Source organism: Neopelma chrysocephalum, unplaced genomic scaffold (genome assembly GCF_003984885.1).
Source record: "Neopelma chrysocephalum unplaced genomic scaffold, ASM398488v2 Primary Assembly neopelma1_71, whole genome shotgun sequence".
Lineage (NCBI taxonomy): Eukaryota > Metazoa > Chordata > Aves > Passeriformes > Pipridae > Neopelma > Neopelma chrysocephalum.
In genome coordinates, this window is record NW_020897731.1 from 6442458 (window position 1) to 6573790 (window position 131333).

The following is a 131333-nucleotide window of genomic DNA, read 5'->3' on the forward strand; positions in this document are numbered from 1 at the left end:
TATAAATGATTGCAGAAAGTATTAACAAGTTTGCTGGGGCAAAGTTGAGAGGTGGATTCTCTACTACTTAAAACCAACTCAGTTGTTACTCTAACCAGCATAAGTGGGTGGATATTGTGGTCAAAATACTCAGCTGCAGGGGAGTTTCAAGGAACTTCTCTTTCAAGTTTCACTTTCATTTAATCTATTTCACACATTACTTTTCATAACACGACATCATGGCATCAATTAACACACTACAGTGGGCAAGATTTTTTTTCAAACTTACACGAGAATACTTTCTTATTATTTAGCCATGATTAATTGATTACAAAATAACCTTTTCCTTTAATTATTAGCCAAAATATTCTGGTTTAGCAGAACTGTAACAAGTTGATCTTTTTTTTTCTCATCCAGACCTTTTGTCACTCCAACCATCTTGGGAAAAAGAATTTCTACACAGTAATATACCTATGAGTACAAATTATGTGTATTAAGCTTTACTTATTATCTTTCCTGAAAGCCAAAAATCTCTCACCAGCATCAACATATCTCTATCTCAGTTTACCAAGAGAAAAACAACAATCCCTGCAAATTAAAGACCTCTTTACCAATGTCTAAGTTATTTCCTAATCCGAATACTAAATTTAGGCACAGAAATCATGGAAACATAACTGTAGATTTGATAAAGCTTTAGAGGCCACTTTAACTCCCCAACCTTGCTCAAGTGCCACATGTATTCCATCTGGCCATAATTCCACTAATTTTTCCTATTTATACCTAGTTTCTAATCATCAGAATCAGAAATGCCCATAAATAAACTAAATGAAAGGCACAAGTGTATGGGCTGTGGGATATAACTGAACACTGAAGCCACAAAGAAATGTTCAAAATTCAAAGAAAAGGAGCAAAATCACAAAATATTCCATGTTCTTTTGTCTTGAACTGCTTGTGCTCACAGTCTCACAATATTATCTTAAATTGGCAGAGATAATTTATTGGGAAATTACTGATTTTGATCTGGGGATGTACAGCATGACAAATTGTGTCAGTGCAAATATAATTGCTTTTTAATTACAATGTCAAAAATTATGCAGTCCCACAGCAGAAACACACCAGTCTGCCCTTCTAAAAATGCCACTCTTTTCACTGACATAACCTTCAATTAGCTCAGGAAAGATTACTGCAGTCATGACTTGACACGACAAAGCTTGATGTAGTAAATTAAAAATGGATAGGAAATTATTCGTATATCTCCCCCTGTACTACTTTCAGCAGTGGGTGAGTTGTACTAAACATTAATGGCAGCAAAAGTAGAAAATGCCTGGGCTGTCCTGTGAGCTGATAGGCACGTCCTGGTCAGTGAACCCACGGAAGAATCTGTTGAAAAACATTCCTAGCCAGAGATAAGAATGTTGTTCTTGAATAACCTGAATTCAGTTAAAACTCTGGTTAGTATTGACAGGGATATTCTAGTTAATCATTACTGAGACAGAACCCAGCCTTTGTTCTGCTTTGTCCCCAGTTCTGAGTCCAACCAGGAAACAGCCCAGCCTCCACACTCGTGGATGGAGCAGCACCCTCAACGTGCTGACTGTGCTGCAGCAGCCTGGTCCGTGGAATACCAGAATTCCTGATGGACACCATTGCAAAAAGCAGTGCTGGCAGTGGAAGGTTACCCAGAGAAGAAGAGTGTCAGTCATTGGGCCTGCTCAAGCATTTCAAACCTGAGGAAAGGGAAACAGGAACCACACCAGGAAAAAAAATCCCCCAAGTGGCTGGATAAGGAGCCCTGTCAGCAGAAACTCAGCACTTCCCAGAAATAAAAGCTGTAGGAGGAGGGAAGAAATATGATGCATCATTGGCAGTAGTGATTTTTTTTTTCCTGGTGTAATTGCCAGGATTTTTGCTTGCCTTAGAAAAGGTCAGTGCCTGGTAAAAGATATGTAATCTCTAAAATCTCTGAAAGGTTTCCCCATGCACGCTGCAGCCGAAACTGCAGTCAGAGAGTGGGGTTAGCCAGCTTTTCCGACTGCTTTCCCATTTAGCAGCCAGTAAAGCCCTCCAAACACCCAAAACTTTTTCATCCTCAGCAGGTGAAGTGAATTCAAATAAAAATTCAATGCTTGAATAAAATAATATATATTTATTTGTAATACACATGTAATAATAATTATGATGATGAACTAACATAATAAAGAACTTTTAATTTTATAATTCTAAATTTCCCTGTCATGGATATAGTATTTTAACACAAGTCTCAACAAAACTACAGCTCTTGTTACCAACTGAAACAGAACAAACTATTCCCTATAGAAGCATTGTTTTATGGGATGTTCCTGCTTGTAAAATTGACAAGTTAGCCTCAGGTAAAATCTCTTTTCCTGGCAATAGTACTAAGCAAGCAGGGGCTGATTAATGTTGGATTTTGACCTGTCAGCTTCAGTTTTAATTTTTTAATTTTCTACAGTCAGCATGTTCTGTGGACAATATGTTGCTTGTAATCCATGGGGTTATTTTCGGTTAAGTATTTCAATGAAATAGCACAGCAATAACAGAAACTCGATCTGTGACCTATAGGACCTTGGACAATAGCACACATCAAAGGCACGTGTCTAAGTTGCAAGTAGCACAGATAAGGTTAGCATTGGTGTGACACCTTCCTAAAGCTGCTGCAAGCTTGTTGCTGCTCTCTCTGTTTCCTCTAAGAAAAATACCATCCTTTGCTGTGGTCGAGATGGTCGGTGAAATGTCACCAGCACATCCAAAATCTATTAACATGCTATGCATGTGCTGTTTTCCCTCAGCTATGTTTAAAGTACTAGGTGTCCAGAATCCTAGGTGAATGCCTGTAGTCCTCAGAGAGATCCAGGACTACAGTTCTTGATGGAAAAAGAGACGAAGTTCAGGCAAGGCCATGCACATTGGTCTTACAGTTTATTTCCCCAAAGCAAAATCAAGCTGCAACACACTCCTCTTTCCCATTATCTCCATAGTTTTTATTGTAACAGGTTTGTGTTCTGTTACTAGCAAACAAGGTATTCATCATCCTCATATAGCCCTTATGGTTGAGAATGTCTGTGCAGAGTTGCTGGTGAGTTAAGCCCATGCAACATGCCCCATTGCTTTCTGCAATGCTGCTCAACATGACCAGTGCTCTGATGCTGCTCATTATTCCTGTCCAAAGTCTTGCCGCTGCTGATCCAAAACACCAACAGCTTTCCCCATCAGGGTATTCTGTACTGCTGCTTGTAACCAAGCACTGCAAATGTTTGTTACATGCAGTTAAACGTCCCTTATATATCCTAAGGCACTTTATCTTTCTGTATTGTCAGGTGATATATAATGAATGAGTAGTGAATAATTGTAGGCTTTTGATTAAACTAGAATCATAGGCATGACTGTTTGAATATTTCGTTCCACATTTTATCCACCTCTTCATATGAATGGCCATTAAACAGATGTCTAGCAGCAGGTACCATTACTTGATTCTATTGTTATATTATTCTGCTCTTAAGATTTTTCCAAAAATTTGTCCAAAGGCTGATTTTTTTTTTTTATATGTACAGCTTGGTGATAACTGTGGGGTATTCCAACAACATTTGACCTGAATTCATGTCTTCCCTGCAGTGGAAGCACAACTAAAGTTCAGCTATAAGGCATGTGAAAAGGACTTACCTGCATCTGTGGGATCTTCATTGGAGCGTTGCGTTTTGCCTCCAAGGCAGGATGAATACTGCAGACCTGAGCAGCTCTCAGCATAGTCTAGAAATCTAAAGAAACAGAGAGGCCAAGGAGGTTATTTCTTGCAACATACAGAGTTCAGTGATTTAAATGTGGATGTGGAAGATATGAAACTTTTTGAATTGTGTAGAAAATTTAAATCATTGCATGAGCATTTTAAAAGGCTGCACACAGCAGTGGTTGGGATTGCTGGCTTGTTTCATTTGCTGCATCCATTGCTCGTGGATTTTGAGATGCTGATCACAGAAGAGTCACATGAATTTCCCTGTGGGTGACAAAGGATATTTTCAAACTCTTTTTTCAAGCTGAATCTTACCTGGCAGCTCATCAGTAATGATATCTTCATCAGACAGACTTCACTGCCTGTTAGCATCTCAGTGAGAAGTCTCCTCAAATCTCAGTGAAGCAAGCTGGATTCTGGAAAGAGCAAAGAAAACATTGCTTATATGTCCTGCTTGTTGCCAGACAGATGCATATCCAATGTGCAATAAATCAACTTGGCACAAAAGGAGCACTGGTAATTGTTTTTCTATAATGATTTTCATAGGAGATTTCTTTTATACCTCCAGTCTGGAGCCCCTGAGGCTTCTGAATGGTCTGCAATCCAATGCACTGCTCAGATTGTGCCTGTTATTTGTTGTTTTCTGTGCACCAACAGTACGTCAGTTTGGTGATTTAGTACCATGTGACTAAATGGAACACAGTAGGAAAAGAACTACACATCCTCCATCAGAGCTCAGAAGAATAATTCAGTTTCCTCTAACTCATCAGCTGACAGCTCAAATCCAAATACTGCCAGATTCCATGAAAATATGTTTTCTTATGACATTTGGGGTTCACAGGTCAAGTTTAAGAGCATGTTGATTGACTTCTGAGGACCAGAGGCATTTGGAAACAACATCATCCCAAATATAGGAGAGAAAATAGGACCATAAAACTTTCTAGTCTCAAAGATGTTTCTAACAAACATCAGATATGTGGTAGTCTCTTGCACACCTGCTATTGGTAGATAAAATCTGAGCGTGATGAGCAGAAACTCATCATAGTTGGTTGCAGTAATGAGAACATTTAAACTAGTGAGAACATGCCTAAAGAAAACAAACATTTCAAGTGTTGCTACAAACAGTGAAGTCTGTTTCTTTCTGCACTTAAATTAGGAAGGATATTGTGGCATAATAGCAGCCACTGGATGAGACTATTACTCACTACCAACAATCAGTGTGAACTCTGGGCTCAAAGGGAACGGCACCCTTAAGTACATTCCATCTTCAGCAAAAACCGGGAGCAACCAGCCCAAGAGTGCGAATAACACTCCGTGATAACTGGATGTCCCAGTCACAGTACCAATCAGAATGAACATGCTTGTATCTTTTTAGGCACACAATTTCATATCCATCAGGTCAGACACAATACCTCTAGGTATCAGTGGAGTCATATTGACTGCAGTGTTCACTGAACTCGTGCAGCAGTTGTGTCTTGTATTTATGAAGAAGCCTAAAAGACATAGCCTGAATGACATGACATAAAAGAGTGTGGAAAGAGAGAGCTGTTGAGGGATAGACATTGTTTTTGTCTTTGCTGCTTTCTCCTTTTATCCTATTTTCAGGTGTTCAATTAATGCTAAATTTGCAAGCATTTAATTATTTGACCACCTCTGACTTACTAGTCAACAGTAAATTATAGTAGCCATTTCAAAGGATAAAATTAATCCTAGTGATAGGCTATTAGCCAAATTTACTTCTGAGTAGTACTTATGCAAGTTCAGAGGAGCTTCATTAGTATTGAATAGGCATATGCCTTCGAAAACAGTGTTCTTATAAAAATGGGTTGAGTTCATGAGGAGAACACAAGGCCACTCAAGGAATACAAATGCAAAAGAGAAGCCGAATTCAACATTCAAGAGACAGGAAGGGTGATACAAAGACTGGTGCTCTACAGAAAAGTAAGTTAGTTTTAATCTCTAAATATCTTTCCCTGCTTCCAAAGACTGAAGCCAATATACTAATTGAAATGATATCTGTACTCTTGCCAGACCTGTCTACAGGAAGAGTATGGAGCAAATTCAGATGAGCCATGCAGGCATGATCTGGTATCATCAGCTCCTGATAAAAACCTAAATTCCAGCCTTAAGGTGAACTTAGTGCTGCAACACTGGGTACCAAAAAAGAAAAAAAGAAGAAAAAGGAATACCTGCAGTTTTAAGGAGAAGGGTACAAAAAGCCAGGAGTTTTTAATGGCTTACCAAACCTGCTCTGTAACAATTCGGGGGGGGGGGGACAGGAGGGGTTTGTTGTGGTTTTTTGGCAGTTTTTTGTTTGTCTGTTTTTTCATATATCCCCAACTCATACTTCATCTGTATGGAGAGAAAGGAGAAATAAATTTGCGTGATGTGCTTCTGAAGGGACCCTGATTTATGTACTTCTTCTCTTCTCTCATTTCCACAAAGGCCTGTGAAGCATGTTGGTACCTGAATATCTGCCTAAAGATAAGGGATGGGCTCACAATGTCAAGAAAGGAGTATGTGAGATAGCAGAGGCATCCAGCTAAATATTGCCAGCTTTTGAAAAGGGAAGCTCCACTGGAACTTTGCTGTACATTAAAACAAGTCTTTCCTCTTTTTTCTTCTGCATAATATAGCAACACACACTATTCTTCAGAGCCTTTTAATTATGATGAGTCTCCCCTATACTCTGAATAAAATACACTGAAATCAAAGTGGACATACATTACCAGTCTCTGAATTATATTTTTATCCATCACTAAGCATCTCTCCTGCAGAATCTCATGTGATCAATTTTTAACATTTCTTTTGCAGGTACATTTTTGCTCCTTTTTGTTTGAAAAAGTCAACTTTACAAACGTAATTTCTATTAATACTGCCTGCGTTTGATTGCCTGGAATCTCTCTTATCTCAGTTTAAAGCACTCAAAAGTCGTGGACCACACTTATGAGATTAAGTTAGAATGCAATTTTTAAAGTAGTAATAAGTAGGGGACTCTTTGTATTTGGCATTTGGCTTTTGAACAGCTAGTGTGGACTTGTCTATGTTTTTAAGCCTTACTCATACTGGAAGGGTAAATATACATTTTCTTAGGATTGTGTGGATTGTAGTATAAAAGAAACATCAAGCACAAGGACATTCAAGACAAAACCACTGGATACAAAGACTATGTTTCTAATTGTTAATATTAACTCTGCCTCTGTGAAAACAATGATTTTCTGGGTTCTGTTTTTACACCATCTAAAAAACAGTCAGAAATTACCTTAACAAGTGGCCCTCCTTCAGGCTGGGGGACTCCAGTAAATACTCTCCCAGGCCCCTGCCTACACAAAATCAGCCACACCAGAGTATTAGCAGAGCACAAAGCAGTTCAAGATGGTGAAAAAAAAGCTACATCTGATTGAAAATCTGAGAAGTGCTTGGGCTGCAGAGTGTAATTACCTCGCTGGACATTGGCCAGGACATCATCAGCTAATGTCCTCACTCCTGCAATGATGGTGACCTGGGAGTTCTAATGATCCTGCACAACCAGCAACCTGATCACTAACCCAAATGGAGTGTTGTGCACCCGAGCACCCCATCTGCAGCAACATCTGCAACCCCTAATATTTTGTGCTAGGGATTTTTTGGAGAAAATATTTCCTCAGGAGTCACACAAAACCCAGCATCCCTAGTGTTCTGACTTTTCTCTGTCTCCGAACTTACCTCTTTAGCTCATTCCTGTGCCTTGCACATATAAGTGAGGAATACAGAGTCTCTGAGTTGAAAATCCCTATAAGTCACTAAGAACTGTAGGCTGCCACACATGCAGAGAAAAGACCATGTTCATAGCTGCAGGTACAAGGGACAATACAGAAAATTACCTAGAACCTTGCATTGCAGGGAAGAACTGCAGCCATCCTTTGGAGGCCCCTTTGGAATTAGGAATAGGAACTGAGCTGCCATGGCAAGTACATTCTGTAGAAACTCAGCTGCTATGGAGTAGCCCAAAAGCAGTGCAAGATTTTTCAGGGGAACACACCACCTCTAGGGTGACTCTAGAAACCACATCACCTTCAGGCAACAGATGTGAAGGGAATTCATATTATTTAAATTATATTCTATTATCTAAGCACATTCATTACATATAATTAGTTCACATACTATTGATGTATAGAATACATTCCTGTTACAGATAATATTGCAGTTCCTGCATTTTAAGATTCATTTTAACGTCAAATGTTCTGGCTGACTGGAACAACTCTCCTCTTCCTTGGCATACACAAAGCACCACAGAGTACTTACACATGCACACTTGCAGACAGTTTTGAACATGCTGCAGGCTCTCATTATATAACAAAGTCCCTTTGATGTATCTGTTTATTGCCTGGAAAACAGTGTGAGACTTACAAGGTCCACAGGGAGCTTTGGGTTAATTAAGTCTATCACTTTCCCATGGGTCCTGGTATGATCAGTGACCGAGGCAGCCAGGTTAACATTGACTGGATGGGAACTCTTCACTGATCTTCCAGCTACTCATTATTACTTCTTTATAAAACAGTTGTTTCTAGCGGGATCAATAAGCAAGTTTGGAAGAATTTCTAGCAGCTAAATAAAACACATACTTTACATGGATGGCAGCATGTTTCCAGATAAATCTGTTACGTTTCTTTATTGTTAAAGAAATAAGCTGGGCCTCAATGCATCCTTTCCTGCTACAAAACTCTACAAACAGGTAAAAAGCTTTGTGACATGACCAGTCCCGTCTCTTTATCTGTGGCCCTGGATTGTCTCACTGCAGTAATGGTAATTGAAGGAGCAAGCGAGACACACGAATATCCTTTAGAGCCCTCCAGGTGTTCAGCGCCTGATAACACTAACTTTACTAGGGTTCTTGCACCCCGCCTTCTCCTCTCTGTCTCTTTGAAGAGAGGTGATGACTGCGCCCAGGGTTCAAAGTTCCCCTGCTTATTCAAGGAGAGAACTGAAAGAGGTTCAAGAATCTTAGAACGCAGAAATGCCCTAGGGTTTGCACCATTGATGGTGGTAACAGGTAGAAGTCATGAATGCTCCCATCAGGAGCACCATTCAAGTGACAAGATAGCAAGGAACCTCTGCAGGCTGGAACTTGCTGAATTTCCCGCCCTTTAAGCTGGATTTTCCCATTTGATCAATTCCCAGTGTGGTATCACTCTTGGAATGGCCTGGAGGAACAAAAAATATAATATATTGGACTGGAATGCAAACCCAGCAAAGGCATGGGTGAGGTGCAGCAACAACCAACAAGTATTGAGCTGCATTGCTTAGGGCAGCATCAGAAAAAAATAAGGTAGAAGCGGAAAAGGGAGTGGAATTTATTGTCTGTGTTCAGCTATGTCTACACAGAGTGAGCACGGCAGTGTAAAATGTGTCTTGTCTGAACACAGCCTCCGCTATGGTTGGTCAAATTCAGGTGAGGTGATATCAGGTGGTAGGTACCCATTGGCCCCCTCGGGGGAAGAGGAGGGTGGGGAACTCCTGGAAGCAGGAAGGCTGAGTCACTCAGCTCTATTCTCCTTCAAGCAGTCAAGCAACATATGAGATTAGATATGTAATCTGTACTTTTGCCAAAGTGGTAAATGAATAAAGGAGTTTGCAAAAGGAACGGAAACCCATTCAAATGAAATTGTGTGAAAGTGAGCAGAAAATACACCGCAGAAAATATACCACAGAAAATAGTAAAAAATAAAAACTTTAAAACTAAAGGAGCTAAAATTTTACAGATTCTTAAGTGCTGCACTGCCAGAGCTATCATGTGGGAATTAAAACTGTTTTACCTTTTCTTAGTGAATACAAAGAAACATCTAACATATTTTAGATAACATCATCATATGTTGAGATAACTTTTGGAGCACTCTTAAATTCCAAATTTATCTCTTCCCTTTTTGAAACAAACTTTTGACTCTCCTAAGTTTGATGAGGGTTTAAGAATTTGTGGGAGTATGTGAGGGTTGGGTCCATCTAAAAAAGATCATCCATCATCTAAAACATTTTTCAAATGTACAAGTATTCCATATTGCAAGAGAAGGAAAATTCCCTAAAGCTTCACCTCTGAAGATAGAATGAGTTTCCTATCTTCAAAAGCCCTGTCCTTCTTTCCAAGCAAGTATTCATTTTATAATACCCAGAGTTGTCTGGAGAAATAAACTATATTGCCAAGAAAGTAAGCTAATTTTTCCCAAAGATACTCCAAGTAATTTTAAAATACCTAGAAATTAGCAGGGTGTTTTCAAGAACAAATGCATGCAGTTCTTATTCAAAATGGTCTAATCATGAAGCACAGGAGAAGGGAACCACTGGAACTCTGAAGACCTCTTTTTGGTTGCTAATTCAGCCACTGATTTTCTTCCCATGACTGTCAAGGTCATCCAGTCTTTCTATACCTTGTTTCCCAGGTGCAAAATGAAGCCAATTTTTCCATAACTCAGGTTAAAACTAAGAAAGCTGAGATTTTTATGTTTTCAATATGGTAGGACAGAGGACTTGGGCTACACAGACAGAATTTAAACCCATTTGTTTTCCTTCACAGTCCTGCTATAGAAGGTGTTAGAAAAGTCACTGCCATCAAGTTCTTCAAACATGAAGCTCTGACGCAATAAAAACTGGTGCACCTGGAACAAAGAGTCAAAGAATAGAGCTCAGCTGTGAACGTTTTCATAACAAGCACAGGTCCTAAGAAGAACAATGCCAGGAAATATTTTATTAGTGCTAAGCAGCTTGACTCCAGAAGCACCAATATTATACTGGCTTCAGTGACACTGTAAATGCCCCAAATAAAGTCACTTATATGTGATTGGTATCAAGGGGCTGCTTTGTGGGTGTTGGCTGTAATACAAGTCTTGGTAAGCACAATGAGACCTTAGATGCACTTAGCCATAGACTTGTGGTCAGTGCAATTATGGAATAGGCTGTTGATGAAGTTAGACTCCAGACATATTTGCCTCAGACCCTGCTATTCTGAAATGCACTCTTCTGAAGAACAGTCAAAACTACATACCCCTGGAAACTAAAAATCCCATGCTTTGGCTGAGACAGTTTTGAGATCTTCACTCTCACATTAGCCCACCTTCCAGGAAAAAAGGCTGCACAGAGATCTCCTTTTTCTCCTGATGCTCCACACTGTCCTTGCACAACTGCTTTCATCACAGGTGAAATGCACACGTGAACTGCTGAGAACGAGCATGTTTGCCTCCTGTGAAGAGCCACACGTGAAGATAAAAGTCTGCCCTGAAAGAAAACAAGAAGATGAGGCAGAAGAAATATAATGCATCCTTGGAGAGGAACGTGCAGCTCCAACACGTGGGTCCAGGTGCTGACAGTCCTGCATGCAGAGATGTAACTCTCAGCTCTGGAATACTGGGCTGGAATTTGCTCTGGGATGTGTGCCTGGCTGGCCGCCAGCCACAAGGGAGAGCAGTGCCTTCTGGCAACTCAGAGCAACACATATCCAGAGTCCTCACCATAGTACTCCTGAGGGTAACAGCAGCTGAAGGTAGATAGGATTGGACATTTTCCAGAACATCTAGAGCAAGTGAGCCTCTTAAGCCAGGCCTGCCCAGTGTTCTCGTTGTGATCTGGGACTATTAGAGAGGTGTCTGTATACTGGAACAGATATTAATAATTAATTACTGGAGTGTATGATTGCTTGGGCCAAACAAGGCTCCTAATCCTTTCTCTGCATTTTTTACTTTCTTATCTCAACCACCTCCTAATGTGAAGTGGTGTAGGCCAACACACAAGGTGTCCAGCAGCTGGAACTCACCCACCCTTCCAGTATTCATGTATCTACCTTAATAATAAGGAGCCAGTACCTGGTTTTCCACCTTGCTGGAATGACTGTCTTCCAGCCTCCACAGAAGTTAGTGTTGATGCCCTTTTTACTGGAATTTTGCTTTGCTGTGAGCACCAGCCCAACAGAATTTATCCTACACAGCCTGGTAATAACCAGCGTTTCCACAGGGCATGCAGAGGCTGGAACTTCAATAAGAGGAACCTGCTTCTTTTTTGCCGTTTGTACTTGGTAAAATACATCTGAATCCTTCTCAAACAGTTTGCCTGACTAATAGCAGCATCCCACATCCCATCTTAAAAATATTCTAGCAATGAGATAATTACAGAAGGAAACAGGCTTTATTTTCTCAAGAAATCGAAATGCTAGTTTAATTTGCTAGAAGTGCTCAGGGAAATTGTTTTTCATGAAAATTCAAGTTTCTCCACATGGACCACTGTAGCAGAAGACCATCCTTCTGTGCTCAGATCCACAGGAAAATTGTAAGTTGCATTTTACATTTCTTCCAGTTGGAGTTTCAAAAATTAGCAAAGATCAGTTGTCATCATTTAGCCTTACATTTTCTAAAATCTCTATTCTTGTGGAGTTTTGGGTGGCTTTTTTTGCTGTGTTTCTGTTTGCTTGTTTTAATACAGATAAAGTTTAATGAATAGGACATCATTTATTAGTGTTGTTTATACATAGAGATAACAGAATATGAAATTTCAAGACATCACAGGCAATATCGAGCACAAGAGTTTTAGCTGTTTGGATAAAGGGTTCAGTCCTGGGCCTAGGTACAAACTTGTGTAAGTCATTATATCCCTGTGTCTCTCTTTACCTGATAAAAATTTAGTACATTGTGTTTCAGACTATAGGACAAAACAGAGAACTGATGTTTTCAAAGTTTTCTGACATCCTTTGATGAGATTGGAAAACTGAAGCTTTGCACACTTACGGAAAAATCTGAAAACCTTGTTGCCCTTCACTATTTTAATGATGAAAATGTAACAATAATGTAGCTCTCAATCAAAAGCTGAAGTCTGCAAAGCTGCAAAAGTATTTTTAAAACTGCTTCATAAGCAACACTTCACTAGATAAGTACTATGAAAGATCATTCTTTAAGAAAAGTTTAGCATTTTCAACACTTTCAGCACTTAAACACAGAGAGATATCATATTTTTAATGTGTTTTGAAGTTTATTTTTCTTAATAATTTTTAGGTCAAAAACATTGTACGTAACCAAGAAGTGCATAGCAATGAATGCATCACTTTGACTAGCACAGCTCAAAGAGGGCCAAGGAGACAACTCACACACTTCTGCATAGAGTACGTAACATCCATTGGTGATACCTGTGTAGCAATCTATGGGCAAATGAAGTTTATAACATCTTCATTTATTTTAAGTGTAGTCTGTTGTGTATATACAAAATCAGAAAAATATATTCCTTTTTTCTTATATACACTATATAACATGAGAATAAAATCTGGAATAGTTTGCAGTAACTTAGATGAGACTGGACTTTCACGATACAGAGCTTTAGAAACACCTCCTCAGCATCGTTTGTCTTGCACCATTGTGATAAAAAAGTTGCAGAAAGAAAGCAAACTTTCTGGACAGTATTCCTCAGCCACCTTTCTCTGGTCAATGTAATCTACATCTTCAACACAGTCTTGAGGACTCTGTTCTAGTGTTTTTTCAGACACAGAGGCAGCTACTGGATTCTGAACAACTTCTTGCTCGTGATGCTTTGTGTTTCCTTTGTCAGCACCCACTGCTGTTAGTAGGCTTGAGCGGGTCAGCCTGAGGTGAGCACTTTGTGGGCCTTTCCTGCATACTTTAGATTTTAGTACACTTTTGGGGTCTTGACAGATCTGCTTCTGCTTCTTTAGGGATCGGGAGACTTGTTTCCAGTAGGTTTTCTGGTTTGCTGCATACTGTGCACAGCTGGAAGGGTCTCCAGAGAATTCACACCAGAACTTGCTGTCACCCTGCTTGCACTCCACATGCACAGTAGCAGCATTCATGTCTGCCACTGCCCAGGTGCACTCAGCATTCTCTTTGGTTTCAAACTTGCCTCTAGGAGATGATTTTCCTCCTTTTGACTTCTGCACTTTTTCATTTCCTTGGGTAGATTCAGTTGGGGTTTTTCCACCATCTTTTATGCCTTGTGTTCCCTTTTTTCTTTCCCTCTGTCTTTCACAATTGGCTAGCAGCATCTGGGAGACCAGCATCAACACACAAAGTAGTCCAAAGCTCTTGATCCTCATGGTCTCTGTTTTGATGTTATCTGCCTTCAAAACAAACAAATAAAAACATAAAACATTTTCAGTTAATGCTAGACTCCATTTGACAGTTGAAGTTTTTCAGACATGGCATTGCACTACTCTTTGATACCTATTAAAGTGATGTTATTGGCAAAATGATCTCTCCTTTGTGTAAATAATATCTGGTTTCTAGAAGCACTATGAATTATCTTTGTAAATGGCTGCGGAGTAACTTCCAGTTACTTAATTATTTATACAATGGGGAACAGAAGAGTCACTGTCAGGACATGCTGCTGCCCAGTAACTGAGGTACCTTAATTAAAATCTCTATTGTAGTCAGCAAAGGAATATGAACCTGGGATTTGTCAATCTCAGATATCTTAAGTTACAACAATTAAATTTGTTTCCACAATCTCCCATTTTGTAAAATGTCCCATAAGTGATTTTGACCTCTGGCTATGCTTCAAAAATGTGCCAGACAGAAAGGAAACCATTTGGTTCAAATTGAGGAAAACTATTTTGTAGGCATCCTGAAAATCATTGTAATTCACTGGTTATGATGATATTTCAGTTTTCTGTTGAAATAAATTATGGTAGTCTTTCCAGACATCAAAAAGTAACTATTGACGCATTCTTTGCCCCTTTGACTGCTAAACAAACAGAACTACCTTTTTGCTTTTGAAGATACATGTAGGGTACTGGACTGTGTCTAAAGCTACCAAATTCAAGTGATAAATATGCAGCTTCAGTTTTGAAATGTAGCTAGTGAGCAACTTATTATCAAGCTGATTTCTACATCTGCACAGGACACATTTATTTCCATTGGTGTTTCTTTTTATGAAGCAGCTTTCAGGATCAGAGCAGGGTTTAAATCAGATATTTAGATGATTAAATCACTAAATGTATTTTTCAGATGTTCCCATCATAGTAATTTCTTTAACCAAGTTTTCATGTTGGAAAGCAGAAATTCTTGTGCAGTCACATTAATAAGGAATCTGTTTCAACATTCAGTTATCTGCAAATATCTTTGGTAGCATAAATTTAGAATGTAGAACACACAGGTTTCAGAATATGTGAGCAGGTCCTACTTTCACATATTTTTGACTTGACTTGCTTCAAACCTTATACTATACACAAATTTTCACTCCATAAAACCCTCTTTAGAGAACCTCATGTAGTATTAACGGCTCTGTTGCCAATACAGCAACTAATAACATTAAAATGAATGAAGATTTGACAGTAATATTCTATTGCAAGCGGAACAGTGCAAAGAGTAAGATAACTGAAAGACATACCTTGCACGGGGCTTGAGGATTCCCAAGTGCAATCCTGATGCAACTCACCTCTTTCAAAAGAGCTGGAGCTCGTTGTAAAAGCGGCTCGGTTTTTATAAAGGCAGAGACACACCTTCAAGTCTCCAGTCAGACTATTACAACACAATAGGATACTTCAGTGCCATGTTCACTTACCTCTGACACACCTCCTTGGAAAAGGGCCAGTTCTCATTCTTAGCATAAGAAAAAAAAAAGCCTGGCTATGGTGGGTGACAAGGTGTGCTTGTGTAATTTAGGTGTTACTTTAGCCAAGTCCTTCTCGCCTCATGAACAACAATAAGAACTCTACCAGCTTCTCTGAAAGAGCTGTTACCTGCTATTGAGGGATGTTTCCTGCAACGCCCTCAACAAGTTGCACTACCATTTCGTTTAGCAGAATTTGATAATGATAGTGAGAACCACTCCACAAAGCATTTCAAAGTCACCTTCCAAAATGTAATGAAGTACTTAAAAAAACCAAAGTAACTATTCGAATAGTAAGTAATATGAGTCCAGAGCAGGCCACTAAGTCAAGGGCTGGAGTACCTCTCCAGGCTGGTGCAGACCATTCAGCCTGGAGAAGAGAAGGCTCCAGTGAGATTTTACAGCAACCTTTGAGTACCTAAATGGGGATTACAAGAGAGCCAGAGAGGGACTTTTTACAAGGGTGTGTAATGGTAGGACAGGGGGTGATGGCTTTAAACTGAAAGAGTGTAAGGCTGGATGAGATGTAAGGAAGAAATTTCTTTTTATGATGAGGCTGGTGAGACACTGGGAGAGGCTGCCCTGAGAGGTTGTAGACTTCTCATCCACAGAAGTGTTCAAGAGCAGGCTGGACAGGATTCTGAGCAACCTGGTCTAGTGGAAGGCCCTCTCTCCATGGTAGGGGGATTGCAGCTAGATGATATTTAAGGTCCTTTCCAACCCAAACCATTTTAGGATTCTATCATTCTGCATTTAGGATGGTGAGATGGTGAGATGGTCATTTATGGTGAAATGGTCAAAAGCATGAAACTCAGAACCAAATTCAAACTCCTGCAGAATTAGTGACTGAGAGGTCTAAGAGCTGAGTTCAGTTGCACAGCACTGATCTACACTCCTTCCTCTCTGCCAGCTTTTGTGTGTGTAAAGAAGTGTGTTACATCATGAGATTTCATTATGGGACCACATTTAATGCATATTAACCTGAAAAAGAAGATGAGAGTAAAACAACAAGCATTAGGCAAATATAGAAACACATTCAGAGCTGGGAATAGGCATTCCTCAAAGAATGGATAGAGCAGCTGGTGGCTTTGTAGCTTGGCTGCTTCAGATGGTTTTGCTGAAGAAACCTGAGGCATTTGTTACATAAACTTTGGAAATACAAGAATTAAAGAGGGATGCAAGACCAGAGAGAAGTAGAAATTAGTGTAAGATATAGGCAGGTATTCCTCTTTGGCTCTTTCCTATCTGATATAAATGGAATTAGACAAAGGGACAAAGCTATAGACACAGCATTGTCTGGACCGATTTGGTGACAAGGAGACTGTTAACTTTCTGTTAAAAAAAAAAAAAAAAAGAAGCAAAAAAAGGAAGAACAGTGCAATTCTTCAATGACTGTAGGACAGAAATGTGCATTTATTTGAAATATGAATGGTCTGATCTGTGTATCAGGACTATCTCCTAATTTATGTATGTGCAGCTATCTTTGATGCTTTTTTAATGGAGTTCAGGCACCAGATCTGCTGCCTTGTGTATCTTTGGTTGGCAGGAGTTACTATGAAACTGTTTGCAAAAGTCTGCTAAATGTGACAGATTTGTGGTTAACACTGGCAAGGGCTAATGAATGGGGGCGAGGACGACTTGATCAGAAAATGTTTAACAATGTGTCAGGTTGGAAGAGAATCAGAGAACGAGAGCAATGTGAGAGAGAAGTAAGCGAGTTACTTGCTCAGGAATACTAAACTAACATCACATATATACACAGTATCATCTGGAGTATTTAGTATTTAGCAGGGATCCTCAAAACTGTGCAGCTGTATTAGTCTGGCTCTGTGCTGTAGTTAATGAGCCTCTCAGCAGGGCTAATTACTCTGGGGACACCATAAAGCCAAAGGGTTATGCTAACCTCATGTTCTGGTACTAATTTAGGTATGGTTTTATCGTCCCTGATTGCCTGTGTAAATATACTTTAAATTGATTTTTGTGTGGCAGATTAGGGTATTGGTTCAGCTGTAGAAGCCTGAGCAACCTGGTCTCAGAGCCAAAGCCAAAAACCTAACCAAACCACAACACATCTTCCTACTACAGCTGAACAATGTCTCCAAATAGGTAAGAGAGGAAGGTTAAAAGTATGTAAGGAACCATGGGAAATGGGACCAAGCACAAAATTTACAGGAACGAATTATGTGTTCCTGTCCCAGCTCTGTCATAGACTTTGTCAGAGATATTTACTAGGAGATGACAGTGGTTCTTCACCTGGAAAGGGAATTCTCTTGTAGGTGATGCTGCAATGATTTTTTGTTGGTGTTCACAAAATGCCATTTATTGGTGAAACCAATCACAATGTATTGAAAATATTTAAGCCCTCCACCACTCATTGCTTCCAAAATTGCCTATTTTGACAGCTTTGATGAGCAAAACAAGTTTTAATGTTAATCTCAGTTCAGCTGCCCCGTTGTTGACAGTACATATCCTAGTCTTCTTACTTCATAAAAATGGGGGAGGACAGGGAGAGAAAAGGCTGCACAAGTGAAGATCTGCTTTCTGCTGCTTTGGTGCTTCCTCCCTGAGGTTATGGCGAACTGGGCACATGTGGCTCTTCCTGTCTTTAGCATGCAGAAACTCCTGTAGAGAATTCTGCAGTCAAGAGTTTGTTGATATGGGCGCTTACATCTTTGAGATGATCTATCTTGAGCCAGCTGGAACTCTTGCCTAACCTGCTTAGATGATTTCAAAACCTCAGCAAACTAAGATTTATGTATTTAGGTGCATAAAATACAGTCTCAGTCTATGGAGGTTGGTCTGAACATCAGGAAGTTTTACTGTTATGCTCCCAGAATATATTTTTGAGGGTTTTTTGTTTTCATTAGACATGAACTGATGTTTTGTGAATGCCTTTCACCTACCTGGGCATATAGCGCATTTTGTACCCCAAAAATCCCGCTGGGAGTTGTCCTATTAGTTGATCAGAACAGTCACCTTCTTTAAATGTCATCCTGGAAAGAAAGTACACAAAATTAAAGTAGGAGGTCCATTTCTTAGGTACTTAATTAGCACCTAATTGCCAACAAAAAATTGCTGCAAAAGCCTGTTTGTAATATGATTTCCAAGAACGTATTTTTTTTTTCTTTCTGTCATGCACATTTTAAAATTCTCCTTAGCTGTGCACTTTGCTGGGTTGAAATGCTGTTTGCTGTAAATTGCAGGCATAGTTTTGCCACAAAACAAACAGTGCAGATAATTCATTAAAAGACAATTTGATCCACACAATGAATGGCAAATGTGGATGGCTAATTTGCCAAAGTCAAATCTATGGAGAGCTGTTTCGTTATTAAAGTAGAAAGGCACTACATTTCCATTCTTAAGTAAACAAGCTTCAGTCAAGGAACTGATTTCCTTTTTGTAACTTGATTTCCTTTTTGATTCTGTAAGTCTAGGATTTACAAGACAGTCAGCCAACAGCCTTAAGTGCTGAAACCCTTTTACATAGCAACAAAATAGTTATCACACAGTTAGTTATCTCACTGCCTATGCTCAACACTTCAGAAGAATGTTCCATAACCTACTGGCATTTTTCTGAAAGAGTACAGTTAATTTAAAATGTGGTGATGGTTTCAGTGCACTGAGATCTGCTTATTAACTATTCTACATGGAGGCACAATTATTTGAAAGAAGCTGAAGAAAACTCATCAGTTAACAACTTTCAGTTACTTCGGGCCTGGGGTTAAATATATATTAGTTAAACAAATATGAAAGAAAAAAAAAAGGCACCAGATTCTCTCCATTGAGTCTTTAACAGTGTCCATTTATTTCATAAAGTGACCAAAACTGACAACTGAATTTGTTAGAACAGTGTCCAAGTGAAAGCTGATATCAATAAAAAAATTAACAAACACAAGATAATTCAAACAAATGTTAAGTGTAAGTCAATCACAGAACAACAGACACCATATGACTGCTGTATATTAATTTTAAACTAATAAAAAAGAGAATTTTACAAGACTAAATAGTAAGGAAATTATATTATAACAATTAAACTCTACTCCATGCAGAGGTTTGCATTTGCATTTAAGAACTAAATTCCTGAAACACTAATGAATTGAACACTGGTGCTTCATACAGTGGTTATCTATGAGTGAAACCGACAGCCTAATAGTTTTATCCATCACTTGCAACTCTAGTATTACTGATTCCCTTCCTCATCTATGAAGTCAGTAGTTTTTGCTTGCAGTGTTTCTTCATTTACTTGTTGCATTATGTTGGGAACATTTTGATTAAAATATCCTGAAATTCATTACTGCCAGGGTGTAGTTTCTGTTCAGCAGAGGTCTGACCCTCTTGACTCCCAGCTCATGTGTGGCAGTCAGCAGTTGTTAATCTATTCCCTTGCTGCCTACTGAACACACTGTCACGTGGAGTTGGAAAAAGGAGAGTTTGTTTTCAGACCTGCAGAGCTTTATCTCTGTAGACAAGGACAGAGGTGTTTTCAGAAAAATATAAGTGGTTTTAATTAACCCAAGGAGATCAAAGCCAATGATGGAATATGACCATTAGAAAAAGGAAATCCCTCTTGTTTAATGAGGTAATACAGAGGAAAAAAAACACATACATACAGGAGACAGAAAATTTTGATGCCAATACATAGAGTGTTTTGCCTTGGCAGGAGGAGGCCTTCTGAATTCAGTAAGGGTAGGAAATTTGCAATGTCTTCTCTCCCTTAATTGTATTTTGAAAGTATATTAGGCCACCCTTAAAGAAAATTTGCCTCAACTCTGAAGCAATTCAAAAAAGTATAAATAATTGCCATTACTAATTAAACATGATTACCCTCTTCTGTATAGGATGTTAAATGCTGATGTCATAATAAAAATGATTGTTACGATACAAGAGTTGGTGACAAACATATCCAAATCTAAGCAGATCCTAAGATTTTGGTCACTTTATATTTGCATCTGATAATGCTACAGGATTACAAAGTAAGAGATGAGATTTGATAGATTAAAAACCACCTGTTTTTTCTTCTTTTGTAGGATTTATCTTTCATAGAATAGAAAGGCTGTATTTTATATATATAAAGAAAAAATCTTACAAGAAAAATAACATGAAATGGAGGGTTACTAGACTGAAATGTGTTTTATACTGATTTTTCCAATATCAGGAAGAACTTATCCTCAAAATCTGATTTTATATTTTTCATTTACTTTTGGCTCTAATGGAAGTTAATCACTTCTCTGCCTCAAGCACAGCTAAAGATTCCCCAAGAACAGTCATTTCATTGTCCTGTGGTTTTATTTGAGCGGGTTGGCTGCTGGATTTATTACCATAGATTCAGTATATTCAGGGCATGCTCAAGTTGATTTGGTAGCCAAGACAAACAACTACTGACTAATTGCCATCTTCGTCTGCTAAGATTTTCATAGCTTAGAGCAATGCAAGAGCCTGTCTGTCTGACCAGAAAATCAGAAATACAATCAGACAAAGGATTGCCCTCTTCTAGAGAAATAAAGTGATTAAAATAACAAAAAGATGCCATTGTAAATTACTGGCTGCCATTAGTCTACTCAGGGTAATGGCAAGTCATGCATAACTATGAGAAGACAGAATTGGACACATTACACAAAATCATCAGATGGTATTGCTGGAACACCAGGGACTGTCTTACAGCTTGGTGCAGTCTACCATAAGCACTGCGCCCAATGCTCCAATCAAAAACTTCTTTCAGCTGCTGTGAATCCCTCATCTCTCATTAAAGTATTGCAGTGAAAAATTCCCATATGCTTTTTCAGATGAAGAGCAGAAAAATGTCTTTGTATTAAGGCATTACTTGTAGAGTCACTTCAGGAGGATGAAGGTAAGAAATGAGGTTCAGCCCTCTTCTAGTTCTAATCCACCTTCTCACAAAAGTAAGATATTTCTTTTTTTCTCAGTGGGAATTTGAAATTACTTAGGCACTTGTTTCAGGTTTTTTCTCATGTATACACTGCGAACTCTACTTAATTACTTCTTGTGAAGGCAGCAGAAATACTAATTGATCCTGCGTAAGTGAAGGGAACCAAGACTAAAGAATGGTTATGGTGTGGAACATTTCAAACATTCACTAGATCAGTGATAAAATTCTTCCACACCTTGGTGCGCAACCTGTGGTTGCAGAGTGATACAGAATCATAATGAATGGAGTTGAAGACAGAACATGCACAGGCCAAGATGTAGGAGATTAGGAAGACATTCTTTCTGAGCTGCCAACCACTTCTTTCGAGGTTGTATCTGTGCTTCTGTGAACCACATGTGATCTGAACCTTTTACTTTCAGAAATAAAGCAACCTAGATTTCCTTTCTAGATTTTCTCTAGTGCAGTCCTGGTCAGAATACATGGGCTTTCAAAAGTCTGTTTTACATATCAGTGATAGCTCTGATCTTTGCCTATTCTCAGGATCCTTTCCATAAAGCTTAGGGCTGTTTTGTAAATAAGTTAAGCTGTAGCAATAAATACACATGTGCATGCCCATACAGATTATAATATAATATAATATAATATAAGCATTGAATAGTTTTCTGCTTTCTATTATAGTCATTAATATTAGTGGGTTTATTCGTATATTTGTTGAAATGAGTGGTGCCTTTATGCATGTGGAGAGAGAATAGGTGGACCCATCCTAACTAAGAAAATATATTGCATAAACTCTCGTGAGTTTATCAATGCCTGGTAATTTTGTGGGGTTTAGCACTGGTTCCATGCACAGCAAGATGTTTCTAGCACTTGCTATGGGATAAATATTCATTTCATTTACACTTTTTAAATACAGTGGGAAAATGGAAACAGGAATCAAAAAATTGTTCCAGGAAAAGGAAACCAGGAATGAGGAATGGAAAACCAGGGGCTTTATGATGTAGGAGACTGTGTTGAGTCTGGCTGGGATGGATTTAAGTCTTTATAGCTGCCCATATGGTGCTGTGTTTTAAATTTGTGACTGGAACAGTGCTAATAACATACCCATGTTTTAGCTGTCACTAAACAGCATGAAGGCTACCTCTGTTTCTCACTGTGCCCCCTCTCCAAAAAGTAAGCTGGGGGCGGGCCAGATGTTGAGAGGGAACACAGCCAGGACAGCTGACCCCAGCTGACCACAGGGACCACAGAGATATTCCATGTTGTGTGATGTTGCACACAGCAATAAAACTGGGGGTTGTCTTTCTACAATAATCACAGCTTGGAGACTGACTGGGCATCAGCCTGCTTGGGAGAGGTGTAGAGTGAATGCCTTTGCATCACTTAGTGTTGTTTTCCCCCTTTTCCTTTCACTTATTAAGATGTATTTATCTCTACCCATATTTTTTTCTCTCCATTTCTCTTCCAGTTCTCTCCTCCATCCCCTTGGAGAGAGGGAGTGAGTGGCTGGAGGGTGGCTTCACTGATGTCTGGGATCACCCACCACAGAGACTTCAATCCTGCAAATAACTAACAGGATTTTTTATTTCAGTGGATTCCAAATGAAAAGAAACCAACAGAGAGTTCAGTCCCTGTTCAGAACTATCCTGTCGCTAAAAGTACTGCTGGCCAAGCTACACTGACATTGCCCTGGCTCCATCCTCTAAACCACAGCAGGTGCCTCAGCAAAGACAACAGGAAGGTACAGTCACAGCTGGGACAACTATTTTGCCGAGTTAGATTACTACTTTTTCAGAAACTGTTTCAGCTACTGGAAAAAGTGTTCTTGGGGTAACACAGGCTATGCCCCCAAAAGTCACATCAGCCACCCTAGCCTGACCTATCCACTGACTGGATTAGCCACAAAGTTTATCCTCCATGACCTTTGGGTTATCCTTGAAACATAGTACAGGCTGTAGGGCTCCAGAGCTCACATCTGGAAGGGGCCATGAAAACTCCTGTTGAAAGCTCAGCAGTTCAGAAGAATGACTGTAAAGGTCTGCATTTCTGCTGTGTGGGTTGGCAGCTCCCAGCTTTTCTACATCTGACACAAGTCTATGAAAGCACAGAGAAAGGACAAAAGGAATGGACAAATCTTATTTGCCATTTTCATTTTACTGAACTCAGTAGGTTCAGTTATATAGTGAATAGAAGCCATTACCAAAGTAAAAAAGTTTCCTGATCCATCTTTCCAGTGCAACTTGTTATGGTTAGCAAAAGCTGAAAGGATGCACATACCTCAGCATTTATGATAAATTTGGTGGTTGCTTAGTTAACAAAGAGAAGATACTATGTCTCTGAAGTGTTTTTACTTGGATCATTTCTAACTCTACAGCTCCCCCATGTGGAGATAATTAACAAACAACAAATTAATAATCCTAAACACTAGGTACTAACATTTTTTTTGAATGGGTTTGCAGACAACTAGCAATATTTCAAGTATTTTGGACTATTTTAGAAGTATTCAGCCCTGTTGAGCCAGAAGTCCATTTTCTGAAAACAGGTGCAAAGCAGCACATCAGAATGTCGCCGTTGATGGTGCAGCATTAGAATTCCAATTCTAGTTTAAATTACTGCTTTTCCCTTTCATATCACATGAACCTTTTACTCATTTTTAATTCTATTTGTTACTCTGTGCCCGTAGAGGAATCTCATATCTCTGTCCTACTTCTTGCCATCAGGGAATTTAGGGATTTTTCTCCCATACGTGGGTAAAGAGGACCTAAAACCTGGTTAACTAACCTGCTGGTTTGGAACAGGGATGAAGGCTGTATCCAGTACAGCCTTCCCATAACCACTTCCTGCATTGCTTGTCCACAGCCTTCAGAAACTGAGTCCTTGATTATTTAATGCAGTATTTAAAACAATTATTTACTAGATAGTGAATATTATCTGTGTGTTATTGATGACACAGTCCAAGTTACTTCAGGGTCTACAGAGGGATCTGTACGGGCTGGATTGATGATCCGAGGCCAATGGTATGAGGTTTAACAAGGCCAGGTGCTGGCTCCTGCACTCAGACCACAACATCTCCATGCAGTGCCACAGGCTGGGGGCAGAGTAGCTGGAAAGTGGCCCAGTGGAAAATGACCTGGGGGTGTTTGTCAACAGTGCCTGAACATGAGCCACCAGTGTGCCCAGGTGGCCAAGAAGGCCAATGGCATCATGACCTGTATCAGAAATAGTGTGGCCAGCAGGATCATGGCAGTGGTTGTTCCTCTATACTGGGCACTGGTGAGGCTGCACCTCGAATCCTGTGTCCAGTTCTGGGCTCCTCGTTGTAAGAAAGACATTGAGGTGCTGGAGTGAGTCCAGAGAAGGGCAATGGAGCTGGTGAAGGGGCTGGAGCACAAATTTGATGAGGACTGGCTGAGGGAGCTGGAGGTGTTTAGCTTGGAGAAAAGGAGGCTCAGGGGAGACCTTCTCACGCCCTACAACTCTCTGAAAAGTTGTAGCCAGATGGGGTCTTATCCCAAGTAATAAGTGACAGGACAAAAGGAAATGGCCTCAAGTTGTGCCAGAGGAGATGTAGATTGGATATTAAGTTGGTCAGGCATTGGAACAGACTGTCCAGGGAAGTGGAATCACCATCCCTGGAAGTGTTCTAAAGGTATGTGGATATGGCACTTGGGGATATGGTTTAGTGGTGAACACAGTGGTGCTAGGTCAGGATTTGACTTCAGATCTTAAAATAAATGGAGCTAGCCGATTCCTTTTGACACCAGTATTTCATAGCACAGTTGAGTTCAGCAAAGAAACCTTAGACCTGCCTCATTTCAGCACCACTAAAAGCCCAAAACTGCTCTGAACTAGGACAAGCAGCTGATTGAAGCATTCTGAGTAATTACAGAATTTCTACACCAGAAAAGGGCTCGATAGCTAACCCACTGCTGGGGTAGAGGGTGAGATAGGGTGCACCAGTCAGGCCTCTTTCACTCCAGCATTAGGTTGAAACCAAGAATAAAAATGATAACACTTGGACAGCTTCTGAAAGAACAAAAAGAGATTTTTGAAGGTGAACAAAACTTATGAAATGATCTCACAAAATTATTTCAAACCATAATTTATCTAAAGACAGCATAAAATAGAGTAATTACGGAGGGCAAAAGCCACCTTTTTCATTGCTGTCTTCTTGCCATATTGTAAGTTCTTGCCACTTGTAAATTTTAGTTTTGGAATAATCAATGAAATCTTGGCATTCTCAAAGGCCCTTTCCTGTTAACCCATCAATATGTTCTCTGTTACTCCAGCTACCCCAGATCAGCTGCTTACTATTTGAACAAAGCTTTTTTTAAATATAAAAGCACAGACTAGGTTTTAAATATTATTTTTGTTCCTTTCCTTATCAGCTCTTTCTCCTTTCTCTGAATCATTTTATTTAAGGTAATGAACAGAAAGAAGCCAAGAGTAATGGTTTTAATTAAGTAAAAACATAACTAGACCAGAGAAACACTGCTACATTAAGATAGGAGACTTACATTAAACTACATGCTGGCACACATAGGCAGGTCTGTGTTCACTGGGCTCACCATATATATTAATGGCACACTATAGATATTAATGTCCATTTTGCAGCACAACAGATTCATGGTTGGAAGAACTAATGAGATGTGGGTAGACAGGCAGGCAGATACAATTGTAAGCAGCAAGACCAGAGGAAGTGCTGGAGTTTGCAGGGCATTGTTGTATCTATGTGCATCCCTCACAGTAAAATTGTGTGATGAGCTGGCTCTGTTTGGGAGTCCTCATTGCATGTTCAAGGGCCAAAGCTGGGGTAAGTGGGGCATGAGACTTTATTCCCATATGTGTACTCATCTAGCAGAATTACAAAACTGTGTGTTAAATTTTTATTTCTGCTTAAATAAAAATGTAGTACTGTTTAGCATCCTAGCTTCTGTCAACACATCTGCTGTCAGAGGCTCCCTTACGTTTCTCTTTCCTGACCTTTTAAAGCTGGATAATGATATGTCTATGTCGGACAGATGCAAGAAAGTTACCTTTACTATTCTTTTTTTTAAACATCCTAAAATGCACTAGGAGAGGGCAATGTGGAAATAAAATGTGCTACAATTTTAAATGATTTCTGCAACTGAGAAACTGACTTCTGGCTGAGACCAGTGTTCTGTTGCAGTCAGTTTTCTTTTCCAGGTCTGTGGGCTGACAAGTGATGCACTTACACAAAGTTCTTGTAAAAGTACACTAGCAATTAAATTGTTACATGGCTCTTTACATAGCAAGAATTAGTTTTGTTTTGAATAACTTTTATATAGTTCAGGAGAAACATAAACATGAGGATGACATGGAAAATTAATTACCTGAGGATGTCCTTTTCAGGTGGATTTCTTCCTGTCTCTCAGATATTTACAATGTGCCTTTCCTCTCACAGATGCTGAAGGCAGTCAGTTTTCTACACTGCTTTCTAGTCCAAGACAATTGACTTTTCACTGCTCATGTAAATTATGCTGTAGCTGCAGGGTAGTCTTATACTAATCTTTGCTATTTGAGTTAAACTAATATGTAGATGTTTAAAAAGGGCCATGATATACCCAGAAGAATAATCTGTCTGCTGGTAAAGATTTAAAGTAATCTTTAATTTCAGATCCTGTGTTCTTTCCAAGTCAGAAACCCTCATGACAGAATCCGCCATAAACACAAAAAAAAAAAAATTAATAACGAGGAAATTGTTTGTTCCTTTAAATAACTGTGATAGTTTCTATTATGCTTTAAAGAGCTTCAAATGAATTATGTTTCTGCCAAAGAACACTGCTGCTACTAAAGTGAAATATGTAGAGTTCTATAAAAAGTTTTGTAGTTCTCTAAGGTGAAGGAAAATGGTATTTCTGTTTTCTTTCAGTTGTTGACCCACCTGAGCCAAGATTTCCAGTATGATCAAAGGCTATTGAATTGATTCCAACTATGTAAAAGATTTCAGGCCCAAGAAGGCAGGGGAGAGAGATGACTTCAGGTGATGTTCTGCATTGCTGCCATTTAATAGTTATTGTATCTTCTTGTCTGGTACATTGGGAAAAATATCTCCTGCCATCCCGGAGTAGCCCACCTTCCTGGCAGACACAATGCAGATTTCTACAGAAGGGTTTTAAAAACAGGTCTTGGAAAATCTCTCAGATGAGAGAAAGGGGCATGGAATGGGTCACGAGGAATAATAGTATTTGAGGCAGGTCTTGGGGACGGAAAGACATCTTGTCCTAAAAAACCACATCTCCACAGCCTGCTCTGGCATTCACCTTTGGGGTAAACCCGTCTGCCCATGGCCCAAGTTCACCAACATGACTCAAAAGATAACAGTGTCTGTCCTGCTGTGGCCCCCACCCCCTGGCAGGGTCCTGCCAGCCATCCCTCCCCTGAGCACTGATGTTCCCAGCTGGTCCCTGCAGAAGAGCCAAGATGCCAACACCTGCCAGCAAACCTTGCTCCTCAGCACCACTCAGTGCCCCAGAGCCACAGCCCAACCCCACCACTGCAACACGGCCCCACAACACAAGAGCAGGCAGCCCCCTAGGGCCGGCACAGCTGCTCACACCTGTGCCACGGGCAGCTCCCTCAGGAGGTGACCCTCTCAGAGGCCATGCAACTTTCCCCCTCCCCAAAAACAGGTGCTGCTCAAACAGCTTCATTTGCTCCATCTGAGACGCCAAAGAGCTATGAGAGGCTCAGGCAATGTTTTGTACATGGATGTGGAAACCCCACTCCATGCTTGCCTCCTGTCACCTTCCCACGCTGACCAGGTCTCCCACGTTATTCCAAGGGCATCAGACAACCTTCCCCAGCTGCAAACACACATTTGTGGATTACCATGGTAAATTTCTGGAGCATAGAAGACAGGGGATCATCTCAGTACCCCGGTGACAGCACCCATGCGGTCTGCACCCACCTTGAGGGGGGGATGAGGGAAGGATGGGGGGCAACACTCCTGTCCACCCACCGGGCTGTTTGGCAGAAGAAATGGGGAGTCCCCTCTGCCAGAGTTAAGAGCCTGAATTTGGCTACCCATTTCTGTTGCTGGGAAGCTTCTAGACCTCTTCAGTTCCTAGGCAAATTCTTCATTTTATTACAGCTGCGTTTGTGGGGAGGGCCCCCATGTTACACCAGTAAGATAAATAAAGGGGCAACCAATGTCACCATTGACACATTAATTTTTACAGGCCACAGCAGTAGCGACAGAGTAATGCAGGGGTTTTTTTACATCTGCAGCCAGCAGACCTAAAAGAACACTACTGTTTCCCCTCCTGACTACAATCACTGTGAGCCTGGAGGCAGCAGGAGTTACCATGGGAGGGATGCCTACGGCGAGCAGCAGGTTATGCAAACAGTTTTATAACCTGCTGAGGGGAGGGCGGCAGGGAGGGGAACACGAACTTCCGCTCCAAATCAGACGTCAGCTTTGTTGGTTTTTTTTTTGCTCTGTACATACAGTTCTGTGCTTCCAGGACACACAGCTACTCTGGAAATTCAGCACCTGGCCTCCTGCCTGACATCAAGCAGTTAACTTTGTATGCAAGATGAGAGAGTGAACAACGTGTCCATGAGATAACACCAATGTCTTGTCATTGTACCCACTGCATCTCCCCTGCTTCGTCTTCTTACTCCTGTTCTTGTGCATGTATCACACACTTTTTGTCACTGTAAAATGATCTCTGAAGTCTGATTAGAACAATTCTCCTGTTTGTAAGGGGAAAAGCAGAGAGAGCCAAAAAAAATCTCCTGTGCTGTGTCTGACTCCTCTTCAGAGAAGAAGAGAAACAGAAAAAAAGAAATTGACAACCACAAAGCTTCTACAGAAGAAGGAATGGCAACAGGCAGCTTTGGGAAATTTTAGTTTTTACTTTGTCCTTGTATTTTTGTGGAAGATCTCTGTCCCTAAAATCCATGCCATATTAACTATGAAATCTACTGAAAAATCAAGAATGCAAAATGTGAAGCTGCAAGAACAACCAAGCACACCTAAATAATTCTCTTGGAAAACACCAGAGTGCACTACTGCGTAGTTGAGATGATTTACAACCAGACTAAGCAATATTATGGGGGTGTGAATTTGGCCTACTTCAGGAGAAATAACCTCCACACTGCAAACAGCGATTTTCTTAGGTTTGAGTATTTGATTTTAGGGAGTTTTGTGCTCCCTAACACCTGACTTCTTTAATGATTTTCTCTGCTGTCAAAACCAGGCTAAATTCAAATATGTATCAAAGGTCAGAGGGACTGAACACAAAGTTACCCAAGATGATGCATTTGACTTAATGATGAGATCTGTCATCAGAATGTACTTAACAAAATAATGTCTCCGGTTCAATTTGGCAGAAGGGCTGACCTAAGAGCATTTTTTCACTTTCAGGAGATAGAGATGCTAAGAGAGGTGTTCATTATTGAATAACCAGAACTTATAAGCTTTATTCTGTGTTTCCATTGTAAATCACAGAATAATTCAGGCCAGAATACACCTTAGGAGTTTGTAGTACAACCTCCTCCTCAAAGCAGTGAATTCTGACTATGTTGCTTAAACTTTGTCCAGTTGGTCTTGGAAAGCTAAACAGATGGAAATTCCAGAGCTGCTCTGGGGAACCCACTCCTGTGTCTATCCTCCTTAAAGAGAATGTTTTCCCTTACACCTAGTCAGAACCTTGCTTGTATCAATTTGTGACCATGACCTCTTTTTCTCCTATCACACAAGTCAGTGAAGAGCATGGCTCTATATTCTCCACAGCCTCCTCACATGTATTGAGGGGCAGCACTAGGTCCCACCCACCTCCCCAAGTCTTCTCCAGGCTGAACACAACTCATTCCCTTGATCTTTCCTCAGAGGAGCATGCTCCAGTTCTGACCATCTCAACAGCTTCCCATTACACTCACTCCAGTCTTTCTTAGATTGTAACTATGTGCGTTAAATACACATCCTTTCATACACAAGGTCTCCAAATGCTTCATATTGCTTTTCTTGGAGGCTTCCCTCATCAAAGTAGCAAATACTTGCATTGCTTCAGTGGGAACCTAAATGTGAGGATCCCAAGGCAGGTGGACACCTCACATTGCACGGAATTAACAGCAGAAGTAGCAGGTCTGGGTATCAGTGGTCTCCCCGCCTGCAGGAATCCAGACAAACATTTCTGCCTGCTGTTCCTTTGTCAGGAAAATAAAGACAAATTCAAAGACCTCCACTTGAATGGATTTCCTGAGGTACTTACATATACAGGGACTAACTGGTTTACCTAAAATGAATGAAACAGCAGTTTTCATTCACAAGGTACCAAAAGACTGCATTAAACTCACCACAAACACTTCTCAATCCAGCCTTTAAAAAATAGCACTTTCATACCCAGAAGGTAACTGAAATGTCATAACTGGTTTCTGGTGCTAAGCACAATTAAATGGTAATGTGGCTGATGCAATCACAGTGCTGTTACACTGAGGTGGAGTACTTCAGTTAACATCCAATTTTTAAACATTTTGAAAGCAAGATTATAGTTGCTGACTTGCTGATGGCATAAAGGGGAAAATTTTCTTATGGTGAACTGATGAAACCTCCTCTTTTCTCTTGCTACCAGTATGGGGGCAACCGATTCTCTCAGGCTTCTCTCAACACAAGTCATTGTCTCATTTTTGAGGTCATTAGTGTTGTAGGGGAAAACATTCATTGTACTGCAAAACATTCCCTCTGCACAGTGGATTTTGTATCAGACAAAAAAAGAGTTTTAAAATATTTAAAAGCACACCTCAAGAAAACATGCAACCTTTCCTTAACATTACAAAAATTTCTCTAATATCACTTTGATGAATTTTGCATGTCTGCAAATCTAACAATTATTTTCATGTCTATGACAAAAATAAGGGAATAGGTGTACTATTACATTTTTTTACTCACAACACAGGAGCCTGGCAATGGTAATTGAAATTACAAATGAAGATTAACCACACTGGATTCATGGCAGACAAAATTACAGCTTACATTTTATCAGCATTCAAGCTGCATTTCTGCCTTGTACATACAATTTTCTGCACTGATCCCGTGTTCATGGCTTGGTGTTCTTTCGACATATTTCAAGAGGTTTGGAGACAGAAAACTATTTCAAGTTTTTTGGTACAAGGCTCCAAGTTTAGTGATTGGACAGTCACAATCTGGAACTGTGCAGCGAGAATTACAAATCTGTGAGTAAAGCTAGAGAAGTACTTCAGTGAACACCACCTTGCAGAAACTTTGTAATGGCAAACATAGAGAACTACTAATTTCTACAGTATGAAGTTTTTCCAGTTATAGCCCTGATGCAAAGCTTACTTGGGAACAAAAGGGATCACTGTTAAATAATAATCTGAATATAAACATGTTGTAGTCTGACAACAGGCCATTAGGTCTTGTTTTGTGTTTTGATGAAATTTATGCAACTACCCAAGTTGCCAAGTGAGTCACTTTTCAGAAAATCTATTGAACCCAAAAATTAATATTACCACTAAGAGGTCCTGATAACACTGAACTCTGAAGATACATCACTGATGAACAGTTGTTTAGAAATGTAAATGTATTCTTACACTACTCTCTTATTTCTACAATCTTTTTTTCCTCACTGGCTGAAACTCATCATTGTAATATAAACCTCATAATATTGAAAATATTAATATTAATGAAAATGTGTTCACAGTGCGAAAGTAATGACTCAGACCTGTAACTTCTCTAACACATTGTACAATCTCTTAGGAAACAAGTGTCAAATACTGCGACTTTATACAAGTAGCACCAGTTAAAATCTTATGAAAGCACACAAGTATGTTTTCAAAAATTTTATTTTTATTGTTTGCACTAACTGTATCATCATTAACAGCTTTCATCTCTAACAAACTAAAGCAAATCAGCACACACAAAAACCTATGCAAGGTCAGCATTCCTAAAGCAGAACCTCCGTTATTTAAATGCACACCTGGGTGTGTAACAAGCCCAGCGACAGTTAGTTCATCCTAACATTTTAAACACAGTCGTTCCAGTTTCATGCGTTTTTCAGGGCTGTTAAAAAGTTTCATTTTAGGGGTATAAAAAGAAAACAGCTACAAGATTTATAGAGATAATTCGTTTTTAAACCAAAATTCTTATGTCTAAATTTTTAAACTACAGCAAGCACTTTTCTTCAGCTGTAATAATTTTGCTCTGCAAAAAAAAAAGAGAAAAAAAATTAGTCATTTTGCTGCATTAGGCATAAATTATCATTAGCAACCTAAACACTTGCCAGCTCATGCTGCATATACTCCCATTTCTGTCAAGTCTTTGCCAGGTTCACCCACCAGCTCCTGGCTTTCTCTCTGAGCCGAAATGGAAGTGGGTATAAAACTAATCAGTTCTGCAATGAAGGACTTTGCCTTTTGAAATCCTGGCTGAAAACCTGAGACTTACCAGGCAAGCACCTGCATGTGATCTCAACCCTACAGTAAAAGATCCACAAACCAACACAGTCCATTTGGTTTTACTCGTTTCTGCAAGTTGTTTCTGAACTAATTGTTGAAATTAAAATAGTTGATTATTAACTAGCAGTATTGATGAGTAAACTTTATCCTCTCAGTTTCTGAATGTAGTTTTAATTTGTTCTAGCAGGTGCATTTGTTATTGGATCTGATGCATTTGTTAGTTATCTTACTTCCCTGGCGTAAATCCAGAAGGCAGCAAAGAGGGAAGGAATGACAGAAAGATAAAAATTAGCCCAATTCAAGCAGTTAGAATGGAAATACTGTAGGATTAACAACAGATAGGGCAAACATCTGAGTACATACTAAAGACCTCATGGGAGGTTGTAAGGGAATCCTGAACTAATAGGCATCACTGGAAGTTTAGCCCAGCCTCTCAGAAGCCACAAAACAGGATTTGCAATGTCAGATTTTAGCAAGTGAGACTAGAATCTCCCTGTCCACATCCCTGAGAGACCCCCAAAGTAAATTTAAAACAAAACTACAATAGAATTACTGTAGGGTATAGTCTACTGTGCTTCCAGATGTGAATTTTACCTGAAGTAAGTCCTTAACCCCTAAAGATGCCAATAATGTAGGAGCAGAAACCATGCAGGGATTCCCAGCAATGTTCCCGTGCCAGTTTCATTGCTTCTGTTTCATTTTCAGACCCTTGCCCTGCTCCTCTCATAGAACTGGACATTTTCTGCACTGATTCTTCCTGGTTTGCCAGCTCTTCTGGCTCCACACCAGTAGCTATTTGCTTCATGAGAGCCTCTGGAGGAGCCTTTTGGCACATGGAGGTCTTCAATACTTCTGTGGATTCACACGCATGAGGGATCTTTCTAAGTTCCGCAGCGATCTGATTCCAGTAAATCTTTGGATTATTTCTGAAAGCACGACAGACTGATGGTTTGCCAGTGAATTCACACCAGTAGGACATGTCTTGGCCATTGCATTCAATTCTAAGTTTCATTTCCTCATCGTCCCCACTAATGCTCATTGCGCAAACGTCTTTGGTTTTAGTCCGAAATTTGATTTCTTCACCACTGCTTCTCTTCTTTGGCTTCAGCTTCTGACCCAAACCTCCCACGCCACAGATAACAACTAGGAAAAGAAGAGTAAAACTCTTCATGGTGTGAGGAGTTCACCGAGATCCCTGAGCAACACGATCCAGAAAAGTTAAATCAGTAAGTAAATGGTTGCTCACAATTTAAAGGCTTAGTGCACAAAGAAGCCTCTTTCCAGCAAAATATGGGATGTAAGGGTTGGGCTTTTTTATAAAAATAATAAATCACACTTCAGTAGGCATGTGCCCATAATTTATAGCCCGAGGGAGTGTCGAATAACCTTGGGAGTGTGAACTCCCAAGAAGGTAACAAGACAAGTCTTGTAAATGCAGTTAAATACAGAATGATAGTTGTATAACTGAGAAGCACATTCCTATTCAGGATGAACATGTCATATTTGATTTTTAACAGATATTTTCCATTCTCCAGCTGCTTTATAGCTATCTTCATGCCAGAGCTTGTAAGACCATATCAAAGAAAAAAAGATAAAGGTGCCAAAACAATCTCTGCAGCTACATCTGGATGATTATAAATGTGTTCTAGTAAAAAAGGCTGATTTGTACAACAGGTTTTCTTTGGATTTGCACAGTAAGGATGCACCTTTAGCACTTCATTTTGTCAGCACATGACATGCAGTGAGGACACATGAAAGATAAACCGTACATTCTTTGAGCCATGAAAGATTTTTACACTTGCAATACTTATGCAAGATAAGGAATAAAGCTTGAGTAAAATAAGGTATTACAGGCCTAAACATACACCAAACGTCTGGAAGTTTTATCATCATTGTCACACCATGAGTTACTTTCAGTCAACAGAGCAAGACATCAGAACTAATTTATCATGGGTCACAGCAGCAGGAAACAGACCACAAAGCATGTCAGACAGATATTTGTGCTTCATCACTTTTTACTTCTTTTTTTAAAAAAAAGGTATTTTCCTGTTCATAAAAAGTGAGCTGTAAAAATGACATAAAATAAAGGCAAGAGAACAGAAATATTTTAATGCAGTTTCTGCTGCAGTAACTAAAAGCAGAGCTAAGGAAAAATCACTGTAACTCCCTCGGCATTCAGAAGGTCATGAGGAAAAGTCTCTCCCTTGCTGTGGTAAGACACAGTACTTTTCTGGCTAATAAGACCCCCACCAAGCACTTCCTCCTAAGATATATATGCTACACCCAGCCTGACCTGACCAGCTTCTGGAAAGCGGTATTGTATTGTTTAGGTATGCAACTGTGGGGTGCTAGAAACCCTGGGGTTTAAGACTGGCCATACATAACAGAACAGAACACCATTTTCTGTACCTAGTCACTCACCAGGCAGCATTAAAGAAAATACCAAGGCAAAAACATTCATTTAACACATAAGGGCAAAGCAGAACAACAACAACAACAACAAAAGCTTCTTGGGGCAGTTGACAAGAGTCCCAGCTGCTGTGGAGAGTCCCCAGCTAATCTGGAAGTTGCCCACTTGAAGGTGGAGCCATCTGGAACATCCATTTGGGGTATCCTGAACCTTGTTCTTCCAATGTGTCATCAAGTTCCACAGGACTAAATACCATTTAACAAAGAGAACAACCTTGTTTTCTTTTCATCCCCTCTCTTAGGCTATTTTAGTAACATTTTTAGTAGAGGTCTCATCTCTGTTCTTCCCATTAGTTTCTCCTGTCTGTCTCTTTCAAGGTAGGGTGTGGCTCTCCAGCCAAACCTGGGGACAACAGTGGTACAAACCTACTTAAGACTTACAATTCACTCTTAGTTGTTTTCTAGGGAGTCTTCTTACCTTTCAGCCAGTCAGAGAGAAGAATCTCCGTGCCCACCTCACATTTAATTTCAAGGATTTCAAATCCCTATTGCAAGCACTCAAATGCCTCATAATATTTGACAAACAACTGTATTGCACTTTGTTATGCACAACAGCACTGACAGTTCTTAGGTAAGAAACTAAAGACATCTGTCTCTCTCGTTCTCATCATGGCTAGGCTTCGCGAACGAAGATTTGGGAAGGGCTCTACCCACGTTTCTTTGCAAGCGCGTTGGTGGCTAAAGAGGCCAATACGAGAAAGGCAAGACCGGTTGCAAAAAACACAGCAGAAAGACTCCTCAGATGGTATATTCTGCAAGGCTCGATTCTTTCTGCGTTGTCTTTTCAATAACTGATAAAGAGTTTAAAACAACTTAGAAGTTACTTTATAGCAGTTTCAGATCTCTTGTTCTCAAAGTTTTCAAGTTTAATTATGAAAACAAATAAATTACAAGGATAAGGATAAATACCAAAGCTTGGATTCCAGTATATTTACATATTACAGCTACTAGGTTACTGCCAAGTGTTTGTCTCACTCCCATCTGACTTTGTGTCCTCTGTCTGCCTGTGCTTCAGATGAAACAGCTCAAGGTCTCTTGTATCAGTAGAAAACAACTGTCCTTTTACAAGGTAAGCTAGAATGCCAGCAGTGAACTAAGGGAGCAGAAGAACTAGCAAATGTTTAATTCTCCTGTCAGGGCTATAGAAACAGGTTATATGGATATACTCCACAACTCATTAGCTTGAATCCTACCATCCTTGTGTAATTCAGATCCTTTGTGGAAGTTGGAAGCTCCCTCACCCAGAGTCAATGTTCTTTCAGTCCATCCTGCTCCAAAAATAAAAGTCAAATACAGCAGAAATTTTTATTAACTTTCCTAAGATTTTAACTCAGTGCAACTCTTCTGAGACAGGTCTACACAACAAAACAAGTGAGAATCAAACATCAGGTAGTTAAGCAAGTTCTTTTTTATTTAAATGAACTGGGAACATTTTCTCAAATTAAAAATAGAAACTTTTAAAAATCTGCAGTTCTGAACATTACATATACACATATGCTACATACTGTCAATTAGAAATGTTTCCATTTATGATGTAAAAATTAAAATTTAAGGTTATTCCGGATTAAAGACTTGTATCACTTTTCAAGCATTTCTTTAAAATTATAATAATGACTTACAGAATTATCCCTACTTCAACATAATGAACCTTGTTGGAAATGAAGTTGACAATACTGATATATGAAGAGATTATTTTAGATCAATATATCCAACTACTTCACCTGCCAAAATGTTTTAGACTGGTAACATACATACTTTTGGCCTTTTGATGAATTCTGTTATTAACTAACTCAGCAATGCAACTGTTTGCCTAAATTCAAGGCAATAACTCTTAGTAACACAAATGTTAACTCCATTGCTAAACATATTTGAATTTTAACATTGGAAGTCACAGTTTAAAATTATTTAGCAAGAACAGTATCACTGCCCCCAAAAGAGCCACAGTGATACCATTAAGGACGTTACAGAAGTGGGTGTCAAAGAGGAGAAGGAAGACAGAGAATGTAAAGCATTCTAAAAATTGCCAACATAGGACATCCCTCATGCTCTTTTTGAGTACTACTGAACTCTAGAAAGCTTAGCTTTTTCACAATATTATGCAACCTGCACACTCCCAACCCCCCCCAAAGTTTAAAAACAAACTTCTCCAAAAAGTTTTTTTTAGGTCTATACTGCAAAACCCACTAAATATTAAATAATTAAAAAAAAAATAGGAAGAAAACAAAACTACAACTGAACTTTTCAGATGCACAAAGAGACACAGTGGAACCCATTTAAATTCAAATTTAGTCCAATGTGGTCATTCAAGAGCACCAAATAGCAACACTGATCATGCTGGTAAATTCATTTGTGTAGAGTATTATACAATATTAAAATCTTAACTAAACACTTAGAAGTTTTAAGAAAAATGTATATACAAAAGTCTCTGTATACAAAATGTATTTTTATGTAAACGTGTATGTACTGTATTTAACACAAATCAACAATTTAAGATAAGAACTTGAACAACTGTCAGAGAATTCCTAGGCAAAGGCAGTTAATCTAATCAATTTATATACTGTGAGATGTAAGGTACAAAGCCCAGTGTAAAAAAGTAAAAAACAAAAAACATTTTTATTCAAGCCTTGAACAGTGGTATTTGAGAGGCAGTGCCCTGATCTCAAAGTATTCTGTACAGTAGTTTATGGCATAACATTCAATAGTATATTTGGGATTTACAGTACAGCTGACATAAAACAAGTGGCTCAGGATTCGTCAGATGAATGGAAATGCCAATAGACTTGGAAGAACAATGATATGCTCCCGTAGAAGAATCTTGAGCCTCATTCACATAGCCTGGAAATAACAAAAAAAAAAAATCAGGAAAATCTGATAAAAAATTGATAAAGATAGAATTTTAATGTCATTTAAACAGAATGAAGGCACAGATTTTCATATGAACCTTAATATGGTTGAAAAAGTTTTTTATTTTTAAACCTTAGAGCACCTTAGAGAGTTACAGAAATCAGAGCAGCCTTCTTAAAAATAGTAAAGTAGTAATAGACCTAGAATTGACTTAAAAAGCTTATTACTTACCCCTTAATGTTTCCAGTATGTGTTACCACTGTTCCACAGAGCTGTACAAGGAAAAAAAACAGAAACCAAACCCATCATTTTCTTTTGCCCACAAATGGAACAGAAATACTCTGTCTAACCAAGGTGAGACCAGTTCAGTTGGCACAGACTATTCTCAGTCAAGCATTTTTCAAACAAGAAGAAATAGATTCATGGTTCTCTCCATCAACCTTTCTGGTTACCTTTGTTTCATGATAGAAAGAAATGCCTGGATCACCTATTCAACACCATTCCTTTGCAAACTCAATCCAGTCTCCTGTTTTGCTCTCACAAAAGTGGTGGCTGCATTTAAGGTTATTTGTATCTTTGATATGTATATGAAAACCCCTTGTGTGAGACACACACACCTCATATAGCTCTCACTTGTACTTACATATCTTAGTGTTATAAAAATATTTGCCTCTCTTTCCAGCAAGATAATCCACCTGATTTTGAAGGCAAAAAAAAAATCCCAACCCTGTGGGATTCTTTAAACCTGCAAAAGTACAGGTGTACAGAGATCTATTCAAAGTCGTATCTCTCAAAGTATCTCCAAAAATAATTTGTAGGAAATGAAAAAAATCAAGGATAAAAGTGAAGAGTATGCTGAAATGAAAATGAAAACCAAGACTTTATTCATATGGGAATCCCATACTGAGAAATTCAAAGCATGTATGCCATAATTAGCAGTTTTTCAAATTATCTCAGTTAGCAGATCAGAAGGCAGCACTGCTTCAAACTGAATGTTTAAATTTTATTACAGAAGGCCATTTTAAGCAACTCAGAATTTAGGAAAAGGAAGTCAGGACCGAACTAGTGGATCTCTGTGTAAAACATTATTTTATGCCAGTCATTTTTAGGTTATTCGGGAACACTGAATTAAACTATTCATCAACGACTGAAATATCACAATAAAACATTATATGAACCTCAAGAGTATTAATATCCACACTAAAGATTCAAAGATCAGAAAGGGACTTCTAAGGCCTGAACAATTATTAGTTTCCTCTTATGTACAGTACTGAAAGTTCTTAAAAATAGATATGACAGTGGAGAGTACTTTAGAATTAAACACCTTGTAAGTTAATTTAGAGAGTAAGTACCCTTGAGTTGCAGAACAGACCACAAAAATTGTGATCACAAATATCACTAAAAACTCCTTCAGAATGAGATGTGGAATCAAGATGTGGTCAGTAAATAATTATTGTAAAATACAGTTTTAAATACTACTACTACTACTAATCATTATCATCATCATCAGATGCAGCCATAAAATCTGGCAAGACCCAAACTCTGAGCTCTCTTGGTATTTACCCGTTATTTAAGAGTGGTCCTATCTTCTCTGCAAATACTCAACCTATACTTTCAGTCATGAAGTTGCAAGTTAAAGCACAGTGAGCTACAGATGTCAATCATAAATTTGATCCTTCCTTATGCAACTTGCAAAGTTTGCAAAGCCAAATACTGAAGTTGCGGGACATCCTATGTTGTCCCTATGGAAACTGAAATTCTCACAACTAGCTTAAGTTTTATGACACAGTTGTTGTAGAGGCAGAAAAGAACCCAAATCTCCTCTTTTTACATGTAACTTGAACTTCTTGTTTTGTGATGTTACATTCTAGTCCTACCCATGCAGAAACAGCCATTTTCTACGTTCATGCTTTCTGCATACCTGAATCACCTGCCTTCTGCACAGGAAAAGCCCTTCTCACCATTTAAAAAATAAAATTACTCAAGAGTACAAATGCATCCCAGCCTATCACATTCAACTGCTATCAGAGTATTTTAATAGGTTTGTCACTTTAGGACACCCACTGTGCTAGCTAAATACCTAATTACATGGATTTTAAGATCAAATATAGGCAATTCCTCTGTTAAGCTGCAGGAAATTACTACAGTGTCTGCTGCTATTGTAAAGAATATTTGAGAAATATAAATCATACAGCATTTGCTATAGTGAATAATCATGCAAAAAAACAAACAGAAAACTAAATGATTCACTTTAAAGCATGCAGAAAATTGAACAGATGATTAAAAGAGTAGTTTAAGTAAGGACACATGAAGGCATGCAGTTTCAGACTTGGTTTACCTTGTAAAAACAGGATTGTGTATACCATATAAATGCTCTTTATGATAACCATTATTACCATTTTCTGTACTGTAATAAAATAAATACACCAAGAAAGACCATGTTAACTATAAGATGCACTATGTACAGTATGGCTTCTAAGACATGTACATGGGTGATGGTATGATATGCAAAGATAAACTGTGTCTGTACAATAGAATATAATTTTTCCTTTGTAACTTTCAGGAATTATGGCATAATTATAATTTTACATTTTTAAATATTTTTATATCCTCAAAAAATCAATTAATTATTTTTCTATTCTTGTTGAGTTGGATACTCTAATATAATCTATAAAGTCTGGTGAAACAGAACACGTTACCTCTTTAGAAGTAACAAGTTACATTAAAAATATAAACCCTCCCACATTAATAAAATAATTTTAGCAAATATCAGCAAAAATGTCTTACATTTTCATGGGTATAGTTTCAACACTAAAAAACACAGAAAAGGAGGAGTAATTAACTAGACAGTAATAAGTGAGTAATTTTAGCTGTACAGGACTGTTTCTGCTCTACTGACTCGTGAATGTGCCATGACAAATGACCAGTGTGAAATGTGAGAAATGCAGTGCACAGGTTACATGAACAATGAGCAAAACAAAGAGCAGAAAAGAAAACAGTAAAAACAAAACTGATGGGAAAATACGTAAGAATAGTTATCATAAAGTAAAATGCCAAGTCCCTGAGACAGAGGAACTGCAATTGAAAAAGGAAAGACTGGTTAGGAATAACTAAGACAGCAAGAAAGCAAATCATTAATTCAAGGAGATTACAAATCAGGCATAATTCACTTTAACAGGTTACTTAGCAGAGCTAATAACTTGCACATTTGGAACTTATTTATATAAACATTGCTCATGAAGCCCTGAAGACCTCATCCTGAAATAAATTTCCAAGGTCAGAGCCAGCACTATCTGCAGAGTCATGGCTCCCAAAGGCCAACTGCATGAAGCACTTTGCAGGCACTGACCCAAACCAGCAGCATTTCCCAGGAACGTGCGGATCTGCTCTGTCAGCGCAGGTTTAAGGATTATAGAGCCTTTACATGAAACACTAGAAAAAACATTTTAACCCATTTGCCATTTAGTTTATTTAGGAGTATATACTTACTCATCATACACATCCTCTGTATCCATTCTACGATAGTATTTAGAGAGTTTTACAGCAAAAATTATGGCAGGAATTAAAAACATTGAAGAGCCTCCCAAACCAAACCAGAAGGTATTCTGAAACAAATCAAAATCAAGGAAAAAAAAGATCATGGAGATTATTCAGAAAAGTAATGAACGCCTGCTTGATGTTTGAACCATTGTTCCCAGAAGAACATAGCAGAAATTAGTGGCACCAGTTTGATGGTCTGTCTGAGCTCCTTTATACCAGTGTGGAACACGGCACATTAAGCATCCTCCACTGTCAGTGTGAGCCAACCTAAGAACACCACCAATCTCACAAATGTAACCAAACAGAAATATGGCCAAAGTTGCTCAAAGCTACAGGGCCATAGTGGCCTAAGAAGTTATTTCAATGTACTCAGCTGTAGGCTAGAAAGCAACTTTCCATCTCAGTCTTAATTTACTAGCCATGTTGGGTTTTTTCCTTGATATTTTAAACCATCTTTCTTGCAATTCTTGTCAAAATATGAGTTCACAGCACTTTCTCAAGGTACTTTATAACTTGTTAATTGAAGCCCTGTTTGTGTAACTAATTTCATTATCATACAGTTGAACTGAGTTACAACTTGATGTTAAAATGATTTTTCAAATTTGATTTGTATTGGCTGGAGGCATTTTGACTTCCAAGTGACTCAGCTAAGTTCTATCATGAGGGAAAATCATGGGTCATCTCTTACCACAAAGGAGAACAGAAGCTCTGTAACATATGAACTAATCAATGAGTACAACATGATCCCAGTAGGTTAAGAGGTTTTCATAGTTAAGCATTACCAAGATTAAGCATTACTTAGTTAAGCATTATCAAGGTTAGAGTGCTTTGTTTTTGACAGCTTGCACGTATTTACTGCTGGTATGATTAGGACCTAGCTCAATCTGCCATAAAGCTAAGTAATAGCTGGGAGACATTTTAGGTACTTTCCAGGCACATGGTTGCTTGCTTTACTTTTCATACATGCTGTCCTCTTTCCAAGCTCTCTTGGCAAGATGAAAAAGCCAATATTGCCCTTACATACTGCTACAAGTCATGCTCCAAGTCCCCAACATACAGAAACTAATCAAGATCTGTCTGCTACAAGTGATAAAACCTCATTCAGGTTTTCTAGATTCCAGGAAAGATACTTGAGATAGTTTTCCCTTGTTATTTTCCACTCACTTTCTGCCCCCACTCCAATCCCATAAGTTAGAAATGGTTACAGCTGAAACTTCAGACCTTTTTGCTTTTCCACTTCAAGGTGGTTCAGAAGCAGTTGATTTTACAGAATTCTTGCTAATACAAGCTGAAGTTTAATGAAAACTTAAAACAAGTCCAGCACTGGTTTGTCTTTGGACTTGATCCAGATCAGAACATTTTCCTTACATAACTTGGTATGTGATACCTTATTATTTTACTTCAGAATAGTCTAGCTGGAATAATTAAATGCAGATGCACACTGAAAGAATTTCCCACTTGATACCCCAATTCTGAGTAACATAAAATGTTTCTTACCACAGAATCAGTTACATAGCTGCATAAAAAAATATCTACTGCTGTATCTATCACGTTGGCAATAGGCTTGCATGCTGCTACTTCCATGGCAATCTGAAAGAAAGATTTAAAAAAAATACAGTATCTAACAGAATAAAATAAGAATCTCTAAACTTGCTTACAGTTAAATTTTACTAAATTGTTATGTCTCACCCTACCCAAATTCAAAATAAATACCAGTGGGATATGCTACCAATGGAACATCTTTTAAACATCAGCTTACTTTCTCAAAGCCTGTAGCTGAAGAGAGAAATTTAAAACAAGATGCTAATGACATCAATTGGAACTATGCAGGTGAGGCTCAGTGCAGTATTGCTACAAATGGGAGATTTCAGGCTAGCCCTGAAAATGATACTGTTAAATTTGCACTGCATTCCAACCAACACAGCTCCTCACTTCTATTCTGCAAATGCAACAAAACTATACGAGACCAACTTTCTCACTGATACTAAATACAAATGTATTAAAAACTGAAACTATAGAACATACCAAAAGTAACATTTTGGTGGTATTATTATTATATTTGGCTTTATTATATTTTTTTTTAAACACAGCTTTTCTCAATTAAGTAAATGCACCTTACCGACTCCTTGACCCACTCAGTGTATTGCTCAAAGTAGCCAATTATGGTATCCATGTACTTTTTTGTCTCCTAGGACCAGATAAAAGAGAACAAAAGTAAGTTAACCTCTACCTCCATGACATCAAATTAATGTACTTTGATCAAATAAAGCTTACCTGGACAATAACTTGAGAAGCGTTGTTATTTATGAGAAACTGGGCAGCATTAACAGCACTAATGACATTTTTCACCTTAACCTGGAGAGGAAGAGATGGTATTTAATATAAATAAATCCCTTTCAGGCTGTTGCAATGGCTCTGGAGCCATTGTCAGGACCTGCTCTCTTGATAAACCAGTGTCACTGTCTTGTCAAAACCTGACAAAACATGCAATTCTAGACAGAACATGAGCCTGCCTAAGGATTCATGATCATCTGACAAAATTCTCTCACTACTAAAAAAGGCTTGTATCAGTGGTTAAGACTAGTATCTTTTCCTGGAAATATATAACTAATTTATATACTAGGATCTGTTTTATCTTCCACTCTCTTTCTTTTCTTTAAGTGTAGAAATAGTTACATCAATGCCTGTATACGCACTACAGACACACATGGTGCACAGGAAGAAAACACTGGGCCATATACTATCACAACAACTCTTGATGACTAAAGTAGGATTCTATACAGCCAGAATATGCCTCTAATCAATAACCTAAAGGATTGAGATGCTTTTTCAATATATGTACGACCCCATAAAGTCTTTCAAAGAACACACACAAAGAAAAGTGTACACAGAGCCTGAAAACGTAGAGATGTCAAACATGACCCTTTTCTTATCAACACTTTATTTTATGGTTTCTTACCTCCCCACCCAGACTCAAATCACAGACTCTAAAAGAAATCTAACTGGTCTGCTGCTTTGGATGGGTGAAAACTGCAATGGGAAGCACTGAGGTAGGTATGACTCACAAAGCTGTTGTAACTATGACCATGTTAGTGTGCCTAGATTCTTGCTCCAGAGCCAAGGCAGCCTGGTGGCAACAGAAAGCTTTGCTGCCAGAAAAGTAACTGTCCTGTTGGCCTCACTCTCTGGCAGAGCATGAAGCCAGTTGGTCTCACTGTGATGCAGGCAGCAGTTGCTACCTAGAGAAGAAACCTGGGCTGCCCTGGTGAAGCCTCTATACAGATCCAGGTTCCCACAGTGAGGATGCTGGTGCAGGAGCAGGGAGTTAACAAGTACAGTCTAATGAAACAGAGCACAGTGGGAGCTGAACATGGAACAAGAGGTGGTTAAGGATGTGAATCGCAAAGCTCTCTCTTGTCAGCTGTACTTTTGCATTTTGTTTCTTGGTCGCTCCCCCCCAAGTTTTGCAGTCAAGGATTCTAGAAAAAAAATAAACCTACATTTTGAGGAAAATGAATAAGCACACTGTACAGAACTGTACTGAAGCCTATTTTATCATGTGACAACTCATTCATATCAGTTTACAATTCATTCTCCAAAAACATCTCAACCATTCATTTTTTTTCCCCTTTTTGTGCAGAAGAGATATCTAACTCCTTGTTACTACCTCAATACATTACAATCTCTTGCAGTAACAGAACAGCTGTAAATAGAAGAAAACTGTACTGAAAATATATGCCCTGCATATGTGGCAAAAGTATTTAAAACACAAAAATGTTCCTGTGGCCAGAAAGAGCAGCTTACCATAAGTTCAGACGATGTTTTCTTCAGTAACCTAATGCTCTGGTTTAAAGTGCTCTATTGGAAAAGAGGGGAGAAAAAAAGCTTCAAGTCATTACTACAGGTATGAGCACACCTGGTTTAACATTATATTCATGCTTTGATCTCCTATAGATTATTTTCTTATTAATACTAAGTATCACACTAGGTATAACAGTAACAACTGCATTAAAATGAATACATTGAGGATTTAATCAGTATTTCACCAACAGCACTGACTTAACTAGAGTTAGATCCAACAAACTCAGTAAGATTTAGCTGGAGGGAGGACAGAACAGTTAAAATCAGAACCAAGTGTTCAATGAATTCTATATTGTGCAATTTCTGAAGGGAAAAAGCACTTACCCTAGCTTTAACATATTTCTTGACAGTCAGTTTTTGTAAAAGAAAAAAGAGATGAAAATAATTAGGAGTTAATTAGGAAAGAACAGCATAGAATCAGAGTGGACCAGAAGACCTAATATTTTTCTACAGGCCGGCTTTGATAGGGGCAGAAATACTGTATCAGATGCCAGGATAAATTAAAGGTCTTCATGTTATGTAGAGGAAGAAGCAACATCGAGCATGTAGGAGATTCACAGCTTGATACTATACAAATCCATGTTTGGCAAAATCAGGCAGAAGCAACCCTTTCACATCTTTCAGAGCATCAATGCAAAAAACACTTTGGTTCTAAATACTACTCTCAAGAGTTTTCAATTCTGTTAGGTGACTGCTAACTCCAAGAAATAAAGTGTGAAAGTGGTAACTGCCTTTATTACTGAAGACAAATGGCAAGCAGAAAAGAAAACGAGTGATTTCGGGTTAGATTTTGTAAAGTTCTCCCCTGCTTCCTCTTTTATTCATATATAACCACAAGTAGCTACAGAAAAAAATAGTGAAGAAAAAGGTCATGATTTTAGACAGTATTATAAAACAGTAGTATTACAAGTAGGAAAACTATTTATTAAACACATACTTTAGCCAGATTACTCTTCACTGACACAATCTGTGCTAATGCAAGTCCAGCTTTCTAACCTTTATTTAAAAGATTTAGAGATTCATATTTTCTACAAATGTTTCAATATTACTTTAATGTTTTTACCATAGCTTGCTCTAGTGGAACAACTTGCTGGTTATGAATCATCCGAATGCTGTTTGCATGTCCTTTTAAGGCATTTTCCAGTGCTCCTTTTGGCTGCAAAAAATGCAATTATGCAGTATTGTTCAGTAATCTCAAAGCTTCCCAACAAAGCAAAAAACAAAGTTGCACATTATACCCATTCACTCCAGAACAGCTGATGCTAAAAATGGGATATGGCAAACTGAATTCCTCAACACAAGGAGCGGAAAATAATCACCGTATTAATAATTCAAGCCTCAGCAATCAAACCAGATGTATCACCTTGCTTTTCTGGCTACAACATTATCAGCACAGATTTAACTGAAGGGAATTTTCACATGGTGCACTAAGTAATTTTAAATACAGAAGAGTGAGCACACCTCCCTAGCAGTTGCCACAAGCCAGACCTCACTGCAAGAACCCCGCAGCACTGCGCCCCAGCTGGGACGAGCATCTCTCGGTCATGGGTACTTGCTTTTGTTTTGGCAATGTGGACATCACCCTGAGGCATCCTCTGCTTTCTGAGAGGCACAGAAATACAGATATTTTCAGCCAGCGACTTGGAAAGATGCCTGTGAAGGGTATTTTCCATTTCTGTGGCTCCTGCCTTTCTGTCAGAAGATTTGAGTTTGTGCCCTGATTTTCAAGTCCAAATACCTGTCTGGAGCTCACACTCGTTGCAAAACCCTAAAAATTTTGTTTTACTCCCAGAAATAAATTTATTTTCCATTTCCTTTTGGTGGCAAAACCACTTGGCTCCCTGCATATACACTGAATACACACTGTTAACTCCGTTTTGGAAGTGTAATAATGGTAGACCTCAATGGTCAGAGATGTGTTTCCTTCCTGGGAAGTGTTCATGTAAGCAGTCAGCTGTGGTCACTGAGCAGTTAGTTTCAGGATATTTCATCTCCTGTACTGACAAGGTGAATTCATTCACCTAATAACACCTGTTGGTGGCATTGCTCCCTCCTCCATATCCTGACCCCCTTGGTTTGATGAAAGTTTTTTTTCCACTGTAAAAACATAGGTTCAATTTTGTGTAGGGTGTCAAAAAATGCAAACTATACACCTGAAGTTAATGAATTCCAAAAGTTTTTAGTTTATTTTTTAATTGCTCTAAGATCTATCACTAATAAAAAAGCGGGATTATAAAATATTCGTGGAAACCAATATCATTTTTTAACAATATAATGTCTGTAATACATTGTATTGCTGTGGTTTTGGTTTGGTTTTGGGTTTTTTTAGACATTTCATAGATTACACTAAATAGCATCACAAGGAAGAAATAAAAGCATACACTGTAATAGTGAACAGATTTACTACTGCATTTGTCTTTTATATGAAGAAATTACTCTGTCTGATCTATTCTCAATTCTATTGCTTCCTTAAGATTCTACTACTATAAAAAATAATGAAAACAGCCTACCACGACAATATATTTTCCTTTATGAAACTATGCAGAACATATCCCAGGGGCAACCCTATGTTAACATGTTTGAAGAACTCCAGCTTTCGCTTGTAAAATAGCCCCAAATCAACAACAAAACCACCTCACCTGTATAACCTTCAAAATGGCACAGTAAAAACTGAAAACTGAAGTAAAGTGTGGCCAAAGATACTGGTATGTGCCCAAGTTAGCAGGCAACCTACATGGGCAAGCAGGCAATATGCAGCTCACTGATGGTGCTTGGAGAAGTTGCTAACTACAATACAAGAAAACTCCAGGAGCAGCTGACCTTGACACAAGTGCACATGAAGCAGAAAAAATCCCCAACCAACAAAAAAACCACCCAAAACCAGCAACAGGTGTGTGCAAATTATGCAAAAAGCTGAAGTAAACAAAGCAGGGGCTTCCACTGGTGCCCTCCTCTCCCTGGAGGAAGGATGGATGGATACCTGATAAATTCCAAACAATGTGGTCTCCCTCTGCTTTGTCCCTTAGTGATCCAACCAATTGTAGTATGTGTGCAGTGTAACTCTTCCTCCTGCATTGCAATGCGGGAATCTGTCTGGGGCCAGTGTCCAAACCATGACTCTCATTTTGAAAAATGAGTACAAAGCGACCTTGACATGCATACAAACATATCAACTGAATAGTCACTATCCATTAACATGGATCTGTGCCACTTGCAGATTGATTCATTTGTGGGAAATGCTGTAGCAGTATCCTCTGACCATTCCCCATGTGTCTGCTTTCAAAAACCCCTTCAGAGAAGACAGGGTTTCTTTTGTGCATTCTCCCTCCACAATGGAGCCCCAGTTCTCACTAGAGCTCTTATGAGCTGCCACAGTATAAATATCATCACTAATTGCAAAGTCTTCTGCTCACTAACTGAAAGAAAATTAATTCAAATCATCTTTTCCATCATGATCTAACCCATTTTTCTGAAAATGTAGAGAGCATAACAGGAAATACTGAAATGGAGTATTCCCCTCAGTTCTTAAGCAAACAATGCAATTTAAGGAAATAGATTTCCAACTGTACAACAGCATACAAAAATCAATAATTAGCAACATCTAAAATATAGCTCATAGGAAACACTGTTCTAGAAAGTTTTTCCTTACATGACAGTGCACAATGTATGTAAGTGTCTGAAGTACAAGAATTCTCCCACAGAAAGTCTACTTTGCCATGTATTTATACTTATATGATATAAAAATGATACATTTTATATCATTATTTTATTACTGACTTAAACTTACCAGCTGGTCTGCTCTTGCTTCTAAGTCATTAGCAAAGGAGAGAAGATCAACCTTGGTAACACTTTTATTGATCTGAAACAAGATGTGAACAGTGAGAAAAGGAGTGTGTTGTTATTGCATTTACACAGTTTGTACTTAACTATACTACCTAGTCTGTTTACTCTTTATTTGATTAAATATTTACTGACCTTAACTTCTGAAGTGCTTTTTTTCCCAACTTTTATTATCCTTCAAAATATAGCCTTTCACACAAAAGCAGATTTTTCTGTTTTGCCCATAATTAAAGAAATATTTCATTTCATACTTTGTCCCAGTCATGTCTCTGGTTGACTACAGTCTCACCTCTGTCAAATATGCTGAAAAGTCTATCCCATCTATGCCTGAAGAGCTGAAATTCAGAAGATTCTCCTTCCCAATTTCATCCAGCAGAATGATTTTGCTGAGGTTTATCTGGATATGTTCAATTTTAAGTGTTACATCTTCTGTATACTGAGAGGGAAACAAAAGAAAGCATCAAAGTAGTTTGCAACCAGTGCATATTCCGCTATAGCCCCTGCCCAAAGCATCTCACTTTTGGTGACGCCTCATTTCCACGGAGAAGCACGCACTGACTTTTGCTTACATCAGTTTAATTTAGTTAACTTCAACAAAATCCACCAGGTAATGTTGGTGGTAATGTTCTTCCCTTCCCTGCAGTATCCACAGTACCCAGTCATGCCAGGTTCTAACCTACCTATGCCTCTTTCATACCGATGAATTACTTGCCTTACATTCTGTTTTAAGCAGGCTTCCCTGAATAAATGCTAGTCCCTCCTAAGAGAGAGACTAACATCCCTCCAGGAAACATTATCCTTAAGAATATAATTTGGGAGAGGGACTCTGTCTTTTAAGTGTGGGTTCAGTGCCTGGCAGTACAGAACATATATCCCCGAGGGGTTGCTGTAATGAAGACAGGTACTACAGGCAACCCCAAAATTACTACAGTCATGTAATGACAGTTCCACTGGTCAGATTATGTGACTGTCTGTTCTAGAACAAGCAGCAGTCACAAGTATTGAGGTCATGTTACTGAGAACACAGCTGCATTGGGCAGGGCACATCTCAAGGATGAAGGACCATCACCTCTCTAAGATCTTGCTTTATGGTGAACTTGCCACTGGTTGCCGCAAGAGAGGAGCCCCGAAGAAAAGGTACAAGGACTCCCTGAAACATCATCTCAGCCTTGGCCGTATTGATCAACATAACTGGTCTACTCTGGCCTCCAATCGGGAGGTCTGCAGACACACCATCTATAACGCTGCTGATGTCTTTGAGGAAGCACACAGGACCACTCTTGAGGAGAAAAGACAACGCAGAAAGATTCGTGCCTTGCAGAATATACCACCTAATGAGTCTTTCTGCTGTGCCTTTTGCAACCGGATGTGTCTATCTCATACTGGCCTTTTTAGCCACCAGTGTGCTTGTAACAAACGTGGGTAGAGCCCTCCCCAAATCTTTGTTTGCAAAGCCTAGCCATGATGATGATGATGATGAATGACAGTGCAGTCATAGATTATTAAATCTTAACTGAAAAGATTATTTAATCCCAACCCCTTCCAACCATTCTTAAGACCACAGTATATCACATCCTAGATCAACTCAGATCTGACTGTAATCAGAAGAGAACGCGCCAAGAAAGGCATTTATATAAAAAGAAGACTGTCATTAAACACCATAAGCAGCCTTTGGAAGACGCTAGACTTCAACCTTCCTTCTATGCAAGCTTCAAAGTTAAAACCAACATTATTATCAGCATCCATAAAAAAAGCACATTAGAAAATCTTCCATGGACCACCAAGACTGGTAAAAAACATCTTATTTGTAACTAGACTTCTTTTTTTCAGATTAGCTTGGACAGTTCTTGACTCCTTGAAGGATGTTTTGTATATAAAAACAAAAATCTCAGCAAACCAGGACACACTGTACAATGTTTTGAGAGCAAACATCCTTCAGAAACAATCATGCATTCACTCATAGTTTCTTTACTTACCATACTAATATTTAGAAACTCATTGATATTGAACAGGTATTCCAGGTGAAGGGAAGTATAAATTCCTTTGTTTTCCTTGCAATCACTAAAAAAACACAAATACACAGATCAGCCTAAAAACTACCTGGAGGACCAAGTATTAAAAGAATGATTAATGATTTTTTCTTATTCTAAGAAAATCAATCCTTTAGAAAAAAAATACTGGCTATATTTTTTGAAGCTCAGACTACAAGAAAAGTAATTAACAGTTGTCTCAAAGATGCACAATATTTTATCAAAGAGCTTGACCAGTATCACCATACAATATTATGCTAAGACTACCTCTAATAACTCATATATGGGAGAAAATTGCTTTTGCTAGTGATTCACTAGAAAATCAGAATGTCTTCTGGAATATGTGCGCTTTTTGGATGTGCCCGGAAAACGAAGCATGAAAGATACCACCAAATGAGTATGTGTAAAATGAATGAACTAAAAGTGAATTAAATATGAAATGAATTAAATCTTAATCATAACTTTAATACCTGTACACTTTTTCAAAAGTCAAGTTAACATTTGGATTTTTAAAGAGAATGCCAGCAAGATAGTTCTTCCATTGCTGATTTAGTAAGTAAGGTGTATCCAAAACCTAGAAGACAAAATTCAGTAATGTTACTATAATCCCAAGTTTCTTCATGTACTTGTTCATATGTGGTCTTTTGAGACATACCCACATCTAAGCTTATCACCCACTAATGAAAATACAAGCATAACAGCAAATTCAAACTCTGGTGCAGAAAGTGAATATTAAAGCTCCTCATCACTGAGGAAAGCTGAATCAGAAAAATCTGTCTCCAAAGACAGGTATGCAGTACTTACACTGCAAAGCAAATTAAACCAAGAAAGGATGAATGTCTCTATTTGGTGTGTAAGGAGAAAGTAAAACCAGATCCAAACTCACTTAAAGTGTCCTATAAAAAATAATATGCCATACAGAGCTGACAAGAGCATTGGGCTCACTGGGATTCTAATAATTTTTTAATAACATGAATAACTTCACCTTGAATAAATTTTTATCTTCAAAGGGCTCACAGACCAGTTTTTCTACATTTCCACCTGTGACAAAAGTGAGCACCACCACAGTCATCAGCACCCAGGAGAACAGAAAACTGAATCCAACTCCTCTGTAAAAGAAATAAGTTGAATAAGTTTTTGCTTGTTAAGAACATTTTATATATATATACGCACACACGCACTTGTGGCAACAGTGAGGCCAACAGTTAGGAGTTATAACAGAGATAGGAAAACTGACAGACGGTTGAAATACTTCTGTTTTCCAAATACGTTCTTGTCCTCTGAAACATATGTTTCAGCACTGTAAAGTCTTCAGCTAAAGTGCATCTAAAATGCTCACATTTGCAATGGGCGTGCAAACTGTTTAAGAATCACATTTAAGAGCCACAAAACCATACAATTTTCTTTTTTAAATTCAACTCTTTAGCTTTGTGGTCTCAAAAAAGTTTTAGGAAGGTTTCAGGTGCAATCTTCTCCTGCACTCAGCAGAAACAACATTAATCCACTACTAGGCACTTTTCAACCCTAAACCTTCTGAAATGCTCTGAGAAAGTCAAGTGTCTCTGGTCTCCTCACTTTTTAATTTTGAGCAAATGCTCAAGTGTACTAAAAAGCTATGACTTTCCCCTTTTATTTTCAATTATCTGTTCCCAGTTTTTCCAGTTCCCACAGGGGCTTACACAGAAATTCATTAGCTAAAACACTCGCCTTAGAACAGCAGATTCAGAGGTTTTATCCTTCAGCTATGATCCTCAATGAAAGAGCAACCCAAAATGCCCAAGTCCCTCAAGTATGTGAGATCAGTATTTATTTCTACTTTTTCTTAGCAGATATAGATAGGTAACAAACCAGATTCTTTTTTACGTCCTCCAAAATCAACCAAACCAACTTTCTACAGGTACACTTAGTTCATTTTTCCCATATAAGTGAAACTTACGCCATAAGAAAGTTTCCTCCAGTGTTGGAGATACAGCCTCTGGTTGTTGGAGAAGCATGTTTATCATAACCACAGGTGCCACATAGCAATCCAAGATAGTAAAAGACCAGAATGAGGACCAGCATGCAGCACAGAATGAGACACCCCAGCCACCTGAGGAATAAAAGACGAAGTTTTTTGTTATTTTCATGCAAAGAACACACTGGAGACCTGCAGAGAACATCATGTAATACTATATTCCCAATTGGCCCCCTCGTGGATCTGTCTGAGCAACAAATGCTAGCAACAAAAACAAGCATCTGCTACACTAGCGTGAATTTTGGGCCAGAACATAGTTATTGTTGGATTACAGGCAGCTGTTGCTGAAGGACTGGGAAACAGACACCACAGGAACAAGGTGTCCCCAACACCAGTTACTGCAGGTGGACTGTGCTGAAGCATCAAAGTGCTCCAAGTGGAGCAAACAATGACTCAGAAGAAGCAGATGTTCAAACAGTAACTTATTCAAGAAGCTATGGAGAAATTTATGAATGTGGACTGGCCATCAGTCATTAAGTACACAGCTGCTCTTACTGCAAGGCTTACTAACTTTTTGCACACTGTGTTAGGCTTGTAATTGTAAATAACTATATTTAAGGCTGTAAAAACCTAGGCATTGTGTAGAATGCTTTCAATGATTGGAACAGTTAACGGAACTTGATGAGGAGAAAGATCTTGGATAGGAAACGAACTTTAATTTTTATTAAATACATCACACAATAGGTCTATCTGTCCACGTAGCTGGAGCACATCTATTTATTCATACATTATATATCACATTCTAGCCTTTAATCCTCTCCCAATTTCCTCTGCATTTCTTTTTCTCTTCTGTTGTCACTTATATTTTTAAGTTCCCTTTTTTCCTCCCTGTACCGCTGTAGAGAAAATTCTGTAAAAGAAATACTGTAATGAACATGCACAGCCAATAAAAAGGAAGTCATTAATGCTGACAGGCATATTTGTAAGAGAATATTTATTAAGAACTGCAAATAATGTAGCTGTAATTAAGAAAGAAATGGATAGAAAATAATTTAAACAACTACAGGCTTGTTGGTCTCATTTGTACTTGAAGTACTATTAGGTTAGACAAAAACATGCATTTAAGTGTCAATGTAGATGAGATATTCTGCAGTAGCAGAATTAAACAATATATTTATTTGGTTAAATGCTATGTGAGCTTCAAAGAAAATACTGATAATTTTGTGAAATTAAGGCTCACCATAAAACTGTCAGATAAGGAATGGGCTAAAGGTAAGGTCCTAAAAAAGGTTCTAGAAGTTGTCTTCTGCACACTTTTATGTAACACTGCATTAAAGCCATCAACACACAGTCTGTAGCAGTGAAACTGATTATGACACAAAGATAAAAGCAATTATCAATTATAAAATCAACTGAAGAGTCAAAAAAATGTAGGGAGAATTTGATGAGCTTGAGGACAGAAATGACTAAATCTGGACAAAGGTAGATGGTAGGAAATAAAAAGCTTTATGCTTCAAAATACGAGATTACTCAACTGTAAAAGTCACAAAGTCTCAAACAGAAAGAGTATGTTGTTCTCAATGTACAGTTAACCCATGCATTTGCAAGGACAAGTGCTACACCAGCAGGGACACACGCAGGTGAGCACAGATTTACAGCTGTGAGGCAGAATCCCTGCTACTCCCCTGTGGTAAAAAGGGTGCAATAACAAGGGATTGGCTGCAAGGTCTCTGTGGTCCTATGCCCTCACAACTTACCTGCAACTCACTGAAAACAAGCCCTAACTAAAAAGTCACCCTGGCATTATAAAACAACTGATTTTCTTTAGGTGTTACATCTTTGACATCTACCTACCTCTATCCTTCCTGAAAAAGACCTGAAGGCCTAGAGTAGAAACTACCTCCTGATCTGTGGTGGAACAGCACACAGATGTTGATTAGCTGCATTTTTGCCCTTTACCAAAATGTCAGTAACAAACATAGCATGCCTTATAGCATCTTTGTTTCACTGTGTTCATCATTAATAGTTTACTTGCCTTTATAGACCACTAAACTATTAAAAAATATTAACAACAGGTAACACTTCACTCCTGCCTTGTTTCATGTACATACCTGTAGAAATCATACTGCTCCACTAATGGAAAATAATCTTGAACATATGCCTCACTCTGTGTAAGATATACCATCAAATCATCTAAAATCTTCTGAACAGGGAGCGCTTTTGTGAAGGTAGTAATATTTGAACCAATGGATTCCAGCACGCTTTTGATATCTAAAAGAATATACATATTGCATTGTTACAGATCCATAGAGGAAATTTACATTCCATGTATGCATTACAAAATGCTATTAAGCCATTTGCCACATGTAACAAGCAAGCCATGAAGACAAGTGTGAGGAAGAGACAAGCAGGCAACAAAAACATCAAGCTTTGAAGTAACACAATGGCATTTTAAACGCACACTTTGTTTTTAGCATTCAGTTTAATGATGAAAGATGTAGAAGTTGAGCCAGAGTTCTTCCTCTTGCCTTTCATTATAATGAATGTGTCACCTTTTTATCCAGCCAGCTTAAATCTTCCTTTTCATGCAATATTGCAAATGGTAACACTGATCAAGACAATTAGCCACTAAGTTTATGAAGGAGAAGATCAAAATCTATTTAAACTCCATGCCTTGGGAATACAACACTGTGAAAGAAATTATACTGCTTATATTGAGAATCTATACTAGTTCTTTTCAACCTTATTAAAAGAGATTACTTAAATAAATTCTTTCCAATTAATGAGCAACACTCTTGAGGTAACGATCAATTAATCCATTTTTCCCTCAGATAATGAACAAACATGCTACCCTATACTTAGATATACGCTATTTAGATTTACAGACACACAATTAATTCACTTATTATACACCCTGTCTATGTGTAAAATGCAGTTTCTCTATACTCTCCCCCTTCTTTCAACTGGAAACATACTTAGAACAGCAGGATGTATAACTACAGGTTGCAATTTGGTAGTAGGCCACACCTTCTATTCTCAAACAAGATCGTCTGTTTTGATGTTTACTCTTCAAATCAACCAGGTAACAAATCATTCTTTTTTAAAAGTTTATAAATAAATGCATTTTTTTCTAGTAAACCCATTTATATGCTTTGTAACTCAAACTCAGTTTAATGCAAACAAACTCAAAAAATTTATAAATAGATAAATTAAGATGGCTTGTCTGTGTTTACATATAGCAGCAGAGACTGAAAAGGAGTAAATCTGCTCTAGGTTTCCTAATGGAAAGCATAACATTGATTTTCTAAAACTGGCTCATTTTAGGCAAGTTGACACAGTACACTATGCTCGTATCTATACTGTCCTTCATTGTGCCCAGGAGGGGAAGAAAAAGAACAGAAAAACTTACAAGGAACAGCTGCTTATATAATGCAGAACAGGTCCACAGTGAAAGAACAAAAATTAAAACAGATTAGTATACATACACTATACTACCATACAGGTATGGTCAAAGACTAAAAAGTGCAAAGCTCAAGTAATAAAACAATTAAGACAGCCATTTAAATTATCCTTAAAAGCATATTTTTACCTTCCCTTTGCCATCCACTACATTTTAATACAACTGCAGGCAGGTTCAGGTTTTTTAACATCACACTCCTAAATATGTCATAAACACATCAGTCAAGGAAAATTAGCCTTTCAACCAAATAAAGTGCCAGTGTGAAGTTGGGATCCCAAGATTTCTCATGACTAAAAAGCCTAACAGATAAAACACCTCCATAATATACCATATGGCCTATTTTTAGATTTAATTTTGGGTCCTCATTAAGACACAGTTGCCTTTTATGTTTTTTTTCTAGTACCAGACTTAAAAAAAAAGAAGTTAATCTTTCAATGATCTTTAGCCAAGAAAATATATTATCAATAAAAGAAAACAAAAACATTAATCAAAGCGAAAAGACAGTCCTCACCTGATAAAATGTTCCTGGTTTGATTCACCACTAAGTCTGGAGTATCATTAAAAGCTGCATAGCCCTAAGAATAGAAGTTGGAAAAATTGGAGCATGTTTCTCATTGTCAAATTGCTTGCAATTTTTTTCCTTTTATTCAAGGATCAAAAGTATACATATACGAAAATGTATGTGATAAAACTATGAAAAATACATTTTTATCACTACACATTAGAAAAGATGAAAGTAAAATAGGAACTCTTAAGTATATTTCAGATTCAGTTTGCTCTCCAGAATATTCCTTGAAAAAAAAGCTAAATTTAAATATACATGAATCAGTTACAATCACCTCAAACTTTGTTGCCTGTCAGACCAAGAATGCACATATGAAAATTCACTAGGTGAAAGGGTTACTGTGTACCAGTCAAACGCCTCCTCTTTCAAGTCTATGCCTTCCAAACATGAAATGCATGTTTACAAACAATGAAATCCAACTCCTCTAAAGATGGGGTGATGTATTTTTCAATGAAAAGGCAAAAGAAAGGGTCTAAGCCATGGGAACAAAGCTGAGCAGCTTATCTGGACAGAAAGGAGATGCTTGAATCCTTACTCCCTGCAAGCCTGATCACTTCAAAAGCATGCAGAAGCCTAAGGGTCTGCAGACATTTTGGTTCCAGAAAGTGCCCTCTATTCCTAGAAAATGTTTTCAGATTCCTCGATTTTTCAACTGCCCAAATTAAGTAATTTTTTTTTCTACGTGAAAATCATTGTGTTTTGTGGAAAGTCTTGCAAAAATATTAACAGTAATTACACTTTGTCCATTGCACCAAATTTAATGTCAAATACGTACATTAGGAATTTAGAAGAAGTATTTCAATACAATAAAACTAATCAGGAGAGCATAGGGGTTTTTACTTCTTTAGCTTGAACCAAAAAACAGAACATGCTATTGGATCCATGTTTCTGCCTTTTTGTTTTTCTAGGATTGTTCTTTCAACCCGACAATTCACAGGCATTTTTGACCTGTAGTATCCTGGAGATACAAAGCACTACATTCATACTTTCAAGTATTAGATCTTGGCCAAACAATGGAATAACGAGAGACATACACCACAAAGCAGGACGAGGTGGGAACAAAAGAATTCTGCTTGAGAAACCAAAGGAAAACAAGTGATTCACAAGTATCCCAGCTTATTAATTAAGAGTTCACAAGTCTGTCAAGAAACATACCTTTTGAACCAGACTAGAAAGGTCTATTTTAAGGACATCATTGACCTTTGCAAGCTGTGAGGTCACTCCTGGCAACTAGGAAAAAAAAAAACATACCTGAGTCACATGAAGTAGCAGTCTTGCTAATTTAGTAAATATTTCACAGTTAGGAGAGAGGGTAAAGAAACTAGAATGATTTGTAGCAGAATCTTTCTAACACACTCCTGAAACCTCTGCTGTACAAAAGCAAAGCTTAACCTCAGCATTTTTGGGAGGGCAGGTTATTTCACTGCCCAGAGCAGCACTTTAACATAGCTGCTTGACACACATTTTATCCTCTTCTACAGAGAAGATGAAAACAGTGACTGGAATCACCCAGAAACACAGAATAAGGGAAGGTCACTTATCTGACAAGTGACAGCACACACCAATCCACTAAGCTGCAGAAATGCTACTGGGCTTGCTCAAGGCAATCACGCTCTAAGAGTCTGAAAAATATTACTATAAAATCTTACCCCACTAAAATTGGCATTGACATTCAGTTGACTTAATGAATTCCTGATGATATTGCACGTTGAGGCGGCCTGAGCCGCATTGCACGCGGAGTCATTGAGGGTGTTGCTGAGATGGGTTTTAACATCCGTCAAGTTTGCATGAAGCCTCTCTGTTCCCTCCTGCAGAACCTCTACAGAGACACTCACATTTTCCAGTGCTTCCTTCGTTTCTCTGATGGCTGCAAGGATGGGAAATTTTTTAAAAAACACTTTAGTTAGAAAGCAGATACAGACAGATATAGATACAGATATAAAGAGAAAGTGCACATGCATAAATGCTATGATAATCTTAACAATACTGATCTAAATAATCCTGCCTCCCTCCCAGAAAAACCCTCTAGCACAGAATATGTACTTTTTGCACATAAAAATACATCACTCATGCTTTCTTACAAAGAAATGAATGTGCTCAGGCTATTTTCATTGAGATTCCATCCACTTCCCAGACTTTTATACCTTTTCCCTACCTCTCCTTACTCAGTGATTTCAGTAAGAACTTTAACACTTGGTCATTAGAAATTGGAAGAAAGCCCATATCCACAAAACAGTATTTTGCTTATAAGCTAAATCACAAATTATGCAGCTGCAAGATGAAAGGTAAGGAGATCACGTTGCATCAGCCAAGCATTAATAAGTATTCAGCAGTGGCTTTAGATTTTATCCCAATCACACCAAATAAACAGAATAAAATGAAAAAAACCCCAAACACTGAACAGGTGTTTAATACACGAACCACACAGACACAACTAAAAAACAAGTTACAAAAGTAAAGTGCACTTCACACAACACAAGGTTTTATCGTATTTTTTACCTTTGATAGCCCTTTCCACTTTGACTTCAAGACAAATAAGAGAAATAAAGCAAAAAAGGAGAACGATGACAAGTGAATGAGAAAGAATTAATGGTTAAAAAAAAAAATAAAACAAAACCAAAGTGACTCAAGTTCTTGGGTGTCTTTCCCTTTTTTCTATAAACTGTACCTGATTCCTGAAAAAAACAAGCCTTAAATGGAAAAAATAATAAAGGAATATTTCCTCCAGAGGGAGAAAGAACTAAGTGTGAGCAAGGCTAAACTCAAAGATACAATGAAGAAATGCTGGATAGCACTCTCATAATAAGCTTGGCAGTGTACAGAACAAGAACATTGTAGTTCATTCCCTGACTTGTTGAAGACTAACCTGCAAATACCTATGGACAGTTCTAAGAGGACAGTTTTCCTAGTCTCCCTTATATTCAACAGAAAGGGACAACAACCTGGAAGGGAAATCGGATTTCATCTCTCTTCAGTGACTGCTGAAATTAAATATCAACAACAGCACATAAATCTTGATTTAGCTTTTAAATATATTTATAAACCTTAAAATATCTGAAATCCTCAGTTTAAAAGAAACATCAAGGCATGTAGAAGGATGAGCTGACTCACGGTACTGCATAAAGTTATCCTATGCCGTGTGCTAGAAAGATAATGCCTGTTTTACCATGGCAACAAAAAAAAAAAGGACATCTTTACCTCCTGCCATTGTCAGAGCTGCATCAAGTGCGGGACGTACTTCTTTTCCCAGCTGTTCTTGAACTCTGGTTCCAAGCACAGGTCCAACATCTGTGGCATGGAGAAATAAAAAAAACAAACATTACCAACTAGTTTAACTTGAACTACCTCTTAGCATAGGTGCTGCCAGACTCTTAGATAACAAAGTATACTAATAGTATTGAAATTTTTCTAAGGCCTGACAGTCAGAACTTAGTGACAGAAGGTAACACAGGGACACAGCTCTGTTTTAGCTAGCTATAGGCCTATAAATGAAAGCAGTAAATCAAAATACATATTCACCAGGACTTTACCATATAGGTGAAGACACATAACATTTCAATAGACTCCACAGTATGTATTTCATTGCATTTTCTACTCTTTCCGAAAGAGGATTTTTTCCACAATCTATGTTAGAGAGGCCCAACATCTGGACAGGAGTTTTGTGGCATACTCTTTCACTCAAGCTATGTTTTAATAGTGCAAGAGGAACTAAAAAAATGTATTCTTTTCCTTTCCCCTGTTCAGCATGTATTGAGCAATGTCAAGGTCACCCACAACCCAGACCTGTCAGCCAGCTCTGCTGAAATCCCTTAAGCATGTTAAGCACATGTCTCCAGTCCCTGCCCCCTCACAGAGTGCATCCAGCATGGATGCTCCCAGCACTGGCATCATCCTTACCCATAGCTACCCCCACCTCCAAACACTCCAGTCTCACTGTCTACAAACAGAAAGGAAGCTTAGTTCAGCAAAATGACACAGAAATGCCAAGCAGAGTTTGGTGAAGCATTTTAATGTAACATATTCTTTAGGTAGTCACTGGGTCCTCTCCATTTTCAGATCATAGTAAACACATTTTTGAGGTTTTTTGCTTTTGATGAAATGGGAATAGTGCATGGTACAGAAGTATCCATTACTGTTAGTACTGTCATGTCTGGCCTGGGATGAGAATTTCTGTCAAGTAGAAACACTTTTCAGCTTTTCCTTAGGGTGGGCAAACTGAACTCATGTACAGTTCTCTAAAAGTTTATCCTACTTCTGATTCCCTTAGAGTGACATCTTTTGTACCCCGGTGTCACACACTTAATTCTGGTACTTCAAGAAAATAAAAGCTATCTTAATTTACCGCTGATCACTCTCACTACAGATCCAGCTACGTTCCCGTTAAGTAACATCACAAATTGGCATTGAGAACTAATGAACACTTAATTTGAAATTTCAGTTTGGAGCGGCTGAGAAGCTTCAAGGTAGTACTTGAAACGCAGATGTCGATCTTTTTTTTATTATTATTATTCTTACATATTAAAGATTACATACATCTTTTTAAACCAGTGTTCCTGCAGGAATTAAGCAGTACTTTACTGCTACTTTCACAAGCACATTTGATGTGCATTACACTCTCGTACAGACAAGACATATTAACTTCAGTGCATGCCAAGTTGGCTGCATTGAAAACTACCTTTAAAATACATTTTAAACTAGACAGAAGCATAGATTATAGGCATGAGAAGTCAATTTATGGTAACTGGCATGATTCCACAGTAGCACAGTTTGATCCCAGCAACAATCCTTCAGCCTGAAATGCAGACCTGTATGCATTTACTAACACCTGCTAAAAATGCAACTTGAATTATCATCTGCACTAAATATGGTTGGCCCTTTCTACTGTGAGTTTTGTAAAGCAAAGCTTAAATTATAAAAATAAAAAAACAAAAATCATCTTTCTGTTGACTGAGAGCTTTAAAAGGTGATGCCTCATATTGTAACTGTGCTGAAGGGGAAAGTGCAGCAGTTCTACTTCAAGTTTTATCTCTTGCTCTTCAACTGCTCATTCTGAAATGGCAAATACATTAAGCAGCTTTAAAAAGAAGACAAGCTGATAATTCAACTTCTAGCTGAGCAGAGAACAAAAGTGCAACAAGAAAAATAAACAGAGATCTCTCACTCATTGGAACCATCATAACTGCTTATAGATTTGTTCATTGATATTTGGCTTCAATTTAAAAACTGAGGAAAAATATTCCAAAAAAAGCTTTAAGTATGGTTACTGAACTATAAAACATATACTATAAAACTATAGCTTTATAGTATATTTATATAACTATAACACTATAAACAATTTAAATAAAAGACCTTTATTTTGGAAATACTACACATTACACCAGCTCTGAGAAAACAATTTTAGATTTTGGTCTCATATACTACTGAGAACAGCACTTCTGTTTGAAAACCATGTTCTCATAAATAAAGTTTCACTTTGCATTATGAGCTAATTACATTATCTTACTGAAGCTTTTAAATACATGCTGCTAACCCCCCTTAAATCAAAGTACTTACTATTTAGGTCAGAGAGTGCTTTATCCTTAGCTGTGTTGTACTGGCTCACCAAATAGTCAATTTGCTGTAAAGAAGATGATTTAAAAAAAACATTAAAAGAATTGGAAAAAAGTGATGCTTTTGAATGTGTCAAACTGTTAGCTTGAAACAATCAAAATATTTGTGCCAACTCCCTGGCTCTCTACTGTTTTCAGTTAATTAAGTATTTTATTTCCTTAGCAGAACTGCACATAATAAAAGACCAGTTTAATTGAGACATCTACTTAACTGGAACTTCTCTGTGGTAAATGATTCAGTTTAAAAGCAGAAGGAACTGTGGCCTCATGAAGGCTTTGAGTCAGTCAGGCAAATAAGTTTTTTTGCATGTCTCCAATTTCGTTACTTGATTTTCTCGTGGCATTAGTTTCTCCTTCACAGAGAAACGTGAGGCACTGATGCAGTGGTAATTTTGAAGCAATTCACCAACCACACTGGCTTGTGTCTGGGCAGCCTCTCAGAGCTTCTCTTGCAGAAAGGAGACAGCTGCTCTGTCTTAATGCAAATAGTTTTCCTTACCTTCAAGAGGATTTGGTCTCAACTTGAGCTCTACCAAGACACCGTAACGATATAAACCGGTAACTTAGTTATCCCCAGATACTGGGTTTGGACAAAAGGCTATCAAAGAACCATCACAAGTGGAAAGCTTATACTAATTTTGAAAAGACATTAAATAACCTTCATTCATTTCTGCATGTTTAAAATAATGCATTATGAATTCTACTCCAACCGAGTCAGAGTGGTGTAAAGGTTAACATACTTGACAAATGGGTTTTCAATTTTAAGCATGACTCAAATGTGTACCAAAGCGTACATGGCTTGTAGTCTCTGTGAAATAAAGAAAAAAAAAGACCAAAAAACCATCCTCAAAACAACCTATTGATACAGCAGTGGACATCATTAAATGACAAAGTATGAAGCAGACCTTCTTTTTGTAAAATAGGAAAAAATATTTGAGTTTCTTACTAAGAAGGCTGTAGGTATATTTTTGTTCATTTGTTTGCTTTGTTGACCTAGGCTAACCTAAGGGCTAAAATTTTGCAGGGCTACAGGTTTTGCATTGTCTCCAGCAATGTCACAGACAAAAGGGGATTCTGTATCACTAATAGTGTTATCACTCAATACTCACAGTCTGCAAATCTTCTGTGACATGAACTCTTAACACAGGACTTCTTTTTCAAATCCTCTTACATGCTGTACATACCTCATACTGATGAGTCAAAGACATCAATTCGGATTTCAGAGCTTTGTAGCCAATTGGTAGGATTCTAGAACTTTTACAAAAAGCTGAAGCAGTTCTCATTTCCCCAAGAAATTCTTACAAATATGTGTGTCTACATGATACTCATGCACCTTGTCTGACAAAATGACTTAGAAGATACAGCCGATGACTGCATCAGCTCCGAGTCTAAAAAAATAGAAAGTAATAATCCTGTTTTGAAACTAAAAAAATGCTAAGTGAGACTCTGAGTAACCTCTGGCACAAGTGTTCCAAGTCCTGACACTTTTAAATTTAATAATTCAGCATTTTTATTAACTTTTTAGCCAGTGTTTATTTTTTTTTCTATTAAGATAAGTTACTTCATAACAGATTTTCTCCTCTGATGTTTCCCACTGTCAGCACTCAGTGTGCTGTCAAAGGGACTCTGGTGGTTTCTGATATGACTGGATGAATCCTTCTGTGCCCAGTGTCAGCTCCAGACTGACAAAAGGCATCCTGATTCAAGAGGGGTTATTGGCATGACCTTCAATTCCTGCCATGTACCTCCACCACTGGTCTGTCAGAGCACCACATGCAAACAAACAGTTGTATAGGGAACATCTTCAGATAGGAAAACATTTTATGGCACCCCCCAGATGTCTTCTGTTCTCATACAGCTCTGGCCAGTAAAAAAAACCCAAACAAACCAGCCCAGAGTTACTGTAACTGGAATGCTACCACACTTGTGGATTCCACATAATTTTGTGAATTCCACCTATTTCTAATTTCATGGAAGTAAAATAGATTAATAAAATTAAATTCAAATAATTAAAATTCATGAAAGCCAAGGCAATAGGGCTGTCAGACTTTTTTGTCCCCTACAAATTCACAAAGAATTGAAACTGTACATTCTTTACAAGCCTTCCTCACTAGCATTTCTTTTTTTCTTTCAATACAAAAGAAGATATGCAGAGGACTGCTTATGGGACTCTAAGGCAAGTCTGAAAGGAAGGAATCTTTCCTGTTCTGTATGGTACAGTATGATTCTGGTTTAAAGAAAAAAACAGTCAAAAATATTCCTGGGAAAAAAGTTACTGTGACTCGTCTCAGAGCACATACAACTAAGTCCAAAATACAAGGATACAGGAAAGAGCAACGAGGAATCCAAGTTTACGTGTAATATATGTTTTTGTATGTATTCCTTTTAAAACCTTATTTTTCCAAATTATTTAACTTCTGCTAGTGATCTACACTAGCTCAGTAGGAGGAAAAAGGTCTACAAGCATCATAGCAGCATACTCCCAGAGTACAGCTCAGAAGTTGTTCAAAGAATGCTGATTCATCAGGATAACTCCCAAACACTTACTACTGTGTGAAAATATCTTCCCTTGCATCATTTATTCTATTTACTGAGACTGACACAAAGAATAAACAAAATACTGCAGGTGTGATTTAAACCAAATAGAAAGAAAAAATTACTTTCTTCAAAATTTCTTATTTACACATATTCCCTCCCACCCTCATTCCCCATAAAGAAAAATTCTTTACCGCTGGAGTGTCGTTAAGGAATATTTTCAGATCTTTAAAATTACTGTTAACCAGTTTCTTTGCTCCTCGGACTTGGTTAGTTAAATGCTGGTTGGCAGCATATGCACAGAGCACTCCAACACTACAAAAAATACAGATAACAGATATTTCTTTGTTACTGTAAATGCATATTCTAACATTAAACAGAACAAAAAAACTATAGCAAAAAAAGGTCAACATTATCAAAAGAAAGGTTTCCATAAATTTACACATTCTTTTTCTTACTAGAGGTTCTCACATGCACCACGAGACACAGTTGAGGAATGAGCTATAAGGGCCAATATTGTACTACTAATTCAAAAAAATAAAGGAAAAGTGACGTTAATCCAAAGTCTTCAGAAGTTATTTATGTACAAACTAATCCATTTGCATGGGTACAGTCAGAAAATGTGTATAGCCTAGGTAAATTGTATGAGACTTAGAAATGCTAGGCTCTTTTACAAGTATCATTAATCTTGACACAGCTATAAGCAAACGCTCATAAGTTAATTGTGCAAAAGAATATTTTTCATTTGATAGCTTCAGCAGCAAGATTTATTCAAAATGGCATAATTTATTTACATAATTACACAGATTTTTCTTATAGTCCCTAATAATGCTAAAATAATATATAAGCATTTCCTGATACTGAAACAAAAGGTGGAAAGTGAGCTAGACTTCCAGTCAGCACTGCTGCTATTTTCTATTTGATCACTCCCTACTGTAAAATTCTAATTACAGCATGGCAGATCTGCACAAACAGTAAGTAAAAAGGCAATTAAAGGTCCCGTGAGAGTCTTCAGAGCTCTATTAGCATACATGATCCTTAGCTTTTTTGTTTAGCTTAGGCGTAAAATAGACTTAAACAGAAGGATGACTTGTTTTTTAACACCTCTGCATTCACAACAGTTAACCTTTCAGACAAGTACCAGAAAGGTACTTGACCAGAAAGGTCAACAGTAACCACCAGAGTGGTAACAGCCTCAGAATCAAGATGACTACAAACCCACTCGATGGGTTAACCATTAACTTTCCAGTAGACAGCAGAGATCCACTCACCACAGACAGGATACATCTCCAAAGGGCAGACACTGCCCTGAGGCTTCAGTCAGGTGCGTTACAGGCAATTCCTGATTGGCACATTTGTTCAACCTCTCACTTTGTGGTGTAATAAAACAGCTCAATATTAGAGAGGCAGTACTCTGAAAAGCCATTACGGACATCCAAACACAGGAGAAGGGAATCACTGACACAAATGGTACCATACTCTTTCCAGACTGTCAAACTTATTAAGTTGGAGCGTCAAGAGGACCCAGATACTAGTATTTTTAAATAAGACTTAAAGAAAACCCTATACCAGGCTCTCTATGGGGAAAAAGATAGATGGAAAGTACAACTTTTGCTCCAAAGAATGTACATTCAAAAGAAGCCATAATACAGCCACATAAATGAGATGGTGGAGAGCAAATAGGTACCTAAAATGACTTGAGCATCATAAATCAAGGTGTTGACTCCTATCTTGCCAGGATACACATTTCCTTCTTCAGTGAATCAAAACCAAGCCTTCATCTTTATTTTGCTTTTCCTATTTTAGCTTTGCCAAACAAATGTAAAGGCTTGTTCTGGTAAAACTGATCTCAACTGTAAGAATTTCTGCTTCTCTGACAATACTCTCAGAAGAAAAATTCTAATTTCAGAGCATGCTACAGGTGCAGGTCTGTTAGGGTCCTTTCACTAATATTTTTCTCAATATCCAAAAACATCCAGAACAGGATGACAGAGTTTTACAAAAAGAGGTTGCTTCTCTACCCAAAATCTCATAGCCATGTCTTCAAAACTGGCTATTGATGAACCTCCCAGAAATCATTAAGGAACAAAGGGACATACACACTTATCTTCCTACTTACTTAACCTACAGCAAATGGTGTAGTTTTTTTCCACTATGACCAACACTCAAGCAGCCACGATATCAGCTACCACCCAAGGAATGAGAACCCAAAATGCACAAATACCAAGGAACTCAGTAACTTAAAACTTACACCATCCTGTGATTCTATGACAAGCAGAAGTAAGTGGTTTAATTCTGGACATATACACTATTTTATTTCACTCTGTGATGGCAATTGCTATCAAAAGTTTTTTTTCTTTGTTAATAAGAAAAACTATCTCAAGCTATCAGGAAAAGCAAACATTTGTGTGTCGCTCTGAGGCTCAGGGTTTATAACCACATCCTCATTCTTTAGACAACCAGCGTTTATGTGTCCTTTCAGTGCTATGCTCACAGAGCAGAAAGGTCAATTGGGAGCTCACAAAACAGTGCTTTGTAAGACTCGAGCATGATCATCTTTCTCTTTAGCTTCCTAAATGGGAGGAAACAAGATAGAGGAGATACTTCAAGGCGCTCAAAACAATTGCGAATATAAACAAACACACAACAGGAGAGAGGAAAAATCTATTTACTCTGTAACTGAGCCGTGAGTCAACATTCAATAAGCAGCTGCAAAGAGAAGGTCATAAAGCAGGAATAAAAAGGACATGCTTCTGTCATAAAGCAAGAATAAAAAGGACATGCTTTTTCTGTAACAGATTAGAGAATTGTTTAAACAATTCTTCAGGAGTCCAATATTCCACACTCAAGTTTCCTGTCAGGTTTTACAGACCAATTTAAATGTTATTAATCCAGTTGCAGAGGGAAACCCAAGCTTTTCCTTTAGCTGAACTTGCAAAAAATGTCAAGTCACAGAATAGAAAACCTGAGCAGATTTACATATTGGAAGAATGTCCCCTTCCTCGCTACTAGCTAATGAATTTAAGAAAATAATGGGATAGAGATTTCTGTACCAACTTTTCCACCAATTCTTTCAGATAATATTAATTTCCAGGTTCTGAACAACACGTCCTACCAATCTCACAAAGCCAAGGACGCTTGTGAAGCCTGCACAAGATACTTGCCAAGATGCCAAATACCATTCCGCTCCTCCAGACTTGGCCTCCTCTAGCCTCACACATAACATCCACAGCTTCAAGAAAGAGGTTATAACACAAGCTCTCTTGGAAGGACAGAAAACTGACTATATGTTTTTCTATTCAATAGCCAAGACATTTTGTATTACCAGCAAGTCTGGTATTGCAACACATGCGTTCTTAAAAATCCAATGTTCCTCCCTTTATAATATAGAGGAATTAAGGAAATTACGTTTCTTTCCCAGAAAAAACATGTTTGCCTAAGTTTGCAAATGACTAGGAAATAAGAGGTAATAGCAGGTCTCTGTCCCTAAACTCTCAGTTCACCTTTGAAGAAAAGCACATAATTGTACTCATTATAAATTTGGAATATCAAATCTACTTAGTTATGTATTTGATAGATTATTTCTATATCCTCTGCTCTTTAGCAATAGAATCATACTTTGTAGGGCAACATCCTGTATAAAAGCTGTGAATTACCAAAAACACTGGATGTATTTTTGACTCAATCTATAAAAAGAAGTATTTAAAACACTAAGTGCACGTACTAGAAAAAGACACACTAAAGGCCTGTTTAGTTTAAGATAAACCACTGTGCATGTAACTGCATATGTAACTTCTTTCTTATACCCCTCGAGGAAAGCATACTTCTCTCGTTATGCTCCACCTGAAGAAAGCAGATCTACATAGAGCTGTTTTTAAAATTAAATCTGTCATACTTTTATTGCCTTTACACATCACTCCAATTATTAAAACCTCATCCTAATTACCAGAGCACTACATCAGTGGAAAAGTGAGAAGAAATGTTCGGCATGATTAAAATTTACTAGCTGAACTATTCTAAAATCTGCATTAACAGCGCACATATGTCAGTGTGAACTTGCACCCTGATACACAGAAAAAACATCCCCATGTTGCTAGAATTTTCTAGAGTTGTTACCTACATACAGAATCTATTGAAGGCTCTGAATTCAGAGTCTTTCCATTAATACTCTTTACCATGCATTTAATCTGTCTCTCCCATCCATGGAAAGACAGCTTGGAACCATTTTTTCATACCAAGGACTTAAAAAAAAAATCGAAAAATTAATTAAAAAAATTAAAAAATAAGGAAAAAGAAAGGAGGAAGAAAGAAAAACAGGAAAAAACGGCTCAATGCTCCCTGCTCTCTTCAATGACCTTCTGAACCTTTGAGAGAACCTCAGAATGGCTGGCACTGCAAGAAAGATGAAGAGAGATGCAGAATATACACTCAGATGGTAATCCTGAAGAAGTCCCTCCAGCAGCTGTCTGCATGTGTGTTCCATGGGAGTGCCTTTAAGGCAAAGCTCCTCTGGCAGAAGTGTGGGTTCAGGGTACTCTGATGAATGCCAGCCTTGCTAAATGCGTCTTCTGAAGCAGCACAGCTCTTGGTGAAGGAGTCCATGGCATTCCAGTCACCTGGTAGGCATTTAGGAAACCCCCCCCCCAGTGCTGCATGAACTCAAAATTATACCCAAACAATGACAGGACCCACCCTAGTCATTTCAGAGCATACTTGATGTAAATCCTGTATTGGTGGAGAACATTCAAGTTTTCATTCTTTTGGCTCTGTCTGCAAGTAGCCATAAGCATTTTACTTGCACAGGACCACACTCTTTCGGTTAATGTCACAGCTTACACATTTAGCTTGGCACAGTACTCGAGAAATGTGATTTTGGGAAGCACTACAGGTAAATCTTCCACCTAAGCTGAAACTGCATAGAAACTTTGGGGAAAAGTAGATAAGAAATGCAGAAGAACACTTAGCTTGAGTACAGTACAAGACATGTAGAAACAGTTTTAAGTAAATCTCAGGCCTTCCCCATTTTTTTCTGTTGGGGTAATGGCTACCAGTGAGATTGTCCTGTTGTGTTACAGCATTGTAGTAAGCAACCTGACATGGGTTCAAATAGATCCAGGCATGGCATCTTCTCCTCCCTTGTGAAAGAAGATCCAGGAAGGGCAGGAGAATCTCTCTTTGTACAGAGGTGTACCAGAGACCTGAGACCTCAGTCAGGCTGGGATCAGCAATATTAGCCTTGTAAAGTTCTATCTTGCCTTGCACAGCATTCACAGCATTAGAGACTTAGCCAGGCAGTCATATGAGATCATCTCTACTTGTGGAAACCTGCAGACAGATTTCAGGCCAACTCCTCCCTAGGGTAAGCATCTGATACTCCTGATGTCTCATGCAAAAGGATAAAAAACCGAAGGAATTAAAGAGGCAATTTCACTAGTTCTGTAAAGCATATTACTAGGGATCGCTGATCTGCCGGTCGTGACCTGGAAAGAAGCATTTACCAATGGTTAGGTATGTCTAATCCTACAAGGAGAGCTGGCAGCAAATGCACAAATTTAAGAGACCACCAAGGGGGGTGATCTCTTAATTTCCCTGCTGACAGGTGACATCCCTCAGCCATTATAACCAGAAAGTAGCATCCTGCAAGGCGGTGTAAAGACAGCTGCTGAGCTCTGTGAGCTACCTTCAGTTTTGGCATGCTGAGGTAATTTAATAATTTACTGTCTTCAAGGCACCTTGTACTTTTGTCCTGTCATCATGGCAGGGATGCACCTATCACCCACAACTTGATTTAGGTTTCTCATTTTAAGAATACTAAGGGTCATGTTTGTTAGTGATGTCTGGGAGAAAAGAGCATGTTGCCATATCTGATATCAGCATGACCTCTATTTAACCATAGGCAAGGTCTCAATTTGTCCTGACACACAGTAGTAGAAAAAATAAACTCTAGATTACAATGAAGTGACAAAGTACATCCCACCTGACCGAACAGTCACATGGTATAGATCAAAAGACTTTTTTATTCTTTTAATATAATCACAAAACAAACATAGTGGGCAGGTGAAAATATGAAGAAGTTAGAGAAAAACAGAAAGCCTGAAAGCAAACAATTTATTTCAAAAGCAGGGAAAAGAAGAATCTTGACTGTAGTTCCTCATCACCCATTACACACCTAGCGTAGGAGTGTACTCCTAACACCAATTTTGCAAAAATGTCTCCAAACTCCAGGATTTACACTGAGTTCATGCATGGTTTAAACAACTCAGGACCCAAAAGAAAAAACATTATTTTGAACTAATAAAGAGTATCTGGAGGACGGCAAATACTGGAGGAAGTCACACAATTGCTTTTCACACCAGTACAACACTATCAAGAACAAAGCAGTACATTGTATCTCAGGTGCTCTATGGGATGGTAACTGAACACAGGACACAGTCTCTCATAAATTGAGTGTAACATTCTGCAATTGCCATTTTGAGATTGGCCAAAATTTCACTTGCCGAATTAAAACAATTTTTTTTTGTTTCACACCTACATTCTGCTCAAGTAAGTATATAATGACCTGTGGATAGTAATGGTAGCAGCATTTTTATAATGCAGTTACACTTTCTTTAATAAGCAATAATATTGAGTCTAATAAAATAATTTCTGCACCTGTAGGCTAATACAGTATTATTTGTCGTACGACACTGCAAAATAAGTGCTATACCAAGCTTCATATTGTTCTATTTATCACACTTGCCTTATTATTAAAGAAGCAACAAAAAGAAATGTTGCAAAACAGCTCCTCTGACAGTCAGCATTTTTCTTCTGTCTTTGATGCATTTCCCCACCACAGTTGTCACAGCAACGACACATACAGAAGCAAAGTCCCACAAGAGGCAGTAACAAAATAAATAGCAATCCCAAGGCTGCGGAGACTATAAAACCGATTTCATAGTAGATGGCCTGTAAGTCAGACAAAAATAGTGGTAATAGCATATATCACACAGCAACTGCAATCAATATAGAGCAAATAATTAGAAATCAAACTACGGACTAAACCATCTACTAAGTTACCAAGGTTCCAGACTTGGTATATTTTGCTGATAATTGACAACTTTTCTAACAAAAAGACAATAACATTGTAGATACTGATAGCTAATAATTATTTAGCTAGACTACTAGCTAGGCAAACTACAAGAGTGAGTGCTAAGAGAGAGTAGGCTCACAAGAAAAAAATGTGAATCAATGCAATTGAAACAGGTTAAAAATGAACACATTTGATTTCCTGGACCACAAATCTACTGTTTCTCACATCTGTTTCCGAAAAGGCTCCACAAATGTCAGGAAGGTTAACTAAAGCAACACGTCATGGAGGGGGAAGGGAGGTTTAGCTTTTTCTCCTTTCTATTCACTTATGAGTAGAAAGATTCTTATGAACTGTAAAGGGAAGTACTTCACTGGATGATCGATTACAATGGCAGAGGTTCCTCCAAACTGCTGAATTTAAAACTGCTTAGGGACAGGAAAACATGAAGGAGCAGATAGATTTTAAGATCTCTCAGGTAAAGACATTTATTCTGCTGCCAAACAGCAAAGCAGCAGCAACTAAAAGGATACTTTCAAAAGCTGGAAGGAGTGAAAGGGAACGATGCAATTCCATGCCCTAACCAGCTTTTACACTGCAAGAGACTCCAGACCAAGAAGCTGGGCCAGGCAGCCCTGGCACAGCCCTACACGGCGCTTCCAGGGGACAAGCTGTGAGCTCGCCGTGCTGTTTCCCTCTGCTGAAAACACAAGCCAGCCCATCCCAGAGTGGATCAGGCAGGTGTCTGCACACAGAGATCAACAGCACAGTGTGGGCACGTCCCAGTGCTCTTTCTTCCCTGATAAATCTCTCTTCTCCTTTCCTTTCCCAATTTTAGGAGAACTAATTCTCACCCGAGTACTTTGAGTACTCTCCTGTTTTACGCCAATACAAGGGCAACTTAGCAGAAAAGGAATGATATTGAGGCTGTGTAACTGTCCTGCAAAGTTAGAATTTCTCACAATCTATCAATCATGCTCCAGCTCCAGCTTTGCTGATGTCCTTCTTCACACTCCCTAATTATGAACTGAGTCAAATACAGCAACCATCTTCGTTACCAGAGTTGCAAATTTCTGACCTAATTACCAATTCTAGGATGAAAACTATTTTTTAAATTATTATTATTATTATTATTATTATTATTATTATTATTAACTCCCGGTTAAAGCTTTCGCTTCCTTCTGAAGAATATGAACAAGATGTTTGGAAGAAGAATTTGGTTAGATTTTGCAAAAGAATTACTGTTTTCTTTTCTATCTAGCTGAATACTTCAAAAATTATTTGACAACAGAAGTTATTTTAAGATAGGTTAGATGGAAAAACAGTATTTAAAATAACATTAAAAATGATTATGGATGTTCTAACAGAAGTAACGTATACAGACATGATTAGTTTCTTTTCGAAGTGTATATCTACCATAAGACATTACCTGAAGAGTCAGGACAACATTTTCTGGCTGTGGAAGTCAAAACAAATGGAGAATGTGTATAATACACAGGCAGCATGCACAAAAAACAAATCCGGTGAATAATGAATAATTAGCCATGACCACAACAATTAACAACACAGAAACAATAATAAAAGCCACTAAAGTAAAATAATGCACAGCAGCACCATTAAATAATTATGGAAAAATATTTACAATAAAATACATAGCAGGTATTTTCTGGTTTCCCTGGTAAGTGAAAGGAATCTAGGATTTGTCCAACAAATACTTCCATCTTAAAACAATGACAGACCAGTTATTCCCACACTGAGCATCCAGTTCATATAATTCCCAACACATCTCACAGAAGGCCAGAGATTGCATTACTTTGTTGTTTAGTGATTGCTTCATGAACTCCACCTGTTGTAACTGATATGATATTCCTGACTTTTTCTTTTCAATTTTATTTTGGTAGCTCCACTAGCAGTTTTGGGATCTTAATCTTTGGGACTACATAAAAATTCATCCTCACTTTTAAGTAATCATGAAGAGGTTTAATTTAAATTATTCTAAAGTAAAAAAAAAAAGAAGGCTTTCAAGAAAATCTGAAGAAATCTCTTTTAACAGTTCTTAAATGTCTTCTTATCTGTAATACCAGAAAAACACTGAAGACTAAATATTCAATGACAGGAATTCCAGAAAAACCCAACTTCCCCTTTGTTTCCATAGTGGAAATAGCAATTCTTATATTTTCCCCTTCATGTCTGCATGACAAGTTCACAGCTCATAATGCTTTCTCTCTTTTTCATAACTGGAAGAGAAGTGGACAAGCTAAAGATGGCAAGACCCCTCAGCCCAAAGTCTGATGTGTGAAAATCATAAATGTTCAGGTTTTAGGATGTTTTTTCAGCATCATACACATCTTTACGAAATCTCCACTGTACAATATTACTTAAAATGTTCAAAATCATATTTTGATCATATCAACATATTTTCTCCCATACTAATGGGAGGAAAACAAATGCTTACCCTCCCTTACAGATCTGGTACAAAATATGATTTTGAACATTTCAAGCGAGGACTCTCCCAGCAGAAGTAAAGCAATGGCAGCAGCAGTGAGCTGGCTCCCCAGAGCAGGCACGGATCAGCTGCTGGGCTGTCCTGGCAGACTGCTGCCCCTGGCAGAGGATGGGGAGATGCTGATGGTAAGAGTCCAACTGGGAACACTGGGACACACAGCACAGAAGTGGGAAGGGCCTCATGGGTCACTAACACTTTCTATAAATAGGTTAAAAAAAATTATACACAGGAATGGCAGCAGAAATTTAACAGGATAAATATGAGCAGATTTCCTGTTCTTGCTACTGAAGGGCTTGGTGAGCAGGTTTTCTTCTCACATGGAATTGCACATGATACATATGTCAGCCCCTTTGTTTCTGTGCTAGCACTATCTTCTGCCCAAGGAGCAGTGCTTTCTTCCAGGTGCTTCCTCTCCATATATAATTTAAAAGGTAATCACACCCCTCATCAACTCTTTTCCTAAGCAAAGTAAACTCTTCTAGTTTCCTCTGAAGACCCATAGGTTTTCCAGATCCCCCTAATGGACATTTTCTGAGCTCATCCTATTCTAAGTTCATTGTCCCTGAATTTGAGTGATCAGAACCACAGGCAAACATTTCTAACTACTTATCCACACCCTTCAGCAATATTCACACTTCCCCATCTCCACTTGAAATTCCTCTAGGGGTACATCTACCGCCATGCTAGCCGCTTCACAGTTGACTCTCACTAATGCTTCTGTCTTCTGAATGCCATCCTACTTGTCCTGATATATTTTCTTTTTCCAAATTTATTTCAAAGTTTTGCACTTTATTCAGGTCAGAATTTGGACTGATAAATGGCCTGTATTTCAACAAGCACATCCCCTATGCAAAACTAGAGCCGTCATCAGTCTCAGATTTCTCAAGACTTATGTACTAAACTTGTGCTCACGTACACCACTTATGGTCTAACGGTTTTGTCCCAACTCTCCCAAACAAGCCCAAGCCTGCTTTCCTCCCTGGGTATACAGCCACAATCTATGATGCACCACTCTTTAGAGCCCACCAAACAAGTATATGGGATCAGCAAGAGTCACCTGATGCATCATAACAACAATACCCACACATCAGGATGTCAGGCAGAGGTTATCAAGCTACTGGAGAAATAGGCCTGTTGTCAGGAAAATGTAGAAGCACAAGGCTTTCCCCTTTCAAATACCAAGATCATTCAGGCCATCCTGGTTCAAGGCAGGAGCTCAGTGCCTGTATGCCAAGTGCCATACTCATCCTTCTAACAGGTACACCACACTGCAGGGACTAGAAGCAAGCACCTCACGTGAAGTAACTTGTTATTGCCTGGCCATAGTTCAGATTCCTACTGCAGAGAGCCCCTGATACTGTTTCAAAAGCAGAACACCATCCTTGAGAACAGCCTCAAAATCAGATGCACATTATATTCCATGTCCTTGCTACCAGATACCCTAAAAATTTCAACTGTTAGAGGATATTCACAAACCTAAAGAGATAATGAAAAATATCCTCCACATGATTAACACACTACATAAACTAAAACGTGCTTTGTAAGTAGGCTATGGGAACTTCATTTGACAAATGCACCAGAACCAGCACATAAATTCAGCTTTTTGAGGAAAACAGCTGAAGTTTACATGAGAGCTGAGCAGTAATGGTTCTCTCTAAGCTTTTTTAAAATAAAAGCAGTATTTTTCAATACAAAGAGTCTTCAATCTTTGTGCAACAGACACTGCAATCACATTACAGCTGAAATTTATAAGTCAGCCTTAACTATGATTAGTTTCTTTACAGTGGCTTACAGACTTTTCCTTGTAATTGCTTTTGAGAGATTTTGGTCCCACATTTTTCATTAAACCATCACACTTATTATTCAAAAAATTAATATTTCTATCTTGTTCATACAGTTTTAAAACACTACTTCCTGTTTTAGAAACAAAACTGAATTTCAAAGTCATAATTTTCATTACTTTATGCAAATACACATAGACAATTTACCTTTTGATAATCGCCCTGTGTCTTTCCCAACTGCTGCTGTGCTACTTTTCTGATGAGATCTGAAAATAAGCAAGAATATTCCAGAATTTTAAACAACACAATTTATTAAAATCGAGGAAAAAGAATGGTTTGAATCCTACTGTTAGGTAGGCAAGATGAAATTAAGAACAGAAATCAACAGCATAGGCAAGCACATAAGTGTCCCCATAAATCTATCAGTAACAACATTTTTAATTAACAGTGTGTTTTATGAGCTCACAGGAAGAGACAGGTTATCTATCAATTAATCAGTTACCACTGAAGTACAGTAAAGGTTTTTCTGAGGTCACCCTCTGTACCATAAAATCATTATTAAAAGTTCATCACACGTATACCAACTACTTGGACAACGTTCCAGGTGTCAGCTTTGCTTCATCTTTATGCCCAGTACATACATGTATACATATATATATATACACATACATACACACAGCATTAGATACATAATGTGCAAAATAAACATGCTAATGATGACTTCTTGATTGAAGGGTACAAGGAAGAAGACTCTTATCTTTCCAACATGATCCCAGTCTTTTTTCCCTCCCCTCCCACCCTGCCCCAATCTCTGGACCAACAATTAGTATGGAAAAGCACCAAAACAAATCAGAAAGCCTAACATGCTACTCTTTACTGTGTGTACAGCTCCATCTAAAACTCATTCTAACTTACAATATAAAAAAAATACAGCAACCACCAAAAAACCAAAGTAGGAATGTAACACAAATAGTGTCACTTTCAGTAAACCCTGGCAGCTGTAACAAGGATCCCCTTTTTGGGACATCACCAGCCTACCCTTATCAAGGTTTTGACAACTCTATGGGAACTATGCTGGGAACTGTGGCTCCCAGTCATTTCTGTGACACCCTGCACTTGAAAAAGGGCTCCACCAGTTCCCCATGTTCATACAGAGCTGGACTTCACGCTACTATTGCTCTATTTTTAGTCTCCTCATATGCTAATGAACATATTTGATAAAAACTTCCAGTAAGTTACCTAACCTGAGGCTCAAGTAAAGGACCTGAAGTTTCAAACCCAACTGTAGACCTCCCAAAAATCCAAGCCCTCTCAGAATTGATTGAAGCACTTGTGAAGTATGCTCAGGCAGTTCACAGAGGCTTTGATCTCACTCCTCTCTCACCCTCCATGTGGTTCAGAAAAACAAATTCCTAAACAAACAGTGCCCATAGTCCTCCCTCCCCAACACCCTGAAAAGAGAACAAGGACTAAACTGATCTGCACATTGAAGAGATCCTGAAGAGCTCCTCACAGAAAACTCTGGCCAAGGAAGGAAAACACATGACAGCAAGGCACAAACTGCTGTTTTAAGGCAGGTAGTCCCTGCAAGGGAGCTGCAGACAGCAAGACTGGCAATTAAAAAGTAAAAATCTGTTAAAGCATCACTGAAGCGTCAAACTACAAATCATTCCTGGGACAGGAAGTACATTCTCTAACACAGAGTGCTCGCAGCAGGTAAGAAAGGACTCTATGGTGAGGCAACCTTGTTTTAGAAAGACCATCCACAGAGCACAAGACAAGGCTGAATCCCACAGTAAGAGAAATAAAACCAAAAGGTATGTAGAATAAGCACCTGGGAAGCACAAAAGAATTATGATCCCTGCAATTTCTTTCAAGCTCTGCACCTTGTGAGTCACGAGACTGCTGAAGGAAAGGGCACACACCACTGTAAGGGCAACACACAACTGATCCACCACTGCAGCTCTGACGCATCTCGCGTAGTGGGATCAGCAAAGTCCTCCCTGCATCGAGACCATCCCAGGCAGCATCTGTGCTTCTCCAAAAGTTTCAGCAACAAGGAGATACACAGCTGAGTGAGGAAAAACTGCACAAACCCCAAAGGTGTAAATCCCACTGGTTGTTATGCAATTATTTCCTCTTCAGCAGAGGTAACATTTCTTTATTCCTGTTGATATCTATACCATGTAAATAAAATACTGGTGCATAAAATATAAATGCAATGAATTTTCTTTATAGCTAGATGGCTTTTAGCATACAGGAAAAGAGTTAAAACAGCTTGCTTGTTTATGTATCGATTCAACTATTTAGCACTGCGTGACAACACACTATAGAAAAGCCACTAATGAGAAACTTCTACCAGCTTAAATGAGAATGTGATAGGAAGGAATAAAAATGAAAAGCTTTTGTGATCCTCAGTGGCATGAAGCAGGCACAGGATCCGACGGCCCAGGATGCTGTGGCATCACCCTCTTTGCTGCTACTCTAACACTGACCAGAAGAGTTCCCAGTAACCTGCTCTCAATTCCGGGCTGCTCCTAACTCAAACATTCATCTTGCTTTGGAAGAGGGTTGGACTCGCTGACATCTGGACGTCCCTTCAAATCTGAATTATTCCAAAGTTATCCTGCCATCATAATGACTTTCTATTATAAATTATTTACGGGAGCAGTGAAAACACTGCCAGGAAGCACGTAAGAAAGCAAAATTTTATTATTGACAAAAACATCCTTTGATACATTTCCTAATGTTGGGAATTGGTACAAGAAAATTTTAAAAGCATTAGCTTTTCACGTTAAATAGAAGTTGAAAGATTTTACCCATTCTCCTAATTGAGTGTCTGTCTCCATAATAAATTAAAAGTAAAAAAAAAAACCAAAACATGTTGCATAAAGTTTTACATACATCTATACACACATACACATTTATGCACCTCTGTATGAATGTGTGTATGTGTATGGAAGTAAGAGCTCAAGAGAAACAGAAGGGTTGAGGCTGGAAGGGACCCCCTGGGATCATCCAGTCCAGGTTACCCAAGGCCATGCCCAGTCAGGCTTTGAGTATCTCCAAGCAAAACAACCAATAGTTAAAAAAAACAAACCAAAACAACCCTAAACGCGCCCTGGTTTCTTGTGATATGCTTAAATTGCTCTGAATGTTCCTGATTCACAGTTTTATTTATACTGTTTCCATATTTTATAGCCTGCCAGTCAAAAAATTACAGAAATCAATTTGAACACTCGGTGACAAATTTATGCAGAAAATTGCACTCTGTATGTGTTTCTGAAATTTAGAGTCTCTAAAGCTTGTTCATCAGAAAGTAAAACATCTTTAAGTTTAATAATAAACAAGAAAGTCTGAAAATAGGTATAAAATGTTCCCACATGGATTGAATAAGTTTAATAATAAGAACAATACCGGCTTCACACACAACACAACAGCTGCTATTGCACAGCCCACTTTTTCCCCTCAATTTTACAGAATGTGAGATTTCCCCGTTGAATAAAGATTCACTACTTACATTACTTTGCAACAATTTTTCAGAAGTAACATGATACTTCAGGGTGTTTTTCTCATCAGACAGCACACACTGATTGTCCAGTCTTTACTATGAATTTACTATTTTAACAGCCTTCAGTATAAATGGGATTAGGCATATCCCTGGTTAATTAATTCCAAATGAAGTGTATACATTCCCATAAAAAATATTTTCGGCTATAACTGAATGTGAGATTATCTGCAGTTACTCGTCCACACATCTGTACACACAAATACACCTTAGTGGTTTTGTGGTACCAAAAATCTCCCTACTCACTGCAAGGGGGTTGGACTAGATGATCTTTAAAAGTCCCTTCCAGCCCAAACCATTCTGTGATTCTACTAGGTTTTAAACACATTGATGGTAATCATGGGGAAACATCCTGTGCCAGATACTGTGTAAACACAAGCTACTTATGGCTACACTGCTCACTGCAGGACACTGAAGAGACGCCTCAGATCACATTTTATTCAGCCTGTGATTCTGGTGTGCTTTTATGAAGCACCTTTCCTCCCTAGCTAGAACACCTCCTCTCTAGCATTCAAATAAGCTTTTATTTTTCAACTGAACTAAGGTAATTCCACAGGACTCTCTCTTGAGTTATTGGCAGAGTACCACCTGAAGGCTGATTTCTGTCTCAAACATACAAGCGTGATAAAAAGTGGTGTCCTTTATTTTCAAATTAACTCGATTACTTCTGAAATCTTGGCTTGACCAGCTGCACACATTGTTTCACAGGACCAGTAATCCAAGGCTTTAGCACAGAACACATTTTATCATTGGGGTTAAAGAGATTTACCTGGTGAGGCTCATTTACACAGCTAATTACATTACTGCTTTGCTGCCTCCCTCCTGCTCTCATCACACATGCGAAATGCCATCTGCCCTGGTAAATCTAACTAGCCAGGCGAACTGTTAATTTACCAATGCAATTTGTGAAGAAATATTAAGCACCTCTGAGGATCTCCAATTAACAAAACATAATCACCAACTCTTGCATTGCATGAGTATTGTGTATATATACTCAATATCTCATCACCCTGTCTGGTTATCACTAGGTATGCTTCTTAAAACTGCTCTAGAGAAAGGGATAGCAAAAATAAGAGAGACTTAAAAATAAGCTGTTTGGCTATTAAGCATCAACATAAATTAGTTACTAATTCTTCTGCCAACAAAGCTTTTCAAATCTAGGTGACAGGAAAACAGTTGGAACAAAACCTTAGGGAATGCTATGCTCCCTCTTCACTCAAGCAATTCCATTGAGCCAGTTCAGCAATAGTGCAACTCCAACATTAATCAAATTATGCCAGAAATTAATTTGTCTTTTTGTGCATAATATAATATACTAGGCTTCTATACTGAAAGGACTGAAGCATTCCTATCACACTGAATAGAGATTTTTTTCAGAATAACAGGGGAGAATTACATAGATAATACACATGGTCAATTAATAACTACTTTATTGCTATCTCATTCTAATGTATAAAACCATATTTCAGCCCATTCCTGTTCATCTATAATAGAGAGTCAATGGACTACACACACTGAACAGTTCAGCATCTCTCTGAATATGAGTCAATTAGCCTGAAATTAATGAATTAAAATGACTTCAAGTTTGTTTTTTTCCTCTCTAATTATTACTCAGACTAATGAATATCTCTTGAAAGGCCAAGAAAACCAGGAAAGCTGTATTAACTTTTAAGACTTATCAGAGACAAAAACCTTCCATGTATGTTATAGCAAGTTTTACTGCAAGTTCAGTTTATTGACATTTTAAAATACTTGCTTTGACTTGGGTGGATCTTTGGTTGCTTCCCCAAAGCCTCAAGCCAATAGCCTTTACTGTGGTCAGATTCAGCTCCCACTGACGAGTCTCCTTCAGAAGGTAAGCCAAGGTCACCTTTGGTCCCCTTTACTGCCACCAGCTACACCATGGTTCTGCTCACTCCTACCGTCCCTAATCCCACAGCACCACTTGTCTCTGGCTCCACTGCAGAGCAAGATGAGAGCTTGCTGAGGAATCCACCATGCACACTGGTGCAGAGATAGCAGAGAGAGAGGGTCCTGTCACACTGCTCACCCTGTGCAGAAAGGAAACTCACTCTGTAGGCCATGTGGGAAGGCTCCCAGACAAGGAGGTCTTCCCATACAATAAGAGATCACTTTAGTCCACAGATAAGAAGCCTAATCCATGCAGTCACTCATACAGTCTAGACCGTTCCTTTCCAACTCTAGACCGAAAAGCTTCACTCCCCTCTTCACAATGTCCTCCTCAGACAGACCTGAGACATAACCCTTTTCTCTAAACTAAGAAAAAAACCCCAGCCTTCTCAGATAATTTCTCCCCCAACTTTTAGGCCAAGTCTCTCTCCATACAATTCACTGGGGTTTTTTTCCCTTGAGTTACTGGGAACATCAGGTTGATTCAGCTTCCATCCTCCTGTTCCATGCCAGAGGTCATTCTGGCCCTCTTCCCTTCAAGCAAAACTCCCGAGTGACACATGGACCTTCCCTCACTTTTGTAGCCCACACACAGGATCACCTATTTATATTACAGACATGGTGAAAGGAAGTTCTCTGTTCAATCACCTGTCTATTCACCTGCATTAAAGAAATAATGCTCAAAAACTAACTTTAAATTATCAACCATGCCTTTGGACAAGAAAAAAAGGCAAGTAAGAAAGGAGCCTCACTGCTGTACCTTATCCCTGATGTGCAAAACAAAGCCCTACAATTTGTTATTCCACAATGTCTGGAAAAACTTGTTTGAATGGAGGTAAAAAAACCAACAAATACATACTAAATTGCTTAGGTATTTCAACTTCTCATCTACTACGGCAATCTGTCTCTTCACCCTTTTCTGCCTTCAGTCTGCTGTTTCCTCTCATCCACACCATCATCGTCCATTCCCATTCCTTGACTCCACATTCTTTAATTATATGTTGTTATGCTACAGTACTCTGGCTGTCATAAAATTCAACAACACACAATATGACACAAACAAAAACACAGTTAATACATCTTTAAGGTCTTGTCACACTTATAAAGCATATGCTGCTTTATTCGTAATTGAAAGGACAAGCTACCAGACTATGTAGAAATGTGCATTAACTTATACTGCACACAGTGCAGGGCAACATGAGAGCGAGTGGGGAGCAGAGCTGCAACATGAAGTAGGTAATGAAGAGATGAACAGCTATGAGCAGGACTGAAAATGTAGGAGTGGTCCAAGCAGGGAGAGCTTTAGCCAGAGCACAGGTAGGACTAAGCATGGTGGAACTGCTGAAGACAAGTAATTGTCTGGCAGCAACAACTGCTGAAGGAACCAGAACGTGAAATTAAGGAGAGCTCCTCAGCACCCTTCCTGACAGAAAATAACATTGCTCCAGTGATACAGCAGTGGATCAGATAACAGTAACAGTCAATGAACTTTGTTCATGCACAAAAAAAGTTCCCCAATTTCCAAAAAATTGAAATTGGTCAGGAAGACCAAACAGGTAATTTAAGTCTTCCACAGGAAATACCCACACCTTAGAACTGCCCCAAACTTGAGGTTATTCCTTTAGTGCAGTCACATTTTCTCTTCAGGCATATTCTGCTTTCCATTGACATGCAGAGACAACCTTAAAGAGCCTGGCCAAGGAAAAGGCTTGAAGGAAAAGGAAATAGCCACAATATTGACGGTTACAGGACACATAGAATGAAGGATTTCTCCTTTGAAAATAACCTTTGCAGGGGCTTTCTAGTTGTTCTTTGCTACAAAGAAAGTTCTGTTCTTGCTGAAGCTTTGGAAAAAGAACAAAAAGAGTGAAGCCTTTAGAAAAATCCTTCCTTGGGACGCTGCAATAAATTTGCATGCATCACACAGACACGAAGGGAAGTAGAAAGCTTTGAAGAAGTATTTCACACAGAAACAGCATTCTCTCATTTTCTGAAGGCAACAAAACTTCTGTAGCACATTGTTTGTGCCATGACAGCTATTTTTTGCCATTTGCTTTGTTTGTAGTATCTACCTAAAGTTCTCCCTAGGCCACCATCTGGTAAGGATTTACAACAGATTATGGGCAAAGATTTAACTTGGTGCACTGTACATGCTTGTCTGTTTTAGCACACTGCACAGGCTGAGCAACTTCTTGATAGAGAGGGTTGTGTAGACACACTGGACTTGTAACTTTGATCAAAGTAGTAAATATTTAGTCTGTGTGAACAACAGCATTTTTCCTCTTCCTTTCTCTCCTCAAGAGCTGCTGTAAACTGCAGAAAGCACAGAAAATCCTCACCTGCATAACTTGGATTATTGGAAATATGAACACAGATAATTAATTGGGAATGACGCACCAGAGCCCTGTTGACCAGATTACCTCAGCGATTGGCATTCTGGCAGCTTCCCTGAGATTCCTTACAATTCCCTTTCCCTGTTTTCCCATTTTTGGAAGGGTCATAATTTTCCACGTTTGATAACTGGGTCATGCATATTGGGTTCAAAGTACTACAGAGATCATTACTTCACTCAGAAAATCAAAGCAAAAGTAAAGTTGCTACTCTGAAGAAAGTTAATTAGGCCCGAAGTTTTGATTTCTTCTTTACAGGTACAGCCAGGCATGTTTCAGCTGAGTTAAACAGCCAAAGCAATACCTAATATTCAAGAATATTCACATTCACAACTTTAATCACTGTTTAAAGTTCACAAAAATAAAATAATTTGGTGTATTTTCAGATATAAGAAAGATCTTGACTATGTTGTGATGCAATACAGGTCATAATTTAATCGCAGAAGTGTTTTTAGATAAGAAATCTATCTGCACATTGAAAAAAGTGTCAAAGCAGGTTTGGGTTTTTTTTTTTTGTAATTGGCAGGCTTACACTAAGATGTATATTCTGATACAGATTAGTCAGTATAAACTACACTGGCTGGCCTTTGTGGCAGCTGGTTTTCCTTCTAACATGAAGATAACTCACTAGTGGAAAAAGAAATCAGTACACTCAAAAGTTTTCATACCTTCACGGAAAAATTTAATACTGTTAAAAGGATGACAAAGCCCACTAAAATTATTACTTACACATTTATTTTGCTCCAGCAACTTTTTAATAGTGCATATTCACTTAGAAAAAAGCATCACTTTGGTTAAGATCTAAAAGTTAACACAGTGTATACTGAGAAGCAAAAATAACAGTGAGAAAAAGGGAGAGGAAAAAATTGTAATTGTCATCATTTTCAATGTAATTAAACATTGAATATGACTGTGGAAAGATTTGTTGCAAACATCTATCAAACCCTTCTCCCTTCAGCTGAAATCATTCAAGAAAAAGCCACCACTGTACAAGATTTAGGAGTTTGTTACTTTGTGAACAACCACCAAAGCAAATTACCAGACAAAATTAAGAGGGCTAGGCTAGTGCCATCTTATTATGATGGTGTATTTTAAAGAAAAGAGTCAAATGACTGCTTTTCCAAAAACAGGCAGGACAGTATCTCCCATGATTAACTCAAAATGCTTCATAATAGTCAAGATGATGGAAGGAACTGAGAGGTCCCTTAGAGGCTTGTGAAACCATTATTCCAGTAAATTCAGTGACATCCCCCCTCCACTCTCTCCCCATCAGTTTCATGAACTACAAGTTAAAAACTATAATGAGGTTCAGCACTATATGAACAGATAAGCCTGTAAATATTAAATAAAGAGGGAGAAGGGACAGCAAAGTACCAGCCACTGTTAAGTTGGGAAAATTATGAAACCTCAGCCCAGTGACCTGAAAACCCGTAAGATTTCTGCAGTTACAGAAACCTCTTTTCAAAGAGGTTCATGCATGGTACATATTACCAAAAATGTGGCTGACCCAAAACCTGTTCTGTCCCACTTTTCACCATACAAGATGTTGCAGATATGCTCTGGAAGTCTCAAACAAACTACCATGCTTTTAGTGGTTTAGATTTCCTGTTCACAGAGGGAGGGACACAAACAACTGCCTTCTTCACGTGGTGTACTCTGACTGCCATTGTGCCCTGGCATCCAAAAGGCAAAACTTGGGCTTTGACCAAGTTGATGCCCAAGGTGCTTATCTCTTTGAGATACTAAATGGGATTGGCAAACCTTTAGATTAAGAACAATGAATGCACACAGAGCTTAATTCAGTGTTTTACTGTAATTGCTAGTTCAAAGACACCATGCTACATTCAACACAGCTAACATTACCAATCTCAGTCTCAATATACACACCATACAATAGTACTGATTAGCTAAATATAGGCATTTCTAGGACATGGTACCTTTGCTTATTTCTTTAAAAATATTCAAACCGTACCAATGAAGCCTCTTTACCTCAAATGATGAACAAACAACAAGGCCACATTCAGTCACAATACCATCCTGTACCTCAGACCCTTCCCTTCCTTGTAGTTAGCACCCCTGGATTTAACTGTGTCTAGAACTTATCCCCTGTGCACTGAAGCAGGGAATGTTGCTGATCAGCTCTCTGGTTACACCTGTGTCCCCCATTAACATCATGGGAGAAGGTACTTTAGATTTGGGAAATACAAGTTGAGTCTGTATTGACTACACAACTATAAGCCCACTTAATTGATGATTATTATCTAAACTCCAAGAGGCATTGCTGTCTGACGTACCCTCCAGCTATTACCACAGCCACCTGTGGAAATGCCACCTCTGAGTACACTCCCCACAGAAAGTAACCCGAATTCCCTCAAACTCTACACCTGAGATTCATTTTCATTAATTTTTCCCTTCTGTTCTAATAGTGTTGAAATTGTAAAGTTGAATTGTCATTTTCCAATTGCTGTCAAGGCATGTTTTTTCTCCTAGGCACAGCTGGCAGGCAGTATTAAATCAGATCAGGGCAAGCACCGAGGATACTGAGAAAAAGGATTCCAGATGTGCATACAGAGCAAGATTTTCAGATGATCAGCTATAGTACCCTGATTAAAAAATTGCTCCCATATTTTCCACATATAATACCTGTCTGCAAAAGAGATTCCTTGTTTACATAATCCAAAAGAAGTGGGTAAGAAGACATCAGAGAAGTATTAACATCTGCAACTGTAGTTTTCTGTGGCAGCCTCTAGTAGATAATCTATATAAGTCTCCCCTCCCTGTACACAAAAAATCCTCTTGACAAGCAATCTGTTAGAGAGTCTGCAGTTTGGAATAGTTGAGGGAAAAAGTAATTGCTCTTCTGATGCCTCAGAAAATTAAAAAGCCAGCCTTAAATGTGATTCAGAAATGTTCTCAGGCTGTTCCTTGTTTACATGGGTCATCAAGTAGAGCATCTCTCAACTTCCCGGCATGAAATGAGCAATGATTTTTTTAAACACTACTTCCTTAAATGTATCTGAGTGGGCAGAGAAAAGGTTAATTTATCTTGTATATTCCTGCTGCTCCTTCTTCCCAAATATTTCCAACATTACACACAAGAAACTTCTTTCAGTGCATACCCCATATTACGAAAATAAGGAGTGCTCTAAGTTCTTACCCCAATTCCACACAAATGACATTACCACTGCTGTATGTAACACCTGTCACTGGGACCTGCATTTTTTACATACACAATTCAGTTACTATTCTACATTCACATCACAGCTCTTGTCACAGCAATGGAACAAAAATAGTTAAAGGGATGTGGTGAAGGCACTAACTCTACAGCTTACTGAAACTGTCATTTCACAGCAGAACTTTGCCAGTCTAACAGCTAACTCACTAAAGGGCAGATCTCGCTCTTCCCCTCTCAGCTCCTGCATCAGCAGTTCCATCTGTGCTCCCAGCTCCAGGATGCAAGCTTTAAGAAAACCAGCCCACGTGAACAGGGGGGTAGCTATCAAACACTAGCTCAAAAAAGCAGTTGATCATATCAGTACAGTTTCACACCCAAACTAAAACTGAGACTTCTCACAACTGGAAAAAGGATATTCTAACTTAAGTTTTATACAGCATCATAATGGCTGTGGGTACCTGAGCAAAATCTTATGGTGCTGGACTGCAGCACCTGCAGAGCCAGAGCACAGTCCTTTCACCACATGCTTGTGTGGACATGCCCAAAGCTCCTGGGAAAGTCTCAAGTTTAAAAACAAAAGGGGACTACCAGCTACGCATAACTGAGCTTAGCTCCAACATCCAGACACAGGAATTTTGTTTTTGTAAGGGAGTTGTGGAAGATTTATTACTAACAGGAAGCAAAACTAAAGGAGAAACAGGCAACCAAGAATTAAATAGTTACAAAAGGCAAAGAAGATAGTTTTACGCACACACAAAAACATAATTCTGACTTACTCAGTTTAAGTGAGGGGGTGATTAAGTGTTTTGATTACTTGCTTTAGGACCTCACAGCCAATAGATTTAAAAAGTCACTATCCTAGGAACTCATTAAACCCATCCACAGCTTTGAAAGAAATTTCAAAAAACAGTGTTTTGAATGTGCATTTTCTATTACAGTTACACTAGCTGCAGATAGAGTTTATTTTCACATCAAGTCACATGTTTCTTCTTGAAAATACATTAAAATGCTTTAATTGCTGAATACACTCATGTGAGATATTCCAAGAATCATAGAATAGACCGAGTTGGAAAAGACCTCCGAGATCATCAAGTCCAACCCTTGATCCAACCCCATCGTGGTTACTAGACCATGGCACTAAGTGCCACATCCAGTCTCATCTTAAAAACCTCCAGGGACAGTGAATCCACCACCTCCCTGGGCAGCCCACTCCAATGCCTGATTACTTTCTCTGTAAAAAATTTCTTCATAATATCCAACCAAAACCTCCCCTGGCAGAGCCTAAGACCGTAAATCATTACAGAGACAACAAAGACTAACTTGCTGAACTTCACAATCTACAGCGGCTTTAAGGCTGACCAGATGAGGAGAAAGAAAGACCAAATGGGATTGGAGACAGGACTTTCCATTAAAATAGTCAAGTTCTGATCCTCACTCCTATTCTCAAACTGTTCAACAACAAAGGTTCCACAACCAGAAAGAACTGAAAGGTGTAATCCAGGTCTAAAATCCAGCTTGTTCATTTTCTAAACAGGAAAATCATATATTTAACTCTTCATAATATCTTTTGCCCAGGAAGTACCTGCATTCAACAGCTGATTATTATGTTGAAGTTTTACTCCTGCTTCAGCATAAAGAGGGTTATTTCAAATAAAATACAGATGCTGGAACAAAGCAACTGTAACTTAACTGGTAGAGTTGGCCTGCAAGATGTTCAGGTACAGTAGAGTAAGGTAAACAAGCCTATTAGTTTTGGTCTTATTTCACCTAAAAATAGGAGCAGGAGCTTTATTCCCAGCTTGTTTCCTTTGTGAACTCTTCACATTTTTGTTATAAAACACAAGCTGTGAAGCCAAAAATTTGTTGTGCACATCCAGCTGGGAAGTGGAATCTCACATTAACATTGCCTTACTGTAACTAACAACTGTTTCCATGGGAACAAAGACAAAACTAAGGTACTTCACAGTAGCCACAATATCATACTGACCATGCCCTCTCTGCACCAAGTTCACATCTGAAGGTTTCCAACACAACAGGTGACATGCACCATCTCACAACCATGAACTAACAACTTCATTAATAAATTAATGCTGCAGTTTATGACAACTTCTCAGTAAAAGAAAAACTGACAATTTGTTTTGTTAGATATCCTCTTTCTTAGCTGAGTGATAGAAGCAACTTGCAATTCTCCTATTACCATCTGTATTACCCCGAGATTAGCTCAGTTGGTTAGAGTATGGTGCTAATAACATGAAGGTCATGGGTTTGATCCCCATATGAGCCACTCACTTAAGAGCTGGACATGATGATCCTTGCAACTCCCAACTCACAACATACTGTGAGTCTATTTATTCTAAGTGATGCTATTAACAAGAAAGAACAATAATGCTCTATCCTACACAGTCGTCAACAAAAGGAGTAGCAGCACCACCGTTTCCATTTCATAAATGGAGAAACAAAGGCACACCAAGATTAAAGCGATTTACTGAGCCTCAGGTAGCAAACCAGTGACCAAACAGTCTTTTCCAAACAGTTTATCATTAACTCAAAGTGGAAACTGCTTCTACGCATACCAGTTTATTTACATTTGAGTAGATGCACTCCCATTTACGGCAGTACATCATCTAGTAACTAGCCTACTTCCTAAAAGGCATACTTGGGAATGAAGGAGTATGAATGTAATACCGTAACATATTCAGATCCATCAGAGCACGGTTCCAAGCATCAAGATGACTCGCAAAGGCAGGAATATCTACATGCAGTTAAGACAATCTTTTCCGCTCTTCTTTTCCACTCAGCTAAGAGTACTAATAGTAGATTGGAAAACCGAACAGCAAGTACTTCCAAGTATTAGGGAAAAAGATAGGACTACTAAGATCAAAGGCCTAAAGTGATTGATGCCAAGTCCTGCATACAAATCATACTTCTGTATCTTATGGTTATATGCAATACACTGGGGCATGAACCTGGAGCAAGTTATTCTGAACCACCAGTCCAAGCAGAATAATGAAGTTTTGAGTTAGAAACACCAAAAGACTTGCTTCCAGTGCCCATTTGTCATTATGTTTATTTTCATCACTGAATCAGAATTAACTTTATTTCAAGTCGGAACTAAAAAAAAAAAAAAGGCATTTCAAATATGTAACTACACCACTAATATACTGAATGTGAAAATAGAACAGCATATGGCAAAAGAGATTATGGGGATTAGCCAATTAAATGGTATGACTCAAACTGACATGATCCGTCAAATCTGTGTTTTGCAGTGAAGTATGTGGGGGCATTGGAACAGGACTTCACCTAATTCAAGTAATGAAAGCCAAACTTCTGAAAATAACTGATTTGGCAAAAAGTATCTTCAAGGAGGGAAAGAGAGGTATGACATGTTCAAACCTTAGAAGTCAAGAACAAATGATCTACTTCTGGATGTCTCCTTTCTCTTTAACACTGGAGTTCACCACACCAATGTGATGCAGAACTCACTACAAGCAGTCCCACAGGACAATAATCTTGATCATAAATTCTATATTCACTAATTATTCACATGCTTAGGACACATGATATTAATTTTGACATACGAGATTACAGACCAAATTGCTGATAATATAAAACCACAGTAAACATCTCACTGAAATCAAGTTTCCACTTGATTCAATTCAAGCAGGGCTTTAGGCAGAATGAAGGCCCGTTAAGAGTTGAATGCAGATGGCAATCCTCACCTACCAGGTCTCACAGAGAGGTAAATAGTTCACCTGCATAATTAACAGAAGGAATGAAGGAAAAGAAGCAGAGGTATCTGGAAACGGTTCCTCCGAAAGGTGACATTACTGTCACCCTCATACAACTGCCCTCATTACAGCTCGTGCAAGACCTGCTCAAAAGACAGGTCCTGCAGGTAACAGGCTAGGATGCTACTCTGCTGTTAACCCCTGGGACTCTGAGCACTTGTCTAAATAGAATTCATTCATTCCATTTCACTTGAGCTCATTCTGCTGCAGCTCTGTCAGAGCTGCATGAAGAAACATCAAAAATACAAGCATACAGTAGTTCACAGATATCATAAACATATGTGAACAATTTGACCAAAGAATTTATTTTAGGTTTTAAATTACTAAAAGTTTTAATGTATAAATTGAAAGCTGTACTACGAAATAATATAAACACCTCTTATACAGTCACAGCTAAACAACCAAAAGGAGTTACAAACCAAAGCCGTTCTTAGATTTTATGAAAGGTTCACCTCAATATAATTTTAAATGCCAATATTATAAAAACACATTAGCACTTTAAGAGCTAAATGAAACAAAAAGTTTGTTGAAAAGTTCCGTCGATATAATTACCACATCCACAAACGCACAGGGTTTCCAAAAGCACCTTTTAATCAATGCAACCTCAATAAACACTTCTCTGATATCTTAACTTTTCCTTTAGAAGGGACAATTTAGTATGAAAGGAATGGAAAAACAACATTTCAGTAAAACAAATGCAGTTTCAAGTCTTAACTTGATAGCTTTCAAAGGCACAAGAAGCTGTACAAGGCTGAATAACAGAACCGTCCTTATATAAAACTTGACCGTGGATGCACAGACTTGAAAACAAATGAAATTTATTTCAAATTTTCCATTTCCTAGGCTAAATCTTTTAATATTATAACCACCTGACTGTTTATCGTAATATGCAAATCTCAGAGTTGTCTCTTATGGATTTAACACTAAATACAAAGCAGTTTATCCTCTACTCCTGTCTCATGCTGTTTCAGTTATGCAAAAAACCCTCAAATGCATCAGTGACAGCTTTGAGATAGGTAAGATTTGAAACTTCACCAATATTTCATTTTCATTAACAACCTCCTCCCCACCATGCTTAGCAGAAAAATGGTCTTTTATAGAACACATTTCCAGGCCATAACACATGCTACTTACAAAGCCCTTCATATAATTTACTTCCTGACTATGGCCTTGGTATCTACAATAGGGTGATGGCATCAATAACAAGTCTGTATTTAAAAAAAAGTAGTTTATCTGCTTACCTTGAGGAAAAGAATTTGGCTGCACTAAGTACAGGAATGCATGTACTATTTTAAACAAAATTCCTATTGACCCAGGTTCATGGTATGCACCTGTATCATACGTCTTGGATGGTACAAATCCAAAATCCAAAGTCCCAGGAGGTGGTTTGTATATAGGCTGTACCTCTGAAATAGCACTTCCACAAAACAGCAGCAGCAGCAAACAGAGTTCCACAGCCATAGCTAGCAGTATTCATAAAATTGGAGGTAGAGATATTTGTCCAACCAAGTCTAGAAATCTTCAATACATTCAGTTGGGGGGCAGCTTTTTATCCAAGAGAACAGTGGTGCACTCTCACACCTTCAATTCTTTAATGTATTCCGACTTCAGAGCGGTACAGCAGCCTCTTGTGGAAATGAGTCAACGCACCATCTCTGGCAAAAAAAAAAAAAAAAGAAAAAGTGCTCATTATGATATGTGCAAGCAAATAGGAAAGTGCAAGATAACCTGCAATCTTCTGTGGAAACTGAACATATCAATAGTTGGAAAAGTGTGCCAGATAGGATACGATAGGAAAGAAAAAAACAAACGTTGAAGTTTGTGAATAATATGGTATACTACATACACTGTACTTGAAAGAGGTGGAAAAAACAATTATGCACAGTTCCAGGTCAGTGAGTTTTCAAAAACAAAGCCGAGCATTGGTACAGCTCCGAGGGAAACAAAACTAAAAGAACAGTGTATGAATTGTGCTTCTGACTAAGTACAATATGTCGTGTCACAACAGTTACACAATGCATTTAATCAGCCACCTGATAGTTCTGTAGTTGATGACAATTATTACAAGTCATATCCTGTAGTTTCTTTAATCTAAACCTTTGAGTAAAACCTTCACTGCTAGACACTCCTAATTGTCCTTCAAGACTAAGGAAAAAAAAGTATTCATCACTGAAAAGTTACCAAAACCAACAAAACTTCACCCTCCTGACAGATGACAATGGGTGTCAACAATTACTTTCTATTAGTTCAGCTATCTCAAGGCTCTCCCTAGGAACTGGGGAAGTCAACTCAACAATTTTTATTCACAAATTGCTAAAGCTGAGTGTCATCAACTTTGGGTGCTTATACAGGTTCAAGAAGATTTTGAATCTACAAAATCACAGCAGCTTAATCAACCACTACTTAAGAACCGTAAAGAGAAACACCCCTAGGTTTCCGACAAAACCAGTGACTGCATCTAGTAGAGCTAGGTGAAATTCCTTCACTTCCACGTGGGTCATGGTGCTCAGACCATTCCCCTGCAACAATGAGAGCAAAATAACCTCACAGCTTCAGTCAGCCCAATTCTACACCAACACCTTTACTTCCAAGGTATTTCCAGGTCAAAGAGATGCTGAAGATGGAAGACTTTAAACATCTAGTAAGGTGAGACCTAAGTCTCTCCCATGCTTTACAGTCTCCAGTAAAACACAGGCTACCTTTCTGAAAACCAGTATTGACTTGCAAGAAATCACACTGCTGGCTTGTTTAGTAGTCTGTGCTGCACTCAAAGGAGAGATCAAGATGAAGAAAAATATGGAACAAAGGAATACAAGATCAGATCAAAGAACTAGAGACAGTTTTGTTTCCCGACAGTCCAACTGAGTTAAGAGGGAAAACTCCAGCCTATCTTTCCCCCTCATGGCTTGTGAAAATCAAGAAGAATGAACAGTAATAATGCTACAAATAGCACAATTACCCAAGCCTTATTCAAAAAGATGATGTTAGCAACCACTCTGAAATATGATGTTCAACACAGGAACATAGTAATTTAGAACACATTACACCATGAGTATTTTCTTATCTGGAAAAGAATATTTTGCTAAAGATTAATGAAAGAAAAAAAAAGTCTAGATCCAAAATATTAATTTTCCTCCTTTATTTTTTTCTTAAGACCAGTTTTTTTCAGCCTAAAAGATATTTTAGTGGAATTTTATTTTATGCATCTCTTGCTCTAAGGCTGAACACAGAAAGGTCAGAAAGTTAGAACTGCTTAGGCTGCAGTTTATTATAAAATCTACAGAAACTCTACAGGACAAAATATCACAAGACCAGACCTAAGTGGGGAAAAAAAATTATTTTGCCTTAATGACAGAACAGTGAAGATTGTCGAAGTCTGATATACTACTATTCGACTTGGTTTTCTTAAAAAGAGGTTTGAACAGTTTTTCTAAGTCAGGTTTATGTTTTCTAAGTCAGGGAATTGGTAGGTGTGTTTGTGAAAGTTGAAATGGAGAAGATGACTTCTCTAACTGGTGTCTTAAGGCAAAGCATGTTCTCTGTGGTGCATTATATTATTCTAGAAAGAGAGCAGAAGAGAAAGTACACAGGAGCTTTGGGGTTTTTTTGATAGATTTTAGACCAAAGACAATTTAGAGTCTATCTAATTGCACAAACAGGCAAATAAAGCACCGTCAAAATGTGCCCCCAACATGGGAAAACAATCACTACACCTGCTGGAAATGTGAAGTCATGTATTAACAAAGACAAAGTGGGCACTTTCAAGACAAGGACACTCCTTGTACCGCAAATACTAACAATATCCTGCTAAGTGGAGACACATAAATTTTCAATTTCAAAGACACTACTAAAGTCTCCAACTCCTCATAATTTTCAGTCAAGTTTTTATAAAGTTCAGGTGAGTTTCCTGCAAATCAAAGAATCTGCAGAATTCTGACCATACTCCATTCTTCTCCCTTTGTTGGCAAATGTATCACAGTAAACACAGTATATATAATCTTACTGGGCAATTCCTCCAGGCTGACACCAGTTCTCCTCCATACCACATAAAACACTAATATATTTTCAAGGTTTTATTAATAATGATCAGAAACTTGCGGAAACACCATTAAACCTATAACTCAGGATACCTCTGAGTATCCAATATGCATTCAACCTACTTAAAAATATAATAATAATGGCCAGTCTTCACGAACGAAGATTTGGGGAAAGGTCTTTTTACCTTTCCAGCCTGCGCAATGGATTTTTTTTGGTGAGACACAGCCTGCGCTGAACTGAGCCCACCCTTTAATCCTAAGGTTCATCTGCCGGGGCCAAGCAAGCTTGGACAATGGCAGTGAGGTCCTCAGGACGTAGGTTTGTTTAGAGTGACCTTCTCATAGATGGATGGCCTCACAGGGCTAACGGGTTCCATCTGCCCGGGGAACCGGCTGGGATTTGAACCTGGGTTGCAGAGGTGAGAGTCCTGCATGCTAACCACTAGGCCACCAGGGGTCCCCACTTAAAAATAACTCAGATGTAAAAAGTTCTCAGCAGTTATCCTTTTCTTGATATCTAAGAGAAACTTAGCTGGGAGCATATTAGTAGCTAAATATGCTGGATAAACAGCATTAAAGAGGAAAAAATCTATCCATGAAACTTGTAATTGTGAGAACTGCAAGAATGGCATACACCATGGTGACACATATAAAGACAACTGAAGTTCTCTTAGCAGTTTATGCTAATCTTCATTGCAGCATGTGGCCATCTCATTTCCTCAGACACAGTGTGGCATCACTGCAGTCAGTGAGCTACAGGCACTGCCATTACAACTCTCCCCAAGTTCAAGTAAACAGTGAATGTAAAGAAGCTGTGTGAAACTTTGAAATGCTTACATTAATTATCAAATAAGCTACTCATTTCATTACTATGTTTCAATAAAAAGAGAAACCAGAACCACACACCCTGTGAAGATACATAACAAGATATATAAAAATGAAAATTATTACATTCATTATTAACAAGATACATAATAATGAAAATCTTTAAATTATTTTCTGTTTGCAAGTGCCCATCTTTAAAAGATTTGAGATTTTTTATTTTATTCTGTAGTTAACACTAATATTCTGCACATGCAAGTCACTAAATGTAATTCCTGGGGTTTTAAACGCTATCTGTTGAGAACACCATCGCTCACACATGCAGCAGCATTATCATATCTCAGATATATCCTATCTGTTATTAAAAATATTGTAATCTTTTCCAAAACCAGTAAAGCTTCAGCACCTCCACTGTAATTTTAACAAGGGCAGAGGAGACAGAGCAAGACGCATTAGTTCAGCAACTGCTTCCATGATACATCAACTCTAAATAACAGAGCTCAGAGGCAGCAGGATATCCAGCTCTTTGTTTCAATGGGACTGGCCTCCTTCTGTTCAACACTGCAATTCACGCAAATACAACACTGCAGCGCACTGATGCAACGATGATTAACCCCGTGAACTGAAATTCAATCAACCAGGGGCTACATTGCTAAAGCTCAATGGTGGATCCTGCTGGCAATGAAACAGGATGGGGTAGGATGATGGAAGATGCAGTTGTCCATAGGAAGCCCACATAAAGGTGCTGGGTATGTTTGTTACATTTTTTAATTATACATTTGAAGATCCAAGTCCATAATCCCCTTGAGTGAGATTGCATCCGAGCCAGCAACCACTCGAAGAGTGAAACGAATGAGAACAGTCACAAAACAGATAGTTACAGGTAGATTAAAACTCCTAAATATGCATCAAAAAAGACCAAACCCACACCACCACCTTTCCATTCAAGAGACGCAAAAGAGCAAGCCTAGTTAGATGCTCATAAGCTAAAAAGGTATAGTTTTCTGTAACTAAATCTGCCCTAAGTCTACCAACATTTACAACCTGTTGCCATAGGAGGAGCAGGACGCAAATAAACCTAACAAGCACTAGGGACTGACTGCAGAATAGGAGCCTGGCAGCTCTGAGAAATACTACGCAAATAGCATCTTCCACACAAGGCAGCCTCAGTACACACCTGACTTGCTTGCTGTATGTTCAAAATGAGTAAGTGCTCAAGTGATGAAAAACTGGGTATTCAGAATCCAGTTTGGTTTGAGCAGCTTCTCAATAATTTCAAAATACATAAATTAAAAAGCAACATCAAAAAATCCTGCTGTTTTACAAGTCACAGCCACTTGCAAACAGAAACAGACCTGTAAAAATTCCAGGGAAGATACCTTCCTATGAACATCAGCATGTCTGATTTTCAGCTGACTGCATAAATATTTAAAGTACATTTTCACTAACTAAACAAATATATTTAACTTGATTTTAAGTGATGCATTTACCCCACTATTCATGGAGCATTTCTTGTGAGATTACTTTTCAGCATCACACAGAAAATTTTAAAACACAGTAAGTCCAGCCCATAAACAGGCAGTTTTTGGCAAAGGTGAACTGATGAGTGCTGCGTACGTGTCCCAACACCAAGGTACCAAGATACGACAGACCCCATATACTCCCACTAGCAGCTGAGATCAAGCCTTTCCTTCATCCCCTTTCCAATTACTAAAACTGTAGAGACCTCTTCCTCTAACATGAGGCTTAGTCCTTGATCTGCAAACTGCAGAGTAGCGCGGGTACCGCAGCTCTGCCTCTGCTGGAATACCGGCCGATGTGGTAGTTTCTTCAGCTGCTCGCTCTGCATGTGTGTGCACAAGACACAACCCCATGTTTACCACCACATCTGGCCCTTTTCCCCAGCTCTCGGACGAGGATCCGGCTCACTGCAGAGCTCACCCTGACGAGAAAAACGCGTGGCCACCCGGGGTGTGCCGGCGCGATGTGCCCAGGTGCTCAGCGAGCAGCCACCAGCAGCACCGCCCCAGGGAGCTCCTGCGGGGCGGGCGGCAGCCGCCGCAGCGCTGCTGTACCGAGCGGGACCGGCGGCAGCGGACGGGCCCTGTCCCCGCTCACAGCCCCGCCAGGGGGTCGCCTCCTTGCCCCCCCGCCCCTGACGAGCACATTTCGAGGATAGCACCCTGCCCCCGTCCGCCTCCCCGGGACCGCTCAGGCCCCCCTGCCCGCCCCGGGCAGGTGCCCTCAGCGGCCGCCCTCGTTCTCCTCCTCCCCGCGGAGCGGCTCCCCCTCGCTCCGGAGATCTACGGGGCTCTCCCCGCCCAGCTCCCGCCGCTCCTCTCTGTTCAGCGCCCGGCAGCTCTGAGCAGCCCCCCGACCCCTCCGCAGCCGCCGCAGCCGCCGCAGCCACACGCGGCCCCCCGAAGAGGGACCGCGCTGCCCTCGCCGCGCCGCGCCCACCGCTCCGCTCGGCGGGCGGGCCCGCCCCGGCTGCCCGCGGACCGGCCGCATCCCCCCGCCGTGCCGCAGCCCCCTCCCCGCGGCAGAACCCGTCCCTCCCGCCATCCCGCTCCTCGGCCCCGCTCAGCACCGACCTGCCCCCGCCTCACCGCGCGCTCTTGGGGCGCCTCCATCCTGCCGCTCCCCGCTCCCACAGGTCGCTCTCCCAGCCCCGGCTAAGCCCTCCGGGATCCCTACCGACCCCCTTCCCGAGGGCAGCCCCACTCCCTCGACAGTCACCCCCTCCCCGTCACCTGGCTTCTCACGGCAGTTCTGTGCCCGCCGACCCTTTCCTCCCGCGGGGGAAGGGGCCGCGCTCTCCCGGCCAAGACCTTCTGCCGCCTGCAGTGGGAGAAGGCGGAGGAGCCTCACCGCCGCCTGCTGACCCCCACGGCCCGGCGAAGGTGCCCCGGGACCCCTCTTCACGTCCCCCCCCGCCCGCAGCACTCACCGGCCGAGCGGGCACAGCGATCCGGAGGCGGCGGGCACGGCCAGCACGGCACAGCCCGCTCCGCTCCGCCTCAGAGCGCCGCGCCAGCCGTGCTGCCAGTGCCGCCCGCGCATGGATTATGGAGGGCGGGCTCTGCTCCGGACCGGGGCTGCAGGACCACCCCGACAGCCCGGGATGGAGGGGGGAGGAAGAGGAGGAGCGTGAGGGATTTAACCGCGGAGGGATGGGCCGGGCGAGGGGGAGCTGGGCAGGGGGAGAGGTTTCGTGGAGCGGCTTTTCGAAGGCGGCCGAGCGGGTCGGGCTGAACCCGCACCCGTGCGAGTGCGCAAGGCTTGGCGACCTGTTGCATCCTGGGCCGGCTCCTGCCTTCTCCCCGACCGGGAAGGGGGTCCCTCCGCGACCCAGGGCCGGGCTCCGCCGAGGCACATCCCGCCTCGCCATCTCAGGGGTGGCCGTGCCACCTCTCCCGGGCGATTTCTCCTGGGGGTTGGTTCGAGGTCGAGCGGGTTTGCTTTTCCCGTCAAGATTACTTACTCCATTAGCTTTCGAAAAAAAATCTTGTTTTACCTTTCTCGAGGGGTGTCCTTATTTCCTGATGGGTTTAGCATTTCCTTTAGGGCTATTATCCATGTTCCTAAGTGGTTTTTGTTCCTGAAGACCAGTGATTTATTGGTAAAATGATAAGTGTTTTTCCTACAGTAGCATACACTGTCAAAGGCTCCTGTGCTTTCCTCCCTCACCCTTTTGTCATTCTTATTTGCAGTTTTTGTATTTTAATATGGTTCCTTTCTTGCAAGATTAAAATATAAAAATGATTCTTGCCTCTCTCACTAGACCCTTTATTATTCAGCACCACAAATGCTTTGCAGGGCAAAGCAAGAATTTTCACTGGACGTCCAAGGTTGTGCTGGGTCCTTGGAAACCCGTAAAACACTGATGGAGGAGTCAGTTAGTCTCCCTTTTGGCAGGCAGAAAGAAATCAACGCTCCAGCTGTGGCAGCAGTCTGCACTGCTAATGCAAGTTTGGCATTAGCCAAGGGTTTCTCCAGAGGTGGCATTTAGTGTTGCTGAAATCTACCTGTATTACAGCTCAGGGCATTTGCCAGCAGTGCACATCAAAGAACAGGTTGCCACATTGGCTGCACCTAGAAAAAACAATTATTCTGACCACAGTTAACCCTGGACTTGTTCAGCTGGAGGACACATAAAGATACAACCCAAAATGGAGTGACACTGAGATGCAAGACAGGCTCTTGTCCTAGTTCTTATAGTTGTCATAATGTACTCTAAGCAATGCATCAGAGAGTCAGCACCATAGTCTTGGGGAAAACACAGAATAACTTGACAAAAGGGCAAATGTGTTAATTTAACCAGGTAGTCCTCAAAAACAGAAGTACAGTTCCTGTCTTCAGCTTTGGATGAAACTTACTGTAAATACAGGAGAATGTTCCTTCCAAATAATGGGCTGTGAGTGCCCAACACTATTAATGAGACAATCTGGTGAAGTTGATTCCCTTGCTTCTATTCAGAGTTAAATCAGAAAGGCCAAATCTTACTGACCTCAGTGACTTGTTCACTGATTTTAAACTGCAGGATGAAGGCATATGACTACAGTGATAAATAACTGCAAGGGTGGAATAGGCTGTAGGAGCTTAAGAGAATGTGGAAATGCAGAGGAGAACAACATGGAATGAAATTACATAAAATCTTGACTTGCTGGAGCCAAAGACACTTAGATTTTCTTTGGAGTCACTAATTTATACAAGTTACAGGTTTTCTGCCATTTATGGTAGGCTACCACAGTACTTCTGGATGAGAAATGTCTGCAGTTTACATAAACAAGGACACGCAACTAGAGTTACAGGAAAAAAGATATTAGCTTTCAGAGAAAAAATAACCTAAGTCAAGACCAACATAATTAATGGAGACATTTCTTCAGTAGACTAAGCCAACACTTATTTTCTGATTAGTATTATCCATGTATAACATATTTCTTGTTTATTTTTAAGGATGATGCTGTCAATATAAGAAAGCTTTTCAGTCATATCTGAGTCTTTTTGCACTATAAGTATCTAGCCTGAAATAAGGAACTTGCCTAAGGTGTCTGGAAGTGACTGAGTTAAGACAATTTATATCATATAAGGTACTGAAAATGTGTTCTCTGAGTAGCACCTAGTTAAAATGTCAGAGCTTGTCACTGTGAGAAGCTAAATGGAAGCATGACCTCTTCAGCTGCCTCCCATTACATTGCTGGCAACCCCAAGTATATGTCTGACCTGAAACTGCTCTGAGCAGCTGTTGACCTTTCCTTGATGTTTATTCTCTGCTAACTGCATGTCAGGTAGAGACAGGTAGTGGGAAATACTGCACCGATTTGCAGCCCTTTCCTTTGCTCCTTGCCTCCCTGCCACCCAAATCACGACTGTGCCCAGGCTTGCTTAGCTGCACACTCTTGTGGGCACAATGAAGGATGTGCTGGTATGTGGTTTGCCTGCATGTGTAACACAGTCATAGCAAGCTCAGAGAGCATCAAGAAAACTTGTCCTCCATGCGCTGCACCATCTTCTATTTGTGGTCCTTTGTGCTTCATTAGGGTGATTGGGCTAAAATTAATCAGAATGCCTTCCAGATCTGCTCTTTGGGGGCCAAAACTTTTAAATGACCTCAGCACTCAGGGCTGTGGTCAGGTTCCTAAGGCAGCTGAACCCCTAATTGTTCACATAAATGAGGAAGTGGTTTTTCAAACCACAGTGCCTGCCGTAGGTGATGAGGCCTCTGAAAACCTGCTATATAAGCATTCAAAACAGGAACAGCTGGATGAAAAAACCTGGCCCATACTCTGTGGTGAGCATTTGAAAATCTGGCTGTGTATCAATCTCTGTTATCTCAGACAAAAATCCTCAGATAACAGAAAGATACATGAGATTTAGAGCTTAACTATAATGGTTGTATCATGTAATTGATTTTTAAGTAGAGCTTGTGATTAAAAGTCTATTGGATAAATAGCTTTTTTCATTAGTTGGGAGTCAAGCTAGGCATAGTATTGCCTGAAGAGATTTAAAATCATAACTCCAAACTTTCCACCTCCCAAAAATAAAAGGGTCAAGGTAGAAAACCTCTTGTATTATGTTTAGTCTTCCTCTGGCTGTTTTCTGAGTGTGTGTTTAGGGAGAGAAGGGTGCATGGAAGTGGGGGAGGGGAGCAGTTGCCTTCCCTGCACCAGGGCTATGGAGAAAAGTGATTTACACCCTTTACCAAGAACATGCCAAAGAGTGAATTCTTCCAACAACCCAAAATCGAACCAGTTTACTAATCCCTGTCAGCTTTACCCTTCAGCCCAATGCCTGCCCACTTGGCTCATCTTTCTGTGGATTAGAACCTCTGAGTCCTTCCTTGCCCTCTTCCACCATGCACTCTGACTAGCTCTGCCCTTCCTCCTGCTGCTCAACGTCACCCTTCCCTTTGGTTCTGGCTTAGCCCTTTGAATTTTGCCAGCCCTCCAAATTAGCTAATGCTGCCCAGCAGCACCCACCACCTACCCATATACCCCATGCCTTCCTTCTGCTCAGCTCCCCATCAGCACTGTTTCTCCCCTCTCCGACATCCACAGATGCAGCCCTCTTCATCCTTAATTCTCCTGTGGGACGCAAGGCTTAAGGGATTAGAGGCTGTATGAGTTCACAACCCGAACTCCAAGCTGTGAACTCTTCCAGACTGGAGCCAGGCTAGCTCAGACTCTGCAGGCTTTGGGAGAGGAGGGAACTGGGGTTATAGCAAACAGGAGGAACATGTTGCTGTATTAGACACAAAACACGTAAAATTTGAAAGAGATAGAAGGGTCCATAAAAATGGTGAGAAACAGCACGATTGCTGTGTGCTATACTCTGACATATATTTGCCTAATTTGCTTACTCCCGAGGGAAAATAAAAAAAGGAAATGGACGACCTTACTCACAATAATTTTCAAGCTTAGAAAACAACACAACATTTCATTGTAGCCCTCTGATTCATGCCAGTTTAGGGTATAATTTCAATGAGGATTGCCTTCATTTGAATGGAAGATTTATCCTGCTGTATATGTATCCCTTTAGGATGCCTTCAGAGAGTTGATGTTTTGTCAGCTACACATCTTGCCATTACGCTCTGCTGTGCCTCTTTCTTATGACTGTGATAGGTCTGCATGACAACTTGTCAAGGAACTTAAAAATTATATTCATTGCTTTTCATTTGAGGAAACAAACCACTAGTAGTTCCTATAACAGGTTTCACAGTTAAACAAAGATACAAACTGACAGGGATTACATGATGCATGTACTTGGAGCTTGTATCTTCTTTTATGAGCTCCCCCCCTATCTGTTTTTCCATCATTTCTATGTTTTATTTCTGCTTGCAAGCTTTGATGCTTGACATCCTGATAAATTACCATCTCAGGAATGCTTGAAACTAAAATGGGAAAGGCACGTGTCTTTTTGACACTGGAATAAAAGAAGCATGACTTGGTTCTAATGCTGTGAGATAACAGACTGGGGAGCAATGGCCAACTACCACCCCAGCTTTTGGTTCCAGCTCTAGCAACTTACACTTCTCTGGTGACGAAAAGGTCAGCATCTCTCAGGTTCATTCTGTGGGAACTGTATGTAATGAGTCATCTGATAGAGGATGTGGTCATATCAGCGAGGGCATTTCAGTTTGTTAGAAAGCAACTTATGGCTTTAAATAAATGCTTTCAAATGAAGTCCTGAAAACCTCTTGCACAAGTGTAATTTCACCTGATAGAAAAAAAGATTTTAAATAAGGATGCTCCTGTTTACCAAACTTGAATGTGCAGTTTGGTGCCTTTCCCCTCAGAAATGAGGGCACAGCCATGGGGCACTTCTGTTCTCAACACTGGTAATTCCTTACTTGTGACCAGTTAATCACCGGCCACCAGTACAGCTGTTTCTTGTGGTACAGTGGTAACTTATGGGGGCACATACAGGCTTCAGCCAGGCTGGGTCCCACAGGCACAGTGACAAAGTTGAGTCCTGACTAACAAAGTCACTGTGCAGATGATGCAAGTGGGCAGCAGGTGCATGTGGTACAGCACCGAGCATAGCCCGTGGCCTCACCTCAGGCTACAGTCATGGACACCCAAAGATTAGGACTGATGGGTTCTTCGTTCTCTCTAATGGCTTATTTTTTTCATTTGTTTTTGTTTTAATGAATGCATTTATACATTTCTTCTGAAAGCTAGGATCTGAGATGGACTGCTTGGACAGAGGCAAGAGAGGCTGTAATATATGGTTTACACAAACTGTGCATCCAGTGCATGCCAGTTAGAACAGAACACTACAGAAATAATCAGCCAAACCAAGTACACACATGAAAGCTAGCACAGAAGCAAAGTGACTGATCTTGATAGTCATTCGTCAGGAAAAAAAAGATATTTTCCTCTCTGTTTCATCCCTATGATGAGCAGAAGTCCCCTCAGCACAGGGTGACTATCCCATGCTTCCCACAAAATGTAATCCTACCTCAGGAGCTTAGCTGCTGCAGTGACCTTCTTTTGTCTGCTTGTTCATAGTAAAATCTGTCTGACGTGAGTAAAGAAGATTGGAAGAAGGTTATTTTTAGTATCAGTATAAAATAATCTGTAGCACAACAAAATGCAAGAAAGAAAGGTGGTGTCATTCTCCCTGGAAACAGGGAGAATGACACCTACAACATCTTGTAGGAAGCACATAAACAACACACGTTGCGGGATTAACCTGACAGGGCCCCTCCGCTCTAGTTTCTATTATTAACTTTACACCAAGTGCAAGTCTCCTCAAATGAACTGTATGAGGTATAACAATTTATCTTACACAGACTATACCTCAGCTGAAAATTTATTAGTAGAATAGTAAGGGCCTGGGTTTTATAAGGTGATGAACTTTTCCCTCCCTCTCCTCATGTTCAACTGCATGCTTAAAAAAAATACCATTTCTATCCTTCCCCACTCCAAGCTCCCCCTTTCAGCTGAATGGTTGGGATAGCAGCCTACTACCCACAAGTTGTTATCACACAAACCAGAAGTGCAACTTCTCCCCTTTGCCACCTCAAAGTTTTAGCTCCCTCCTTGGTCTTCTCAAGTTTGGTACAAAAAGGTTCATTATGACTGAGCAAAAGACTGCAGCACCAACAAGAACACACTCCAAGCAAAATGACAGTTTGTGCTGGTTTAAAAGTTAACCAGCAAGGCAAAATGAACTCAATTCAAAAGAGAGATTTATAAGTCAGAATAACAATTTATTAAAATAATGCAATAAGTACAAGTATACAGACAGACAATTGGTTTTAACCCACAAAACCCAAATGTACAAACCCAGCACCCTGGGGTATGAACAAAAGTGGTGTACCTTGGCCCACCCCCCGAGTCCAAAGCAAAGGGAGAGGGGATAAAACCTGCTGGTGGGAGAGCTGCTGCAGTCTGGTCAGAAGTGGTGATTGCAGTCCAGTTGAGGGTGGTGGTCTCAGCCTGGTTGGGAGCAGCGGTGGTCTGCTGTCTTCCTCTGGGTCCCACGAGAGAGAGCTCCAAGGCTCTGAAACTCCCAGTTATATACTCTCCAGTTCAGGCGGGAGTGCTCAGTCCCTCCCTCAGAGTAGGGAATTCCATAAAAGGGCATGCGGATGCTCAGTCCCTCTTATCAGAGCGGGGAATTCCATATAAGGATATCAGAGCAGGGAATTCCATAAAAGGGTACAGGAACATCTTCCCACCTTGCAGGCCTCTACTGACAGCAGTTTTTGGGAAATGGCATGGAGGCTATAGAATACACAGTTTTGGGTTACACCCATCCAGGGATGAATTGGTCCCAGCCGTTCTAACCAGGACACAGTTTCTTTTCTATAATATAATGGAATTTTTTTTTAAGGGAAGTGTTTTCAGAATTTTATGGAGGAGATTGGCTTTTCCTTTCCCTAATGTTCTTATTAGTTTATAATTTCCTGTGTTTAACCTGCCTGCTAATAAGCTATAAGAGTGAAGTATTTGCACCGTTGAACCATACAAGATATAAAAAAGAGAAGCTGACCTTTAACTCTGCTTCTTTGCCTTTTTGCATGTCAGAATATCAAATGGTTTTCATATTATAAGTATTTCATGGAAACATTAAGCCTTTGAGAACAGAGAACATTTATAGCACTAGAGAACACCTGAGATTTGTTGCTTTACAATCTGTGGCCTTAAAATCTAGCCTGAGTTAAGAGGTAGCGCATTTCTATATTTGTGCAGGCAGCAGAGCAAGAATCAGCCTCATGCTCCAAGATCCACAGTGTGCTTCTTGGTTCTGCCCTGCTTCAGGCTACAGCTTCCCTCCCTCTCTGCTTGAGTTCACAGTCGAGCTGATGAGTACAGCAGGGGTGCATCCATGTAGTCATGCTGGTTTGCTCTTTGCTCAAGTTTCCAGTCTAGCTGCATAAATATTAGTTCTCATGTAATCTTCAGACTGGCATAGGTCAAGGAATAGTGAAGTCTGGGTGCAAATCATTCACCTGAGAATGTCCCACAGTCTGCAACCTTTGACCTGGGAATGGAGGCCCACATAGGCACAGAAAACAGGCACATTGCACACATAATCTGAGCAAAACAAAGACTAACTTTCATCATCAAATTTACTCATACCTGCTTTCACAAATCTTTGGTCTATACTGCATCCAGTGAAAAAATGAATGGTCAAGCGTTGTTTCAAAAGCTTCTTGATTCATAGGTTTTTTATTTCTAAGCCAGAGAGGACTGTTCTGATTACTTTACATATGATTCATGTGCACTACACACATGAAGCCATGAAGACTCACATACTAGTTTCAATATTAAGCTCATCAGGTATGGCAGACTCCTGGAAAGAGGCACCTAGGTTTCAGGTGACAGTAGACCTTGGTGTACTGTGAACAGTCTGAAAGGCCATCTTCTCTCATTATTTAAGACTAAAATTTTAGCCTTCATCTGAGTTGTCCAGTTTTATTTCCCAATTTCTTTTCCACTCTTTTGAACAGCCTCATAATAGTGATGACCAGTGCAGTGGCTTCACAGTACCAAGCAATACCAAAGAATTAGTTGTGGTACCACTCAGTGATGATACTAGTCTTCAAGTCTAACCTCTGCATCTTGGCCCAACACTGTTTGGTGCCATTTGACCTTTGTGAGATTATTTTAGTCTTTTCCTTTGACAAACTGACGGTGTTATGATAGTGTAGCATTGTTCTTGAAGAGAATCTTGCTAGGTAGGACTTCAATGCTTTTTTTCTTTTCTTTTTTTATTTTTTTCTGAACTAAGTATTAGAAAGAAACATTAAATAAGAAGACAAGTTTTAACACCTACCAGCACTGGTATTGCCTGGTCACTTGCTTGAAATAGTGCCTGTGGTTGTGTGTAGTTGGTTTTTCCTGACATCAAGTCTGGTACAAGCTACACAGTGTAGAAAAAGAGGGTCTGCGCTTGGAAGAGGCAGTGATCCAAAGTGGACATGACAGATAGCAGACTAGAATTTTGGTGCCAATTCCAACTAGAAAGCAGCAGTATTCTCTTCAGCATATAAAGCCTGCAAATCGTACGCAGCTACTAAGGTAGAAAAGGCCTTTTGACAAATCTGGAAGCCATTGTTTATTATTCTAATACTTTATCTATAAATCTGAGCCTTACTCATATTGTGGCAGTCTTTCTGCTCTTTAATTCCCTGAACATTGAATTACAGACATTTGAAGAGCTGAGGTCTAATAGCTTAGAGCTTAGATTGCAAACTCCTGTTCCCACTCCTCTCACTAAATGGACACTTCATTAGACTCCTCTGCATTTCATCCTTCCCATTTGATGAGGTGCTCACAGAAAGGCCTTACAAAACAACCAGGAGCAGCCACCTGCCAGATAGACTATTCCCAGAAACTGAAGGACTCTGTGTTGTTTTGTTGTGTTTAACTTTATAAGTCCAAATGATAGTAACTTTCACCATATTTTGGTAAGGCTTTCTCCAGGTTACCGTTCTCTGTTTCTGCTGTACCTTACTCATCCTAGCATTTGCCTCTGTACAGGCTTGAATATTTGCTTTCGCAGATTTCCTGTTGTTACCCTCTGCTACTTGCAGTAAGGAAAATAAATAAATTCCCAGTTTGTGCTGTGGTTGTAGAAGCAATCATCCTATAAAAAGTAATCCACAATTCACTGCAGTAAAATGTATTAGTTTATATATTCTGTATGAGCTGAGAGTTGGTACAGTAAAGGCATGTAATTAAAAAGTGCACTTCGGATGTATTTTGAGCTTTCCTTAGCAGCTGTTTCATATTACGAAACATGCACATTGTGCTGGTTTTGTAATTGGATTTAAGTAGCTTGCAGAATATCTCAATACACAGAGCAAAACACAGCAAAACATTATAAAAAAATGTACATAGTAATTGCACCCGAGAGCTGCAAAGAAAGAGCAGAGAGATCACATGAAAAATATTTCCTGCTTCTGTGAAATCTGTGAAAATTCCCAGGAAGACTAGGAAACATCCCTGGGATGGGAATGCAGTTTACACTGAACTCAGCAAGCGAAGATATATGTGTGTGTAGCTGGCAGCCAAATCTGAATTCTGGTGCACATCGAATGTTATTAGTTTGTACTTAATTACACAGCATACCACATACACTTGAAAAGTCCTTTGAGTTGAATTTTCAGTCTAAGTTAGTTTATATTATAACCATTCTGATATTTATTTTCTGTAGTTGCTTTGCAACATCTGAAAGACAGCAAATTAAATATCTTGTCTTTTGATTTTGACTGAGAAGCCAAATTACTTTTTTAACATTGAAGTTCTTCTGCAAGGGGTTGGGGGAGATAGTATTTTATAATTGTATGCTTAAATCACAGAATCATAGAATATCAGGTTGGAAGGAACCTCAAGCATCATCTGGCCCAAACTTCTTGGCAAGAAGCACTTAAGGTCTTTAAGTGTACATTTTCTCACTGATTTTAGAGAGGGAAAAAAATCTTCTAAGATATTTTTGCTGCAATACTAGGAGGATTTGCAATACTACCAGGGACTGCTGTTCTATTTGTGAGCTAAGATTACTCTCAGTAAAATGGCTCAGCTCCCTGAGGTTCTCAAAATTCCCGTTATGCCTTTGCCAGATTCACAATAGTCTCCCATTTGTTATTTCTTTAAAAAGAAAAAAAAAAAAAAGAAGTATGTGTTTGGCTGAAATAAAAAGGAGAAACATGCACATGGCTGAAAAGCTTCAAAAGCATCTCTATAGAGCACCTGTGTGCTGAAGAGCATTGAGGATCATTTAGTGCTTAATCAGGAGCTGTGCATCACAAGGCTTGGAAGAAGGGACATGAGGATGGTCATGGGAAAGCTAAAACCCCTCACTATGAATCTGTCTGTCCTCCTCTTTCTCACCTTGAGAAAAACACTTTCTTGCTGCAGTTCACTTTACTGACTGGCAAAATGGGTATAATAAAACTTGCCTTTTTTTCACAGCTTTCTGTCAACATATATTTCGGCAGTGCCTCTGGAGCCCTGTTTGAAGAGCACTATTATGGGGCAGTACAGTGTCTTGGGAAACCAGACAGACGTACGCCATGTTTAGAAATTATTTTTCTGTTAAATGAGATCATAATTGGTTAAATTGCTGGGTAATTAAGGGATTTTTGCTCTTCTTATTAGATAAACAGACTTTTTATTGCAAACAGTTCTCATCTTTCTAAATCAGTTCCAGGAAACCCTATAATGTCAGTCACTATTAGCATTTGGAATAGCATTAAGAGCTTTATACAAGCTCATATTAATCTGTCTAGGTTAACCTTTGTATCCAGGCTGCCTCAGTTGCTGTATTTCAAATCTGCAGAATGTCAGTTCTTCCTGGTGGGCAGGAAGAGGTTTAACACAGATTTAGCAGTACTTTGATCATAGTATGAAGTCATTTTGAACTTATTTGTGACCAAAAAAAATTTCTGTGGAGCACTTTTATTCAGTCTTATCAATTCAGTTTTTTAATCCATTGGAGCAAACTTTTGACCTCTCTCTTTTGCTCTAGAAGCTGCTGCAAAGACCAGATGAATATTAAGACAATAGTAGTGTCAAGAATATTACATTTCATTTGGGCACTGGATCTTACAACTGCAGAAATACCACACAGGTATAGAAACAAAGTAGGAAGGGTCCCCAGTGCTCCCTCCCACTGCAAAGTCTTCCCAGAATATCCTAAGGCACTTGCCCGACCTGCACTCCAGCACCTCCCATGAAGGCAGTGCTGCAGACTGTGTTCCTCAGGCAATCTGGTCCAAGCACTTAATGATGCTTATAATGAGAAAGTTTTCCTAATATTTAAACAAAATATTCTTTGCTGAAAAGTAGGTTTATTTCTGCTCATCCTTCCCTAGTGGACATGGGGAATAATTGATTGTTGTTTTTTTAACAGTGTTTGAAATACTGGAACATGCACTGGAACATGTTACCTTGTTCTTTCTCCGGTCTTCTGTTTTCTGGATTAAAGCTCAGTTTTTCAAAGCTATCCTTACAGTCGTGTTGTCATTTCTGTCCTGTGACCTCTCTCAAATTTGCATGTGTCCTTTAAAACATAAAATTCCCTTGTGTAAACATGCTACTCCAGTTGAGAGCTCCTTTCCTGAGGAAAGCAACCCAACAACATCCCACACCATAAAGAGCCACTTCTTCATGCACTGATGATTCTGCCTTCTTAGTAGGCGCATACTCAGTGTATGTGTTGGTCCTTGCCATATCCAGAATCTCTTATGCACTGCTTTTGCTCAGGCAAGTGTTTCTGGGGTTGGGGTTTTGTGTGTGTGTGTTTGATTTTTTTCCTCCTTTTCGCTTTGCTTTCTTTGATTTCATATATTTGATTTAGAGTTTTCCCAGTTTATAAAGACTATTTTGAATAATTCTGCCTCCAAAATGCTTGCCGTGTCTCTCAAATTGGCATCAGTTGCATATTTTATAAGGACACCTTTCCACTCCTTCATCTGTATCATTGAGGAAAGTATTGGAAGGCATAGAACTGGGTCCCCAAAACCCCTACTTGAAATTACTTTAGGTATTGCCACTGAAACATTGATACTGACTGTCCTGTTGTGTACAATGAAAAGAGTGACACGCCATCAGTGTTCTCGGTTGCACACAGAGCAGAGTTAAGCATGGTTTTGTGGGAATAGCACAAAACCAGGAGTCAAAGAGGTTTGATTTTTTTAGTTCATTTTGTCCCCAACTTTTAATACATATGGTAGAACGTTATTATAACCTCTCTTTTCCCTGATTTCCTTGTCTGTAAAAGGGAAAAAAAGATGCCTGTGAAATGCATGGCTCCTCAGGGGAAGAGGCTATTGCAGTGCAGAATGTCAATGGTCATGCATGGTTTCAACCCCTTGTACTGGTTGAAACTAACACTGCTGAGCCCAGTGAATCTGTAGGACTTCCAATGTTGGTATCAGAACCCAGGTCTGTTCTGTACTTTGGTCTTCTCAGGGCCCTTTGCTTCCATTTCCTCTTTTAGCGCCTGGCAGTGCGATGCACGTTTGTGCTTGGCTGGCACTGGTGCTGTGTGAAACATGGCTGGAAGCAAATTCTAATTGCAATTCCTTGTGTGCACCTGGCACAAACTTCAGCACTGTCAAAATGTACCAGTCACCAGTGAAAAAGGGAGGTGGGATGAGATTGTCTTCACGGTTGTTGCTGTGATTTTGTAATTCATATTAAAATAGTTAACTTCTTTCCTTTCTGCTTTTAAGCTTCCCAGTAATGATGCAAACGAGGTTTTTAAAGCTTATTTGCATCAAAAGGTTGCGATAAAACTACAGCTTGAAGCCACAGTGAGATTTGGAATCATAGGGGTAAACAAAACTTGTTCCGAATAAAAATGTGCAGAAATGCTTGCTCGGTGCCACAAAAAGCACCGGGTAACCACCGAGGAAGCTGAGCAGAGCACCAGCCCAGGGGTGCACTGCCGTGCCAGGGACTTGGGGCTCAGCCCCATGGGGGGTTCCGGGCTCTGTCGGCACCGCTCCTGCCCCTTTTCCACACAGCCTGTCAGACCGTGCCCGGCTTCTCCCTGCTCTGTGGCACTGGGTTGACCATGATGCTGAGCCTTTGAGGGGGGGGGCAAAGAAGAAATACAGATCCTAGAGGAATGATTAAAAAAAGAGTTGATGTTTATGACTGGCTGCCTGCTTACTTTTTAAACATGAAGGGAGACATTTGATAAATATTTAAGTAGCACCAATTTATTTAGTGCTGTACATGTTTAACAAGATGAATACTAAAGAGGCTAAATAGATTAAGATTTCCAAAATGATTGTGCCAAATGTGTCTGTTTACTTCAGGCCTTTGTGTAGCATAGCAAGGATATTTCCACCACTGTATCTATCTCTTAATATATTAATAAACTGGGTGCTTTGAAACTTCAACAAGCGTATCCTGCACTAAGGTAACTACGCTGAACTAAGCAGTATTTTTTGCCACTGTAAAGTATCCATGGTGTATCTATGTCAACAAAACATCTTCAGGTCAGACTAGGCTGGGGATTCTGTGCCTCTGCTCTGGCTGTCACCTTGAGCATCTTTACTGTCACCTTGAAAGGCTATGCTTTTGCATGTGGATGGTTTTAATGTTTAATAATGCCCTTGCACACAAACACACTAGTCTCACCAAACTCACATGTAAATATGTGTGTATATACATGAACTGTGTGACCCCTCTGTATTTCTGCCTCAGTCACACGTGGTGAGGAGTAAATTTGAGTGTGGAAGATTAGCCTGAGTACTTTGTATGACACATAAAGCCTCAGTGAATCTCTCTTGATTAGTTCTCCTGTCCTGACCCTAATACAGAGGTAAAAATATTTAATGGCCTGTACTAAATTAAGTAACACAAGACTGTGACTCAAGTATGCATGACTAAATCTAGTTTAGTGATTCTTATGCTTAAAGTGTGTCACCAAGACACCCCCAGAAGATAATGGCTTAGGTAAATACACCATGGGATCAGCTTGTAAAGGAAGAATCACATCTGAATACTTGTTTATATTAGTCAAAACCACGCAAGAGTCCTCTGGCAGTGCTGAGCTTTTGCTTTGGATAGTAGAATCCCATTAGAAATGAAATTACAACATCAACATTGAGAGTTGTTCCCTTTTGTTGTATTTTGATTGAGAAACAGCCTGCCTTCAGCATAGCATTGTGCAGCTATCATAGCCATTGATGTCAGGGCAGAAGACTCCAAATATAATATTAGCCACTATTTCATGCTTTTATTTGCTCCTCCCACATTCAGAGAATCTCAGCTGAGATCAGAGTGCCATGTTAGAAACACAGGCTCTCATCCTCCACAAAGGTTCAACTTCACACGGGTCAGGATGGGACAAGACTGGGGAAAATCTTCTTGATGGAGCAGACAGAGGTGAACTTCTGTTTCTTTGCAGTGAACACTTCCCTGATCCAGCTCCCACTGAAAAATGGGGTAGAGCTGCCTCTGCCCTGCCACTGGAGCAGCCCTGCCCCACACAGCCAAAGCCCTCACCACCCTTTGCCTCCCCTTCTTGTAGGCAAAGGAGGCAGTGGCTGCTTCTTGTGGGGGTTTTGCTGTCCCTATCAGGTTTCTGCCTTCAGCAGCTGCCTGTTTTGCCCATGAATTAAGCCACTTGAAGGAGGGGGAGAGTTTCCACATGATCTGGTGAATTCTCTTTTGAGCAGAACTGGAGCTATAAAAACCTGAAAAATACTTTGGAAATTACACCATCGCATATGAGAAATACAGCCTACATATCCATATATAAACCAGGATTTCACGTTAAATGCATTTATCCTCATTCTGTCACCCATAGAAAGTTATTTTCACCATTAAAATTATGCATGACAACTTGTTTATCCATTCTGAATACACTGGACAGGAGCTAGTTTTCTGTATTCAGAGCAGAACATACATCACCTTCCAACACAAATATCACATATATTAAAGATGCTTCCTGAAAGATTTAATTCCCTTATCAATTTTGTTAGACAGCATGGCAGACAGGGACAAAGTTCTGAGTTCTGTACCGTAGAAAGATCTTCCTTTGGTGTTAACACACAGTAAGAGAGAGGCTGTTGAAGCTCCCTCCACAAATAGCAAGGAAGGGACACTTCACCAGTGAGGCAATAAAAAGCCTAATGGGAGGCTACCAAAATCACAGCATTATTTTACTTGGGAGCAGCTTGCCAGGACAACAGGAGTCCTGGTGCCTCAGAGGCTGGAGGCTGAAATAAAGACCAAAACACTGCTCTCAACTGGAGGAAGACCCAGGTCTTCAAATAAGTCCCCCCAGTTAATCTGTGGAGATCAAAAAGAAGGTAAATGGGGTTTTCTTGTTCTCTGTAATTGGAAAAATATGCAGAGGAGTTGTTTTCTCCAGATTTCATAAGATCTGGTTACTTTTACTTACCAAAATATTATGTGACGTTCTGAAGAACTCCCCAGCATGTTGCCCCTCTTGGAGACAGCACAGTTCATAATGCTCCTGCTGAGCAGAGTTAGTTACTTGTGGGTCCCTCCACTGCCAACATCACAGTAATTACCAGAAGAGAGAGAGAGTAGATAAGATATCAGGATATAGAAAAAATAGCTGCCTACTGCCTCCTGTATTTACAGTTGTTTTGCCCCAAATACAAACACTGTGATCTGTTTCAAAGAGCCATTTAGGGATGTGGAAGCAGAGGAAGAGCTCAGGGTAAATTTGTGCTGCTTTTGAGTGAAGTTTCAGTAGCATACAAACACTGGCAATGCTCAGTCTCTTGCTGTGAATATCTTTTTTTTTTCCTGGTCCTGGGGTGAATTGCAGTATGAGATACAGCCTTTAGAAAAACATTAATTAGTATTTCAACCCACAGCATCTAGCTTGAGCCAGCTGTTCTTTTAGATTCATCTACAGTAGCACATGCCCATTTCTGAGATTTTATAAATAAATTAAACTGTGTATGTACTTATTTTCAGTAGCACGTAAAGAGCACACACATTTTATGTGAATTCTCCTTCTAGCGACTGAAAAGTTCAGTATTTGATCGTCCTGCAATGGAAGCCCTCATCCATGTAGTTGCAAAAACCCCCTTGCGATGAGTGGGGGCAGGAGAGGTGAAGGAACCATCAAAATACAATTCCCAAATTGTCCTACTGCCTTTGTAATGGCTGCTGGGAGCTGTCTGTGTCCATGTGGCTTAGAGACTTATTTTGAGCATTATTGTCACGCTCTGCCTGGCACATTCTCCTCTCTTTCCTAAGTAGCAGGTCAGAGATACTAAGTGATTGTGCATTATTTACACATCGGTGCTGTGCAATTTCCATCATCCACCTACAGAAACTATCCAAATTCAACAGCACACTTAACTATTCATTATGCATAATTTCCCAAGTCTCAGATACACACTTCAGGCCATGCTTTCCTACATAATTTTTTTTTTCTGTTTACTAATTTACGCCTCCTTTGCCCTACAAATATATATAATTCATTCTGAATATTTTATGCAAAATGTAATACTAATGGGATTTGAGTCTTGCTGATAAGGATTCAGGTTCTGTAACTGGTATTCATACAAAACTTAGTCTCTAGGTTTCAAAATAGATGTGATCCACAGTGCAAAGCTGCTTAAAGACACAGAAATAACAGTGCTTAAAACAATAAAAAAACCAGAATAAGTGTCACTCATGCAATTCTTCAAGATTTCTTCCTGAGCAGGAAGAGCTACTTCTTCCCCAAGACAATGCTGAAACCTCTCCCATTACCTGTTTGGAAGAAGATGAATTAAAAAAAAAATCCACCCTCAAGCTGGCAGCTGGATCATGCTGCAACAGTCTTGTTTTTCAGCGTTCATGCTGTCCACCATCCAGGCAGCCAGCTTAAAGACAGAAGATGACACCCTCCTCTGGTTTGGAGTAGCATGCACTCTGAAGTCATAAAAAACCCCAACCCAGTTATTTTAATTTCCCATTGCAAAGAAATAGAGATATTTTTGTTCAACCTGGTGCATTCTCTCAGTATTTTCCGAGTGCACCCCGTTATATTTATGCCACGACAAAAGAAAAAGACTTGAACTATTTGGCATTTCATCCTCTATGGCCGTTTCTTTCTCACTACCTGCAATTTGGCTGACTGGAGAAATCTGAGTTTCATTTACACTCATGATATTTTCACTCAACATGTTAGTCCATATCATACCGTGCCCTCACCACTCAACACCACTCCATTACCCAGAAATAGTGAATATAGCCTCTCTTATGGCACTCATTGATCAGAGGGAGCCCCTCCATGCTCTCAAAAATCAAACAAACCATTTCATTTTACACAATTGTGTTCTACACAATGTTTTTTCATACAACGGGACCAGAAGTCCAAGCCTATTTATGCAAACAGCCAAAGTAAAAGCATGGACACCTCCAAGCAAGAATGAAGCAGCGTCAACACTACAGTTAGACTGCCACATTGAGCTACCCTTTATTCGCCAGCACTTGTCATAAAGAAGAGCCACAGGAAGACATGTCTGATATCCAAAAATCGCCAGCACAATGCTTCATCTGTGCCTTTATCAAGCATCCAAGAGACAGCCAGAGCTTGTGCAGCCTTTGCTGGTGCAGGGCTGCAGTCCCTGTTACATGAAGTAATCCAAGATTCTCATTCAGACAATTGTGGCTGTGCAGAGTTACACTGAAATCACCTGTATGGCAATGGTACCTTGAAAACTGACAAGTTACCTGACAGAAAAATATATGTTCTAGATGCGAAGAGTCAACTTTTTTCCAGGATATAATGTTTATGCAAACATTGGGAATTGACTGGGCTTCTTGTCAAAATAACATGCAAGAAGTTTCCTTTGTTTTTTGAGTGACTCATCTTTTTTATTTTATTTTATTTTATCTTGTACAGAGACCTCAGAGGAAATAGGGAATCTACTAGAAATATCTTTCAGATATTCGTCAAAAGAATTTCTGGTGACAATGGTGTTTTGTATTTCTGAGTTGGACATCAAACAAGTACTGGATAGAGCAGCACATAAACCTGGAAAATTTCTCACTGGAGTCCTTCACAGATATCAAATCCCAGCTCAGTCTCTCAATTGTTGAAAATCTGTGTGGGAGATTATATGAACTACCTCTTGCTTGTGTGTGCAAGTGTCTTCCCTGATCATTAGGGCTATAAGGAATATTATGTAGTCTGGGAAACAGACAGAGGCAAGCCCACCAGGATGGGTCTAGAGCAACCTTTTCTGGCAGAACTCCAGCAGCCCCATTCAAACACTGCAACAGCTTGTGCAGCACTGACTGAGTCTCCCTGCAAAGCTCAGGTTTCTGACATATGTTGGCCATAAAAGAGCACAAACAACTTGAATTAAATGTGTGAAAGATAAATAAGCTGTAAAAAAATTGGAAGATCAAAGATGGAGAGATTATTAGTATCAATGCCAGATGTTCTGGAAAAAGTGGTCCCAAGTGACTGGAAATGAGAAATTCTTGACAACCCTGTTTGTACATTAATTCACAGTTGCATTTATCTCCATCTCTTCACTATTGCCAGTGAAACAGGGTCTTCTTTGGAAAGGCAGATGCTGTTTGTTATGCTCATGCAGTCCTTTTCTCTGATGACCATTGGACTCTGCCATGGTTGGTTTTTCTATAAACCCACAGTGGGAACCACTGGGTTAAACAAGGCACTGTTAGGTTAAATGAGATTATTTAGGTGTTAGAAGCACCTTGTAACAGGAAATAAACACACTGAGAGTGAGTGGCTGGATGTTAAAAGGAAGGTGACAGTTTAGGAGGGAAGGTGTATGTGAAGCACCACAGTAAGCCTTGGCACTGTAATTCAAATTCATCTCTTTCCATCAGTTACCAGGATTTACCCCATTGAAACCACACCCAAGAAGGGAAAAGAACTACTGTAGTAAAGTGGATGTGTTTTCAGAAATGGTATCTATTTAAAGAGGAACCCCCCCTATGAATCTTACTAAGGGCAAGGCTAAGCCACAAAGCTCACTTGGGTATTGCTCAAGTAGTTGTGGGTATGAACACAAGAGAAGGAGAAAGAACTCAGAGGAGGTCAGTGGGGACTGCCTTGGGTACAGCTACAAAAGCACAAGTAGCAGGACCCTAAAAGAAAGTCTATAAAGACAAGGCTCTGGGTACTGGCCGTAAGGCTGATGAGATATTAGAAAGGAAACACCATCCTGTCTGGTCTTCCTCAGGCTCAGCTAAACAACACCAGAGTCTCTGCCAAGAAGCAGCACCACATTAAAGACGCGTCCGCATTCAGTTTCCTCCTGCAGCTAAAACAGTCTGAAAGACCTTTCTGATCTTCCACTGTCTTGGTTCAGTTGTGCAGCAATCCAGAGTGAAATCTATGAGCATGTTAAGAAATTCTCTGAATTATGAATGAAATTTGCACAATGATCTGTGCTGCTTTATGGCTTGTCCTTGCATTATCGTGAACAAGACAATGAAGATGAGTGTTACTCTCCTTTCAGACTCTCTTAAGAAAGCCTCCTAATAAAATATTGATAACGTATCCCTCTGAAATTAATGGAATATTTAGTGTGTTTGCATTGAGGAATATTTGAGAAACAGTAATCGTTTCAAGCAGTGTTACTAAATCTTTGATCAGTTCTATAATCTAGAACCATAGAGATGCATTATGTTTGGCTTTTGAAACAGAAGTGTTTGATTTACATTTTGTGATTGTTCTTGAAAACGAATTTAGACAACAACTTACTCAAAGAATTTGTTGAAGAGAACTGGTCTATCAAAATGCCACCCTAAAGCTATGTTAGGTAGTTTCAATGTATTTTTCATCAGAGTAATGAACAGATGAAAACTGACTTGTTTAGCAAAAGAGATATTGCTGTGCTGTTTCATTTTCATGCTCCCATTCAACTTCTGCTGGTGAATATGGTACTCACTCAAGTCAAGTTTGCAGATCATCAGTTACTATCCTCAAGCATCCACACAGCAGTGGTCATTCCCAACATACTTTTGCAGCTCCCCTAAAAACTGTAGCACAGTGGTTGGCATTGACTCAGTACAGTTGTAGCTACTGGGTAACAAATGGTCCTGTTAGTGAGGGGAATGCATTCAGAGCACATCCCCAAGCGTGTGACCAGAGATGAATTTCATTCCATTGCAAAGAACAATTTCTAGGTCAGGACTATGCACAGACGTACAGATTGATGTGTTTTGGAGAATGTTGCTCAAATGAGATGAAAATAGAGGAAGAGATGCTTTTTCAGTAGTTACCCAACCTGATTTCTACTGTTGGCTTTCTACTACAGCCAATGACACTTCTGCCAGGTGAATTCAGGAGCTGCAGTGGAGCAGGGCTGCCAACAGTCAGAACTTAACTGGTAGATATGATTAATGTACACGTTACCACACCAAAGCAGTACATTTTAATATTACCATACTAAATTTGGTCCAATGGTACATCAGATCTGGAGCAGATCTGCCTTCTCACCACTAATTGTACCATTCAAAGACACTGAGAAATCATAAGGTCAGGACAGAGGAAGACATATTCTTTAAACTTAGCTTTCAGAATTCTCAGTTACGCATCAAAGAAGGAAAGAGAAAAAGTGTTCGTGGTGTTATCAGATTATTATTAGCTCTAGAGAGCTGTATGTGACTGTAAACTCAACAACTTGTGACAACTGTTCAGTCAAAGTAAATTGTTCTGCAAGCCATATCTCAGCTAAGCCTGTTCATAAATGGGTCTGCTCTAATTGCTGCCTTGAAATGAAGCTGCACACAGAGCCAAGGCAACTCACTAGTGTGCTCATGACAGAGATGGGAATTAGGAGTTGTTCAGTTCTTACTGTGATTGCTCTTAATAAGCCCCTATAATTATATGGTAATTTGATGTGAAATTTCTTCTGTGGGTTCTCTGGAGTAGAGTAGCATTTCACCCTGGGAGAAAACGTTTAGTTAAGGTGGCAAGCCTCATTTTTGCACTGCAGTCCTGCCACTCTCACAACACTTGCACTTGCCGTATTTCTTAAAGCTGAAACTCCTGGGGTCTTCTTATCGTACAACAATCCGCAATTTATGTATTTATTTTAGAGAAAAAGCCTCCAGTTCTTCAGGTTACAAACAAAAGCTTCCAAAAAATTGCTACTTATAGAAAAGGTGTCCTGGAGGTCCAAGAATAGAAAGTGGTATCCGAACCTATTTCTTTTTTTCAAATCTCAAGGTGTGTATCAATCACGGTGCTTCAGACAGGGGTGAACCTGCTCAGAATTTTATCCTCGGAGAATGGATAATCCTGAAGCCCAGGCTGGAAATCCCCTTGCACATTCCCTTGATGAAGCCCAACACAATGACAGTAAATCAAAGAGTTTCCTTTGCTTCAGAAAAGTGCAGCACTATAGGTCCTTCTGGCCTCGTTCTTTACTCTGAGACAGATTTTGGGTCAGTGAGCTAGATTCCCTGTTCTTCGTTTCATGAATTTCTTAAGCAGAAATAGTATTTTGTGTCCCAATGTGAGAGAATGTGCTGCTGTGAAGCTTAATTGAGATTTGTTGTTTTTGAGATTATTGGCTGAAATATGAAAGCATGATATTATATTTGCACAGGGATTTAATGCACATTTCAGAAAGCAGAAAGGATTGTGGCTCAGGTGAAAGCTAGTATAGAATTTGGGGTATACTTTTTCATAAGTATATCACTTTCAAGCAGACACAAGCTTTTAAGTAGTGCCAGTTGTTTGCTAGGGGACTTGCCTAGGGGGATCTATAGTGTATTTCCTAATTAATTATTTCAGATTATGATTTCAGATTAAAGGTATCTTTAAATGTTACTGCATTGAAGGGCAAACTATAGTGGTGCTTTCAACTTACAACCTAGGAATTACTAATTAAATTTGTTTTAATTAGGAAAAGTCAGCTAGAACTAAGGAGCTGCCCCACATAGTTTCAAAGATTTTTGTAAATTGCCATGCCCTGAAAATTGCTATCAGTTGCTTGATAGCTGTATTGTGGGGTGGGCTTTGTGAGGTTTTGGTTTTGTTTTGCATTTGTGTTTCTTGTTTTTATTTGCTTGCTTGTTTGTGTTTGTGGTGTTGGTTTGTTTGTTGTGGTGGGGTTTTTTTAACAAGTATTTGACTTTAGTTTTTTTCATTAGATGTTATAGACAAGATTGTGGTCTTTACACCAAATTAGCACCATATAAAAATACATTCGTTGTACAGAAAACCTGTCAGAGTGAAGTATGTCTCAGATTCTTTGTGGTCTGCTGGAATTGCATTGAGAATACAGGCTCAAGGACTTAACTTCATGCCTGAAGTATTTTATTTCAATTCTCATCCAAAAATATAACATCCAAATCTTTGACACCTCACTGGAAGTGTAAATGTAAAGATTATTGAAGTGCAAAGGAAATTGGGCAAAGCTTGCACCTTTCATCTCCCCTTCACAGCACTACATCAAGGAGTTCATGTCAAGATAGTGACATTGTAAGTGGAGCTGATATTGCATCTTAATTTGCCTGCTTCAGGTCTTGAAAGAAAATGACTTTTGATTATCTGTAATCAAGGTGTTGGGGTCTCAGAGCAAAATCATTAATCTGTATTTATGGCTATTACACCTTAATAATGAGAAGTGCCAATTTCAACAGAATATGCAAAAAAAATCAGTTTCATAGAAGTATTCAGGTGCTTAAATAAAATTAATTAGCATCTAAATCTTTGTAAATTCTAGCCCAAACTTGGTGCAGTTTGGCCCTGCTGCTACATGAGAAATGTTCAAACTTTATGCTGACAGAGACAATTTCATAATAGATTTGCTTTTTCAATTATAAGATATTTAAATAGGAGCATAACATGGAAAGGAAATAACTATTCTGTTGGTTTTGTTCCAACAGAAGCTATTTCTGAACCCTTGACAGGAGGGTGGCCTCCAGTCTTGGGACCAATACTTCAAAGATGCAGACAAATTATGGAAAGTCTAGAGGAAAGAATGTTAAGGTACTTTAGTCTAGGAAAAGAGATGATCAAGAAGAGGTAAGATAACAGTCTTCCACTAAAAATATAGTTAGGAAGAAAGTGATTTATTCCTTGTGCTATCTGCTAGGGTAAGGAGAAAGGAAATGAACGTATTGCGGGCTTCCTCTGCTTCCTCTCTTAGCAGGTAGCACCAGATTAAAGATGGTTTATTATGCTGCCCAATATCCTGCCAGCAAATAAGGATTCACTCTTTGATGTAGAAAACAAGAAATATCTCAGCAAAACCCCCCCAATTTACAGTCATCACTGCAAGGGAAAATCAGCAGGGACTGGTAAAATTTCATCTGGGCATAATAGAAGGGCCCCTGCCCAGGAGAGGGAATATCTGTCACCACCTAAGCCTCAAAGGCACTGGAGAGGCACAAAGACAGCCAGGAGTCACACACCGAGGGACCCTGGCTGCTCAACTAAGGTGCTTAGATAGGCTTGAACAGGAGAACATCACAACAGGTACTGTTGCTCCAGACTTGTAAATCCCAATCCTTCTGCTCAAGGATCAGGTGGAGCCAAATTCTTCCTGGAGAGAAGTACACAGATGATGTTTCCGAGATGGCTTTATCACCCTCAGCCATGGGATGACATTGCATGAGATATTGAGGAGGATGGGAGTCCTTTTGACAAGGGAAGCCCTGTTGCCTACCAAATTTCCAGGATGGGGAGGCCTTAAGTAATATTTGGTAGTAAAAGAGTAACAGGAGCCCATTGGTAAGCAAAACCAACTCAGTCTCAACTAGAGCCCAAAGACCAGAAGTTATTATAAATCCAAGGGAAGGATAGGAAGGAATATCCCTCCACTGAATATTTCAGATGCACGAACGCTGCCTGAGCTGCTTGCCACTGTGTCTCCCTGAGCTGGCAAAAGACAGGGACAGGGGAAGAGCTGCAGCTTTTACCCTGTTCTTGAAGGTCATGGTGCCTGACTTGGACAAGGCTTTGCTTTCTTGCTTCTCATCACTGGACACTTAGAACATCACAACACAAGTGATTTATCTCCTTTTGTTCTCTATTCCTCCTTAAGGGCCCTTGATAAACATCAGTTCTGATGATAGCTTAGCACTTTTCTCCTTTTATCCCCATAAATACTCAAAGGCACATTAGTAGAGCTTTGCACTACATATTAGGAGAGCTTCTTGCTAGATTCATATCACTCTTCTTTGTAGGAACACCACACTAAGACAAAACACAGCAGTACAATCCCTCCATTCTCCCTACAAAATATGCCTCCAGCAGTTTCATGGGGACTCATATGGATCTTGCCACATCAGTATGGAGGTATGTGAGATTTTTCACTGAGCTTAGGTCTTATTCTTGGCACCAAAACAAAAAACTCCAAAAAGTGGCTAACAGAGTTGTTAGCAGATTTCTTGTGATGTAAAAGAGCAATCTTTAGAAAAGGGAAATAGGAAACGATAGATAAACCAACTGCAGTCTTCCAGAATTTTTCTGGGCACGTAGTCAGATTTGGGTTTTGTTCTTTTTAGCGCTTGAAGAGTAACACGATGATGAATGACAGCCAGCATAAATTTGTCAGATCATTTCAAATCAGTGCATTGCCCTTCAAGAACATAATACACCAAAAGGTGAGAAGCAGCAGATAATCACATATGTTGACTTTCATGAGGCTTTTGATACTTTCACATGATATTCTCAAACTAAGGAAACAGTACAGATTAAAATTACTTGGAGCAGCTGACGAAGCTTTTTGGGAAATCCTGCTTGGGAATATTTATCACCAGTTCATCATCATACAACAGTAAGTTTCTGCAGGGGTCTCTTCATGCTCCATTGCTATTCAGTGTTTTTAATCAGCAGTGTTGGGCTGGTGCCAAAGGTAAAGGTAAAGGGCAGGGTGTGGACACACTACACAACAGGAGTTCAAAACAAACTTGACTAATCACAGAAACAGATGATAAAAAAGTGGAACCAAAGCAGCTCTAATATAGGATTTTATGTTTTTGGCAGTACTACACTTGAGCACAAGTGCAGGCTTGGGAACAATCAGGCATTTCCATTGGAAGCATACAGATCCTGCAGCACATTCAAACTCTCCAGGGTCAGAAGTGGCATCCTGTTTTTAAGAAGTAAATTCCATATTAGGATATGGTAGCTAAAAGCTTGCTGATGTCATCCTCAGGCTCAGCTCAGCTGGGTTGGAAAGCATCAGCTGGAGTTCTGTGCTCAGGACGAGCATGGGACATGCTCTTCACACAAACAAAAGCTGAACTCATTGGGGTGGTTGAGCAAAGGAGCCTGAAGGGAAAAATGAAGCAGTCTCAGCTGCCAACGATGTAAGAGGAAAAGAGAGGGAGAGGCAAAACCTATTCTCCATGCCTAGGATGGACAAAAAGTAGAGAGGGTTGTATTTCAGTAAGAAAAAACCAGACAGTAGGAAGGTAACAACAGCATTTGCAGTGGTCATATTTACTGTTCAAGAAGGTTGTGGAATCTCTGTCATTTGAGATTGAGAAAGATGTTAAGCAAATGCCTATCAGGAGGTACATGAATTGGATGGTGCATTGGACAGGACCTGAGCTAAAATAAAGAGCTCTATCCAGCTTCTGATATCAAAGATTAGGCTTGATTAATAAGATTTAAAAATAAATAAATTAGAAGTGAGTGCAGCAGTGAGTGCTGGAACAAAAAGGTAGATACCGGCTGAACAGCGCAGAGGACAAACCTCATCCCTGGCACCAAGCTGCTCTCCACTGCTCTTGTGACAGGGAACCTGGCCACCTGTGCTGGACAATGGGACAAGCACCAATGCAGAGGAATGAGGAGGGAACTGCAGCAGAATGGAACCAGAAAGATACAAATTTTAACATTGGTATCCCAGAACACTCCAGCTGCTCTAGCCTAGTGTACTGGACTGTCTTCCCTGCTTCTTTACAAGCTGTGACTGCTGTATGTATGTATGGCCTAATAAGGCAAGTAGCTTTGAAAGGTCCAGTGTAGAAGGGCTTGAGCTGCTGTACTTGTAGGATAACTCTGATGCCTCCTTTGCCTTCTACGAGGCACTGGCTGAAGCTTGGTGTTCTCACTCCCATCTCCCACAGTGTATGCCAGGTTGTTATATGCTCACACACAAACCCATCCCATTTTACATGGGGCAAGTGGAACAAGGCCCATCTGTCTTCTTCCTATGCCAGTAAAATAATGCCATCATCATCACCACCACAGCACCATCCCTCACCCCTCCCCTGAGCACTCAGCTGTCAGCTTTGAGGTGCAATGATTCTCTCCTGATGCAAGTGCACCATTTAATTACTACAACAGCAGGTGAAGTAGGAAAGTTCTGTGCCATGACACAAAGGCACATTATTTATGGTTACAAAGGGGACTTTGACAAAGGCCTCAATTTTCTGCTCTGTCCTCTATGTTCAGTCTAAATTCAGGAGAGCCTGTCAGCATTCACATCAGGCCACAGCATCACCTTGGCACCCATGAGCAGAGGGAAACCAAACCTGGCCAAACTCCTGAGCAGTGTAACTAAGGAAAGAAATTATCTGCTTTTATCAAGTGCCCAAGGCCAGCCCCTTTCCCCCTCCCCCCATCTCAGTGAGTCAAGAGGTTTGTTTTCATCTACATATTCACATCTTGCTCTACAAGCGCTTCTTGTCTGGTATCAGAAAAAACGCTGCTCAAAGGAAGACTTTCCCCAAGTCCTGAGCACTTTCCTTTGCAGAGCCAACTACATCCTTTGAAGATCTGGTGTCCAGTCAGGGTAACCAAAGCACCAAATAACCAGTGGTACAGCTGAATTCCATCCAGAGGCCCTTCAGTTGATTTGAAGGGATTAGGCTGACAGGGAAAGTGACCAAATGGCAGAGCTTAGGAGCATGGAATAATGAAAAAAAGACTTTACCTTCATTTGTCCCTTCCACATAAACATACAAAAATGCATCTCTGGAAATGTGCACTTAAATGCATATTCCTCCTACTGTTACACTTCATGGATGAAGTTCTAAATTTGCAGAGGCTATTTGCAAAAATTGCATTTTTTCCCCCCACTGTTATTTATCAGCCCTATCCTTCCTTCCTTTTCTCTCTTTTTTTTTTCTAATAAATAAAATTGCATGTATATTCTTTGTGGATCACTAGCAACCATATAAAGGCTTTACAACTCCAGTCTGCTGAGCATTACCCACAGTGGGCAGAAGAAAATGCCTGATTAATAATAATGGCCAGTCTTCGCGAACGAAGATTTGGGGAAAGGTCTTTTACCTTTCCAGCCTGCGCAATGGATTTTTTAGGTGAGACACAGCCTGCGCTGAACTGAGCCCACCCTTTAATCCTAAGGTTCATCTGCCGGGGCCAAGCAAGCTTGGACAATTTCTTCTGTGAAAAGCATTATCCTGAACAATTTCTCTTCGAGACACTAGGAAAGACTTTCAAATGCTCCACAAGATGCTAAACAGAATTAACAGGTTTCATGAGGCTTTTAAGTCACAGCTTTTTGTTACTTAGGGGGCTCTGGTTTATAGCTGTTGCAGGATTGTGTTTGAGGGTTACTAGTTGTCCTCATCCTCGTATTACCCAGCAGTGAAATCATAATGCTGATAATTTGATACCCATCTCACTATTCATCACAGGGTGCTGACAGCTACTTGGAGTATTAAACCAAAGCCAGCAACTGTCATTATGAAAAGGTAATTACTATAAAAAATAAGACAACCAACATTTTAAAAAATTCCACTGAGAATATTTTCTTCTATAGACAAGATTTATTCAGTCTTTTGTCTTAACCCTCCTCCCCTCCCAAAGCTTCAGATTATGGCCTGGATGAACACCAGAATAAATCAATGAAAATGTGACATATCCAAAATGACAGCAAGGAGACCAGATTGAAGATCTAGCTAATTTCTTTGGTGTTTCAGCTGTAAGAATTTTTAGGTAAACTAAGACCTGTAAACTGAGTATATGGTGTATTAGTCTCTTACTCACTGTGCTCTTTGTGTTCTCATGGACTGCTCACAGCAGACCTAAACCAGAGATTTTTTTTTTCTCCTTACTGTGATTTTGTGAAACTATGGAGCTTGTATTTTTGTTACTTAGGTTTGCAGTTTGGTTAGTGTATCAAGAGCTTAGCACACCTACTGCCCTCAGGCCCTCTGGGACAAAAATACACATTACTGAAAACTGGGACTACGGGAATTTTAATGTTTTAGAACTAGTCTTGTCAAATCAACTAAATAAATAGCAATAAAAGAAATGGCATATGTATTCAGATGAAAAGCTGTAACTTATCTCGTGCGATTTGCCATTTTGTACATAAGATGTATAAAGCAGGTAAAGCAATTCTACAAAATGACTCTTGATGCCATTAGCAGAACATCTACTGTAAAGAACCACTTATTAAATATACATTGGGGCTTTAGTCCTTTCTTTTAAGAAATAGGGTCTAGCAGAAAAACTGTCTGGAGAGTTTATCACTGCCCACATGGAGGCCAAATAGGTTGTGGTAAGTACTGAATGGCTGGACAAGCACCATAAAGCATTACCTCAGATGGAGCAGAATTTGCTCTCCTCTGGCGTCAAAGTAATTTTAAGTGACTAAAGACAACACAGATATTTAGATCAGTCTAATAGGTGGGTTCTTGCTGCTGCATGAAGGACATTGCCCCATATCAGTGGTTAGTGCTAAGTTTCAACATAGGGTTCATTTTCATTGCAGCTCTGCCTTGTAAGAGTCCACAGGGCACAAAGCATCAACTGACCTTAAAACAAGGTCCCTCAGCTTCCAGGTTAGATACACACAATACTTCAAGAATTCTTACAAGAAGAAACCCATTTACCACAACTCCTGCTGCCTTGGCTATAGACAGAAAGTGGCTGATAGCTCTATTGCTGCCTTCAATAAGTGTCAAGTTCAAATCAAATCTGCAGGAAAATTTTGGTCTGACAGTCAGTCTGTCATCAGGATTGTACTTGCTAGCACCAACTCACACATCCTTCTGTGTTAATTTGGTGTGTCACTCTTGAGAATGTGCTGTCCAATGCTGGATTTTAAGTTTCATTTCCACACTTCTCAGTACATCAGAGGCATCACTTCTCCAGACTCCACAATTCCACTTACTTTAAACTGTCAGCATCAAACAAGTGATTCCTGAGCTACCTTGATACTTAATCTATTTTCAGGAACAGCAGATTGGGAGCCTACAAGAAAGATGGAGAGAAACATTTTACAAGGGCATGTAGTGACAGGACAAGGGGAAATGGCTTCAAACTGAAAAGAGGGTAGGTTTAGACTAGATATTAGGAAGAAACTCTTTGTTGTGAGGGTGGTGAGGCACTAGAACAGGCTATCCAGAGAAGCTGTGGCTACCCTATCCCTGGAAGTGTCCAAGGCCAGGTTGGACGTGGTTCTGAGTAACCTAGTCTAGTGGAAGGTATCTCTGCCCATGGCAGAAGGGCTGGAACTAGATGATATTTCAGGTCCCTTCCAACCCAAATCATTCAATGATTCTATGACATAAACGTATAAACACAGTCCCTATCTGTCAGGACTGGGCATCACAGGAACAGACTACTTCTGATATTGAAAGGAGTCAACAAACTGCACACAGATAGGAAGAACAACCAACATAAAACTTATTTTTAAAATAATAAACCAAAAATTGCTTTATTAAAATTATACTTACCTTGCAACATAGTTCTCATACCACCAATCTAAGATTAAAAAGTCATTTCTGATAAAAAAAATGTGAAAGCAATAAACAAAATATAATACATGCAATGTGTTTGCCTGTGCAATATAGGATTTATTTAGCAAAGTTTAAAATAGAACTGCATGAGTCAACCTAAAAAAAAAATAGAACTCAAGGTAGTGCTGTTGCAAACCCACGTCTTCGTACTCACAAAAAATCGAGCCGTCTCCCTCCCTCTCCCCCCAGTGCTCATTTCCTGCAGTCCAGCTGTCAGACAGAACTGCCTCCAATTTAGAGGGAAGCCTCGGCTCTGCCTGATAGCATTGCTCTCCTAGACATGAGTGATGAATGGGAGAAATGACAGTCTACACAGCCTAAAGCAGCAGCTGTGAGGTACAGGTGGGCAGCGTAGTTACAACAAGGGCACATTCTGAAATCTGAGTTTACTTCATCACAAATATGATTAAGAGCGTTTTGGTCAAAATTGAGAACTATTTTTAAAACCTATTGTAATTTTGGATTTTTCTGTTATTAAGAGCTCTGAGATTACTAAAGAGTGTTCTTTGGTGTTATATATTTATGACCCCTCTTACAACTCCTCCATTGGCAACATGTTTTTCTAAACCAGAGTACACTGAAGTCCTACAAAAAGTGTAACTAGGCTCAGGATTGGTAGGTATGGTCAATGAACATTACTATGCTCCTAGAGAAACACATATACAGAAATGATGCACCAGATGTTTTTTTGACAGCCTTCAGAGTCTAAGCATCTCATACCACTAGATACAGAAAAGTTTCCTTGTGATAAAGTTGGTCCCATTGCAGCCTCCTCTGCCAGCTGTTCAATACTTACACAAAGCTATTTGCTTCCCTGCAGTCAGCAAAATTAAGACAGTTCAAATTTCTAAGAAAGAGCACTTACTCTGAAGAAACTTTAAGAGCAAACTTGTTTAGCACTTGTGAAGAGCTTTCTGAAGCTACGATTACCCAAGACAGACAGAATTGGTACAACTCCTAGTTTACTCATGACGGAGTAGCTCAGTTTGTAAGACAAAATGTTGCAGTGTTTCAGGAGTTTCACAGAGTTTGATTACATTTGTGCTATAATTAAGTTGCATTCATCCTTGCTTACCACCACCAAATAAGATTCACAACTGTAGCCCAACAACTGAGCTGGCACAGCAGTCACAACTGGGTAAATACTGGCTTTAACAAGGGACCTCATACACTATGCTGACTCACAAAAAAAAACTTCTAAACGAATGCTTAGAGAAAATTTTGCACCACAAAAATCAAGACAAAGTTGAAAAGTTTCAACACACTCTAAATTAAGAGGCAAGTAAATTAACAGTGTGCTTGTCATTGTAAAACTACTTTGCTTGAGGGAAAAATCTGCTTGGCTGTTGAACATCTGAAAGGCTTCAAAAGATTAATTAAATAATCCTGTCAAAACAGTTGTTCCTTAATGCTCCCATAAAGAATAATACTAATTATGAATATATACTGTACTCAATGTGTGCATTTGGAATTAATTTGGCAACTGTGACTTTAGCTCAAATATCACTGCTTGACTAGATTTTAGTTTTGGAGGGATTTATCAATCGAAGAACTCCATTTATTCACTACTTAACTTCTGATGCTTTTACATATATCACTGTTAAGACAGGAGCTTTTCAAGAAAACCTGAATCAACAGCTGTATCTATAGATGAGAGATTTTGTGTTGCTGGGTTTTTTTTTGTTTGGTGGTTTGTTTCTCCTCAGCCACCTCTAGAGTTCTGAGAGGACCACCCAGGGCCAGAGAAGCAGCTGTGACCCTTCACTGCTAGATATCCAAGGAATCCCTATAAATCATGAACAAAAACATGAGAACAATCAGAGAGCTTGCAGCAAGAAGAAACAATGAAGTTTCATGCCCAGCTAATCCCCTATGAGGCTTCCAGAGTTTCAGGGGAAGCGTGTTTGCAGTGCCCTCTACAACCAGTGCCTCGAGCACACCTTTGCACCATCGTGACCTGCAGGTCAATGAAGTTATGCCTACACAGCAGGCACAGAGGTACCAGCTGTATCCCAAAGCCCAGCTTTAGACTGCTTTAGATCTCGGTACCACAATTCAACTGTCAAAACAAACCAACCAAGGCTCCCAGTGCCAGGAGGATCCAGGCCAGGACTCGGACCCAAGTGCAATCAGCCATTACCCTTCCCCTGCTACCACCTTGTGCTCAAGGAAGGATTTGCCTGTGCTTATTCTGCATTGACATTTGTCTTTGCTGTGTAGGTGTAAGTAGACCAACTGTAGTAACTGACTACACAAATTGCAACTCCCCTAAGATACAGTATTTTTTCA

The 131333-nt window shown here is 39.4% G+C and overlaps 3 protein-coding genes across 21 annotated transcripts; all 3 read right to left on the reverse strand.

Moving 5' to 3' along the window:
• Nucleotides 1-12720: 12720 nt before the first annotated feature.
• On the reverse strand, nucleotides 12721-15182 carry FGFBP1 (fibroblast growth factor binding protein 1). The gene is made up of 2 exons (XM_027686559.1): nucleotides 15074-15182; nucleotides 12721-13805 (listed from the first exon to the last, which is right to left on the reverse strand). Exon 2 carries the CDS (start codon nucleotides 13779-13781, stop codon nucleotides 13065-13067), a length of 717 nt encoding a protein of 238 aa, XP_027542360.1. The 5' UTR covers nucleotides 13782-13805; nucleotides 15074-15182; the 3' UTR covers nucleotides 12721-13064.
• Nucleotides 15183-32259: 17077 nt separating this feature from the next.
• Nucleotides 32260-51483, reverse strand: FGFBP2 (fibroblast growth factor binding protein 2). 3 transcript variants are annotated; one of them, XR_003534773.1, is made up of 3 exons: nucleotides 51473-51483; nucleotides 32611-35687; nucleotides 32260-32367 (listed from the first exon to the last, which is right to left on the reverse strand). XR_003534773.1 is itself a non-coding variant. In XM_027686432.1 (3 exons), exon 2 carries the CDS (start codon nucleotides 33790-33792, stop codon nucleotides 33229-33231), a length of 564 nt encoding a protein of 187 aa, XP_027542233.1. In that variant the 5' UTR covers nucleotides 33793-35687; nucleotides 51473-51483; the 3' UTR covers nucleotides 32274-32367; nucleotides 33216-33228. The 3 variants fall into 3 exon arrangements, 2 of the variants coding, with proteins under 2 accessions (XP_027542233.1, XP_027542232.1); XM_027686432.1 differs by having other exon boundaries at nucleotides 32274-32367; nucleotides 33216-35687; XM_027686431.1 differs by having other exon boundaries at nucleotides 32274-35687.
• On the reverse strand, nucleotides 36476-99448 carry PROM1 (prominin 1). 17 transcript variants are annotated; one of them, XM_027686414.1, is made up of 31 exons: nucleotides 99323-99448; nucleotides 92755-93168; nucleotides 76889-76947; nucleotides 73824-73850; nucleotides 72068-72273; nucleotides 65523-65643; nucleotides 62738-62801; nucleotides 60383-60472; nucleotides 59684-59707; nucleotides 58834-59051; nucleotides 58340-58414; nucleotides 57131-57194; nucleotides 56569-56577; nucleotides 55271-55430; nucleotides 53142-53294; nucleotides 52191-52314; nucleotides 51676-51779; nucleotides 51152-51236; nucleotides 49465-49611; nucleotides 49123-49194; nucleotides 46399-46491; nucleotides 45660-45677; nucleotides 45279-45332; nucleotides 43749-43829; nucleotides 43594-43662; nucleotides 42972-43064; nucleotides 41424-41539; nucleotides 40722-40745; nucleotides 40273-40341; nucleotides 38166-38206; nucleotides 36476-37925 (listed from the first exon to the last, which is right to left on the reverse strand). In XM_027686414.1, the coding sequence occupies exons 2-30, from the start codon at nucleotides 92972-92974 to the stop codon at nucleotides 38188-38190; spliced, it is 2658 nt and encodes an 885-aa protein (XP_027542215.1). In that variant the 5' UTR covers nucleotides 92975-93168; nucleotides 99323-99448; the 3' UTR covers nucleotides 36476-37925; nucleotides 38166-38187. The 17 variants fall into 17 exon arrangements, 16 of the variants coding, with proteins under 16 accessions (XP_027542215.1, XP_027542216.1, XP_027542222.1 ...); XM_027686415.1 differs by lacking the exon at nucleotides 99323-99448 and adding an exon at nucleotides 99126-99242; XM_027686421.1 differs by lacking the exon at nucleotides 73824-73850.
• Nucleotides 99449-131333: the final 31885 nt, after the last annotated feature.

What these genes read in the sequence shown, in the direction of transcription:
- FGFBP1 (XM_027686559.1), bottom strand. Translation starts at nt 13,781, where the DNA reads ATGAGGATCAAGAGCTTTGGACTACTTTGTGTGTTGATGCTGGTCTCC.
- FGFBP2 (XM_027686432.1), bottom strand. Translation starts at nt 33,792, where the DNA reads ATGAAGAGTTTTACTCTTCTTTTCCTAGTTGTTATCTGTGGCGTGGGA.
- PROM1 (XM_027686414.1), bottom strand. Translation starts at nt 92,974, where the DNA reads ATGGCTGTGGAACTCTGTTTGCTGCTGCTGCTGTTTTGTGGAAGTGCT. An exon ending in AGTTTCTAAATATTAGTATG is followed by an intron (nt 49,612 to 51,151) that starts GTAAGTAAAGAA and finishes TTTCCCTCTCAG; the next exon opens with TATACAGAAGATGTAACACT. An exon ending in AAGCAAGAGCAGACCAGCTG is followed by an intron (nt 46,492 to 49,122) that starts GTAAGTTTAAGT and finishes CATTTTTTGCAG; the next exon opens with CCAAAAGGAGCACTGGAAAA.